This window comes from Asterias amurensis, chromosome 9 (assembly GCF_032118995.1).
Source record: "Asterias amurensis chromosome 9, ASM3211899v1".
Classification (NCBI taxonomy): domain Eukaryota; kingdom Metazoa; phylum Echinodermata; class Asteroidea; order Forcipulatida; family Asteriidae; genus Asterias; species Asterias amurensis.
The window spans coordinates 17,427,232-17,564,903 of NC_092656.1; the positions used below are offsets into that span (position 1 = coordinate 17,427,232).

At 38.4% G+C, this 137,672-nt stretch overlaps 4 protein-coding genes across 4 annotated transcripts; 2 read left to right on the forward strand and 2 right to left on the reverse strand.

The window, feature by feature from the left end:
• Positions 1-672: 672 nt before the first annotated feature.
• Positions 673-5,869, forward strand: LOC139941719 (parkin coregulated gene protein homolog). Its single transcript, XM_071938331.1, has 3 exons — positions 673-1,293; positions 2,685-2,882; positions 4,080-5,869. Exons 1-3 carry the CDS (start codon positions 787-789, stop codon positions 4,362-4,364), a joined length of 990 nt encoding a protein of 329 aa, XP_071794432.1. The 5' UTR covers positions 673-786; the 3' UTR covers positions 4,365-5,869.
• A 1,614-nt stretch (positions 5,870-7,483) lies between these two features.
• Positions 7,484-41,150, reverse strand: LOC139942295 (peptidyl-glycine alpha-amidating monooxygenase-like). Its single transcript, XM_071939107.1, has 13 exons — positions 40,444-41,150; positions 25,579-25,651; positions 22,256-22,352; positions 20,768-20,919; positions 19,924-19,978; positions 18,974-19,145; positions 17,804-17,997; positions 17,491-17,604; positions 15,266-15,481; positions 12,487-12,557; positions 11,416-11,619; positions 10,691-10,809; positions 7,484-9,814 (listed from the first exon to the last, which is right to left on the reverse strand). The coding sequence occupies exons 1-13, from the start codon at positions 40,678-40,680 to the stop codon at positions 9,671-9,673; spliced, it is 1,848 nt and encodes a 615-aa protein (XP_071795208.1). The 5' UTR covers positions 40,681-41,150; the 3' UTR covers positions 7,484-9,670.
• Positions 41,151-68,420: 27,270 nt separating this feature from the next.
• LOC139941737 (uncharacterized) lies at positions 68,421-86,824 on the forward strand. The gene is made up of 3 exons (XM_071938354.1): positions 68,421-69,264; positions 75,119-75,438; positions 86,227-86,824. Exons 1-3 carry the CDS (start codon positions 68,856-68,858, stop codon positions 86,713-86,715), a joined length of 1,218 nt encoding a protein of 405 aa, XP_071794455.1. The 5' UTR covers positions 68,421-68,855; the 3' UTR covers positions 86,716-86,824.
• A 19,155-nt stretch (positions 86,825-105,979) lies between these two features.
• On the reverse strand, positions 105,980-115,096 carry LOC139941608 (uncharacterized). Its single transcript, XM_071938187.1, has 3 exons — positions 114,575-115,096; positions 110,097-110,443; positions 105,980-108,568 (listed from the first exon to the last, which is right to left on the reverse strand). Exons 1-3 carry the CDS (start codon positions 114,933-114,935, stop codon positions 107,945-107,947), a joined length of 1,332 nt encoding a protein of 443 aa, XP_071794288.1. The 5' UTR covers positions 114,936-115,096; the 3' UTR covers positions 105,980-107,944.
• Positions 115,097-137,672: the final 22,576 nt, after the last annotated feature.

Consider the following 137,672-nt stretch of genomic DNA (forward strand, 5'->3'; position numbering starts at 1 on the left):
CAAGGACGTTTGCTCCATCCACAGCAATATAGGGCCCACATATTATGTTTTGAAGTGGCCAGACAAGAGTAGTCAAAAGATATTTTAGAAATATTTGCTTGTCCATTTTGAAGAGAGAAAACATAGATTTTACACAGCAATAAAAATATACTGTTTGTCAACCATAACTAAAACAATATGCAACTTGAAGGTTTGAAAAGTTCATAATTTGAACCTTTCTTGCTGAAAGGCGAGACAAGACTGTTCAACAAAATAATTGAGTTTCTGTTTCTGAACACTCTCTCTTATCATATCGCAAATGGAATAGGCAAAAGCAATCTCAATCTTATAATTGTTGGTATTTGGCTATTTAATAAATCACTGTCCAAATTCAATGGTTGAGTGGAACTAAACAACTAATCTATGACAGCATAAATTTAAACGCAACGGTTTAATATTAAAAGTAGATGTGTTTGGCTTGACTATATATACAATAGTACTACATGTAAGTGCTGACATGTCTTGCAATGCCTTGCACGGGGTCCCGTACGCGGCAGTGTTGATGATATTGAATGATTTAATGAATAATGCAGGCCAGTGTGATTTAATATCCATATGGTTTCCCTCCGATGACCTGACGATAGCTACAACTCGCATCCTGCGTTTTCCATTATAGCTCATGGGGGCCGCTGCAGTTCAACTACGTTGGGTACAAACAATTCGTGACAGTTCTGCTGACATTTTCATCAATTTTTGATGCGATTTTTGTCCAGATTACGCCGTCCTAGCACGGCATAGAGCAATAATATGAGTGCCTCGGTGAAAGCGTCATCTTCATCGTCGTCTTCATCTTCCTTATCATCCTGTTCACATACAGCAGCTAACGACTCGGGTCAAGAACATAACTGCAATCACAACAGCATCGCTCAGCAGAGGAAGAAAGATGGCGGACAACCAAATCGTCATCATCACATCAACGGGGAAAACGGTCGCTGTACTGAAGAATTAACTGAAACACCACAATCGTTCCTGACAAAGAACGGACACTCTCCTCAATGTGAGCTACCACCAGTGTATAAAAGGCCACCCGCTATAAAACCACGCCCAGTTAAAGCAAGAAACAACAAGAAAATCACAGCTAGTCCATTCTCACTGTTGTCCTCCAGAGATAACACCATTTTGAAACGTCCCCCGGTTGCTGGGGCATTTCAAATCAGATCATGCCCTCCATCAGAGTTCCGGTTTTTCTATGAGAGAGGAGATTTTCCGATTGCAGTGGACCATGATTCAAGAAATAATAAGATATCATGGAAGGTAGGTTGACTTTAAACTAAGTGGTATAAGGGTCAAATAAGTAGGCCCCTTGTAATCCTCATTATTCAAATGATATAAAGTGCACATTTAGTTGGTATTTCAAAGGGAAATTTTAAACGTGATGTTATTGGATACTGGGTGTCATTATTGTAAATATGAATTCACATTTATAACAGAATTGTATTTTTATTAGCAGTGTTTTTGTGTTGGACCAACTAGATTGTTTTAAGGGAAAGTACACGTTTGGTAATTGTCAATAGACCAGTCTTCTCACTTGTTGTATCCCATCATAACCATACAATAACAAGCCTGTGAAAATTGGGGCTCAATCGGTCATCAAAGTTGCGAGAAAATGATGAAAGAAAAAAACACCCTTATTGGACGAATTTGTGTGCTCTCAGATAAGAATAAAAGACTTCTAGCTAGAAGTCTTTCATTATTTAAGTGAGAAATTAACCCTTTCTCAAAAACTTACTTTTAGAGGGAGTCGTTCCCCACAAAGTTTTATACTATCAACAGATCTCCAATTCTCGTTACCAAGTCAGTTTTTAAGTTAATATTTGTTTTGAGTAATTACCAAACGTGTAGCTTCCCTTTAAGAATTGTCAAATACCAGTATTCCAACGTATCCCAACATAATGCATAAAAAACAATCTGTGAACATTTTGGCTCAATTGTTCATCGAAGTTGCAGAAAAACAGTGAAAGGATAGCACACTTTTTTTTGTATGAAATGTCTGTCTGAGGAAGGGTTCATCTTTGAAGACTTTCTCGGACACAGGTACAATAAAAGTTTGGTAAAAAAAACCTTTCTCTTAAACTTCATTTCATCGAAGGGGGTCGTTTTATTTTACAAAGTTGTATAATATCAACAGCTCTCCAGTGTTCTTTACCAAGTAAGTACTTATAGTCATTAACTTTTTGAGAAACTACCAAAGGTTTACCCTGAGGATTTTTTTTTTTAAACTGATATAAACTCATCTTGTTTTATGCGAACCCATTCGAAGATGACGTCATTGTATATAAATCAATATCCTTAAGGCACTGGGCACTATTGTTAATTGTCAAAGACCAGTTTTCCCACTTGGTGTATCTCAACATATGCATAAAATAAGAAACCTGTGAAAATTTGGACTCAATTAGTCATCGAAGTTGCGAGAGAATAATGGAAGAAAACGCCCTCGTTGCACAAGTTGTGTGCTTTCATTCGATACCTCAGCTGAGGTCTTTACATTAAATTTTAGTGACAAATTACTTCTTTCTCAAAAACTACGTTATTTCAGAGGGAATTGTTTGTAACAATGTTTTATACTATTAAAAGCTCTCTATTTCCCTTCCAAATAAGTTTGTGTCCAGTGCCTTTAAAGTGATTGTGAAATGTTACTTTCCTAGGTTGAGATTGAGAAGTTAGACTTTCACCACTATCTGCCGTTGTTCTTTGATGGACTTTCTGAGACCAAGTTTCCCTACGGCTTCTTGGCCCGTCAAGGCATATACGACATGCTGGCTCATTGCGGTCATAAAGCTCTTCCAGTTATTCCACAACTCATCTTGCCCATCAAGAAAGCACTCCAGACAAGGAACCCTCAGGTAAACATATTGCACAGTGCAAAATGAACTGTGTTTGATAACTGTTTGTTCTCGTGATGAGAGCGCGAAACAATGTTAAAATTTACTAACAATGTTTACTGTTTCATTTCTTTTCGAAAAATAAGAAGGTTGTTCCTCGTACAATTTTTTTTAACTGTGCAGATCAAAATAAAGAATAAATTGATTATTAGACGTTTTCATTAGTCAAGAACAAAATATCAAATTAAAAAACAAACGACAGAAGTTACATCATGAGTAATCTTTGATTGCATAGTGTTGTATTAAAGCCATTGGACACTTTCGGTAAACAGTATTGTCCAAGGCCCACACTTCGTGTATCACAACTTATATATAAAATAAACCTGTGAAAATTTAAAGGAACACGTTGCCTTGGATCGGACGAGTTGGTCAAAACAAAAGCGCTTGTAACCGTTTTTTATAAAATGCATATGGTTGGAAAGATGTTTTAAAAGTAGAATACAATGATCCACACAAGTTTGCCTCGAAATTGCGTGGTTTTCCTTCTACTGTACGAACTAACATGGTTGGCCATTTATGGGAGTCAAAATTTTGACCCCCATAAATGGCCGACATGTTAGTCCACAAGGTAAAAGGAAAACCACGCAATTTCGAGGCATGTTTGTGTGGATCATTGTATTCTACTTTTACAACATCTTTCTACCCATATGCATTTTATAAAAAATGGTTACAAACGCTTTTCAAATACCAACTCGACCGATCCAAGGCAACGTGTTCCTTTAAGCTCAATCGGCCATCGGAGTCGGGAGAAAATAACGGGAAAACCCACCCTTGTTTACGCACGTTTCGCCGTGTCATGACATGTGTTTAAAAAAAATCCGTAATTCTCACTTTCGAGAATTTATATTGTTTTAATGTTTTCTTAAAAAGTAAAGCATTTTATGGAACAATATTTCAAGAGAAGTCTTTCACCATTACCTTCTGTAGACCATTTTTTTTCTTTTTCTGTACCGAAAGTGTATAATGGTATATTCCGTTTAAAACTTTGTTATATTATCCAGAGCAGACTTTCCGGAATCGATCGAATCTGTAAATCTACAGATTACAAAATTTGTTTCTAATGTTAAGTATATTTGCAAAACTGTGTCATTGAAAAAAGGAAGACAAATAGTCAAAAGAAGATGGAACATTTTATTATTATAATGTCTTTGTCAACAGGTGATATGTACCACGCTGAAGGTTCTACAGGCATTAATCCACGCAGATGAAATGATAGGAGAGGCGCTAGTACCATACTACCGACAAATACTTCCCATCTTACAACTATTCAAGAACCGGAACCAGAACCTTGGAGACGGGATCGAATACAACCAGAGGAAGAAGGAGAACATGGGAGACCTCATCAATGGAACTCTAGAGTTATTGGAGAAACATGGAGGTCCTGATGCATTCATTAATATCAAATACATGGTGCCCACGTACGAATCGTGCGTTCTGAACTAAAGTGTCGAATAGTGTTCAAACAGAATGGTGCCTGATTACAAATCATTCCTTACATTATTAATATAGGAGTCTTCCTCTGTGCTGTAGTATAATACGAACATGAAAGGACGACAGAGCTATATCAGAAATGTGTTTAATAGGTTACTGCTATAAGAATCAATGATAAAATTCATATTGGAGTATGTGCCCCGAGAATGCGAATTTTCTGTACTGAATTATGTTAAAGTCAGTGGACACTATTGGTAACTACTCAAAATAATTATTAGCATAAAACCTTTCTTGTTGATGAGTAATAGGGAGAGGTTGATGGTATAAAACATTGTGAGAAACGGCTCCTTCTGAAGTGCCATAGTTTGTGAGAAAGAAGTAATTTTCCACGAATTTGGTTTCGAGACCTCAGATTTAGAACTTGAGGTCTCGAAATCAACCATCTAAACGCACACAACTTTGTGTGACAAGGGTGTTTTTTTCTTTCATTATTATCTCGCAACTTCGATGACCGATTGAGCTCAAATTTTCACGGGTTAGCTATTTTATGCATATGTTTAGATACACCAACTGTGAAGGCTTGTCTTTGACATTTACCAATAGTGTCCACTACCTTTAATACAAACCTCGGCTTGGGAACCTGCTCCGGCTCCGGCTCTTGCCTCGTCATAAAATTTGGAACAGAGTACATAGGATTTGAGGCATGGTGAGGTATCAATATATATTTGGTTTGCGGTAACACAATGTGTCTATCTACTTGCCAGGTAGAGTTGTTCTTAGAGAACTGTATTGCTTTATTCTACTACCGCGGAGTAGAGTACATTTTGTAAGATGTTTCCAATATCAAGTGAAACCCGTTGCCATTAACAGAACCCAAGCCGAGGTTTTGGAAAAAGTACAAACTTTCCCCAATAAGATGCCACAAAATAAATTACCCCGATGCACTTCCTGTGTGCCAGCAAACAGTTGTGGAGCTTTCGTTTGCGCCTCATTTTGTCCTCTGCCTTTAGACACACCGCGCCGGTTTTGAGGGTGATTTGCTTTAAATTCATCAAACGAGCAAATGCTACAACTTGTTCAACTCGTTTTTCCTACAGCGTTTTAGCATGTTATTTATACAAAATACTTCTCCGTTGGGTAGATTTAAACAAACATCTAAATGTCATTCCTAAACGGTGACCTTTGAGTCCTTAAAAAAAAAAAAAAAAAAAACACGGTCATTTTGCCATCGAAGGTTCTTTCCTATATGAATTTAATTATTAACATTATACTCTAATGATGAAAGTATATAACTGTGAAGAATGGTGTTTCCGTGGCAACATACAATTAAAATTTCAGAGGCTGAAAACATTAAACTGTAAGAGATCATTAAAATGGTTAAAAGCATTATGAGCAACAGTTTGCTGATCGTTCATTCAAATTACTGGAGGAATTACCGGGAACTGTTAAAATGTTAATCTAATATATTTTGGTGAAACTGTTCCAGTATGTTTGTAACATTAGACAGGTTGAATTAAATTGAGCTGAATTTGTTGAAAAAGAAGAATTTGTCACAGAGAGGTTTTTTTCATCCCGCTACCACTCGCTCTCTCTCTGAGATGACTGGTCTTAAAGGCACTCGGACACGTTTGGTAATTGTCAAACTCACTTGGTGTATCCCAACATTTGAACAACATAACAAACCTGTGGAAATTTGGGTTCAATTGGTGATTGAGTTTGCCAGACAATAATGAAACAACACCTTTGTTTCTGTGCTTTCAGAGGCTTCAGCTGATTCGTCTTTTATCATAATGAGTGAGAAATTACTTCTTTCTCAAAAACTACGTTACTTCAGAGGGAGCCGTTTCTCAAAACGTTTTATACTATTAACAGCTCCCCATTACTCGTTATCGAGTAGGTTGGTATTATTGTCCAGTGCCTTTAATAATAATCTATACCAGCCAATCAACATTCTTTTCCGACCGTATTAATTTTGCCGAAAGTGACACCGTATAGCAGCACGCCGCACGTGACCGAGTTACACAACAGTGTCGGATTCATTTGACTAACTTAATCAACACAGCGTATTTGAATGTGAATCATATTTTTTCATGTGATAAGTTATACATCAGATGTTATACATGTATATAGAAAATGCAGAAGTTCTATCTCTGGAGAAACCGTAAACCAAGTCCTTTACTATAATTGCTCAAACTGAAATGGTGAATTCTATGGCGTCCTCATTATACATCAATCCTTTTATCCATGTTTCCTTCGTGAGTCCTCATTAAATGTTATCATATGTGTTCTCTTGGGAAGGTTGCGTCTATGACGTAAAACAAAAGGTTGACAAGACAAACGAACAAACAGAAAAAAAAACCCAAAATCCACACAAACAAAGGCAGTTGCATTTTAAGATGAAACCTCTTACGAAAAAGACCCAGCAGTTCTTATTCTACACTCTTTACTAAGGTGAAGATGCTGATAAAATGAAGAATTCTTGCATTTGTAAACTGTGATTAATGTCAATTTTATGTAAAGCGCCTTTGAACATTTTGTCTTTTAAATGGTTTTGGCGCTATATATTGAAAATAAAATAAAAATGATTATTCATGCATGATCTTTCAAGTTTCGTCAACGGTGTGCAGCGCCCTCTATTGTAATGGAATTCACTCTTACTAATCGACTATAACCTTCAATGCAGGTAAGTTATTAATCTGACGAACTCCATCAAGTTTTAGATCTGAAAGCACGCTTCATGTATTACTTTTTTACGACTATAATGGTCCAGCTATCATGAACATAAGCTTGTAATGTCCCATCTCATTCCCTGAATAGATGTCGTTTATGTGAACACAGACTTTTTGTGTCAGTTTGTAGATGAATGTGACACTCCCAGGCTCTTTTCGAAGCCACGGCTTCGGCTCTACTCTCGGCTCAGGCTTGCTTGGCCCCGCGGTTGTTTTGACGCGCTCGGGGATTCAGACGAGAGGACGGAACGTGAAGCTGAATCCAAAGTCGAAGCCATGGATTTAAAAAGTCTGCCAGTTTCCATTGAGTTATTGATTAATACTCAATATTTTGTTTTTTAAATTGTGGGTAAATATCTCCTATGAAAACAATGCATGCAGAAATATCCGAATACCATTTCATCAAGTTAGTACATACGTCTTTATTTCAATAATGGTATCTTCAATAAGCAATAAGTAAACTTGAACAAGATGTTTGTCAATATGGACATCAAGACTGTCATCTCATTGCGTATTAGGGGAGTTTTTTGTGTGCAACACACAGTGGTTGAGGAAAGTGCGTTCATTCAAGCTTCCCTTTATGCAAAGCTTGAGGAAAACAACATGTTTATTAAAGAGTTATAAAATTAAGTTTTCTGACTCGGCGTTTGGTATTGCTGGTACGAAATTAAAATTACATTGATTGATTTGCCAATTTTTTTAATTATTAGATCAATCTAACCAATGACGTGATATTAATTCATATTGTTAGCTGGCTGTATGTAAATTCTATAACACAATGGGGACTAAAGATGTCTACCACAATATTCACTCATAACACAGGCTCATTACAATCGCAACAATTTTGTCCGCCATTTTTAAGTGGAATACTTTTGGCAAGCGACTTGAAAATAGTCAACTTGAAAACAGCCTTAGCTTGAGCCTTGTGGCTTTGCCCAAATCTCACCATCGCATCCGGCCCAAACTCTAGCTGTGGCTTTCATCTCAGTTTCATCCCCACCTGCAGTCTTTAAAGTTGTTTGATTTCAAAGAGGCGTAGCAACTTGGCAAACTTACCAGAGCTAGTCCTGATTGGCGACCGTTTTGTGTATTAGTCACCAATAGAGGGCGCAACATCAACCGTTTTGGAGGCTGATTCGGGAGGACTGATAGGCAAGCCTCTATAAATCTGGATCGAACTGTTTGTGATACAGATATCTCTTCTCCAGTAAATCGATTTGCGGACTTCGTGTTCAAATGTGCAACTTCTTTAACAAAACGAACGTCGCAAATCATGAGTAGGCCAGAGCTAGTAAGAAAGCCAAAACAGAAACTGGACTCGAATCGAAAGTGAAGTTTGGCAAACTCACCTAATATCGAAAACACAATACTGACATTTATACCATATTAATATCATTTCCTATTTACACCAATATACATAACACCGTAATATTTAGGCATCAACTTTACATCACTGATATTTCTCTAAGACATCGTCATATAACTATACATCATAATACTCACAAAAATAAACATTCTTTGATTAATTTCGATAATTTAAGCAAAATAACCTAGTAAGAATTCATCGGATTTGGGAGGTTTTATTTTAAAATTTGATCCCTGAATGCTAAATTTAATGTCCCAGCAAGGTGCTTTTAATAGCTCTTTCCATGTCACAACGATTCACCTAAATAATGAATCTATAGAATTACTTAAATTCTTTCGAGAAAACAGCCTAAGGCGAATGCATGTTTTCCCCTATACGTATAGTTGTAATCAGCAATCTCATAACACAGACCAGTATTTCCTTTTGAACTACCTTCGAACCCCGTGAAGCCTACTTCTGAAAAACATTTAATTAAACCGTGAAAGTCCTTTGCTTCATGTACTGTTGTAGATAATGTCTCCTTCCACAGATATTGCATACTTATTAGTTAAATCAAAACATTGTGCGTGAGTCGTAGTTCTGTTTTATCCACAACATAAAAAATAACATTCGATGGCTAGAAATTAAAAAGTTAAATTCTCCAAACATCCATTTTGGGATTGGTTTAACGTAGTTTAAAATGACATCTGCAACTAATCATTAAGCTAATTTATACCAATCCAATTTGTACATCTGTATACAACATTTGGCCTTACCGCAGATGATAACTGAAGTCTTATATAGCGCCGGTATCGACTCCGCCAATACAGGCGCTCATGGCGCTTGCTCCAAAAAATCTGCACTCTAGTCAGCTTAGCTCCAAGTGCACTGCTCGTGATGTCTGATACATTAGTAATCAGTTGTTTCATTACTTCAATGGATATGTGTCGTTATTAAATCTTTGTGACAAATCCCCAAAACACATATCATCTTTATACATTGCACTGTAAGCACAATTCCCCTTTCTAGACATAATCGTTGTAACGATTAATTGTTATCGATAAAAAATTAATATAATTCAACCGTTGCAACGGTTCTTGCAAAGAAAACAAACTAAAACAATAGCAAGATACACGATTAAATGTACGCAAGGTACAGCTATTTCGACTCGTGAGTGTTCTACAATAACTTGTGGAACTGTGTTGAGACTGATGTAGACCATAGTCCTTGTTTCTGTGTCGCATTTAGCCTCTCCACCAACCACCGTTGTCCAATACGTCATTGCTAGGCGTAGCCTCGTCCCAGAACTTCCAGACTCGATTTGCCCCGACATCTGCCACATAGATTTCCCCGGAATGGACTGTGATGTCATGGGGCTCCATGAGTTGCTGTGGATAGGAGAATGTTATACCAATAAAAATGTCATCAATAGCAAACTGAAGAGCGCTGATTAACCTTTCAAGGAGTTTCTTTAGATAAGCACGCCAAATGCTAAAAAGAGATAACCATGGGTGTCTTATTATAAAACAATGTGCAATGAGAGTTTTATGCGACTGTTTTCTAACCATATTGTTGTTTATGTTTTGTATTCAAATAAATCATCTCGACGAGCCACTTTTGTTGTGTTTATAACTCCATCGAAATAAAAAGCCGAGAGCGTATAAGTAAATTAAAGGAACTGGACACTATTGGTAATTATTGTCGAAGACCAATATTCTCACTTGGCGTATCTCAACATGTATAACAAAACAAATCTGTGAACATTTGAACTAAATTGGTCGTCGAGATGTGGGAGGATAATGGAAGAAAAAACACCCTTGTTGCACAAGTTGTATGCTTTCAGATGCCTTGAATTCGATACCTCAGCTGAGGTCTCGAATTCAATTAAAATATTTTAGTGCGAAATTATTCCTTCTTTCTCAAAAACTGCGTTACTTCAGAGCGAGCCGTTTGACAAGATATTGTTTACTATCAACAGCTCTCCATTACTCGTTACTAAGTAAGTTATGTATGCTAACAGTTATTTTGAGTAATAACCAATAGTGTCCAGTGCCTTTAAGAGAGTTTGGATTTAGCCAATGTTGCCATCTACGACTGGTAATCAGGATTGTAAGGCATTGTAAATGATTTATGTAAAACTTCTGTATGATACATGACTGTCGTTCATTATGATTGATATATCAACCATTGTTTCTCCATGGTTCTCAGTAATCACTTCGACCTATTTATGTCAATATTGATCTATACTGCCACTTTATCATTACCTCTTCACCCACTGGGCGGTTCCATGTTGATAGTATTCTATTACTATCCAGCCCAATAGTGAAGCCCTTTGTTGGGTAGTACTCGTCATCAGTTGGCCCATTCACTGCGTACAGAACATCTGCAGGGGAAAGTGGAAAACTTAATATAGTATGCAGGTATTTTTTACAAGGATAACGAAAATATTGCAACCTGGTAAGAACCTAGACTTGATTCAAGTCTTAGATCGTAAAAACGCCCCACATTATTAGCTATCACGCGCCCTAACTCGCAATCTATTGATCGTAGGCTAAATGACGAAGAAAGGTCACAAGAGGGCGCTGTTTGTAGCGGCTATCGGGACGACTAAAAAGCCACGATCGAAGACTTGGAACCAAGTCTAGTAAGAACCGTAACCCTGAAACATTGCATTTTCTATTTGAGGGAGTTCTGGATTAAAAACAACGGTGGAAGTCCTTTTTCTTTAAAAGTAAGATAAAAATAATCTCTAGTTTAACTTGACTCAGCACTCAAAGACGCTCTTACATTATCTGACAATCTGTTTTTATTCAATTTTCTCTACGAGTTTCTCGCGTTGGGTATTGGATGTTGATGTACTGCCGATCCATTGTTTGAAATTAAAGACTTATTTTGAAAAGTTAGCGTTGGGTATTGGACTGTACATCCATTTGTTTGAAATAAAAAAAAAACTTATTTTGAAAAGTTAAGACTGCAGTAACAAACAAACCTTCGTCTTTATCGTAGGCGATGGCAAAGACCCGTCCACCAAACTCTTCATGTGTAATCTGCCGGTCATATTCACCAGTGGTGCTGTTGAAACACACAATGCGGCCATGCTCTCGGTCTGCTACGCATAGGAGTTGGCGCTTCTCGGCAAGAGCCAGGCTATGAGGAATGTCGAAGGTTCGTAGGTCTTCTGGCTGGTCTGGATCTGTCCAAGTGAGTTGGGGTTTGGTGTAAAAGCAAACAGATAGGTCAAAATGAAACTATTTGAAATTAAAATTCACCAGGAATCATTCTTTGAGAAACAAAATGTGTTCACAAAACAAAAAGAACGATTAATTTCTTATCTTGTCAGTTTCTTCTCTTGGCAGATCCCTACAGGAGCCAGGCCAGATATATTAGCTTGGTATTAAAAATGAAAACTTACTAGCTTCCCCATGGGTGCACTATACCAAACTTTGTATTGTTTGAACCATCTATTATGACCCGAAGAAGGATGATAACTTTCAACCATTAGTTATATAAATCAAGTACATGCAACGATGGATAGTATACAAATATTGACTGCTTCGAGTGCCATGGTTAAAACTATGACTCCCGAGGTGATTCCCGGAGCGTTCTATTTTCCCGAGGCGAAGCCGAGGGAAAATAGAACGCTACGGGGATCACCAAGGGAGTCATAGTTTTAACCATTGCACGAGTAAAAGCAGTCAATATTTGTTTTATAACACCCCAAACATTTCTAAATACTGTACTACTATTATTAAGTTACAGACCTGAATGCTACAATCCACGGACGACGCGAATACAAAAACTTTTACTGTGCTGCATGTAGTGTCGTGCAATCCGAAATGGTTACAGACTATTAATTTATCATCCTCGTACACGGAACGGACGTCTGGGTACTGCACGCCGTGTGCTAGTCTTCGGACTAGCGCACGGCAAACCGACGCACTGTCACACGGCCGTCGTCTAGCAAAACTAAGATATGTCATGTGACGCGCTCTAAACCAATGAGCAGGCAGAATACTTGTAAGGGGTGTTATAAAGTCTGATATAGACATGTGCTACTTACTAGACGGTGCCGTTATTTCCATCAGCACAGACCCGTTCGGAGCCAACTTCAGAACACGGCTGTTACAATACCTGAATACAGATAAATCAGAATAAAGACAGTCAAGTATTGTAGTTTGCTTGTATTATGTACTTGAAATTGACTCGATTAAATGTGTTTAATCTACTTTCCACTTAAAATGGTTAACTGGAAACTCATATGGGATATATTTACTTTCAAGATACAACGTTCAGTCATTCGAATATTTTAATGTATTCTGGCTAAATTTTAACCAACTGGCCTGCAAACGGTGCACCGCCAGTGCCGGTGCAAGGTTGGCAATGTGTCGGTGCAAGGTTGGCAATGTGTCGGTTCAAGGTTGGCAATGTGTCGGTGCAAGGTTGGCAATGTGCCGGTTCAAGGTTGGCAATGTGGTGGTGCAAGGTTGGCAATGTGTCGGTGCAAGGTTGGCAATGTGTCGGTGCAAGGTTGGCAATGTGTCGGTGCAAGGTTGGCAATGTGTCGGTGCAAGGTTGGCAATGTGTCGGTGCAAGGTTGGCAATGTGCCGGTTCAAGGTTGGCAATGTGGTGGTGCAAGGTTGGCAATGTGGTGGTGCAAGGTTGGCAATGTGTCGGTTCAAGGTTGGCAATGTGGTGGTGCAAGGTTGGCAATGTGTCGGTGCAAGGTTGGCAATGTGGTGGTGCAAGGTTGGCAATGTGTCGGTGCAAGGTTGGCAATGTGCCGGTTCAAGGTTGGCAATGTGTCGGTGCAAGGTTGGCAATGTGTCGGTGCAAGGTTGGCAATGTGTCGGTTCAAGGTTGGCAATGTGGTGGTGCAAGGTTGGCAATGTGGTGGTGCAAGGTTGGCAATGTACCGGTGCAAGGTTGGCAATGTGTCGGTGCAAGGTTGGCAATGTGTCGGTTCAAGGTTGGCAATGTGCCGGTTCAAGGTTGGCAATGTGGTGGTGCAAGGTTGGCAATGTGTCGGTGCAAGGTTGGTAATGTGGTGGTTCAAGGTTGGCAATGTGGTGGTGCAAGGTTGGCAATGTGTCGGTGCAAGGTTGGCAATGTGTCGGTTCAAGGTTGGCAATGAGCCGGTTCAAGGTTGGCAATGTGTCGGTGCAAGGTTGGCAATGTGTCGGTGCAAGGTTGGCAATGTGCCGGTTCAAGGTTGGCAATGTGTCGGTGCAAGGTTGGCAATGTGCCGGTTCAAGGTTGGCAATGTGGTGGTGCAAGGTTGGCAATGTGGTGGTGCAAGGTTGGCAATGTGTCGGTTCAAGGTTGGCAATGTGGTGGTGCAAGGTTGGCAATGTGGTGGTGCAAGGTTGGCAATGTGCCGGTTCAAGGTTGGCAATGTGGTGGTGCAAGGTTGGCAATGTGTCGGTGCAAGGTTGGCAATGTGTCGGTGCAAGGTTGGCAATGTGGTGGTGCAAGGTTGGCAATGTGCCGGTTCAAGGTTGGCAATGTGTCGGTGCAAGGTTGGCAATGTGGTGGTGCAAGGTTGGCAATGTGTCGGTGCAAGGTTGGCAATGTGTCGGTGCAAGGTTGGCAATGTGGTGGTTCAAGGTTGGCAATGTGGTGGTGCAAGGTTGGCAATGTGTCGGTGCAAGGTTGGCAATGTGTCGGTTCAAGGTTGGCAATGTGGTGGTGCAAGGTTGGCAATGTGCCGGTTCAAGGTTGGCAATGTGTCGGTGCAAGGTTGGCAATGTGCCGGTTCAAGGTTGGCAATGTGGTGGTGCAAGGTTGGCAATGTGGTGGTGCAAGGTTGGCAATGTGGTGGTGCAAGGTTGGCAATGTGGTGGTGCAAGGTTGGCAATGTGTCGGTGCAAGGTTGGCAATGTGTCGGTGCAAGGTTGGCAATGTGTCGGTGCAAGGTTGGCAATGTGCCGGTTCAAGGTTGGCAATGTGGTGGTGCAAGGTTGGCAATGTGGTGGTGCAAGGTTGGCAATGTGGTGGTGCAAGGTTGGCAATGTGCCGGTTCAAGGTTGGCAATGTGGTGGTGCAAGGTTGGCAATGTGGTGGTGCAAGGTTGGCAATGTGCCGGTTCAAGGTTGGCAATGTGGTGGTGCAAGGTTGGCAATGTCTCGGTGCAAGGTTGGCAATGTGTCGGTGCAAGGTTGGCAATGTGATGGTGCAAGGTTGGCAATGTGCCGGTTCAAGGTTGGCAATGTGTCGGTGCAAGGTTGGCAATGTGGTGGTGCAAGGTTGGCAATGTGTCGGTGCAAGGTTGGCAATGTGTCGGTGCAAGGTTGGCAATGTGGTGGTTCAAGGTTGGCAATGTGGTGGTGCAAGGTTGGCAATGTGTCGGTGCAAGGTTGGCAATGTGTCGGTTCAAGGTTGGCAATGTGGTGGTGCAAGGTTGGCAATGTGCCGGTTCAAGGTTGGCAATGTGTCGGTGCAAGGTTGGCAATGTGCCGGTTCAAGGTTGGCAATGTGGTGGTGCAAGGTTGGCAATGTGGTGGTGCAAGGTTGGCAATGTGGTGGTGCAAGGTTGGCAATGTGGTGGTGCAAGGTTGGCAATGTGTCGGTGCAAGGTTGGCAATGTGTCGGTGCAAGGTTGGCAATGTGTCGGTGCAAGGTTGGCAATGTGCCGGTTCAAGGTTGGCAATGTGGTGGTGCAAGGTTGGCAATGTGGTGGTGCAAGGTTGGCAATGTGCCGGTTCAAGGTTGGCAATGTGTCGGTGCAAGGTTGACGATGTGCAGGTACAAGGTTGGCAATGTGCCGACCATGGTTGGCAATGTATAGGTGCAAGATTGGAAATGTTTAAGGAATACCATGTCAATATGAAACCATTCTTACCCGTCAGCAATAAAGAAGTTACCCGTCTTGCTGTCCACAGCCACGTCCGTTGGTTGGCAGAGATGCTTCCAGTCTGAGCCGGGTTGGAACCGCTTACCAATCACCAGACTAGGCTTCATCTTGCCTGGTGGGAATTTGAATACTTGGTGTAATGCAACATCAGTCAGCCACGTGTTGCCTTCGTGGTCGATAGTAATACCGTGTGGCATATAGAACCTGTATTTGAATGAATAGATAGTCGTGACTATCTCGTAATAATGTAATACAGAGTAAAAAGGGCACGCAAAGGCAGACGCTCGATTAAAAGTATTGTGGGTAGATTTTGGAGTGACACCTATGTTGACATAAATTGATAATAATAATCAACTCATCAATGTTGCTGTTTTGGTTTATCTGATACAATTTTGCCCCTGCCTTTGTTTTCGATGTGTATTGAATACCAAAGACGTGGCCAATAGGTAGGTATACATCCATAAATATCCTTAGAAGACTCTCATTATCTTAAACTTTTGGATCCCTGTTTGAGTTTGATTAAAATTCCTTGCTTCAGTGCATGAACAGATACAATGCCTCATGTGAGAAATCATATCCGTTTGATAAAGCACCGTGTAAGGTCTTACAAGGTGTTGTGCCACAATCCACAGCCACATGCTAAAAAGCACATAGGGGAATAAAACCTTTTTCCATTGTTAAGTGTACCGGGTAAAGTGCAATACATAAACACACGCGTTTAGGCTCTACGTCTCATGCAAAGGAAGAAGTAATGGTGGGGTTGGACCCACACTCTGCTGGCCAGAATGTCAAAACTTGACTTCGGTACTCTAGACCATTCGGCCACGAAAACAAAATTCGATTTTTATTATCGCCTCAAAGGACTCTTGTGTATATAAACACATCAACAAAAGTAAGTCCCCTCCTCCTAAACAATTCGCCATAACGTCGTAAGGTAAAACATTTTACCAATACAACTAATTAAGAAATAATTCTATGACATGTTCCCTAAGTGTTGTTTGAAAATGACAGATGTCCATGAGTTCATGGCTGAATGAGCTCAAATGGAAGACACAAACTGTTCTTCTCAAAAGTCACAAAGGTTGTGTTGTGTTGTTCACCGATGAGACGAGAAGCTGCTTGAGTCACATTGATGGCCGGAGACGGGTGTGGCGTCGAGTTTGAGAGCAACATGCAGAGTGATGTGTTCAACCAGTTACAGCCTATGGTGGTGGGATCGAGTGTCATGGTGTGGGGTGGTATAAGCCTTACCAGGAAAACGTGTGCAGATTGCTGGCAACCTGAAAGCACAACGATATGTTGATGAAGTGCTGCGTCCAAATGTTGCACCACTTGCTGCAGCCCATGGTGGAGCATTTGTGTACATGGATGACATTAATGCCTAACCACACAGAGGGAGAGTAGCTTCTGCTTTCCTGGCTGGTGAAGGCATCGAACGAATGGTGTGGCCGGCAAGTTCGCCCAACCTCAATCCCATCCCTGTGGGACTAGCTGAAGCGATCTGCATATCCCCACATCAAGGCCAACAGCAACCTGGCTCACCTGTCCCATCTTCTGCAAGTTCAGTGGAATGCCATCCCACAGCAGCATATCACTAGACTGATCAACACCATGGCCCAATTTCATAGAGCTGCTTTGCTAAGCATGAAATGTTTGCCTTGATAAAATAGAGGATTGCCAGCCAAATTTCCACGTAATTTTCAGGATCAGCTGATCACCAGTAATAAGCAATATGCAACAAAGGAAAATTTGGTTGGTAATCCTTTTTTTATCAAGGAAGAAATTTCACCCTAAGCAAATTTTTGTGCTTAGCAACTCTATGAAATTGGGCCCATGACGGTGCCAGGCGGTCATTGACAGGCGTGGCGGGTACACGCGTTACTGACCTGTAGATTTGATAAACCTTCAAATGTGACTTTTGAGAAGGGCAGTTATTGTCTTCCATTTGAGCTCACTCAGCCATGAATTCATGCACATCTTTCATTTTCAAACAACACTTAGGAAACATGTCATAGAATTATTTCTTTATTAGTTGTAATGGTAATTTATTTTACCTTACGATGTTATGGCGAATTGTTTAGGGGGGGGGACTTACTTTTGTTGATGTGTTTATGTTGCCTTTTAATTGGATTCCTCGAATACCTCACATGATTGAGTGTTCAAGAATGATATCCGACTGAATCGTGTTTATGACAGTTATACGTGATCTTTACCTTCCAGCTCCCCATGAGTCTAAGACGTATCCACTGTGTGGATCCATCATAAGAACTACATCATTCTGGATGGCTCTCTTCTTCTGGTTGAACACGTGGTTGTCGTCGAAATCACTGCAAGTAGAAATAGTCAACATCCCCATTAAATCCAGTAATTATGCAGTACATTGTTTCATCTAATCAGTTCTATAACATTTTTGGGATTTATTTAAAAACTATTTTAATCGGTAAATTGTTGTGTTTTAAATTTGCATTAGCACTTTGAGCGAGACGGAATTGCCCAGAATGGCACAGTGATTGTCTAAAGACCAACCTTGGCAGCCAGCGTCTCTCCCCTCGTTGGAAGGCATACACCAAGCCATGCTGGTCAGTATCTACCCCAGCTACCTGTCCCATACGAATGCTCTCTCTGGGCCACCATTCCTCAGCATCCAACCCATTGGCGCTGTATGGACTTTCGGCTGGAGCTGGGTAGGCCCTTGCGAACCTGTAGTCGGCCTGGTATGCCTAAAAGTAAGTCAATACAGTGATATTATTTACTGAAAATACAAGCATTCAAATTGTCCGTGTTTGCTGCGGTAGTCATAATGTAGTAAGAATCCGGAGAATCGTGTTTTAACTAAAGAAAATAACTGTGTATCTGATGGCAACTTGATTGGTTGATTCTCTTAAAGGAAAAGTTTTTTGGTAACATTACAATTTATTGTAATAAATACTTAATATGGGTTGGGGTGGTTCTGAAAAGAACCGTTGGTTTCAACTCGACTGATCGAAAACCAGTATGCTCTGAACGTATTTCCACCATGCAAAGTTTAAAATCCTACTTAATAAATATTATTTGACAGTATAAACAATTTTGCGAATTATTTCATTTCGAAGTATAAATGTGGCTATGGAAAACGATATATTTTTTTATCCACCACAGTTTGAATTTGAGAAATGTTCCTGTGAGAAAAGTTTCTCTGAGTATGTATTCCGATAACGAACTATTCTTCATGTGTTGACTAAACCGTTCAGGATTGTTGACGATGGCTCAAAAACGGTACCACCTTTTGCAATTAAATTTACACAAGTTAGTTGTATGCATAATACATAAAGCGCTGGTATCTTGAAAAAATATATTCACTGCGCTATATCACCAAGGGAAAATTAATGTTAGGCTTGACTGAAGAGGTAAGTATTGAGGTTGGATTTAAATGAAGAAATGTCAGGTTGTGGTCTAAGGGTGAGAGGCAAGCCATTTCACAGGCGAGGGCTGCAACCGAGAAACTTCTATCCCCGTAAGCTTTCAAACTGGAGGGTGGAGCGGTAAGCATATCATTAAAACAATCCAATGGTTCCGAAAAGCAAAGGTTTATGGTCCTTTTAAAGGCATGAGATATGCAACCACAACATTGGAGCAACTGATAGGCAACGGGAACATTATATCTCTCCACATGGTTGAACTCATTTGAATTTTCATAGGAATCATTGCTGGTATTACCTCCTGTGGAATGATAACGTTCTGAGGTTCGTCTTCAGCTGGTCTTTCCTCAACAATGAACGAAGAGGCTGGAGATTCCGAAGCACGTTCGTTACTAGCGCTGCCATCACAAGGCTCAAAACCCGGCTGGCTCTGGTAGTATGCAATCATTTTCTGAACAGTTTCATCCGAGCTGAAGAAAAATAAAGGTGATAAAGAAACAAATCAACAAATGTCATTGTGGTCTTTAAAGGCAGTGGACTCTACTGGTAAATACTCAAAATAATGATTAGCATAAAACCTTACTATGTATCGAGCAATGGGGAGAGGTTGATCGTATAAAACATTGTGAGAAACGGCTCCCTCTGAAGTAATGTGAATTTTGAGAAAGAAGTAATTTTCCACGAATTTGATTTCGAGACCTTAGATTTAGAATTTTTGGTCTCGAAATCAATCATCTGAAAGCACACAACTTCGTGTGACATGGGAGTTTTTCCCCATTATTATCTCGCAACTTCGACGACCAATTGAGCTCAAAATTTCACAGGTTATTTTATGCATATGTTGAGATACACCATGTGAGAAGACTGGTCTTTGACAATAATGTCCAGTACCTTTAACACCAAACAGGCTTGCAATGATATGATTATAATAATACTAGTGGCTTCTTTTATAGCGTTTAACATTCAGTATTTCCCTGCAAGGTATGTCACGTTGGCAAAAGCTGCCAACCAAACCAGGAACACCGGGGCGAACATCTTCTCTTTTCGATATTAAGTTCACTGTGCTATTTTACGTGCGTTACACAACACACGGGACCACAGGCTTAACGTCTAATCCGAAGGACGAGGCATCATGGTTAATTTTTTTTTTGCTTAAGGACACATGTGTCACGACTTGGACTCGAACCCACACTCTGCTGATCAGAATAACAAAGATTTAGTTTAAAATAACTTATTTCAAAAACTTACTGTACATGAGACTCCGGAAGAACTTTAAGTGTAAGTCCAGCCGATACTGAAGAACCTTTAGAGGGAAAATTAACAAGTGCTATTATAGAAGTACAAGTGTTGCTTTATTGGTAACTTGTTATGTCCACCCACACGGTGACACGTTTGCTCACCAGAGTGTTCCCAGAGGCAGAGATGTATCCACCCACACCTATCGAGAAACTAATCGTATAATGCGACTTGTAAATCTAAAATGGATGAAAGAACTGCCGGGAAAACAAACACTCAGCTTCTTCACCTAAATCTTTCTAAAATGACGTCTGCATTGGCAGGTTTTTGGAGTAATTTCCTCTAGGGCTCATGTCTACTGATTGTATACCCAATCTTAATCCCAACTAAGATTAACCTTCAAGACACCCTTTGTGTCAATCAGAAAAAAATCTCCCACAATGAAAGCTACCAAAGACAGCTAGGACATGGGTATGATTCCCGGTGAGTTTAAAGCATAGGAGTAATGCCGGTCTCCTCAGCACACAAACAAACGGAAAGTTGAGGAATGGAATATAGGCAAATTGGGAAATGTTTATTTCTCTGCATATTATACCACGAGAAGTTCTTTATTCTGCAGTCAATGACAACTTAAGTTTATTCCACATGTGCGTTGGCGTAGTAAGCAAACGCACAAGTAGTTTGACACTATGATAAATTGGAAAAGCCCCTCCCCGATGTTGTTTCATCTTTGGTATGTTTTCCATCGAGGTATATGTTTTACACAAACTGTTTACCGGCACATAATGTTACACAAACTGTATGGTTTAATAACAAATTGCGACAAAACCAAAACGAAAAGTGAGTAGTCGGGTACCTTTCTTATGCTGCACCTCTAAGAAAAGCTCGTGAATAAGGAAAGGTCCACCCACTGTGACAACCTCTCCCCTGGTGAGGTAGACTGGGCATCCATCACGCTCCCACTCGTAAATTGGAACCGACGGACCAATACATTGATCTGTACACATACTTGAACGAGAAATGGAGAAGATACACAATATTAACCATAATTGCTTCTCCCCGTCTCGGAGTAATCTAGTACATTCGAACCGGTGTGGCAGGAGATTCTGTCCCCCGGAGATTGTGTGTGTCCCCCCCCCCCCCATATAGCGAACTGTGTACAAACTTCTTCTGATAGCGCCCTCTTTTGAAACATCCTCCTCCAGCTCATGTCAATTTCCCATATATAGTGGACAGTGTCTCCGGTGGACAGAATTCACTGGGACACCGGTATCGGTCACCATTAAAGTCAAATGATGAAAAGGGAGTTGTGTAGAAAACACGCCGTGCTAGCTGTGTTGGTAACGCTTTGTAGTCTTTGGCAGCGATTCACAATTAAAGGAACACGTTGCCTTGGATCGGACGAGTTGGTCTATAAAAAGCGTTTGAATCCGTTTGTTATGAAATGTATACGGTTAGAAAGATGTTTTAAAAGTAGAATATAATGATCCACACAAGTATCACTCAAAATTGCACGGTTTTCGTTTTACGTCGCGAACTATCACGGTCGGCCATTTATGGGAGTCAAAATTTTGACCCCCATAAATGGCCGACGTGTTAGTCGACGAGGTAATAAGAAAACCACGCAATTTCGAGGCATATTTGTGTAGATCATTGTATTCTACTTTTAAATCATCTTTCTAACCATATGCATTTTATAACAAACGGTCACAAAACGCTTTTCAAAGACCAACTCGACCGATCCAAGGCAACGTGTTCCTTTAATGGAACATACATGACTCCAGCCAATCATGTACGGCCATAGTGGTCACATTTGAACTGGTTAACTCTAGGCTAATATGGTTAAAACGATCGGGATGGATACAGGGGAAAATAGGCCACTCCCTACCCCACGAAGTATCATTGATATAACCCATGGTTTGCGTTTCAAAACGCCCCCTCCAAACCAAACTCCTGCGGTTCGGCTTTAAGTGCATGTGCCTGTTTCAACCCAATGACAGAGGAGTGATAGTGAAGCGCCCCAAAACCAGATCGCTCCGGGCAGATTGGGCACGTTAGTCATGGGAGGAAGGAACAGATCGATTTGAATATTCCTTCGGCCAGATAGACAACTGGTATAAGGAGCTGCGACAACTAATCAGTGTTAGGTAATTGATATAGGTAACTGATATACATTTGTGCTGGCTGCAACTCCATGCTGAACATGAACATTTATAGAAAGCCCGGTGGAAGCCGTTTCAATATTGAATGGTTAATAATCTATCATTGAACGAGACAACTAATGCCTTTTCAGTTATCCCCAACTTCTCCTGTGAAACCAAGTTCTGATTTGAGATCATCTTACTTGCTGGTTTGTCCCGGTGTTCCTTGAGAGACCTGCGGACATCCATACAGAACCATCTTCACTACATCGTCACCGCGTGATTCAGGTGCGAAACCAACTGGATACGAAAACATAAAGTCATGTCAAATTATAAACACTTCGATTGTAAGACAAATCAATTAAACACTAACAAATTGGGATAGAGGCCAAGGAAAAAAATGGACTTATTCCCAAAGCAAAATAAATAAAATACATTGTCTCTCCGCTCCCTCCCTTAAAGCCATTGGACCCTTTCGGTAAACAGTATTGTCCAAGTCCCACACTTCGTGTATCACAACTTATATATAAAATAACAATCCTGTGGAAATTTAGGCTCAATCGGACATCGGAGTCGGGAGAAAATAACGGGAAAACTCACTCCTGTTTTCGCGCGTTTCGCCGTGTCATGACATGTGTTTATAACAAATCCGTAATTCTCGCTAACGAGAATTTATATTGTTTTACCGTTTTCTCAAAAAGTAAAGCATTTCATGGACTAATATTTCAAGAGAAGTCTTTCACCATTACCTTCTGTAAACCCTGTAAATTATTTGTAAATCTGTGAACTTTTATTTTTTTTCTGTACCGAAAGGGTCCAATGGCTTTAATGAACATGTTTGGTTACGTAAATGTATTTTAGATTCCATTTCTGTACAACATAGTAAACATGCGTTCAGAAAATGTTGACGTGACATGACTGCTAGAGTTGATCATGGGGCAACCATTGGTGGAAGAGACCTCCATGGATCTGGAGGAATAAACCTCCAGGATTGAACGGTTGCAAATTATTTGTTGCGAGTTTGTGACGTCAGAATTCGTATCACATTTGCACTAGCAGGATCAACCGTGCTTCCGGCGTAAAATTTAGTATCAATTACTACCAAACGAGAGATGAAAAGTAAACTGCATCTTTTTTGATGTGGGTGTATTGAGTGCTGTTTGTCAGCCCCTTTGTCATTGTGTACTCCAACCAATCTAGTAATGAAACTAACAAGTCACGACGGTGTAAAACTATAATGCCAATATCTATGATTGATGTTGAATACATAGACAAATACCAAGATTGTGCTGGAGATTGAGAAGGTTTAAGTTGATAATAACCAATCATTTTGTTAATACAAGGATCTTCTTTAAGACGGCAACATCCTGTCGGTTGTATTCTATACTTAAACGACTACTTCTACTAAAAGGTCAATTTAACAAAAAATACCCCAAATAGTATCAACCAATTGTTGATGGTATATGCAATTTAGCCACCGGTACACATTAAACTTTACACTTGTGACATTTTGTGATTTATTCCAAAGTAATTTCAGAGTTGTTTTTACGGGATTTATGTTGATGTTTTTCTCATCTGCCGATTATATATATTGTATTATGAAAACATTTCTTCGTTCTTCGCGAACTTATTGTTTGTCTCTACATTCTTCTTGTTCAGATTACCTAAAAGGCTTACACCGGCATTATAGCTTGATCAACGGGGACCGTTTCCAATAGTAGGCCCAGATCTCTCGGTAAAACTGGAACACTTTAAACTGTCTGATATTTTCAGTCGCAATTGCGGACTTCCTGTTGGAAGAATCGTAAATCTTACAAAACAACCCACTTCATATTTTTTGTTCTCTCTCAAAAGTCAGCATTTTCGAAAAAAGATCGGTATGTACGTTATTTGTTCCCGTTGAAAACGAGAACTTTAACGAAAGTGATGCGGGAAAATATCGAGAGAACGAGGCATTCTTGGTTCACCTTGTGTGCAAAACCAATGGGAAAGTCCATTTAAGTCCAAACAATTGAAGAACGAAGAGATTTCTCAATTATGGCACGCGAGCTATTGACATTTAAACAGATGACAACATAACAAAAGGGACTATATATCCACGATTGTTATCACGAAATGAAGGCAACCAACGATGTACATTTACTCACCTTCTAAATTGCGAGACCAGTGATGATTTTGCTTATTATAAGAATACTTTAATTGGTAGAGTAAAAAATGGTTTTGGCATTCACAAAGATTTTACGCTGCTATAAATTGCATTATTAGTCCTTCTTTCAGGCAGAAAATTAACTCATTAAAAGGCAGTGGACACTATTGGTAATTACTCAAAACAATTATTGGCATAAAACCTTACTTGGTAACGAGTAATGGGGAGAGGTTAGTAATATTAAACATTGTGAGAAACGGCTCCCTCTGAATTGGAGTAGTTTTCGAGAAAGAAGTAATTTTCCACTAATTTGATTTCGAGACCCCAAGTTTAGAATTTGAGGTCTCGAAATCAAGCATCTGAAAGCACACAACTTCGTTTGACAAGGGTGTTTTTTCTTTCATTATTATCTCGCAAGTTCGAGGACCAATTGAGCTCAAATTTTCACAGGTTTGTTATTTTATGCATATGTTGAGATACACCAAGTGAAAAGTCTTGTCTTTGACAATTAGCAATAGTGTCCATTGTCTTTAAGTATAACGTAAACTGCGTCAACCATATGGTATTTGTGATAGTGTCAAACAGTTGTTTTTTCGTACCGAGTTTCTTGAATGTGATGGTCTCCATACTCTCGGCCGGTTTTTGGTTTCATACTTTTTTTCAATATATTCTGGGGTCGTCCAAGAGTTTCAGGGTTATCCTGCTTCCTTAATTACGTGTTTATATCCATTTCACTGTAAATTTGATGTACTTATATAATTTTATCTTCTCCGTTTATGGAGGTTTCGAGGAAATAAATAAATAAATACATTTCTTAGGTCAAAGAGATGAACGAATGAATGGTCCATGAATGGATGTTGTTCAGGGCCGTTGAGTTTACTTCCACTCAACCAGTTTGCTTAAACATTAGTATGGTACTTCAAATAAACTATATTGATTAAGAGGATGGAGTCACATAAAAGTAAGCTTGTTCATAGGAGACAACCAATATTAAGTATAACTTGACTTGTGTGAGTTAATTGTGTTAGTAACATATTATTTTTAATCAATAGTTGTTAATAAATCTTTTTAATAAGGTTGAGAGTGGATTGTGTTATTGCGCATTTTAATCAAAGGTTTTAATTTACATCCGATCGGCCGCAGTTTTCGGATATTGACGCTAATTTACATAATTCTTGGCGGGAAATTGACCCAACTGGCCTACGCTTTGTGTGACGTCAGAGCGTACCGTGACTAATTGAATGTTATTGGTTAATTTATTAACGGAAGATCCGGAATGAACGGACGCCTGTCATATTTTATTACAATGAAAGCTGCAATTAGTAGCAGTCATGACCTTCATACAATGAAAACTGCAGTAAATAGCAGTCATGGACTTACCTATATGAACTTCACCATCGTCATCGGAAAGATGTTTTCTTAAACAATAAAACTCGGTCCCCTCGCCATCACTCTGTAGAAATGAAGAAAAGAAAAGGATCGTCAAACCATTGTCTGGCATCAAAATAAGGCTTGAAATTTAACAATTTTGTCTCGGACAGTTTTTGGGCAGAGATAAGAATACGCATGGTTCCAAATGGACTTGTGGTTAGTGAACCGTTGACATTTTGTGCATACCGTAAAACAAAAACGTGACGGGTTTAGTGGAATGCTGGTTTTAGTTTTGTACAACAAGATGGGATCAGGTGAATCAAATAGGCCTGCATGTAGATTTTTGTGTATCTCTCAGTCATGGTTGACATAAAGTAGGAATATTATGTTTTTAAGGAATTAACCACTTATGAATGAATGAATGAGTAAATGTTCATTGTTTGAATCCAACATCCACCAAAGGTCATGATCATCCTATGACTTAATCTAAATTGCTTACAGCAAAATGTCACTAAACAGATCAATATTACAAAAGAACATAATTATGATCCAAGTCTCCCACCTAATGTTGCTCAAAACGGCGAACCATGATCTTATCTCCCACATTCTGACCCATCACCACTATAACTATGACTCCATTCTGCTTCACAGCGAACCATGATCCCATTCTGCTTATAACAGCGAACCATGATCCCATTCTGCTTATAACAGCGAACCATGATCCCATTCTGCTTATAACAGCGAACCATGATCCCATTCTGCTTATAACAGCGAACCATGATCCCATTCTGCTTAACAGCGAACCATAATCCCATTCTGCTTCACAGCGAACCATGATCCCATTCTGCTTAACAGCGAACCATGATCCCATTCTGCTTAACAGCGAACCATGATCCCATTCTGCTTCACAGCAAACCATGATCCCATTCTGCTTACAACAGCGAACCATGATCCCATTCTGCTTATAACAGCGAACCATGATCCCATTCTGCTTATAACAGCGAACCATGATCCCATTCTGCTTCACAGCGAACCATGATCCCATTCTGCTTACAACAGCGAACCATGATCCCATTCCGCTTAACAGCGAACAAATGATCCCATTCTGCTTTATAACAGCAAATCATGATCCCATTCTGCTTATAACAACGAACCATGATCCCATTCTGCTTCCTCGTAATGAGGTCTAGCGAACAAAACCTCTGCTTAATTAAAGGAACGAGTTGCCTTGGATCGGTCGAGTTGGTCTATTAAAAGCGTTCTCTAACCGTTTGTTATAAAATGCATATTGTTAGAAAGATGTTTTAAAAGTAGAATACAATGATCTACACAAATATACCTCGAACTTGCGTGGTTTTCCTTTTACGTCGCGAACTATCACGGTCGGCCATTTATGGGAGTCAACATTTTGACTCCTATAAATGGCCGACCGTGTTAGTCGACGAGGTAAAAAGAAAACCACGCAATTTCGAGGTATATTTGTGTAGATCATTGTATTCTACTTTTACAATATCTTTCTAACAATATGCATTTTATAACAAACGGTTAGAGAACGCTTTTCAAAGACCAACTCGACCGATCCAAGGCAACGTGTTCCTATAATCCTGTAGGGAGAGATACTGCATCCATACTGAAATGATTTGCACCGGTTATTTGCAACCACCATGCCATGCTGTTTGATGGCTAGCGCATGGTGAATATTAAAAGCTTGAAAAGGTCTCGTCACTACGATGGTAACTCTATGTCCACGTGCGTGGATGCCTTGGAAACACTTTGAATTCATAGCAAACACAAGAAAGACAAGTATTGTGACTTATTGATGAGGAATTAAGCTATGACTTGTGTGAAGTGATATGCAACATTCTCATGGTATGCTTACATTTCAAACATGCAACAAAAACTAATTTTTATCTGCTTATATTATTTGAATAATATTTTTCATTTAATTATTTTATGTTCTTTTAACAGAAAAATGTGAGAGTTTGATGATGGCATTACCCCGTCTAAAATATCATTGCCTTTTCAGAAACATGAAACATAACGCAATCAGGCAAATTGCATCATCTCCTAAGTCATTCCCGAATTTATTAAATAATGCTTTTCAGATAAAATATAGTTCAGTGAACTGTCAAAGGTTTCACTAGAAAACGGTGGGTGTATAAAGAACGATATAAACTGACTGTTTCCCTAGACATCCTTGCTTAATATCAGTGATCGGGAAAATGCATTTGCCTTTTGAACTGACTTCAAAAATAGATATTCCATTTATTGTTCTGCTTCTTTAAATAGACGAACATCTACCGTTCCGAGGAACAAATGAAAGCATCTTTGCCGCGTTATGGCACAAAATGCGCGGAGAAACGAAATGATATAAAGTCCCAATACAACAGAGCCATCACATTAAGCTTGTGCGTGGGAGAGGGGGGGGGTGCAAGGTTACAAACCGAGAAAAACGCCCCCGCATATTGGCCGACTGAAGATGCGGTCTTCAAATAACGTTTTTGCTTTACTTGGATCGATCCCCGCCGTGTGTTTGTCTACAGTTCTTTCAGGAGCTGTTTTACCCCACTATTCGTAACCTGCGTCTTGGGCGGACGCAATGCAGCTGGTGTTTGGTTCCATTTTGTAGCCCATCATCCTTCGACTGTCACATTGTTTATGTCACGAAATACAGATTTGTACGTGTTGTTCTAAAATACGGGTTTTCTTATGGTCCATTTCATTTACGTTACGATTAGATACAGTCAGAATGAAACAGTCATAATAAGTTAAAAACGCTTCTCATATAATGTTAGATTTTATGAAAGACAGGCAAGCATAACATAAAATACACCCACATACTTTTGCTGTCACAAAACGCAGTTATTAAAGGAACACGTTGCCTTGGATCGGTCGAGTTGGTCTTTGAAAAGCGTTTGTAACCGTTTTTTATAAAATGCATATGGGTAGAAAGATGTTGTAAAAGTAGAATACAATGATCCACACAAACATGCCTCGAAATTGCGTGGTTTTCCTTTTACCTTGTCGACTAACACGTCGGCCATTTATGGGGGTCAAAATGTTGACTCCCATAAATGGCCGACCATGTTAGTTCGCCCAGTAGAAGGAAAACCACGCAATTTCGAGGCAAACTTGTGTGGATCATTGTATTCTACTTTTAAAACATCTTTCCAACCATATGCATTTTATAAAACACGGTTACAAACGCTTTTGTTTTGACCAACTCGTCCGATCCAAGGCAACGTGTTCCTTTAAGTACGTCGTGATTCTTTCTAAGTACAGTAAAATGGTTGCTATGGTTGCTGTTAAAAATCAAACAGCACATTGTTTGGGATAGGCCCAATGAACATTATTGGAACACCTGACAGAGGTAACAACCACATCGTAACATGGACCCATTTCGAAACCCCGGCTTCAGCTTTGGATTCGGTTGGAAGTAATTCGTTCTCTCGTCTGAAACCCCGGGCGCGTGTACTCAAAGCACGCGCAATTATCAACCAAACGGGGCCAAGCTAGCCTTAGCCGAGTCCAAAGCCAAATCGAGTCGTTTCGAAAAGGGCCTTAGATTGTTGTATTGGACAACTCTATTCATTGCCTCGCTGTATATCTTCATGGTCTTGTTGAATATTCCGTGTGCATTGCTGCATTTTCCCTACATTAAAGGAAGCCACCCAAACCACCCCGTGTGGTTTGAAGTTACTGTTCACACAACGGCTTTTGTATCCGTGGTGGAAATTGAAAAAATGACTTTGAAATGTCGATAAATAAGCGTGGAATACCGTTTATTACTTGTTTTAATTTTCAAGGGGGATTTAAGTATGGTAGAAGGTGGAAATACGAGTTTATGTTTTGTGATTTTCTTCGGATTCTTATGCCTGTTTATGGGAACACATTCAGCGGGAAGGGGGGGGGGGGGGAGCGTCCGAAAGTGCACCGTGAAGCTGACGCCATATGTTCCAGATCCAGGCCGCAGGCCCGCATATAGCAAGGACGGTCGCTTTGGACATGCGTGGACCGTATAAGAGTTTGGTCGGCTATAGAACAATAAATGACTATTTTGTTTGTTACCATTAATGGGATGTTACTAAATTGAAATGCATTTTTGTAATTTTGACAAAAAAGTGCCAACCCGTTTATCATATTCTGACACAATTGGAACTCACGAACATGAAAACACATTCAACTCGGTCAATAAAGACATATTGCACGTAGCGGTCTGGATCTAGTTCAAATGGTTTGTATGCGTTTGGTGGTCACTCTTGTATATGCATACAATAACAAACCTGTGAAAATTTGTGATCAATTCGTCGTCGAAGTTGCGAGATAATAATGAAAGAAAAACGCCCTGGTCACACGAAGTTGTGTGCTTTCAGATGCGTGATTTCGAGACCTCAACATCTATTTCTGAGGTACCAAAATCAAATTTGTGGAAAATTACTTTTTTTCGAAAACTACGATACTTCAGAGGTAGCTGTTTCTCATAATGTTTTACACCGTCAACCGCTCCCCATTACTCGTTACCAAGAAGTTTTGATGCTTATATAGAATTATTTTGAGTAGTTACCAAAAGTGTCCACTGTCTTTAAAAGACCAGAAGCAGTTTTCGTTAAAAGCTTTTTGAGAATACTTCATTTCGAAGAAGGGTGGTTATGTACACAATGTTTTTCATGCAAAGAAATTTGAACCTAGCGTTGCTGTCATTAATCTTTTCAAGATTGTGTATTCATGATTATTCTTCCTGCGAGGACATAATATTCGCTCCGGATTCTAGGCGATATCTCGAGAAACGCAACCACCTTTTGAAATGAAATATTCACATGTTTTATAGGATTAATACCAATGGATCTTTGTCAAAAACCCCAAATATACTTTGCTTTTAATATAACTCTATTGTCATTGTTTCCATAAATGAATCCAGACAGAAGCTGGGAATGATGTTAGTAAAGCGGAAGCACCGTAATGCAACTAGACCACCAGAAATAAAGCTGTATGTGGCCCCCATTACACCAATACACAGACACACCGTTTATCTTTATATTGATCAAGGCTCGTCACAATCAACCCAACAAATCATTCAATATTGTAATGTGGATATTTTGTTTAGACAGGTGATTGGGTAAGAAATTGATTGCGCCTTATTTCTGACCTCCCTAAACCATAAACTATCTCAGTTGAGAAACGTTGCAAACAAGAAGCGCGTACCGTAAACATTGGTTTCATCTTTATGCATACCGAAGTCTCTTGATAATTCGCCAATTCCCTTCGTCGGTGATTCCCGATCCCTGGTGGTATACAGGTTGCGTCACAACAACTTGACACATAACACCGGCCTTTACACCAACCCTATTATTTGGAGAAGCAATGTTGTAGTCATCGCTGTTGTTGTTTTTGTCAATCTCTCTCTACCTCCGACCACTTTGACACGTTGTGTCCAAGACCTGTCTTATTTCCCTCTTTCCAATCGCTCCACGATCACCACTTGACATTTTAAAGCGTTTCCGCAGGATATAGACACACACCATGTGAAAACAGTGACTCGTCGATCGGTTTAAAAAACCGACAAATACCCACGGATAATAAGTGACCTGCGGAAAACTTTTCACCAATGAATTCCCACGCCTGGTTTCATTATCCATTGATGGAAATGTTGCATTGCCAGCGGGCTCTACGTGGAACACGATGTGTTACGTGGGTGTCAAACAATCAAAGTGTAAACAAAGTCCAAACTTTCTAAACGGCTCATCCAAATGTTATCAGAGGAATCGAATCCAAAGTGCAAACGTTTTAGATTCTTTGACCATTGTTTAGAAAAGCTGACATTTTAAACATATGCCTACACTTGTAAACTTCTTACTGTGATGGGCCGTTTTGCAGGTGACCAGTGTAAACTTTCACGTTGTGTGATAGCTAGGTGTGAGTTGGAACCCTCAACCCGTATGACAGGAACAACACAAAACACACCGTCTATAATGTTACACCAAATTCTTAAATTATTATTTTCTCTAAATATGTTGCTGTTCCCAGTTAGCTCTGGGTACCTGGTTTTCTCACACATTGGTATAAACTATACCCAGTTTAATCCGGAACATTATTTCCCTTGAAATTTTCAAAACAGAACTGAATACACTGCTATTTACACAAGCACACCGTGTCAATATTTCATAAAGGAACGTTACAGAATTTGTAAGAAACAAAAATCGTGAAGATCATAGATTAACATAAAACTTACACGGTTTAATGATGACTATAGTAGAAAACATGCCATGAAATATTATTGTCTGAAATGTCATATTATGTGTTGAGAAATGAATAAGCGTTTTATTAATTTTTCTTTGTGCATCGTTGCCATGAAAAAGTGTGTTACCGGTTTTTCATTATTTTCTCGTGACCCAGATGGCTGTTCGATCTCAAACTTCTACTGGTTTATCAGTGTATGTGTATGGTGGATTATATAAAGTACTAACACTGTTTGGCTGGCAAAACCAATTAGTAATGTTCCTTAACACTCAGTTTTCGCCATGTTTAATCGTTCATATTATTTCCAACTTGCTGTAGCGCCATAAGTAATGTATTTCAGAATGTGCAATTATAAACCATTTTTTTCCCGTCTTACTTTATTATGTTTTTTTATATTATTTTGTCAAATTCGAAATGATCCTGTGATGGAACAGTAAGACTTTTAGGTGTAGCTAGTCTTTGGAGAACACACTGTGCTACAATTGGATGCTTTCAACAAGACCTTTTCCAAGCATGCAAGCTTGTCGTGATACTTCCCTTTGATGTCTATACCAATTTGATACCTTAGTAATGTCACCAGCATGTTGGGTGTAGGCCCAGGATCAAGTCTATACGGATAAGCTAATCTGCCTAGTATCGAATGTCGTTTTTGTGGCGTGATTGGACAACTGTCCCTTCGACTGCTGCCAGTCAGCCACGCCCCTAGCCCCTCACTCTCGGGACTACTGAGTTCCAATTACACGTGGAAATCGACATATAAAATATGACCTAAAAATGCAAATTTGTAACATAATTTTCAAAGGTAATTCCAGTAATTCTGCCGTGATGTTCGCCGACAGTTGGCTGTCAAACTGTACCCTAACAAATTAAATTTGTGTTTAAACAATCGCACAACATCGGTAAACAGTATTGTCCAAAGTCCAACATCACTTCATGTACCACAACTTACATATAAAATAAAAAACCTGTGAAAATTTAGGTTCAATCGGTCATCGGAGTCAGGAGAAAATAACGGGAAAACCCACCCTTGTTTCCGCACGGTTCGCCGTGTCATGACATGTGTTTACAATAAATCCGTAATTCTCGATATCGAGAACTGATATTGTTTTAATGTTTTCTCAAAAAGTAAAGCATTTCATGGAATAATATTTCAAGGGAAGTCTTTCACCATTACCCTCTGTAAACCCTGTAAGTTATTTGTAAATCTGTGAACTTTTAATTTTTGTTCTGTTCAGAAAGTGTCCAATGGCTTTAAAGTTAGGTAACAATCTTGACCATCATAACTCGGTTAACATTATAATAAAAATCAGCATTTCTTGAATTAGATATACAAACAAAAATTCCACAATGCATATATTTAATTGGACCTTATTGAAACTGATCTCATTTATGAAGTTGTTGATCTTTAGTAATCGTTCTTGGTATAGAGTGTCCTTTTAAAATTCCAACTTTTTAAAATTGTAATTTATACAGTTAACACAGGCATGTAAGCCTGCAGAAATGCAAACGATTTTATCAGTTGCCATTTATAGGCGTACTGCAAGATATAATCGATTAAGTATTAAACTTTCTAAACATTTATTCGAGGATATAGATTGTTAAAGACCCAATAAAACGTCATTCATCTTCAGAGAGCAGATAGATGTTATCATGTTCCTTACTTACGTCATACAGATTCAACGTTGGTTACTAGCTCCAATGACCAAGTAATGTCGGCAATTGCAAAGATCATTTTGTAAACATTTATACAAAAACCTACAAGGAAGTTTTGTATTGCGCTACCAAAGTTAATGTTTAATATGCACCACTTAAAAAACATGCCTTTCTCATAATGACCTATCTGTCATGGACTAATGTAAGCAATATGGGCACGCATTACAAGGTGTTAACACCATGTAAACCAATAACTAAGGAGATGTAAATTGTTCAGCTATGTAAACATAACTGTCTCTTGTGTACCACGTGTTTGTCTTCACTTTTGAAAACGAACGTCCCATAATGAATACATACGTCATAAGAATCGTGTCAGTTCAAAACATGTCTGTTCCTTGTTAATCCAGTCGTGCACGGAACATGCATTTTTAAAAACCAACTTTCACATGTAGATCCTGCGTATGTAAATAAAGTCAACAACATTGTTTTAGGTCGCTTGCATTAGAACAACGTAATTAAAATAGCAAGCGTCTGCCTGTATTGCTATGTACGTCATACTCATTGTTAATTGATAAAGCAGCAGTCGCCATATCGGGAAAACATCTTGGTGTACTTTAGATCAAAACAAGATTATGGAGCAACTCAGCATGCATGAAGCATAGAGCATAGAGCAAGGAGAGCCAGCACGTGCGAATTGGCTGTAATTTTCAGAGTTACAACAAACTCACGATTGGAAATGTTGATAAAACTCCTATACCCAATAATGATGTAACGGTGTTTGTTTTGACTTGAGTTCTTATAATTAAATTGAGATTGACTTCATGGTTTGATTTTATAGTTTTGAAAGTTTGAGCGGGTCGGGATGGGAAGCAGAGTTTTCCTTTGCCTCACTGCATATGAGTGGGCACGAAGGACACCCATCACCCACTACCAGGTTTCTGGCAAATTTGAAAAAAAAAAACGAAAATAAAAATGACAAAAATACATTTTGTTTATTTGAAAATTATATTATTGCGGTGGCCCATACATTTATCCGAAATATATAACTAAACGTTCTGGAGTCGATTTCACAAAGAGTTAGGACTAGTCCTGACTTAGGACTAGTCCTAGAAGACTAAAAATGTAATGCTATAGTCCTAAGATTAGACTAGTCTTAATTCTTTGTAAAATCCACCCCTGGCCTTCTCTTGACACAGTTCGGTCAGTGTCCCGAACTGAAGAACGTATGCATAATATAGCCTGTCATATCCGTCCACATTACAGCATGTTTGGAACTTATCCATTTCACGTGTGGGTGTAAGAAAATACTATTTTTTAAATGAGCAAATTCTTCTCTGCAAATTTGAATTTTTATTCGGAAGAAATAATCAGAAAAGGCTTTTTCATAAACATCCTATTGTCATCTTTACACATTTTTATTCTAAAATTTCCCTTTTATTATAAACCAGTACACATTTTCCTTTTAAACATGTTTAAATCTTTTCACCGTTACCCGTTTGTCTTGTTGTCATCTTCACAATGTTCCCCTTTTCATCAATACGCAGTTTTCCTTTTGTTCCAGGTTTCCTTGTTTCATTTCTAAGTTTTTAGTTTTATCATCCTTACATGTTCTTCTTTGTGTCCTCTTTAAACAGTTTCCCCTTCTTCATAATTTGGTTTGGATTGACAACAAGGTAATCTGAATGATCGGTACTAAAATATATGTACGTTTATTATTCCAATGTGCACTAGTATCATGACTCAACCTGTTCAGCCACTTATGTATTGATTAGATTTAAATGTATTGTGTCTTAGATATTGCCAGAATATAATTTCGGTTGTCGAGACGCAGAAAAAGGTCTGCGATTCCATCTGCAGTACACTGTCAATATTGAAGGATGCTGACCTACATTGCAATGTGCAGAGAAGTGTTCGCCCTTAGGAAAAAGTGTGGTCGATATGAGATTTCAAATGAGGTTTTAAAAAGCAAGCGAGTCGACCTTTCAGGATACAGACTCTGTGAGAGAAAGGTCACTACACTGAGTGACGTAGTATTCCCTCTATTTCTTAGTGGTAAATATTTTATAAGGCTTCTTTGGCAAGGTGTCATAAAAATAATTATCAAAATAGATTGGTTTTGATAAGGGCAAGGTTGCACGTCTTGATTGGAATTAAATGCAATGTGGAATGTTCAAGGGCACACATCCCAAAGGGGACGTGGTGGGTGTGTGTGTGTGTGTGGGGAGGGGGGGGGGGGGGGAGTCAAAATATACTCAAAAGGTATTTTCAGTCTGACCAAGAGTCTGATCACTACTCCAACCTATGTCCTTAATCAATTAGTGTTAATGATTGCTCCTTTTTGATATTTTTATTTTTTAGATCTTCTAGTATTTTTAATGGCGATTTAGGCTTTAAAGGCAGTGGACACTATTGGTAATTACACTAAATAATTATCATCATAAAACCATTCTTGAGTACGAGTAATGGGGAGAGGTTGATAGTATAAAACATTGTGAGAAACAGCTCCTTCTGAAGTGACGTAGTTTTCGAGAAATCAGTAATTTTCCCACGAATTTGAGACCTCAAGTTTAGAACTTATGGTCTCGAAATCAAGCATCAGAAAGCACACAAATTCGTGTGACAAGGGTGTTTTTTCTTTCATTATTATCTCGCAACTTCGACGACCGATTGAGCTCAAATTTTCACAGGTTTGTTATTATTTGCATATGTTGAGATACACCAACTGTGAAGACTAGTCTTTGACAATTACCAATAATGTCCACTGTCTTTAAACATTGTTGTATACAAATTTGTAAATTACAGACTTAGCAAAAAGGTTTATGTATCTAAATGTATCATTGACACTTAAAATGCTGTTGGTTTGAGCATTTCTAGATGGAAATGACCAACAACTCTCCTCATGGGTTTTAAATGAACAATATTAAAAAGTTAATTATAAATATACAAACATTAATTTTTGAACTGACTTTCCTTGAAATCATGAACGCTATGGGAGACGCAAACATGTTTACTTCCATGTTACTTCACAAATTTGGAAATGAATTGAGTATTCCTGAAATTACTAATTTATCTGAAAGTCAACACTAATTAGATGATCTAACTAACATCCGTCCCCGAAGAAAGTTCATATTTAAAACTAGAAACAATTTCCTTAATCATTCTACCGTATGCAATTTTTTGACACATTTATGAAAGAAAATGTATATGATGTGTTAATCTTGAATTTGTGTTTTGAACAATGACAAAAAATCAATTAAAAATCTTATTTACAATATCAGCGTCTTTGTATTGATATTAATAGCCCTGTTTTAATTTTGTTTTGCAGTAGAACAGGTATTTGGGTAGTTGCCAATATTTGTACATGAATTTATAATTGAGTATGTTTAGTGAAGATTAAATCGGCACCCAAGAATTCTATGTCAGAGGAATACATTTGTAATTTTAATTTTGTGCTTATTGCTTAAGATATTATTGCTAAAAATCAAGCCATGTCTTCAAGCTTCGCCAATACCGCCATTTGGCGCACTCCTATAATTATACCCAACCACAGCCATTGTGTACATAGTGCTTTATAAATATATACATCCGAAGGCTACAAATTAAATTTTCCGCGCACACAAAGATCCATTGCTATAGCCTACGAATCGCAAATATCAAACCTACGAGACTTCTAATTTGCTATCAACATACGTCATTCCACATTACTCATTCATTTGCCTATCTATTTGGGCAGGCTTAAAATCTCTTGCAAACATTTGTTTTTAATTTTTCAAGGACTATGTACAAATTGTTTTTGCTGTGCTTGAATTTCCACCATATATTACAGTTTTTTAAATTATTACTGTTAAAAAGGTTGATATAGCGCAACTCCAAAATAGACCAATGCGTTTAACAATGAAAATTGAAATCAAATACATTAGAAAGGAAAAATCACACACTCAAAAAGCACATTAAAAACATAATGTACTTTTCATTATGTTTCGTTGTGTAATGCGGTACTTTTCTATACAAAATGGTCAATAATGAGTTAAACTGAACTTCATTATGATGTTTTTTTGTAGATGCAAACATGACTTTCCGTCTCGTATGATCTCGTTTATTTATTTATTAGATTATTTAATTGATTTCATCGCAAATTCTTCAAAGTTATTCAATTTGTATTCCTATTTTCAGTGGTTTTTTTATTCAAGTCTTTACCTACTTATGATAACTTGAAGGCAAAGCCGATGAAAAGAGGAAGTCAGAGCTATAAATACTGTTCCGTTATCGTCCGAAGTAGACTTTTGTAGCATTATATTGATCCAATTTTAAATATTAAACGTAAATACAGACGATAATAAACTGGTCATTGTGCGAGACCTTCATCCATAGCATAATTTGAGTAAGTGATATCTTCAACTGAAGTTGGCGTAAGTAAGAAACCCAAGAGAAATCTATCCTGTGAGATCTTCCAAAATAGCCAACGGCATAAAAACGATTGTGAACATTAGCACACTACATAACCAACCTGAGACATTTTCGTATAAAGTAAAACTCCGAAAGCGTGTATCGGGGCTTACTTTGGTTGCGGCAACCTGGGTACTTTATGTAGGACACAAAACACAATGTCCACATTTTTACATTAAACTTACACGGTCTTAAGATAATGATAGTAGAAAGCTTCCCCCTTAGGGAAGGTACACGTTTGGTAATTACTCAAAACAAATATTATTTTAAAAACTGACTTGGTAACAGACATTAGAGAGCTGTTCATAGTATAAAGAACTGTGAGAAACGGCTACTTTTGAAGTAACGTAGTTTTTGAGACAGAGGTAATTTCTCACTAAAATAATAAACAACTTCTAGCTAAAGGTTTTTGATTCCTATCATAAGGCACACAAATTCGTCTAACAAGAGTGTTTTTTCTTTCATCATTTTCTCGCAACTTCGAAGACCAATAATTGAGCCCAAATTTTCACTGGCTTGTTACTTTATGCTTATAATGGGATACAACAAGTGAGGACACTGGTCTTTGACAATTACCAAACGTGTACAGTGCCTTTAAAAATGTTACTTGCTGAGGTGCTGCAGTAAGTGAGAAATTAGTACGAAAGTAATTTTCGTCCGAGACAAAGATTAACTTCTTCATTCACAGTGCCTAGGGATTCATGTCATGGCCAAATACTTGTTCTCCAAAAGGTTTTAAAACCCTTAAAACACATGTGTTGCATAAAGTCTTCCATTGTATTTCTTCTACTAGATAGTTCCCGCGTATTATGAGTTAATTACAAATTTTTGCAACCGTCATACGCGTTTTTATGTAGTCTCGAGAGAGCGAGCACAACAACGATTACGGTTTTAAAGATGTTTCTTGTACAATAACTACCGCATAAGTGGTCCAAGCCGAGAGTTTATCGTCCAGTCAAACAATCATGTATACGTCTTATAGTATAAGTCTCAAAGTCAGTTTTTGATACCTTTATGGAGCCATATTGTTGTCTTGTTCCCCGTGTTCATTACGAGCAGGGACAATGTACTTCACATGCCCCTCAAAACGAGCTCTGACTATTTTGCTCTTCCTATCTCAGTTTGGATGGTGGTTGCATTTATTTATCGTATGAAAGAAAAGTGAAATGTCTGCACACTGATGCAGTTCTGATTTGCCATCTCCTTTATAACAATCATTCTTGTACTTCATGTGAAACCACAACTTCGTAACACGTGTTGTGCATTCAGGTAAATGGGGATTCGATGTGACAATTTGTTATCTATTTATTAAATGTTATTTCAAATCTACGGACAATATATTGACCAGGAGGAGCCAAGGGAAGTCTTCCACAAGCCCCTGGTCATAAAGTCGAAATAAATAATAGTACTAAAAAAAAAAACCATTATGCTTTGTATACATAATTTTTATTATTCAAAATATTTCTTACAAAATAAATTCTCTTGAGGTCTTAATAACTCCACATCGCTGTATTGAAAACTGAGCACCGACGAAACCCCCAATTTTATACGCGAAGGATACGACAGATGACACCATTTAAACACATCAAATACTAAGATGTTTTATGTGTTTAAATAATTTCATTTGTTGTATAATTTGAGAGACGTTGCAAGACGACATTGTTACACACATGATAAAAATTATCTTATTTAAATGAGATGAAGTTGAACGTGACGTTGAAACGTTCATCACCTCTTTGATACATTTTGATAATGTTTTGCCTAATTTTCACAAAAGGAAGCACACCGGTTTTCATTTGGAATATGTGTTGATGTACTGTTGCGTTTCTTCGAGTTTATGTGATTATGTCATACTTGGGTTTCTATTCATTTTGTACTTAAAGGAACACGTTGCCTTGGATCGGACGAGTTGGTCATAACAAAAGCGTTTGTAACCGTTTTTTATAAAATGCATATGGTTGGAAAGATGTTTTAAAGTAGAATACAATGATCCACACAAGTTTGCCTCGAAATTGCGTGGTTTTCCTTCTACTGTGCGAACTAACATGGTCGGCCATTTATGGGAGTCAAAATTTTGACCCCCATAAATGGCCGACGTGTTAGTCGACAAGGTAAAAGGAAAACCACGCAATTTCAAGGCATGTTTGTGTGGATCATTGTATTCTACTTTTACAACATCTTTCTACCCATATGCATTTTATGAAAAACGGTTACAACCGCTTATCAAAGACCAACTCGACCGATCCAAAGCAACGTGTTCCTTTAACTACATGTAACTCATGGTAATTGCCATGTAAAAACAGTATTTATTATGAACTTTTGTTAATGTGGATACATTGATGCATGTTGTTGTTGTTTATTATTGTTGTTGAGATGAACAGTGTTGTGTAACTCCAATCGAGAGAAAACCAAATTATTGAGTAACTTAAAATTAAAAGTAAACAAATCATATAACAAATCTCTGAATTTCAATCAGAATGATTGCAACAACAAGTTATTCTTATCAACATGCTACCGTTTTTCAGATTGAATACGCACCTGTTTCGTTGATGGGTGTTCGATCTCAAGATTCATGGTTATGATGCCCATATCTTTCTCATCAAATGTGCCCTTGTTTCGGTTCCTTTCTTTGGTCGCCTCCTTCCATCTTGATATCAAACTTTCGGGCAAGCCAGTTGCCTCCGAGGAGTGTAGAGCCACGAGGAGGAATACAGCTAGGGACATGGCAAGAGTAAGGCACGCATTGTCGACAGCTAATGGAGAATGTTTCGCCATGATGGTTGACAGGATCCTCAATTGCCGAGAAAACAAAACAACAAAACAGTACTAACTGCCCGTTGAGATGCGGTGAGGAAACACCAGTTTGCTAGTGATCTGTGTGTTTACACCGTTCCAGGACCATAAAGGGACAAACTAGGTTGCTTCTTCAAGAAGAATTCACAGAGATTCCGGTGTCCGGAGCTCAAGTAGAAACAACGAAAGATCGATGCCAATCACGAATCGAAGCCGCAGCTAGCATGCTACTGTCAAGTAAGACCGGTGTTTATATAGTGCTGAAATTTGGCCGAAATACACGTGAACTTGGTCCCTTTAGCCTCTAGAGAGAAAAACAAGAGATATTCTAAAGAAACACCACCAGAGATCTTGAACGGATCAAGCCACAGTCTGCCAGCACTTGTCTATGTCATCAACGTCGCGCAGCCATGATTTTGTCAACGCGGATCGCTCGTCGATGGTTTTTCGGCCTCTCCGTCTTGACGTACATGAATTATGCATAACGGGTCGTACACATGTATTTAGTTTACATCACACGTAGCGTACACCAGCATTAGGAGGCAAGAGAAGGTGAATTACAATTGCTTAGCGGCCAAGTGTCGTCATAGCGATCACCTAGCAACGCAGTTATTGCAGAAAAATCCATTTTCCGTACGGGTATCACAAACGTTGTTTATTGTCAACGGTTGGGCGATTTCTTCAGCAGGGAATAGGGGGGGGGGGGGTAGGGAAGACTTATACGAAAGAAACCTCGAGTAGATTATGTTTGATTAGAGCATGGAGGAAGCCCAAACAATTCCGTCGCCTGGATGGTGACGTCTAGCGGACAGTCACTATGCCCGTAATCGCCCCGCTTCCGATTAAATTGTTATTAATTAGCCCCCTACGAAATGTCACATCCATCCCGTGTTCCCAAAGCAATAGCTTAAAAACCGCTTTGCCAAAATGGAATTTTCCGAAGCGTCTTTGCGGATGTGAGAGCCGGGGCTCATTAACTTCACCCTCTGGGGAAATCAGCCCCACATTAATTGATCTCAAATGCGCATGCGTGGATCCATTGATAAATCTCTTCAGGAGAGAACCTTCTCTCACTGTGTGTTTAAGGCGATGTATTTTTTGTTGTGATGATTTTAATTCAGGGAGAATTGCGTGTTCAGACTGATAATCGAGGATTAGGGGGGACGGTACGACTCCAGACCCTGTGGACAGGTAGCATATACGTCTATTTAGCGACCATATGTTGACCTTTTAAAACCTAAGGTCAAAGGTCAACATTCAATACTAATTAATATCGTAGTTTCTGTTTCAAGATTGCAGTTTCTATGAAGTCCTTCCCACTCGTTACAAACATATTTATGGACTATAATTTGTGATTTTTGCACGAATTGACAAAATTTGTGCAAAATAGTGGTCCCTTTCCCCCCCCCCCCTTTTTTTAGCGGTTTGATTGTGTGAACAAATTACTTATTGAAGCATCACATTTTGTGCAGAGCATGTCGTTCTTTATCAATTGGAACGGGGTATCATACTATACCATGAGGTTAAATTTGAGGAGAGAGGCCCATTCTTTTGATTTTGTTTTCATGACTAAAATGATAATGTTTCCTTGATAGTTGCGAACTTGGCCAACAGAGGGCTCGTATACTAATAAAGGCGTGTTGAGCATAGACCTTTTCGCAAATACTGGGGCGCGCGCGTAAAGCTTGGAATTAGGTGCATTGTGGTCTAGCTGGTAGCAAAATTTGATTGGTATCTATCCCACAATGCACCTCATTCAACAGTCTGCGCTTGCGCATTGGTATTTGCGATAAGGTCTATGTCTGTATTGTATACAAATATTAACTGCTTCGAGTGCTTTGGTTAAAACTATGACTCCCGAGGTGATCCCTGGAGCGTTCTATTTTCCGAGGCGACGCCGAGGGAAAATAAAACGCTACGGGGATCACCGAGGGAGTCATAGTTTTAACCATTGCACGAGTCTAAAAGCAGTCAAAATTTGTTTTATAACACCCCAAACATTTCTAAATACTGTACTATTATTATTAAGTTACAGACCTGAATGCTACAATCCACGGACGACGCGAATACAGATTGCAAAAAACTTGTTCTGTGCTGCATGTAGTGTCGTGCAATCCGAAATGGTTACAGACTGTTAATTTATTATCCTCGTACACGCAACGGACGTCTGGGTACTGCACGCCGTGTGCTAGTCTTCGGACTAGCGCACGGCAAACCGACGCACTATCACACGGCCGTCGTCTAGCAAAACTAAGACATGTCATGTGACGCGCTCTAAACCAATGAGCAGGCAGAATACTTGTAAGGGGTGTTATAATATGGTAGATTGATGTTTGATAAACTGTGACTGCTTGGGTTGGTGTGTTGTGGTCAGCATTAACGTTGTTGAGGGCTGTACAAAACCCATGGAGATAGTGAATGGTGTTAGTTTGTGGTTTATCTTGTACACGACAACCAACAATCCATGCAAAACCATGGATTTATTCTTATCACTCATAAAGTTTTGGACTGAAACTCGCTCTCATCGATTGAAACTTTGAACAAACTCATCTGCAGTATGTCACTGTTACAATCGATAAAAGTGAATCTCCAACTAACACTTTATAAGAAATACAAAGTAACGGCTGATGGGTGACAGAATGAGCCAATCATGTGATGTAACGACTTTAAAAATCGGAACAATAAGAACATTTCTCATTTCGTTTCTTACTCATGAAATGGTAGTCCAGCTCCATGTCGTCGTTGTTGAACGAAACCATGTTTTTATGACGCATTAGAATGAATTAGCCCGGGACCATATTGGAACGGTATATGGTTGAACAAAAATGTACCCGATTTCTGAAAGTATAGCCACCAAAAGAGTGCCGACCTAATTCAGCCGATATACGGTTACTCTAAAGATGCACTGACGTTGGATTTAAAGGCATACAAAATGTTTTTGAAGAGACTTTATAAGACTATGAGAACATGTTTTTGTTGTTTTCAAGAGTAAGGAATATTGCTTTCATTGACTAGCGAGGCAAACAATTCTTACAGGCATTATACGATAGCATAGTTCCTATAAGGAAGAACATTCTACTACAGAATTCATTGATAAAGTAAAAGACGTGCCGCAAGGCCAGCGGATAGTGACCTGGATATAATACAGGGGGAAACACGCCATCTTTACGAACTCGAGACTAGACGAGAGTGGATTGGAACGCTAAAGAGACACTCGTAGAGTCAAGTGGTCATGACGTCAAAGTGGAGCTCTTTAGCCCTCTAGAGAGAAAGAAGAAACTGCTACACGGTAGCCACCCTTCCCCAACGCCTTAAGGAGGACACTTGCCGCATCCTTTAAAACGTGGTATGAATAAGACAATGGTTAAGATGGTGAATCAAGCATCTCGTCTTTTGATATGTCCGGTTATGCTGGAGGTTTCGTACTTTCTCCCTCTTTGTAAGATGTTTAAGACAAAATAACAAAATGGACGGTTTATTTTTCCAAATAGACGGACTGAACGATGACCGTATTTTGTTTTTGTTTATTGTTTGTTTTTACGTTTACACCGAGTGTATTAAACACTGTCTTTTCTCACATAGCTCGTAAAAAAATACCCTGCTTATTATTATACAGCACGGGTCAGGTGCAAGGGTAAAACAACTATATTCTTTATCCCCAATGCAAAAATAAATCGTTGAGGTACTCGCTGCTTTCGGACACATATGATTCAATATGCATCTGCGCCGGGCTAGCTCTGTGCGTCTAGTGGTCGGACATCTCCTCTAGCAATGCAAAGGTCGTGGGTTCGGATCCCACCAGAGTGATTTGGCTGTGGTTTGTTTTACACAGAACTTGGGAAAGTACTGGGTGTACAGTGCTTACACATCGGTGTAACAGTAAAAACAACATTCTTTATCTGCAATGCGAAACTAACATCTACTTTTGCTATTGTTTGCATTGCATACAGATTGAAGCCTGAAGGCCAATGTAGGTTTCTTAAATGGCTTCCGTTCGGGACACAATATTGGCTTACATAGAATATTATAGAACTTACCACTAATCTAAACTTTACATTCATCAACAAGTTTCACCTTAATTAGAGCTTTGGCAGGGGGTTTAGAAAAACGAATCTGTTGAATAACAATTGCAACAGCCCTGTAATTACAGAGCCTTTTTGACACTAGTCTTCATTTCAGTCTCAGAACACCCTTTGTCCCTCATTTGCTCCTCAGTTTAAAGTATGGTGCCGGCCGCTGTTTGTGTCAAGAATTACACAATCTACACAATCAGAGCGTAAGTTCGTCAGATTTTTCACAATAAAAATTGCCTTCTCCGCAGAATTGTGTTGTTATCCGATAAAAGCAGCGGTCAGGGCAGGCGCAAGCGATCAGTCAAAAGGCGACAATTATATTGCCATATCCCAACAGCGAGGTAAACCAATAGCACTGGAGACATGACACTTTCAGCGTCCGGGGAAAAAAGTATTTAATTTTAGAAAACAGTTTACGCTTCTCTGGTGACAAGATGAATGGCAAAGGTCTCAAATTGTGTCTGTTTTCCCTGAGGTTGATTCATCTGAGGACGGCAAACCGGCTCAGGACAGACACCGGTTTTTGCGTGGGAGGCCCAGTGTGCTACTCGAGATGTTTGTGGGAATTCAGAGACCACTGTTTAACAGTCTGAATTTTTTCCTGAAAGTTCTTTGTAAACTGGGTATATGGGAGTGAGAATGGTCAATAACAAGTGTTGATGAATTACATTATACCGGGGGCCTGATACTTCACGGAGGCAACGAAGCCGATTGCCTTAATGCCCCCTGGTTATTGCCTTGGTGCCCTCGAAATGCTTCGGTAGAAATTTACATTTTCTTCATGCTCTTTACCCAGGAGAAAATGCCCTTTCTAAAATAAAACATAAAGACCCGATACCGACAGGAATTGAAATGACAACTTGTCCACTGAACGCAAGTTAAAAACCTTTACCATTAAAAAGCAAAATCCCAATTTAAGTGTTAAATGTCTGGTATTTGATAGTGTTCGTACATGTCTATAAGTACCAGGCACGCTCCGTGGTTTTGCTGTGCTCTAGGTTGTGGGTTCGAATCCCACCCAAGTGGGGTCAAAGTTACATTCAGTTTCGGTTCTCATTTTACATATAAACACCAACAGACTCTGGGAAAAACCTTGCAGAAACCAGGGCTAAAAACTGGAAGTTCAAAATACCACATGTCTAAAAAATGGGTAATACTTCTGCTACAATTAGGCTTACACTTTATTTTCTTTTTTCTTTTTCTTTTTTAAATAAAACTAAAGTTTACACAGCCCATGCTATATGTTTATCTAGATAATATGCAGTTAAGAGGTTTATAACAAATCTAATAACTTTTAAATTAAATACTACAAGCAGTAACGATATTGATACTCTTTTAAAATACACCAGTAGTTTTTGATAATTTTCGTTGCATGTATTTGTATGTATTTTTTTTAAATATTATCATTGATCAGCACACCATACCATAATCAACGCTGTGCACCATGTTCTCTTGTTGTTTTCGTCAAAGCATAAACCACCCCAAGCAATCAGAAGCCGGTTTTGTCTCTAGCCTTGCAAACTGCGTTCCATCTATAATCTCTACCTACACACTATTATTTTTTTGCTTGGACGGTTTTTAATTAATTAAATAAAAACCCCACTGCAGATAAATCAGGCTACAATGGTGAAATTCTCGGAAAATCTAATCGCCGTTGAAATATGAACACTAATCCTAATAATTTGTTGTCTTAGTAAAGATCAACATGATCGGTCAATCGAAGGCAATGTATTCTTAAGGACACGGTTTAGCTTTGGAATTAAGGGAATGTTTTTGAAGATTATAAGTTTCTCCTTAGTGGATTTTCTGAGAAATAACCCAATCTCATTGATGTCATTGTGAAACAATCCGGGCTGGGTTAGGTCACGAGTTTCACACGTCCTCTAATTCCTTTAAAGCCATTGGACCCTTTCGGTACAGAAAAAAAAAAAGTTCACAGATTTACAAATAACTTACAGGGGTTACAGAAGGTAGTGGTGAAATACTTCTCTTGAAATATTATTCCATGAAATGCTTTACTTTTTGAGAAAACAGTAAAACAATATCAATTCTCGTTAACGAGAATTACGGATTTATTTTAAACACCTGTCATGACACGGCGAAACGTGCGGAAACAAGGGTGGGTTTTCCCGTTATTTTCTCCCGACTCCGATGACCGATTGAGCCTAAATTTTCACAGGTTTGTTATTTTATATAGAAGTTGTGATACACGAAGTGTGGGCCTTGGACAATACTGTTTACCGAAAGTGTCCAATGGCTTTAACACAGACAAATCTTTTCATCAAAAGAAGTTAAAACCAAACAATATAACTTTTAGTGATGGATGCCCACACATTGTTGCTTATAACACCAATCCGCCGTCCACTGCCCACTGCAGGATAACTTCCAAATTTTGGACTGAAGAGAATAAATTTATGAACCACACTCAACACAAAGGTGACATTTTACTCGGTAAACTTTCACGCTGTATGTTTAGATTCTGTCCCCCATATGGGAAGTTAACGTGGGCTGGAGGAGGATGTTTTACAAGAGGGCGCTATAATAACTAGTTTGTACACAGTTTTCCATATGGGGATGGGGGGGGGGGGGCAATTCTCCGTGGGGACAGAATCTCCTTCCAGGGCGGCACTTCAAACATCTTTCCTATATAGAATGAATTGATACAGTTCAACATTTTTAAAGACACTGGTCACCGTTGGTAATTTTCAAAGACCAGTCTTCTCATATATGCACAATTTAACAAACCTGGGAAAACTTGAACTCAATTTGTCGTCGATGTTCTGAGATAATAATGGAAGAAAAAAAAACATTGCTTTCTTTGAGATTCGATAGTAATCAATATAATGTACCATTTTAGCCGGTCATCTCGTGAGTACCAGCGAGTGTATTGAGTATAGATGAGATGTATTTGTTGTTTACTTGACTGTTTCTTGGAACTTCTTGACTTCATAACCAAGTCTTATAATTACCTGTGGGCATCCGTTGTCAAGAATTGCCACGGGTTAGTTGAAAGCCTGTGAGTCCCTGAGAGGAGAATAAGATCTCATTGTGGTGAATTATAAGGAGGCAGTGTGGAGAAATCTTTACGCTGCTCGATGTGGTGAGAGGTTTAGCTTGTTGCCGGGTGTAACTCACAACCGCATTGTTGTTTTGCTGTTCCTTCCTGCAAAGTCACAGCTACGTTTCAAAATACTTTCGAACTAAAGTTAAAGGAGAGCCTTTCATTATTTGGTTTGTTGGTTGTTTTCTAAATGCACTGGACAATATTTGTAATTACTCAAAATAAACTGTAAGCATAAAAGCTTACTAGATCCAAGCAATGGGGAGCTGTTGGAGAGCTGTTGATAGTATACAACTTTGTGAGAAACTGCTCCCTCTGAAGTAACATAGTTTTTGAGAGAGAGAGGTAATTTTTCACTCAAATATTAAAAGACTTCAGGCCTAACGCACATTTAGTCATCCGATAGCACACAAATTTGTGCAACAGGGTGTTTTTTTCTTTCATTATTCTCTTGCAACTTTGATGACCAATTACGCCCAATTTTTCACATATAATGTGATACACCAAGTGAGAATACTGGTCTTGGCATTTACCAAAGGTGTCACTCATACATACAATGTTTGTCGACCCAGTAAATTAGAAATTTCTCTTTGGTCTTCTGCTGTTTTGATTTTTTTTTCTTGCGACGTCTCTATAGTTTTTTTCCTTTTTTTTTTTTTTTTTTTTTTTGGGGGGGGGGGGGTCGTTATGATATCGACGTTGCACGAAATGACAAACAATCATCACATGAGTTCTATGAAACAAAAACCCACACGTGGTATTTGTCTTTGTTTGGGGGAAATGAGTTTAGCTCCCCACCATATTAGTTTGGAATTTCAAGTTCTTTAAGTGTTATAACACTATAATAGCATCAATTGAATTATTTTCATTAATTCTGAGGTCTCAAAAACAAATTCGTGGAAAAAACTTCTTTCCAAAAAATTATGTTACTTCAGAGGGAGCCGTTTCTCACAATGTTTGATATTATCAACAGCTCTCCATTGCTTGTTGTTACCAAGTAAGTTTTTATGCTAACAAGTATTTTGAGTAATTATCAAATATGCAATGCCTTTACGCGTTTTGTTCTTCAAATTCAAACCCTTTTCATCTACGTGTCATTATAGAACCATGCACCCATCTAGTTTGAGTTTTGAATAGCAAGCGCCGAGCGCTCCCTGCTTTCAATGGGTTTACAGTTCAAACGATTTCTTCATTTACACCGACTGAATTAGAAAAAAGCAGGTATAATTGGTTGATTAATAAGCACTCTTTATGACATTTATCATTATGGAATCCAAAATGACAGGTGGCCGACGGGCTTGGTGGTTTTGCACACCCTGTATGTAAAATAAATGCTGGTACAAACACCGGGAAAACGCTCAAGGCCCACGCGGGCAGATAGATCCGGATTACCCGAGGCAATACCGGAATTCACGCCGGCAGAGGGCAGAAAAACGTAGCGTGTAAAATTCACTCAAACGTTCATAACATTTTTGTTGTGACATGCATATGTCTATTGGATCCCATACAGAGTGATGAAATGGCAAGTCCCATATTTAAAGGTGAACCTGTTGTATAGTACATTGAATAAAGGGATTCCGTGTAGATTCCATACACTTATTCAACAGTCCTAATTGAAAGGACATTGGTGTGTGATTGCCAAAGCTTTACGATTTAATAATTGGTTAAGTTCGTGTGAATTCTTTACAAGCGAACTTGTATAGGGTCACAATGTGGTTTTGCAATGACGTCAGGATGTAAAAGTAAAAGCTGCAGCAGCAAAGGGCAATGCATTTCTAAAAAGGGCACTTTTGGAATATATAAACAAAATTCGACGACAAGTTTGACAGAGGTCTACACCATCGTTTTGAAAAAAAGGGGGGAAAAACATTCAGTCAGTCGCTAGGCCTATCCTATGATTTTCAATGAGCACAGCTCAAAACGAGCAACATGTCAACTTCAATAACTGATCCCGAGGTAGATTAAACATTTTTACTGATTAAAATCATAAGGTCATCGTCAATCATTTCCAAGTGTGTATAGTTCTTCATTAATCACTCTTTACCAGGAAAATTTGGAGCAAAATATTGTTAGCTAGGTCCTCGGGGAGGATGGTGGCTTGACTGAAGCTCGTGAAGGTTGCAAACCTCACAAGGTTCAAATAATGACAATAATGGGTCCTCTTTCGCCCCTAACGTATAAAGGAGCGAATGACTGTACATAAAGGAAGAAACAGACATGTGGTGAAGGAACGGGTAATTGTCTATATTATTAAGTCAACTGAAAGGAAAGGGGGAATAAACTAACCACAATAGGTCAAGGGAAAACACACAAGGAAAACGATATTCGTCATTTCAAGGTGTTAAAATATGCAACAAGTACAACAAGACTTTGGAAGCTGACGAGGGCGGTGAAGAGAAACGACAGTCACTGGAAATGAATGACTGCAGTGGATATTACCAGAATTTTATTAGGAGTAACTAATCATATCCCATGGAGGCAATGTTGATCCATTCTCAAAGGTATTGCCCGGTATGATACCAAAAGTATCGTATTGAAGTAGAATAATAAGTAACGCAATGCCAGACTGTGGTCTACGACCAGCCCCCGTATGCAAGGTATCAATATAAAGCCTATAAAATGTTTTGAACTGTTTGTGAATTGTTTCTAATTTCTTAATTTGTTTAAACTGACTTCGCTGTGTCTTGCATGCCCGGCGCAAACTGCCCTTATTCTATGTTCAAAGAAGCAAAACAACCTGACAAGAAGCTCGACCACAGACCAAGTCGCAATGTGTTGATCAAGAACTTAGAGTCAACAGCATCTTCAACCGAGATGTGGGTGGTTGAGATATTAAATGATCTCTCTCAAAAAAAAAAAAAAAAAAAAAAAGATAAAACCTGACACCATTTAACTCATCGTAATATCTTTTTATAAAACAGTACACCAGGGAGCTAACAGCCAGAGCGAGTAGGAGATGGCACTGGCCCCGGTTCGACGAAGGGGAAATCGGCGCCTCCTGCCACTAGTAAACCGGATCTCAGTCAGAGGCGTACAGTCCAATGGACTACCCAAACTTTTTAGGACACGTACTTACCTCAGCTTGGCAGTGGGGGATACTTGTTTTGTTTTCGCCAACGCCCCCACATCTAAAAGCCTTTTTCATTTGGCGAGCACATTTTCTTCAGGTCTACTATTTATTTATTTTCAGAAAGGATGACAATCGTGTCAGTGTAGCTGAAGCAGTGAATGATTAAAAAGGTTTTTCCCATTTGTTGCAGGCACTCAATTGCCCTAATTTGGTTGTCAAGTGGGCACACCGCAACCGTCAAGTCAATAAGAATGCCTACGACTAATAGTCGAATCATAAATATTTAAACTTAGCGTGGCTACTCGATAATTGTACCAATTATTTCCACTGCAATAGGTCTACATAAAATGTATAATGTGTTTCCAACTACAGGTTGTGGGGTTCGATATTAAACTGGTTTGAAAACGGTGCAGGTGTTTAACGCAACATACGAAGTGTGGACCTGTGAGAACAAAAGAAGTTCATAATCATATATAGGAACTTTAAACTTTGTCAGGACTTTTAAGACACGTCAACACAAACATTCCCCAAAATGCATCCTTGCGGAACATTATTTTGTTCTTTCCTTTGTTCCTGCACTTAAAAGTCCGCTAGCTCGTTTAAGTAATCTCGGTGTTGTAAAACACTAAATAATTAAGCTTTATTGATCCATTTGCCTTATTCCCAATGATTGAGGTAAAACACCATTATGAGTTCTTCAGTTTCTGGCCACTGTTGTTGAATACGCCAAAAGCCCGGTTCATACTTCATGCAAATGCGAATGCGAACGAATTTGACGTGAATGGGACGCCACAACCCTCCTTTCGCAGCTATATTCGCAAGTGAGTCGAGCAGAGTTCAACTGCTGCGAATTTTTGACGTCAACATTCGTATCGCATTCGCAGGAAGTATGAACCGGGCTTAACTGCCTTGTTAAAACTCAGAATACAAGCAGCATTTTACAAATGTAACCGCGCAAATATGTTATGGCTGTGGTTTTATCTCTACCTTCCGTTGGAATGGAAACACTGTATAAATGAACTGATTTGAATTTATGTCACTGTGTATGAAAAAAGGTTATTGTAACATAAAATGATACAAATATTGGCTTTTGTTATAGGGCGCAAACCCGTCACTCCGTGACGCTCCTGGCACTGTAACATAAAGTATTTTCAGAAAGATGTGGCACTACGTTTGAATTATGAGACCTATAATCCCTTTATAGTTTCACAAGGTGCTGTTGCGCAATTTGCTGTCGATCAGACCAGGAACAGCGAGGCAAACCCCTTCTTTTTACGAAAGGTGCACTGTTTACGAGGCCAGCGGCGAAGTAATAAGTGGCATGCTTAAGGACACAGGTGTAACAACTCTTGAACGACTCTTGAACCCACACTCTGCTCTTTAATCGCTAGGCCATGGAACGCCAGATTTATAAAACAAGTTCTCTAATACTGTTTGCTAACACAACATACACAAAGAAGCTTTTGCCGTTTTAAAATGGAAAGCAAAATAAGTAAAAATAATAAAACATAATGTTTTTTTACGTCTGCTCTCTAATGTTTTTTTTCTTCCAAAGACCAATCGATTTATTTAATCTGGCAAACGGTTCAGCTAAGATTATATTAAAAAAAAAAACACCAGGGGTGAGTGGGGGAGTGGGGGGGGGGGGGGCTTTTGTAAACAGAAGACATATTTAATCAATGTTCATATTTAATATAGAAGGGTTATTGCCTGCTGTTGATGTTGCTAATTCCCGAAGCACGAACTCATAACATTTGACAGCAAAACTAAGTGCCGGACACTTTACAGCGAGATAATCTAAACCAATGTTTGAAAATGTGTATCAGCAGTTGAGACTAGACAACCGCAATGAATGCAACACATCGCAATAAAAAAGAAACAGTCTTAGCCACATGGAGCAGCTGCGTGTGATGGTTTAGCGTCATCGATGTTTTTTTTTTATGCGAAAGTTCGTTCTTACAATTCTGTTGATGTCATTCGCCAAAGCCGTTCATCTTTTCTAAGTGCGTCAGTGTGGAGGCTGACTAAGCTTGAAACCACACATTTAGAGATACTTCATTCAGAAGAAAAAACAATCATGTTTTTCAAAAGGATTGTAGTTCATTTGGTAGAAAACGGTGGTATAGTATACAAATATTGAGTGGCTCAGAGTGGAATGGGAGGAATATTATCGCAAGGTAAAATTTTGACTGTTCCAATTCACGAGGCGAAGCCGAGTGAAATGGAACAGTCCAAATTTTACCGAGCGATAATATTCCTTCCATTCCACGAATTAAAGCCACTCAATATTTGTTTTGTATAACTGACATATAGATCCTTGTCATTTGATGTATTTTAAAAGTATAACATTATGAAAAATCACACAAATTACTGACAACCAAAAATCATATTAGCAGAGGCGCGGCGGCGCTGTACTGCTCAAAAACATTGGGAACAAGGATGATCCTAACTGTTGAATGGGAAATGCTATTCCCCATGGGCGAATAGGTCGTTTTTATCGCCGGTGCGGATGGGAGTAATAGTAAATGTCACGTGAAGTAAGTTTCACCAATCAAATGACAAGGATCTGTATGTCAGTTATGTAATAGGCATTGCCCCTACTCGAAACCACGGCTTGGGCCCGGGCTGCGGCCCTGGCTACGGCTCCGTTCTCTTGTTTGAAGTCCCGTACCGAAGGTATGATTTCAAAATAACTGAATGGGCCTTTAAGCCGAAGCCAAACCCACAAGCTGTAATTTGTTTCGATATATTTTGTGGAGTTTTTGTTTAAACCTCGTTCACTTTTTATGGTTATAAATTTTGTAGAATATTGCATGCACCAACCAGTCATGTAAAAGAGTGCATGTGTTGCTTGTGTGTTGTCAGAAATAACCTGACTCATGGAAGATATATTGCTGTATTTGTTATGATTTATTGCACTACCGATTTGCTGCATTAAGAGAACCGTTTGGAATGTGTTTATGAATGTGTACAAACACATAGGAGACTCTGGAACGCAAGAGGGCAGTAGCACATAATTCCAGTAGATACACTAGAATAATACCCGTGATAGCAACCTAATATTCAAGGCCTCTCAGCCTGTTGAAAACTAATCAAACACATTTCTGGGCAACTAATCTAATCAGATTTGTAGAAAATTTTTGACAGCTCAGGCATTCAGAAAAAAAACCCTGAAAATCTGCCAGTTTTAATGAAGAACGTCTCAATTTCCCAAACCAAGACTGACTTTACTTGGCACCATTAATCAAGTTTCATCAAACATTGAAGCACAGAATCCTCAGGTTGTGGTAACTAATGTCAAAACTTACCCAATCTGTTATTTGCATGACACCCCAAAACATTATTATTAAAGATTCTGAGGGTCTACAAATTATGATATACAGTTTGGGGTATGAATTGGCCTAACTATTTAGTGTGGTGCACTCCAGTGCATATGTTTTTTAAACGGCAATTAGGCCTACCTCTAAATTATTAAACTTTCATTTATAAACAGTATTGTAAACAGTATTGTCCAAGTCCCACACTTTGTGTATCACAGCTTATATATAAAGTAACAAACCTATGGAAATGTAGGCTCAATCGGTAATCGGAGTCGGGAGAAAATAATGGGGAAACCCACCCTGTTCCGCACGTTTCGCCGTGTCATGACATGTGTTTAAAAAAATCCGTAATTCTCGCTATCGAGGGTTGATATTGTTTTAATGTTTTCTAAACAAGTACATCATTTCATGGAACAATATTTTAAGACAAGCCTTTCACCATTACCTTCTGTAAACCCTGTAAATTTTTGTAAATCTGTGATTTTTTTTTTCTGTACCGAAACAGCATAATGGCTTTAAAGCTTGTTTTTCAATAACTTCTGCAAACAAGTTTATGTTGCTCCTGCCCCCCCCCAATATAGCTCCTCCCCCATAACATTCACTAACATTTATTTCAATGCTGCAATTCATTACAATAAAAGCACAATAAGTTGAAATTACCCAAGTAGCACAGTAATATGAGATAATAAATATATTTGGTGCACAATGAATCAATAATAATCGGCAGAATGACAACATTTAGGAGTAAGGTGAAACATAAAAAGCGCCATTGTACAGTAATTATTTCAAATCGGTGTTTTTGCTAATGGATGGCAGATGGGTAAGGAGATTCTGTCCCCCATATGGCGAACTATGGGTGCGTTCGTTTAGCTACCCTGGGTCGACCCCGGTCTGCCCCGGTACGTTTGAATAGCTTTGATGGGGCTCACCCGGGTCAGCCCCCAGTGCCCTGGTTGTGGAGTGGGTCACTTGGGAGAGACCCGATGTGCATGACGATTAGTGATCGTTCGATTAGCTCTTGTCGGGGGCTCACCCGAGTGAGCAACGCGGGGTCGACCTAGGGAAGCTAAAGCAAACTCACCCTATGTTCAAGCTACTTATGATAGCGCCCTCTTTTGATTCATCCTCCTCCAGCCAGTTTCCCTTGGACACCGGTGTCTCAGGGAATTCTGTCCGCCGGAGATTCTGTCCCCCATATTATGGGGAATTAACATGAGCTGGAGGAGGAGGATTCAAAAGAAGGCAGAAGAAGTTTGTACACAGTTTGCTATATTGGGGACAGAATCTCCTGCCACACCGGCACTCTAGTGTTAAATGAGTTTAACTGAACCTAAATGATAATATAAAAATATATTATTTGGTTTGCGGTAATACCGTGTGTGTATCTACTTGCCAGGTAGAGTTTGTTCTATAGAGAACTGTCTTGCTTAATTCTACTACCGCGGAGTAGATTGTCAGGGAGACTTCTCAGTTCTGAAAAGAACTGTCCTGCTTATTAACTATTACCTGCAGGGTGGATGGTAAAGAAATAGGCTAGGACTACTTCTTTAGCTTATAGGATCATAATTAACTCTATTACCGCGGAGTCAGTTCTTGGGTTGTTCTTTATGAAAATACTTATCTAAATTTGTCAAATTTTCACGTTAACCTTTCCAACACGTACAGCAACAACAGCGGTTACTCGTTCATCAGGGGGCGTATTTTTCAAGACCCACTGGTCTTCGTCGTAACCTAACTACAAGGGATGATTTGCACCTGAATGGTTGAGGGCGTACTTTACTTCGCCTACTGCACCGAGATTTTTTGTCAGTCCATAAACTAGCCTGAACATCTGACGTCACACTCTCGAGGCTCCCTTGCGGATAAAGACAGGGGCCCAGTCTAGTCCATAACATGCAACCGGTATGCGAACATTATTCACGAGGTTTTATCCTTGCACATAAAAAAAGAAGAAAAAAATAAAAAATTGGAACGAAGGGCGCCACCAATTGGCAAATATCCCTCCTCCGTAGACCCCCCCCCCCCCAGCACCAGAACAATTACTGATGCGAAAAGGTGATTTTGTAAGGGGCGAATGAACAGGTGATATTTGAAGCGCAGTCCCTATTATGTTCAAATGATTTTATGAACATTTCTATTTCAATTTCCTTGAGGGCATCTAAGAATAGGTTAGGAATGAAACAGACGATTAATGGGCAAAGTTAACCGTACTGTTGTACTCTATATTAGTGACCATTTTCATTGAATTTTGCCTGACATGTTGGAAAAGAAACACGCTTGATTGGTACGTTCTGAAATATCTAGTGATGTTGTTACTTCCAATAACTTAGCGTTGTGTATGCCCACATGAAAGAATTACCTATTACATAGAGAGCGAATTACTCTTGTTTCTTTGCCCAAGCGTAAAAAGGCCTGACAACGGAAGATAACGAATTATAACAAAAAATCCCTTCATTCGCTCCTCCAAATTAAATCTATTATCAATCATAAGTAATTCCTCCTTGTAGTCACCAGGATATGCCTTCCTCCTTGGTGAAACTTAAAAAACAATTTCAGCGATGATTTCTGTTGTATTTTTTAGCATAAATTGGGCAAACACGCATCTCGGAAGTGTATTAGGAAACACATTTCCGAAATAAATACTAACTTCGTTTTGCCCACATAAACATTTTGTTTTGCATTAGTTAAAGCTATATATTGTGTGTTTTACTGTGATTTTTCAATTAGGAAGCAAATTACTAAAACGAAAATAAATCATATCAAGTATGAATCATTTGGGGAAAAATTAATCCACTAAATTTTGAAATGCTAGATAGTTGTGAACTATCGTTAATCAAAAGTTGATAATAGTTTATGATCAATCAATTCCCGGAGATAGGAAACTAATGTCCAAATTGGATTCATTAGAGTTAACTTCCCATTAGCTTCTTCCCCTCATTTCGCTCTATACGCTGTAGATCAGTAAGCAGCAGGTGTTAACACGTTTACCCAATTATTGTGCAATGTTAACCCATCACACGTTCCAAATCACAGTTGAGAAGGCTACTTGACATACCACATGTCCAGACGTCAGATCACAACAAAGTACGTCACGCTGATGGTTGTTGTTCCCGATTGTCATTCGGACAAACCTCAGAATTTACCCCCATTTTCCTCTTAAATCCCCGGAACATAAATCCCTGCAATTATTAGTTTACTGACACCATTTACTATGGACGGACTGTATCCTTCTTTCGAATCCTTTGTAACAACAAGGACGTGATAATAACAAGTCAACAGTATTATTTAATTCGATTTGTGGATAGAGCGCACCATAAGGAGGTCATATACGGGACCTTTGCCCCTAGGCAAACGCTTTCACTCTGAACGTTGTGAAATGCGAAAAATAAAAGATTACTTTCTGTGTTAAAGGGATGCTTAAAGGAACACGTTGCCTTGGATCGGTCGAGTTGGTCTTTGAAAATCGTTCTGTAACCGTTTGTTGTCAAATTTATATGGTTAGAAAGATATTGTAAAAGTAGAATACAATGATCTACACATATATGCCTCGAAATTGCGTGGTTTTCTTTTTACCCTGTCGACTAACACGGTCGGCCATTTATGGGAGTCAAAATTTTGACTCCCATAAATGGCCGACCGTGTTAGTTCGCGACGTAAAAGGAAAACCGTGCAGTTTCGAGTGATACTTGTGTGAATCATTATATTCTTCTTTTAAAACATCTTTCTAACCATATGCATTTTATAACAAACGGTTTCAAACGCTTTTAATAGACCAACTCGTCCGATCCAAGGCAACGTGTTCCTTTAACCATTTCGGTAATTAACTGAGTTCTGTAAAAGATTTATAAAAAAAAAAAACCTTCATCAACATTTGAATTGGTAAGCAACATATAAGTAGGGAATCTATCATGCACAGTGTACATCAAATTAATGTTAAAGGCAGTGGACAATATTGGTAATAACTCAAAAACATTATTAGCATAAACCTTACTTGGACACGAGTAATGGGGACCTGTTGATAGTATAAAACATTGTGAGAAACGGCTCCCTCTGAAGTGGAGTAATTTTCAGAAGTAACTTTCCGCAAATTTGATTTAAAGACCTCAGATATAGAACTTGAGGTCTCGAAACTATTAAGTATCTGAAAGCACACAACTTCTTGTTGCATTGAGATACACAAGGGAGAAGATTGGTTCTTTGACATTTACCAGTAGTGTCCAGGGTCTTTAAGGTGGTTAAACGTTGCAGTTTTGACACATTATGTAAGCCTGGATGTAGATTGTAACCCAAATGTAGCTCGGGCCTAATTGGAGCTTCAGACCTAAATGTAACTCGGGCTAAGATGTTATTTGAGACCTACATGAACTTATTGAAGCTTGAAACCTTTTTGTAGCTCGGGCCTAGATGTAGCTTCTTAAAATTCCCAAACAATGACAAACAAGTTATCGCAAGAGGCTACAGTATTACAAATGTCGAACTAAAAGGCTTAGTTTGTGAAAGTAAATGTCTCGAACACGTAACATACATATTGAATGGCTTATGACTGGCAAACCCGAGCAAAGTTATTGACAACAAATGTAGAAAGCAATCGCTAAGGCCTTATTCGAGGTAGACTTGTGGACAAGTCGTTATGTCGGTCGCAGTGATAGCGAAACGGCTCTCCCGCTACTTTTTTAGATAGAAACAATGAGCTTGAGTTTGCTGTGAAACCATCTCATTCATCATTCATCATTCTTCATTCATTCATTCGTTCAAAAAGGTTTATTAAAAATGGTCTGCTTTGTAGGCCTAACACTGTTTCAAATCTCCATCTCCAAATGACATTTTTTTTAAACACGCAGTTATCTCAGGGACGGCGTTTCTGACGGAAATATTGCCAATGCTAAGATTTCATAATTACGGAATAGTTTAATAAGGGAGTTTTGAAAATGTCCAGGTTTAGATTTGTGTCCAGAGAATTTGTAAAGACATAGAGCAGGAGCATGCTCATTGGCTTAACACGCACAACGAAATCCTCGAGTTGGAAATGTCCAGCATCAGCCGTCATGAGTGAACACATTGATAACGCCCTCAACGCCTCTCTAACACCTCTCTAGTACCCGCTGTTAAAACATAGGATTCGAACTGTCTACTGGGCAACCGCGGTAGTCTAGTTGGTAAGACACTGCTCTAGAATTGCAAGGGTCATGGGTTCGAATCCAACCCCAGTAATAATGCCTGTGATTTTTTTCAAAGGACTCGGGAAAGTACTGAGTGTACAGTGCTACATACATCGGTATATATGGGTAAAAACCAAAAATTTATATTCTTTATCCCCGATGCAAATTTAACATCAACCATGGACATCGTCATTTTTCAATGTGCAACAAAACCTCGTCTTAACTACATTAATTGAAACTGCAGAGATAAACCCTGCCGTTTGTAATGCGCATTCAATAATTTAAAGGAATTATCGAGCAGTAACGATTGCATTATTAATTTTGTTTAAATCCTAAAACGTCGAGACAAGATTAATATTTCGTCTGTGAGTGCGAGTACAAAAGAGCGTACCTATTGCTGTGTAGTCGATCTCATGAAGGCAGTACGGCTGTCTTGCTTTGACCGTTTCGTATACAAAGTAACAGTCTCTGAGCTTTATTTTCTGCGGGGCTGTCATCCATGTACCAATATATTTAAGACATGTAACGATCACATATTGATTTTATTGCAGTTTTTTCTATTTTAACGTATTGAAACAAATGACAAAATAAGCAAAAATAGTTGCCTTCTTCAAAAGACGATCAGAGCATACTGATCGAAACGTCGAGTTGAAACCAACTGTTCTTTTCAGAATTACCCCCAACTCATTAAGAGATTATCATTACATGGTGTTACCGCAAACCTTTACTATAAAAAAATAAATGCGACGAGAAACATTCAAAATAACAATTTAAAATATTAGAACCTCAATCAGCTTTATGCGTTTTCCATTTGAGTTAAAATTGCAACTGAACATTTGCTTTAATCCTGCTGCCGCAATATTATTTAAAGGTTTCCTTGGTACAGGGGCACCACACTGTTTAAGTTTCTAGACTCACTTTAGCCGTTTATATTTTGTGCCGAATATAATTAACGAAAAATTTGAATCGTGTGTTCCACCTTTTTAGTATTCACGGAATAAACAATTAAATTCATTGCACCAGTGACTACCAGTCGGTTGTTAAAGCTTGTTGCATGTACCGTTGCATTAAAACAATGGGATTCATGTTTAGAGCTTTATTAAATTGGTCATAGTGCCGTACATTTCCCATGTGCATACCAATCGACACAATGATTTTCATCTGAGAACTCAGTGGAAAATGCAACAAACGTCTTGGAACGAGCCTATTAATGTGTCGCAAGGCCTTTTTATAAGGTTAATGCCTTTTCATAAGGTTTATACACGAAGACTGCTGCATAAACACAGGACGGCTAACATAACGGGGTGACTAGGTCGATGTCGCCCCCTTCATATTACCGTAAGTTAACGTGACATCTTTCAACATTGTTGTCATTGTTTTTCAAGCCCTAGTGTGGATACTCGCCATCGACCCAGTCTGAGCTGAAGGACGTACCCGTAAAGGCTTCCAAGCCGAATACTCAAAGCGGGGTCTATTGCATTAATGTTATTTCTTCAGGGCCGTTGATGCTACCGAGGACAAAGGACGACTTGGGATGATAAAAATGGGGCTAAAGATGGATCATTGTGGTACACCGCTCGACAAGTCAGAGGGAATCACTCGGAGACAACTGTCAAATTAGCGATATTGTACACAGATTAGTGCTTGGCAATAGAGGCATTGAGACGGAAACCCGACCTTTATTCGATGCTCCACAGAGAGAGTCATTAATTAGGTTCTCTGCAAGCTCCCCATGCGTATGGATTGAGGGTCTCATGGAATAAACAACCTGCAATGAACCAAGAGAGAAATGGGTTACTAATTGGAATCCAGTCAATGAGTTCAGCTTTGCCCAAATTCGGCATCTTCATAAGCTTCATACTGATCGGGCTCCGTTTCAAACACAATGCTCATCTTTTTCTAGCTTAAAATTGTGTAAAACGTCCTACCTTCGAGGGGACGATTGCCTACACCATTAAGCGCCTTTCGTCCAAGGTTTTGTATTCAACTATTGTTAACTCTTGGAAATACTTCGAAAAATGTTGTGGACACGATCAATATTGTGTTTCAGCTACGATTTTTGTCTCATGCGAGCGTTTTGTCAAGCAATTTAATCGCAGAACAAAAATCAGTATTTATAACGAAAACATTCCATTCCCAGTAGTTCAGTTTCCAAGAACGAAATCATAATACTTTACCGTGGTAGCTGTACAGCCGCCAGTAATTAAATACTAATTAGAGACCCGAAATAGTACTTGGTAATTTTTTTAACTTTGGGCTCTCGTTTATTGCTTTAATGTTTGAATAAAAAAACCCGCACTTTTTAATAAAGTTTGAATGATTTAAATTGCACACTGGATGCTGAATGATTGTAATCCAATTACTTCGTTTACTGAATCGAATCATGTTTAAAGACACTGAACACTTTTGGTAATTACTCAACAACATTGTTAGCATAACAAATTACTTGGTAACGAACAAAAGAGAGCTGTTGCTATAAAACATTGTAAAAAATGGCTCCCTCTGAAGTAACATAGAGGTAATTTCTCGCTCAAATTTTAAACCATTTTTTACTTTAGTCTTTTTTATTGGTTAATTCTGTATAAAGGATTATTATGACTTTGTGTTGTTTTTTATGAAGTATGTACATTAATGTGAGTTTGGATTGAATGAAGCCTTTTTAGGCTTCTTTAAGCACACACATTTTGTGCAACAAGGGTGTTTTTTAATTTATTATATACTTGCAACTCCGATGACCAATTGAGTCAAAATTTCACAGATTTGTTATTTTATGCACCAAGTGCCTTTAAGGGAAATGGTTTTTAAATGAAATTAAGAAGACGATCAGAGCATACTGATCAAGCGTCGAGTTGAAACCAACGGTTCTTTTCAGAACCACCCCAACTCATTTAGAGATAGTCATGTGTTACCGCAGACCTTTCCATATAGTATTTCCCCCATGCAAAGTTTCAAATCCAACTTATATATATATATACTGTATGTGCAAAGCAGGCCCGTTATATATCTTCATAAAAACAATCCCTGGAAGACCATTAGATCAAACCACACCAGATTCTTCTTCTTGCATTTTATCGCTGGACCAGGGTGAACGTAATAAAACAAAATAATAACAATAATTTAAAGGCAGTGGACATTATAAGTAACTGTCAAAGACTATAGCCAACATATGCATAAAATAACTAACCTGTGGAAATTAAAGCTCAATCGGTCATCGAAGGTGCGAGATAATAATGAAAGAATATGCACACGAAATCTTATTGCAGTTACTGACTGGTTAACCTCCATGTATGTATGTACTATAATAATAAAATAATAAACCACAAGGGAAACTGACTGGGTACATTTTAAAATGATTTTGGGTTGAACAAAGAAAAATTTACTAGAGCGGGATTTGAACCAACGACCTCCGGTTTAACGTGCCGATTTTTGTTTATAACAGACCTCTTGCTTTTTCTGTATTCTGTTTGGCTGAAACACATTACGTGGGATGAACTTAATAGTCTAGTGATCGTGCGCGTGTTTTGCGGAAACTAGTTCCCGAGCGGGCACTAGTCTTTGAAAATAGTGCCCGGTTAGAGTGTCCTCTCTTGAATTGAACCGTATACAGCAACTCAAAACTTCCTTTCTTTTCCAGATTTCTGTTCTTATTTCACATTTAAGACCGAGCTGTGTTATAAAACACATATTGACTAGCATAATTCCGTAACTAGTGCACGTCTATTCCCCCCAGGGGCATATTCTGGTCACTCAAAGTCCCTCGGGAGAAGAGACGTACACTAGTTACCTCATCGACAGTCAATATGTGTAAAATATTTAACATTATAACACCCCTTGCAAGTATTCTGCCTGCTCATTGGTTTAGAGCGCGTCACATGACATGTCTTAGTTTTGCTAGACGACGGCCGTGTGATAGTGCGTCGGTTTGCCATGCGCTAGTCCGAAGACTAGCACACGGCGCCGTGCGCTAGTCCGACAGACTAGCACACGGCGTGCAGTACCCAGACGTCCGTTGCGTGTACGAGGATGATAAATTAATAGTCTGTAACCATTTCGGATTGCACGACACTACATGCAACACAGTAAGTAAAAGTGTTTGCAATCTGTATTCGCGTCGTCCGTGGATTGTAGCATTCAGGTCTGTAACTTAATAATACTAGTACAGTATTTAGAAATGTTTGGGGTGTTATAAAACAAATATTGACTGCTTTTACTCGTGCAATGGTTAAAAACTATGACTCCCTCGGTGATCCCCGGAGCGTTCTATTTTCCCTCGGCTTCGCCTCGGGAAAATAGAACGCTCCGGGGATCACCTCGGGAGTCATAGTTTTAACCATAGCACTCGAAGCAGTCAATATTTGTATATTATTTTACAACGCTGTGTTCAAGTTATACTTAAAGTTCCTTGTTCTGAAGTTTCACAATTTGAAAATGACGTCACCCACAAATAGATTACGTTTACGGGAAGTTTGAAATATTTGATGGAAGAGGTTTTCAATCTGAATTTATTTCTGCCTATCTAAATATATTTGACTTGATGCTCGATCTACATTAATGTATAAAAACAAACAGGTCGCATCATTGTTGTGCATGGTTCGCAATGATAAAATGTACTTTGTTAGGCAACGACAATCTTAGTACTCCAATATCAGTGCAAAAATAGCCCTTTCCCTTTTCAGTAAAACGTCAATTATTTATGTTTACGTAAAGTACAACACAAATTATGGACGCATGATAACTACATGCCATATGGGATTCCGACCCTCATGAGCCTTGGCTTAAGCCCACCTCAACACAAATGGCGACTTATTAATAAACACAATTCATTAAGTAGTATTACTCCAGTGATTCAATTAATGACCATGTCTTCTTGTCAATAACATCATTACCAGCTCATTAAGCACGAGGGATTGTTTGACTTCTCACTAGGTGTTCAAAGAGATCTTGACTAAATTCAAGACAATTACTCATTAGGTATCCCCGGTAAAGCAAGGAAATCAACATCATTTAAGGGGCGGATCTAGCGTGGCTAAAGAAGGGGGCGTTGTTTTAATTTTTGTTTGTTTTTGTGAGCAATATGTATGTTTGTTTGTTGAGAAGGTAAGGTATTGTTTGCGTTAAAAGAAACCCGCAACAAACCGAAACCATCAAACAAATAACATGAACGAGTTATCGTGTTTTGGATAGAATATTTTGTAATGGTTATACAGCCCGTATGTTTTGAAAATATTAAAGAAAATTTTCTCAAGAAGTGGTTTAGGCTGCTTTTTTAAACGGAAACTTTTTTTTACGGACATTTCCCCCCCCCACACGATTGTACGTATAATTATCAGTAATAAATGGCATACTCGACATTCTGGATTCAGTGTTATAAATATAAAACTATCCAATTAAAATTCGTTCAAATTGTTTCGAACAATTTCATGAGGACATTCCTTCAAAATGAGTGTGTGTTGAATAATAATGTTAACAATGGTGAAAAAAAAAAAAATACAATATATGCTTATACTATCATTATGTTTAGATAAATCAAAGCTTACGTTCAATCAATGCAGTACTGATCGAATGAATTTGATATTAACATGAAGCTTATTGTTTAAGTTCTTTTGTGATTTTTCATTATTTTTTACTCAGTCTAAATCACGTAATAGCTAGTTATTTTAGTTTGTCTTTCTTGAAAGCCCTTCTACTTCCCCAGCTACTAAGTTGTCGTTGTTGTTGTTGTTATTATTTTGTTTAGTTGTTAAACATTTGTAAAGGTTATTTGTAGGTTGCTTTGGTTGTTCGTAAGCGGTTATTTATGGCGTATGGCTTTGTTTTAATATGTAGGTAAAGAGGCGATATTTATTTTATTTTATTATTTGCCATCAACACGTCCGTTATCGTATCACAGAACGGTCGTCGTGTAAGCGTTGAACGGCACCATAAAACAGCCACATGGAAAACGATGATATAATTTGGCGTAGTCATTATTAGATTTTCAATCACCATGATTTCATTGGTTTCTGAAATTGAAATTACTATCCGAGAAATGAAGGTTGCAGTAACCACGGAGATCATGCCGAGAAACGATTTCATTTGCATCCAACTATAGGGCTAGGGGGTTTGACGCACAGTGCTACATAGTGTGCCTAATGGCAATTTTATCATTTCTCATTTCACAGTTTGTAGAGGTGAAAGGAAAATTGGTTGCAAATTCAATCTCAGCCATTTTTCTTTTCAATAACCTCATTCAAATTTTAAGTACGGTTTAAGATGAATAGCCCTGAAATAGTATTACGGGAGAAAATTTCCTCGAAATTACTCCCGCATTTTGATGGGATAGCTGATCTGCGCTTACGAAACTTATGTCATTATAGCAGAATGGAACGTATAAGTAAACATCGTTACAAAGTGGACTGGAGACGGCAGAACAGCTAGATGCGTGAATGGAACGGACTCAAACACACTAAACAAATCAATACCGGTGTGGATGAAAATGGTTTACATTTATTATATCTTTCCGGTAATCAACCCACAAATTTTCAAAAGTGCCTTGCACTGTGACGTAGGCCTAAGAAAAAAATAAACCATTTGAGGAAGTTGACGACAAATGTTAGGGTTGAAGAAGTGGGAGGAAAATCCCAACAAACCCTCAAAAACACACGCAACAAAGATGGAACTAAAAAAAACAATTCTCTGCAAGGCTCCGGTAGCGAAATTGGGCAACTGTACCTTTGTACTGCTTGAAACTGCATCAAAACAGCAGAAGATTATTAAGACGAAGAGTAAAGCATAAGCCAAAGTAAAGAGGCTTTCTTGGTGATAAACTAGTCAATGCAACAAATAAAGGAGTATTCATAAATACCTCAGACAGTTTCGCTATTCCTATTGGTGGAGAGTGCGTCACGTGGGTGTGTATAAACCTTTGTTGATGACCAGTAAAAAGTGTTGAAACATGGGCGTGACACGCGAGCTTGCACCTGTGCTTATAAGACAGTTTCTTCATTCATAGGGAGGGGTGTTGTGTTGAAAGAAATCATTGAACAATTCTAATTTTTGCATTTATTTTACTTTTTGACCAAAAGTGTTGATGTTTTTTGACCGAAAAGGTATTTATGAATGGGAATCAAAGTGTGTTGAATCGGTTTTCAAGTAGTGGTTTAAACCCGCCGAGGCCTGGTTCTTGATAATTTACCTCGACTTCGTCTCGGTAAAATTATCAAGAACCAGGCCTCGTTGGGATTAAACCACTAGTTGAAAACCTCTTCACCACACATTGATTCCCTTATTTAAACATGGAGCAAATTAATTTAAATTACTAGTTATTACAGAAATTTATAAATCAATGATTTGATAGTACTTTAACAAAATATAAAAAGAACTACAATTAAGTTAATTATAATTTTAAAAACCCAAATGGACTAATTTTATAAAGTTGATTAGCATACACGTTTCCTAACCTCACAACATTCGGAGAAGCAACAAATCAAAATACCGCAATATAATAATTGGATAATGTTTGGTTTCCCTGTAGAATGGACAGGCAAATTAACTTATTAAACATTATTGTGTTTGTTTATTAACAATATTTTGAAACAAGTTCTGACCGCGACAACCAGTGTATTGTAAAAACAAAATTCAATATACGGTAGAACAAATGGACCATAGTTAAAAGTAACTTACAACCATCGGTTTTTGGAACTTAACCATTATTTTAAAGACATTGGACGCTATTGGTAATTGTCTAAGACAAGTCTTCTCACTTGGTGTATCACAGCATATGCATAAAATAACAAACCTGTGAAAATCGGTCGTCGAAGTTGCGAGATAATAATGGAAGAAAAACACCCTTGTCACAAAAAGGTGTATGCTTTCAGAAGCTAAATTTCTAAACCTCAAATTCTAAATCTGAGGTCTCAAACTCAAATTCGTGGAAAATTACTTCTCTCTCGAAAACTACGTTACTTCAGAGGTAGCCATTTCGCACTATGTTTTATACTACCAACCTCTCCCTATTACTCGTTACTAACTAAGGTTTTATATGCTAGTAATTATTTTGAGTAATTACCAATAGTGTCCACTGCCTTGATCCCTTATAAATTAAGATATATGAATTAAAACCATAGAGCTATTAAGCTCTATGATTAAAACTAACCAGTGAACATTTCATTTCAAAAGGTAGTAGCGCTTTTGAGATATGTCATTATCCTAAATCCTAGACACATGAAGAACAATCCGTAATTGGAATACACAACTGAGAATAAAAACGCTTCTCATATTCAAGTTTTGAGGAAAGAAATACCGAAATCTTTTTCCATAATCACATTACTTTGAAGTGAAACAATTCCCAAAATGCTTTATACAATCGAAAGCTGCTAACCAAATAAGTTGTAATTGACATTAATTATAAGAGTGATTCCCAAACGTATCTGCCCGTACGTGGAGCAGCATAGCACTACAATTGGCAGAACGAATGATTTTGTTATAATTGAGTTTATCTACCTTTTAGTGTTTCTTTTGACATGAGTGAGAGAGACATGTTTTTATGATACCATTTTGTTGTGTTTTAAAAGAACCACTTGAACCTCAACAAATCTGAGCGTTTTAAATCTTATTTTAAAAGAGAGGTTTGTGAATAGTGTAGCGATATTGTGTGAAACACGAACAATTAATACTCTAATTTACTTAGCGACAGATGAGTGTTGATTTTGTTATAAGGCGTACACAGAAAAAATAACCATTATCTGTTTGCTTGGTCTGTCATAAACCATCCTGTTTGAAGTTTTACTTGTCGATTCTACAACAAAAAGCATAATGAATCCATGGACCGGGCGGGCTCACGGCTCGACTAATAAGTGGGACCATCTCTCCATCTGATCTAATTGGCCTCTAATTGGCTGTCAATCATCACTAGTCCACAGTTAAGCTCCGCCCCTGTTTTGAATAATGCAGAGAGCATTGCCCGACGACAATTCTTCATGTTTTGTGTTGTAGGGACTGATGAAACCATTGGTGCATCTCCCCCATCAGCATTTAGCTGTGTACATGTAGTGACTTATACTGCTTAGCTGAAGGCCTGGTCTGGCATACTCAAAAAGCGGATCAACTCCTTCTTCCGTACACGAGGAGGAACATTTACCGTCTTGTCAAGCACTTGATAGGACTTGACCAGGGATCTTAAGCAGTTTTTGATTAAGCGACCAGTTGTACAAAGCATTTAATCAAGTTATGATCGAAATTTGCTGAATTTACTCGATTGTATTTTTGCCATCTGCCTTTTCCTCACCTGGTAAATCCAGCTAGAGAAGAACTTGACTATTGAAATGACATATCCTATTGCAATGACTGTCATACAATGCGTAATAAAGATGAACAGTTGTTGAGTTAAGGTTATTCAAGTGTGCTCACAACTGCAAAAGAGAAAGGTACTTTGGCGCATAAAAGGCCCATATACCTACAATTCGTAAGAAAACATTGACTGTTGGTTACACATAGATGCTTTCTGGGTTAGCTTTGTGTGTTTCCGAATCAGCTGGATATATGGAGCATGTTACTTTAGCACCACAATTGAGAGACTTGATGGAGCAGCAGATGCATCGTAACCCACACCCCATGGATGACTTCCACTTCCCAGCTTTGCATCAGCAACCTCTTCAACTTCTCATCAACTCTCCGTCTCGTCAGAGACCCAACCACTCTATTGATGCTATCCTCGGGATACAGCGAGGAGGGACATCCGAGGAGAAACAGACCCCAAACCCAATGGTTAACATGAACCGACACCACCGTCTCAGCTCCACATCCCCTACCGTCTCACCGTGCATGTCGCCCCCGGAGAATCACCTCGAGAGTACCGGTCAAGAAAGTGATTTCTCCGAAGAAGGCTGCAAACCGCATACAGAGGGTTAGTATACAATAACTAAAGTCTCGTTCATGAACTCAGAAAGCACAATTTTCCATACAAATCAAACAATATTTATATCAATGAGATAATCTGTACAATTTTCTCTTTGAATTACATTAGGCCTATTGTGGGTTTTCTTTTGACATCAGCTGATTGTCTCTTATGATTCTATTATTGTTTTTTTAAGTAGAAATCTGGAGTTACAAAAATGCGATAGTGTTAATATTTTGTTAAATTCTTTTAAAGTTGCACCCAATACATCATCAGAAAACGATCTAAATTTTACCAATTACAAATGATTACAATAAGGCCGTGGTTTCTTTTTTATTAAAATAAATGTAAGAGGGTTGCTCAAACTCATCAATGAATAGATTTCCACATTGCGCGAGTTAAGGAGGAGAGAGCGCTTAAATACAAATACTTATTCGAATCCAGCGTAATGATAATATTATACATAGTATTTTATCGTTAAATTAGTGGGGAAAAAAACTAAAGACTGAGGGCAAATAAAAACAACAAAATGCTTATCTGGATGGAATATGCCGGAAATGAGTTTATAATTAGAAACGAATTAAATAGTTGAACTCCAATATGATCACAATTATCCAAACTGAATCACAAATGTAATGTGGCAATACCTGTCGAATAACAATATATATAGTTGTAAGTTATGTGTGTTTGATGAGACAAGACAGGTCAAGCTACCTGTTAGTACGACGTTACATGCAGTATTAATAATGATGTATAGCTGTTCTCTTACATCGAGACGACCAGTTTCCAGCATGTGTAAGAATACAAATCGCTATTTGTATCATTCGTTGTTGCTATTACTTTAAAGAAACTAGCGTTTGATCTGAGTTTCTTAAAGTTCTGATTGTAAAAGCATGAATCAAGAGCACGTACAAAAACAACAACAGCAGCAGCAGCAACAACAACAACACATCATTTTTAGAAGTCACCGACCACCTTCTATGTCCGTAATATGGTTAATTTCGTGACGTATTTCTGAAAACAATTTTTAAATTATGTTTCATCAACCATTACCATCCATAAACTAAGGTACTTGCTTGCCATACCATGCAAAAACTAGGTAATAATGTTAGTTTTTGAGTTAATTAATTAAACGTACTTCATTTTATGAGACCATAATTCCATTTTACTTTGAAGAATCTTTTACCATGATTGTGTTTAAATGTGTTGACCTCAACTTCTACTTTTTGTCGGTCCAATACTTTCACCGCATGTCTATTAAATCCATTGGACACTTTCGGTAAACAGTATTGTCCAAAGGCCCACACTTCGTGTATCATAACTTATATAAAAAATAACAAACCTGTGAAAATTTAGGCTCAATCGGTCATCGGAGTCGGGAGAAAATAACGGGAAAACCCACCCTTGTTTTCCGCACGTTTCGCCGTGTCATGGCATGTGTTTACTATAAGTCCGTAATTCTCGTTGTCGAGAATTGATAATTGTTTCAATGTTTTCTCAAAAAGTAAAGCATTTCATGGAATAATATTTTAAGAGAAGTCTTTTACCATGAATACCTTCTTTAAACCCTGTAAGTTATTTGTAAATCTGTGAACCCTTTTTTTCTGTTCCGAAAGTGTATAATGGCTTTAAGGAGTCGTAAGATTTGTCTGGTGCTGCGTATCGACTTGTTCTAATTTGTTAAATTGTTCATGTTGTGTTTATGTAATTCTTTTTATAGCAGTTTAACCATTTCTTTGATACTGATTTAGGTTTATGAAGAATTTTGTTTGAAGTAAAAGAACACAGAAGGCTGTCAAACTGATTTAAGCGAAAGTCCGCTGTGTGAGAGAAAAGGTTTATTTCACAGTATTGATCAATCAGTAAAACGAAACAAAAATCCAAGACCGCATCTTCGTAGAAGTGGCTTGCACGTAATGAGAAATATTGGAAATTAACCTCCGAATTTAGCACAACTGACAGATCATAACAATAGGAATTATGGATAATAAGCTCTGTATCACACCGAGGGCTTCTCAAATCGCTCATTAGTTTTGTCTTCAAGGTATGCAGAGCTGCGGTTAACAATACTTTCAGACCCTTTTATTGCCATAAAACCATGTTACGGTTTGCTGTGGCGCAACCTGCGGCCAACCATTAGACACTGCACCGGGGCAAACCCCTTCTCTTAACGAAATGTGTACTGGGTTCGTTTACGTGCATCACACAACACACATATTGACATCAATTTCGTATTGTTTCGAATCGTTCAAGTTGCTATAATTGCAAGGACGGACAAAACATCTACGTTAAAGGGAAGATACACGTTTGGTAATTACTAAAAACAAATATTAACTTAAAAACTGACTTGGTAACGAGCATCGAAGTAGCATAGATTTCGAGACAAGGTAATTTCTCGCTATTTATGATTAAAAGACTTCTAGCCAGAAGTATTTTATTCCTATCTGAAAGCACACAAATTCGTCCAACAAGGTTTGTTTTTCTTTCATCGTTTTCTTGCAACTTCGGTTACACATTTAGCTCAAACTTTCACAGGCTTGTTATTTATGTTTATGTTGGGATACACCAAGTTAGAAGACTGGTCTTTGACAATTACCAAACGTGTACCTTCCCTTTAAACATGAAAGGTATTCAACAGTAACATGAAAGGATGTATAGCGATTTGATTTTCTTTGGAAAGGCTGTTTTGTAATTAAACAATATCGGAACTTAATTGCACAAAACAAATTTCTGATTGTTTTTTCAAATTATCAGTAATTGTGGCATCTTGTTGACATCTCGATCACGTATTCTAGAAATGACATTTTTATAAATGAAACCATTTGATGACCAAACATGGTTTTTATGTAATAGACATCCTATAGACATCCTATGTTTGCAAATTGTTGTTGTCAACTTGTTTCAAGAAATACTTTGGCGAACCGGTTTCTTCGAAAAAAAAAAAAAAACTTTGAATGGGTTGTAGAAACCACTCTCCGCAATGTGCTACCAATTTGATTGAAGACTAAAACTTGATTGCACATTTTCTCAAGATGGCTAGCTGCTCGATACTAAATTAGGCTAATTGATGAATATTCATTCCTTGTTTATGAGTGTTAGGAGCCCTATCCATTATCTTATATTCTTCCTTAATAATTGCACTCTTGTTGTTGGTAGACTTTGTTTAGTTTTGATCGCAAAAACTGACGTATGTTGATTTTTACTTCAGGTTGGTCTGTCCATGATCTGTCTGTGCGTACAGCCATGGCATAACTCAGTAGTTTTTTAACGCATACACACACAATGCAAAGTAAGGCCTGAATGCAGTGGTGCGACTCACATCCGAGCCGGGGACAAAGCGAGTGCTCGAGCTGCCCGCCCCCGTGATTAGCGTCGAAAGAACCCACTCCGTGGTTCACAACAACGCGCTGAAAGGTTTTGACGGGTCGTCATTGAAGTGGTATTTGTTATCGTACCTGCCCGTCATGAGGTGCGATTTTGTGTTTTCCAAGTTTATTCTACGTGCTGCTCAACCTCCTTTTGTACTTGTTATCTGGATTTACTGCCCCTTACTGTTCATCGTATCTCGCACCCTGTCACCACCACCCATCAACGACAAACCAGTCGATGAAAGTGACAATGAACTATTGAAAGTTTTATACGTATTATTTTAATTTTACATAAGCGTTTACGGCGATTGCACCAAAAAATAACGGGAAAACCCATGGCACCCTTGTTTCCGCACGTTTCGCCGTGTCATAACATGTGTTTAAAATAAATCCGTAATTCTCGATATCGAGAATTGATAATTGTTTTAATGTTTTCTCAAAAAGTAAAGCATTTAATGGAATAATATTTTAAGAGAAGTCTTTTACCATTACCTTCTGTAAACCCTGTAAGTTATTTGAACTTTTATTTTGTTTCTGTTCCGAAAGTGTCCAATGGCTTTAAAGAAGCAAAAACTGCGGTTTCATAGCAAATACTTGGTCTCTGGTTTTGATTGAATCTTAAAAGCGACGGTAGTCAAAAAGATGAACATCCGCAAAGACATGGGATGCCGATTGTATCTTTTGAATAGTTATCGCTAGTTTTCATCATTCTTTTTAAAGGACATTGTAAGGAGATCAGTGAGCATTGGTGTGGATCTATGCGGATGATATCATGCTTTCAAAAGGAAGCTAGATTTCCTGCTATTCAAAAAGTATTCTAAAGTTGTACGGTTGTACAGGTCGAAATCTTATCGCAATTCTTTTTTAAACAGCTGATAATGAATTCATGCCTTTCATCAGACATCCATGGCAAAATACATCAAGGAAACCCGTTCTTAAGTTATTTTGATGGTGTCGGTAGGCTTATTAAAAAAATCAAACTAAAAGCTTGCTTGGGCTGTTCCGTGGGAAAGGTAAAATTAGGTTGCGATTTCGATATTAGCAGCAATCGAAATATGTAACTATTTGTTTCTATAAGCCACGTTAACCAACAAAATTAAACAACAGTGTCAGAATGAAAACAGAAAGAAAGGCAACTCTATGACTTTAAGGGCACTGGTCACGTTTGATAATAACTAAAAATAAAGATTAGCATAAAAATTACATGGTAACGAGCAAAGGACTCCCTCTGGGGTGACGTAGCTTTTTGAGAAAGAGGTAATGTCTCACTGAAATGTTTGAGTCTCAAAAAAGACTTCAGGCCGGAAGCCTTTTTCATGCATCTGAAAGCATCCACACAATTTGTAACAAGGGAGTTTTTTCTTTCTTTATTTTATTGCAACTTCAAAAAGCAACTGTGCCAAAAAATAAAAAGAGTTCTTATTTATACGTAATGTTGAGATACACCAAGTGCTTTGATAATACCAAACGTGTCTACTGCCTTTTTGAAGGTGTTCAAATGTTTTGCTCTCAACTGCGACAGCATACATGCAGTGTTTCTCAGCATTGTAAAACGATGGTAAAAACTAAGTTTCTTCACTGAAAGGAATAAACTGTATAGAAACACAAATGATGTACTTTGTCTCGAGCACACATATCATACACCGAATGTTCAACAGCGCATTGACTTCTTCAATACCACTCAATGTATGATCTCAAGTGTTTCAAGTACCCCTATAAAGTACACGACCCTCTTAAGATTGACTCTTAAGAACAACGGCATTATCGCAAAACGAGAATATAAGCGATAAAGACAATAAAATGGCATTGTCTTTTTGCTAGTGATGTCTGAAGATATTAGTATTCGCATCAACGTAATAATCAAGAGCTTTCAGAGGTTTAATCTATGATTGTTTGATTTTTAGCTCTTTGTTAGGTATAATAGAAAAATAGATGAAATACCTATTGTCATGTCCATGATTTAGATGTTTTTAGCTCTACGGATTTGAGCTCTTTGAACATTACGTCTAATCTTATTGATTTGAGCTCTTTAAAGAATACGTCTGATTTGATTGACTTGAGTTTTTGTAGATTACGTCTGATTTGTTTGATTTTTAACTCCTTGTAGATTTTTGTTGTTTCAATCTATGTGTCAAGCCAAATCGACCCTCGAACATAAATACCAAATATTTACTCAAATGATTTTGCACAAAAAGCTGCTAACAGCCGTTACAGAAGTACATGTGCCATTCTGAGACGAATTGTTGCAATTTTGTTTATATTTTACGCTCAAACAAGTGTACTACTGTGGTTTCAACCAATTCCACACTTCTGCTTAATGTCGTTCGTCATAAAATCTTTAATTGCATATTGTCAATTCCTAGCCCCAATTGTAATTGTATTTTATATGGAGCTGGCCAACTCATGTAAGCATGATAAGGATGAATACATCTTTTTACTTGAATTGAATTGAATTGAATGAATACACTATTTATTTGATCAACATCTTAACACAGGCATTGCGAGTTCAGTCAGGCCAACCGAAGTCCCCCAATCATCGATACCGGGCGACTCACACCTCGATGTCGGTATGAGAAGCCGAGGATCACCGGTGGGAGACGACGATGTGATCCTAGCTGAAGGTGGGCCTGACTCACCGAGCAGCGGTGGGGAGGAAGGAGGGGATAGCAAGAAGAAACATCGCCGTAACCGAACAACGTTTACTACCTATCAGCTCCATGAGTTAGAGAGGGCGTTTGAGAAGTCTCATTACCCAGACGTGTACAGCCGTGAGGAACTAGCACTCAAAGTAAACCTACCAGAGGTCAGAGTTCAGGTGAGTGTTCAATCATACCCTGGGGGTACAGCGAGTGTTTTTTGTACTGTAACACTGCCAGCTCCTGTCTTGAGACGAGACTACGTTATTAGTAACGCCGTTAAAGGCAGTGGACACTATTGGTAATTACTAAAAATAATTATCTTCATAAAACCTTTCTTAATTACGAGTAATGGGAAGAGGTTGATGGTATAAAACATTGTGAGAAACAGCTCCCTATGAAGTGAAGCAGTTTTCGCGAAAGAAGTAATTTTAGACGAACTTGATTTCGAGACGTCAAGTTTAGAATTTGAGGTCTCGAAATCAAGCATCAGAAAGCACATACCTTTGTGTGACAAGGGTGTTTTTTCTTTCATTATTATCTCGCAAACTCGACGACTGATTGAGCTCAAATTTTCACAGGTTTGTTATTTTACGCATATGTTGAGATACATCAAGTGAGAAGACTGGTCTTTGAAAATTACCAATAGTGTCCAGTGTCTTTAAGCACCCCCCCCCCCCATTGGAGGATCATTTCAAAAAGCTTTTCAACGTAGGCTCCTACTCAAGACAGGAATTGGCAGTTTGCAGAACAAAACCTCTCGGATATGTGACCCGGCGGCAATGTTTCCCCTGCTGTTTAGAATGGCCATCCTCAAAAATGTTCCTGATTTTCTTTTCAAGAACTCCTTTTTTGAATAGACTTATAGAAGAACAAAAATCCCCATTGAAAAGGCACTACAGCAGTGGCAATAATTTCCGAGTGTAAAAACACAAATTGCGATCCGGCCCTTTAGTGCAGTGGAGTAGGGTAATTTGATTGTTTAGTTTGAAGGAGGCGTAATGAGAAAATAGGGGGGAGAGATGTTTTCAACAAACTTATCGATGGAGTTGATTTTCAGATGGTGGTTGGGGGGGATATCTATTCAATTTTCTAATAAACCAGTGACATGGCCCTTAGACTCTTGGGATGATGGGGTAATAAACATGTGAAAACCAGTTTGGCAAATTGTTTAACCTAGTAAAACTTTACAATGGACTTGAAGACAGTGTAATAGTTGTTAGGAAGCTAAGGGATTTTGCCATTTAGCCCCATCATGTAGAGATCTAGCGAGGATCAGAGGCAAGCAATTTTTGAGGTTTTGGGTGTGATAACAAGCGTCTCAATAGCTTATTGACCGATTCGAGTGCTACGGTTAAAACAACGACTCCCCATCATGTGATCCCCGGAGCGTTCTATTTTCCCGGGACGCAGCCGAGGGAACGTGGAACGGTCCGGGATCACTGAGGGAGTCGGAGTTTTTACCGCAGCACGAGTAAAAGTAGTAAATGTTTGTTTGATAACACCCCTACAGACTATTCATCAACCTCGTACACGTAACGTTCGTACGCGCATTTCAGATACACAGATGCACAACTGATTGGGTTCGAGGTGGTTAAAAAAGACGTCTAGGTACTGCACGCCGTGTGATAGTCGTCGGACTATCACACGGCAAACGATGCACTATCACACGGCAAACGATGCTCTAGCACACGGCCGCCGGTTCTAGTAAAACTATGACATATCATGTGGCGCGCTGAAAAGGCAAATGAAAAGGCAAAATATTTTCGAGGGGGTTATAACAACTGACATTAAATGCTAAATTAAATTAAATGGTAAGAAAGTCTCTCAGTCTTGAAGTCCAATCAGTGTTTGGCAACACCGGTTCCATTTTTTTTAAATTATGCTTAGGATTCTACAATCTTTGGTAGAAGAAAACAAATATCTTTGACAGTGAAGCCCTACGCCAGTGAACAAAATAAAAACCATTCCCGGGAGCGTATTAACAGAAGTATAAGACGAGTCTGTATCTGTATAGTACTGCAACAAACTACTCAAGGATTTTATACGTTGCAGGTGTCGTGTGGCAAATGGACAAGATAGTGCAGAGCTCCTCTTATGAAAGTGGTCATTTGGATCTTATCTAGCCTAATTAACCAATCATAGTAATAACGTTCGAATCTTCGATTTAATTAATTAGTAATGGGGGGGGGGAGGTTACATAATATTAATGATGCTCAGTTGATTGAGTCCGTCTCTGTATGGTGACCCGCTCTGCAAAAAAGGGTATTAAGGGACGATATGCTAATTACATTTACAGAGGCGTTTAATGTTGAGATCCTGAAAATATTTTCAAAACATTATTTTGTCTTTCTTGGTTGATTGGCTTCTATTGCATAAATTTTTGCATCTTTTATTCACAGAAATATCATTGTTTATTTTTGGTGTTGAAAAAAACAAAGGTTTTGTATAAATTTTAGGTAACTTCCCTTAAATTTTGCTAGGTTTAAGGAGCTGTATCTCTGAAGGCACTTTCATTAAATTGTAAAATATGAATAAGCAAATATCAGTATATCTCCAGAACGCACAATGCCACAGGGTTCAAACCTACACCAAAATAAAGCTTATAATAACACCAATTTAGCTGTGTATTAACTCAATTTACTTATTTTGTCCCTTAATACCCATTTTTGTAGAGCCGGTCGTTTCTGTGTTGCATACACTGACGATGAATTCGGGTTTGACACCACTCGTATGGGTTACGTGAGCATTACTGATGCAAATACAAATCTGACTTTATTTGTTTTGCCCAATATCATAAAAAAGGCTACATACAGTTATTCCACATAAAAAGGTTAATTCCGCATAAAGTAACTTCAAAGTTGTCCAAAATTCCACGTGACGACAGTGTGTTCAACTGGTGGATTCGCAGAATTAAAATGTTGATCTGAAATGTCACGTTGTGACGTTTGTTAAAGAAACGTATTTTTCATGTTGCAGTTGGGAAAAAAGCGTTTTTTTTATAACATACCATTCAGCAATACCGTTCTCAGCTCTGTTTTAAAGTCCAGGAGCCAAACCACAAAATTTAGGTAATGCGTGACATTGAGTACAACTAAGATTTTTTTTGCAGAAGTACGTTCTTCAAGGTGTCTAGTATGCAATTCCAATGCATGCCCAGCTTGCAGGGTTGAGCATCTTTTGTTATTGCAAAAAATCATATGTCAAAAAAAAAAAAAAAAAAATCCCATATGTTTGTGTACAAACGCTCATCATTGTGTTTTATATAACAGAATCTTCACATGTTTTCTCGACAAGGAAAACTTTCAGGTGTGTACTAACCAGATATTACACGTAGATATTAATTCAGACACGTGGTTAATAATATTATTTATTTACTTTGACCTCACTTTGGCGATATTACGTACTCAATAGGTTACTTTGTTTCTGATCTGACCTTTGGCATGGTGCAACATTTCGCAACATTTCTATAAATTTATAACAAACGCTCATCAGAATGGCATCTGACCATGCCATCCCCATCTCATCGGCGAGGAACAGTCACAGTTGAATGGTAATTTTGACTAGAGTTGGTGGCATTTGGTTGAGACTAAATTTGTTTATTGAGATAGTTGCATCACTGTAAAGTTAAGTATGACACCACAAACCTTTGTTTTAGGTACACACACCTCAAAAACTGCAAGTAATCGCTTGATAAATTGGCATGTATCTGGTTTTACTGAGAAGCAGGAAGACTGGTATATTATGAAGGTCAATTGTAACATGATTTTGTCCTCTTTTAGACATTTTTATTTTAAGGGTAACCACCCATGTTGGACTGTTTTTTTATAGTTTACTCATATTAGTTTTATACCAAAACTCCATATCGTGCAGTAATTGTTGTTGGCACTTCAAGGTATTGATATCAGCAAAGATCCCAGTGCCATAAACTGAATGACCATTCAACCACTCGGGGGAAAAACACAAACTACTTTTGTTTTCAGGGAGTGAAAAATGAGGACACTCTCGGTCAATAAACCGTAAAATTTGATTTTTTTCTAAACCTCATTTTGTTGATGTTGTACATATAGTATTTTACAGGTGTGCCTTACCGTGTGTTTGAACCGTCCCTGACCTGTGTTAAAAAGACCCGTGGATTCCCAATTGGAACGCTCAAAATCCATCGTTGAAATTGAGAATAACGTTTTTCACCCGAGGCGATATACGCAAAAGATTTATACATACAAGTCAATCTAGTGCTTGGTAAAAAAAATACATTCGGATCGAAGGCAGAAATTGAGAAGAAGGAGCCAGAAACATCCCTAGTGCTTCTGTGTTTTAATTAGCAAGAATTAGTTTCCCTGAAGTGCATTCTTAACATAACAAAACACCGTTGTGCACCAAAGTAATTGGGACTAGTCCAAGTCGTATACACAGCCAATCACAACGGGTGTATTGCCGTGGAGTCCAAATCATTTTCTTGAATGCAATAGGGGGAGACTACGTGAGAAATACCCTTTGCCTGGAGAAGTCGATACACTAACTTGAAAAGAATAGACGAATTGGGCTGCGCCGCGAAGCGATTCCCACTTCTAATTAAGGGATATGGCGAGGATGGTTTTTTTTCTTGCCGTTGGCATTGGGTTGGTGCTCTCAATGTAATGGCGTGTCACATGGCAAGCCCGCGACGGACCCCCGCGGGTACATCACATCGTATAGGGTCTGTACCACAATCAGCAAGTCGTCCCCGGTCATCTCTAGAAGATGACAAGGAATTGTTGCTTCCATCTTGTTGGTTTGTAAGAGCTTGGATTCAACTGGGGGCAAGGAGTGAAACTTCCAACCGAGCCACACTGGTATACTCTGGGGTGGAAACTATATATCGCCTTGGCCAGGCACAGTGATCAGTTTAATTTACGGTAATTGATGAGACATTTTCTCGTACAGTGACGATGTTTTTTATCTCCGTGGGCTAGTTTTACAGAAGAGCGAAATCGCTTGTACGTTGCCCTCTTATGGCTTGAGTAGTGACACCCATTCTCTAGTATCTTATGTTTGCTTAGCACACAGGATTTATATAAATTATACTGATTATAAATATCCCATGGGCATAAGCACTAAATATTATAGTTAGATTTGTTTAAAGGGTTTGGGTACATTTTGTACGATACAAAACGCAATGTCCACAGATGTACATTAAACTTACACGCTTGAAAGATCGTGATGGTAGAAGGCTTCCCTTAAAATATTACTTACTGGAAACGAGTAGAACAATGCCACGAATATAATTTTTGCCTCGGGGGACGACAATTATTATTTTATAGTTTTTCTACTCGTTTCTCAAAATGAGACGACAATTATTTTAGCATGTACAACCTGTACTGGAAACGACTCTCCTGAAAACATCGCTCTGTGATTTTCACCTTTTTTCAAATACTTACCGACTATAATGCTGAAACTACTACAGGTAAATTGTTACGTATTTCGTCATTCACAGTGAGTAGGGTCACAAATGGTATCAAAACCCTTTGATGTATTGTGTTACTAAAATGCACAGTATCAGTGAAACATGGTTATATTTTGAGTCGAGATAAATTCAAGAATCTTTCAATAGATACCATAATGTTAAATAATGGTTTCTCTGTTGATTTAATATGCTAATAAATAGCAGTTATAAAATTAGTGTCTAATTGTCGATGATTTTAGTTTACAACGAGATTTTTCAGCTATTGAGCGAATCTAAAGACAACATGATATAACAAACGCCCTATAAACCCTCCATGTGTATGATTTCTTTGTTTTTGTAAGTTTGCCTCTTCTTCTTCTTGAACGAAAAAGAAAAAACATTGTATAAGCACCAGGCTATTTATTTTTAAATATTTTGTTGAAGCCTGAATTATATTACAACGTTAAGATACCATTGGGCCAGCGATCTTCCAACGATTATATTTTCGTCTGCAACAAAGACACCGCGAATTACTGCGGCCCATTGAGATACCACTGAATCACTGATATAGTCCGGTGTTCGATGCTCACTTAAAACGCGACCAACAGACCTGATAAAAATTGGGCAAATATGATCTGCATGGTGAGTTGGTTGGACACCAACCAGAACTTATATCAATAAAAATACTAGGCATATAACAGTACTTATAAAGCGTCAAATTGACAACCTTACCCTTCATATAAAACATCATGTAGTACCTTTTGTTTAAGTGAATATTCTTTTTGGTTTATTTTGAGCAGAGGTCATCCAGGGAAGGCAAAAGTGGAAAACACCTGTTATACAAAACATGTGCCCTCCCCAAACCCTCTTAAGCTATTATACATATTTCAAAATAGATTAAATGAAAAACAAAAACCCGAAGTTGCCAAAAATGATGCTGAAGCAAACAACTATACACGTTGTTTCCGGGGAAAATGTGCTTCATACTTCCCTAATAACCATCACTCTGTCCTTTCCTGTAATCATGCTCATATGTCTTCATTCCGTCAACATCATTTGCTCCACTAACTGATTTCTTTTGTTATTCCAAATGAGACATAATCCTTTTTTTACAAAAGAATCTTGACCGATTTCTTGAAACTATACACATTTTAATTACAAGTAAGACCAATTATATTGGTTACCTCGGAGAGGATGATTATAAATAGACACAAGCTTCCCGTATGAGCAGAACAACATTGTTGACGTTGAAGGTTTTATACATGTTTATTACACGACAAGGTAACTTACATGCAACCAGTCAGGCAATCTCCAAGAAGACATGTCATCCTCATTTCAGTTTTTCATCATTTTTTTTCCTGAGTGAGTTAAGGCCGTTTCACACTGCATGCACAATGAACACTTCAGCAGCAGGAGACATGCTTCTAACTGGCAACAATCGCTCAAGACAATATTAAGCAAACTGAAAACGTAAATGGGTTTTTCTCGTGCAGATTGTTTGAAACTAGCTGCCTATATATAAATTGCCATGTGTAACATGGCCTTCGTAAAGGCAAAGGCACACGTGTGAGAAGATTACACACTAAAAATAAAATTCTTTCCGAAGATAGAATACTACAAATAGTACGGAAGAGGGGTCAGTAAGGATAGGCACGTGTGTGACGGGGAATTAGGGAAATATATTAGATAATGTCCTAAAGCAAAAGCAGTGAGCAACCCTGATTTCGATAATAAAACTTTTGTCGAATTTACCATTCAGGCTTGATATAGTATTTATGATCTACTACAATTCAAACAATTATCGCTGTAACGCGAAAAATTAATCTACTCAGTAGCCTTCGTCAATGTAGAGTCATCAGAAAAGCTTATCTGCCGGTTATTTTACCTAGCGGGTGACTAGAAATTTTGCTCTAGTTAATATATGTCATTAAGTCGGCGTAAGATGATGCAGTCTGAAGAAGTAAAAGCTACAATTGCAACAGCAACAGCGACAGCTACAAAGGAAATGACAACACTGTCATCATCATCATTTTCAGCAGCAGCAGCATCAACAACACGTACAACAAAACACCACAACCAAAAACAACAATAACAACAATGACGACGGCGACAATGACGCAAAAACACCAACAATATTAAACCATAGAGTAAACAGCAGCAACAACATCAACAACAACAACAAAACAACAAGAACAAAAACAACAACAATAACAGCAATAAGAACAACAAAAACACCACCGACAACACCAAAAACCACACCAACAACAACAATTACAACACCACCAACAACAGCACCAACACCAACAAAAAGAGCGTCAGAAGCAACATCATCAACAATAACTACACCACCACCACCACCAACAACAACAACAACAAAACAAACGACAACAGCAGGTTAGTTACTAAAATCTTCCATCGCCAATATTTATAGTAACGGTGTTTGAGTAGTTTAAAGGCAGTGAACACTATTGGTAGTTACTCAAAATAATTATTAGCATAAAACCTTACTTGGTAATGAGTAATGGGGAGAGGTTGATGGTATAAAACATTGTGAGAAACGGCTCCCTCTGAAGTGACATAGTTTTCGAGAAAGAAATAATTTTCCACGAATTTGATTTCGAGACCTCAGATTTAGAATTGGAGGTCTCGAAATCAACCATCTAACGCACACAACTTCGTGTGACAATTGTGTTTTTTCTTTTATTATTATCTCGAAACTTCGACGCCCAATTTAGCTCAAATTTTCACAGGTTTGTTATTTTATGCACCAAGTGAGAAGACTGGTCTTTGACAATTACCAATAGTGTCCAGTGTCTTTAACCATGGAGGAAGAACATAGTTGAATCGGCAGATGCTTAAATATATTTATGCTGTCTGATTTCATTAATCATGTTTCACTCCCATTCAAAAGATGGATTTAGACTTCTCTATGCTACTTACTATGACTTTCTATTGTCACATCGTGTGGCTAGGATTTGAATCAGAGAAATGTATCTTCGTTGGGTGAACTCCTCATCCCCCCCCCCACCCTCCCCCACGAACTAATGTTTGTCGATCTGGTAAATGAAAAACTTCTCCTTAGTTTATTAGCAACTTTCCATTGATTTTGTACAGTAAAGCGAAGTGAGAATGTCAGTGTTCCCTCAATACACTCAGATTCCTTTCAAATCACACATTAAACCAATCGTTCAATAGTTTATTGCTATCGGTTGTAAGTCAAGTTAATTCCTCTTTCTGGAATGAATGCTCATCAATGACGTATTATTTCACATTATCTAAAAGACCCCTCCCATGAAATATATAAATTGCACATAGCGCCTGCGCACTAACATTTTGGTTGGCAAAATGAGGGAACATCGCGCTGTTTTGTACAAGGCTAATGGGTGCGTGGCGCAGACGCGATTGCGCGTGTGCACAACTCTATGCGTACAGGGTCTGTACGCATGCGTGAATGTGATTAGCATATTTCACGGGAAGGGTCCATTTCTGCCATTCATGATGTATTGTGGGTAATGTCCCTCCGTGCTCACGTGTCTTGGCTTGATTGTGCCAATGAGCGTTTGGCTCAATATTCACGCCAACAGTAAAATGTTGACCTATACCTGTTTGCTGTGATTACAGTTATACAAATGTTACCCAATCATAAGTGAACAGACTATTTTCTCAGCCTTGTGATTGTTGCACTGCAATCATGCCACTACGAAATATTCCATTTGCGTTTCCAGGTCAGATACTAAGCACATGTTCAGAAAAATCAATTTCGTTTAATTGGACACAAGCAAGTCAGCGGTTTTGCAAAGTTACATATCTTTTAAGGAACAGGATCGTCTCTTATGTATTTTGTTGTTGAATAGTAGGAGTAAGAACACATGCATTACATATGAAATTATTTAAGCATTTTCGAAATGAAGTACCTGTATAGGTTCAATAAAACCATTAATTTATATCTTGGTGACATAAGAAAATTAAGTCGGAATGAATGGACTTTATCGTCACTGGCGCCAGGTAGACGCAGATCTACTCAGGCAAGTTAATAATTATTTGGGGATCATAGCTTTTGACTCAGCTTTAACCAAAGACAGTTTATCCTTTTAAAGTTTCTAATAACGCTTTGATGCAATTATGAATAATTAATATTATCGAATGGAAGCCTCACATAATATAATCAAATCTTTCACGGCGATAAAAAAAATTGTAAAAGAATATTCGTCCTTTGTATTTGTCCCGAAGCCAACAATAACGCAAAACCAACAGTTACTCAAAGCCAACAGTTACTCAAAGCCAACAGTTACTCAAAGCCAACAGTTACTCAAAGCCAACAATTACTCAAAGCCTACGGTTACTCAAAGCCAGCAGTAACTCAAAGCCTACGGTTACTCAAAGCCAGCAGTTATTCAAAGCCAACAGTTACTCAAAGCCTACGGTTACTCAAAGCTAGCAGTTACTCAAAGCCTACGGTTACTCAAAGCCAGCAGTTACTCAAAGCCAACAATTACTCAAAGCCAACAGTTACTCAAAGCCAACAATTACTCAAAGCCAACAGTTACTCAAAGCCAACAATTACTCAAAGCCAACAGTTACTAAAAACCAACATTTACTCAAAGCAAACAGTTATTCAAAATCAAAAGTTACTCAAAGCCAACAGTTACTCTAAGCCAACAGTTACTCAAAGCCAACAGTTACTCAAAGCCAACAGTTACTCGAAGCCAACGGTTACTCAAAGTCAACAGTTACTCTAAGCCAACAGTTACTCAAAACCACCAGTTACTCAAAGCAAACAGTTATTCAAAATCAACAGTTGCTCAAAGTCAACAGTAACTCAAAGCCAATAGTTACTCAAAACCAACAGTTACTCAAAGCCAAGGGTTACTCAAAACCACCAGTTACTCAAAGCAAACAGTAACTCAAAATCAACAGTTGCTCAAAGTCAACAGTAACTCAAATCCAATAGTTACTCAAAACCAACAGTTACTCAAAGCCAAGGGTTACTCAAAGCCAACAGTTACTCAAAGCAAACAGTTACTCAAAGCCAACATTACCCTAGAGCAAACAGTTACTCGAAGCTACACAGTTAGACTACCGGTATATTAATTCTCAATGTTTGTTGATATAACAATGATGAACACCCTGAATTCGTTACGGCAAACTTAAGTTTGATAAATAGTTCCATCGACGATACAGTCATTGATCAAGAACATGGACCAATTGAGTTTGATTTATGTTCAATGCTTTTTCCAGAGTTTTACACAATTATAACCAACCATTTTTGTTTGTTAATGTTTTGTTACGACCAGATTTGTTATCATTTTGAAATGTTGGTTTTACGGTGAACAGTTGTTTGTAATACAGAAAAGAAATGAAATAAATTATAATTTATTGTCTTCGGTAAAGATTCGTTTCAATTTGTTCCATTGCTAATTAGATAAGCATTGCGGTCATAGAAATTAACTTTCCCTTGAGACTTTATTTCTAAACTGAACAACTTGACAACCACGTCAGATTGTTTTCGTTAATGTTTTTAATTTTTTCTCCTTTTCTCCAGGTTTGGTTTCAGAACAGGAGAGCAAAATGGCGACGCCAGGAAAAGATGGAATCCAGCGCCATGAAGATGCAAGAACAGGCAATTTCTTCTCTCCATCGGAACAGCAGCGGGCTGAACGGCACGAAGCTACCCATCGATCCTTGGCTCACACCACCCATGTCCAACGCATCCGCCACGCTACACTCTCTCCCCGGACTTCTGGCAGCCCATGGACAATTACCTCCACCGGGATCAGTCGGTGGAGCTCGTGGGGCCCTCTGCGGCTTGGGACCCATCACATTCCCGTTGTTACCGCCGACCTCGTCTAGCTTCTCCTTATTAAGTCCCCCGGGTAGCCTCGTGCGCCATGGAGGTGCTGTGGGACTCTTGGAGACAGGCAATATAAGAAACTCAAGCATAGCAGCGCTAAGGCTGAAAGCTCAAGAGCACCTTGATACCGTAGTCCGGGTGCCTGTCTACAATGACCGATTGTCACCGGGTACTGATTGATTCCAAGCCCCGTGCTAATCCCACCGATCTCCCACCGATCTACTGCAAAACAGTTAATGTATCCTCGTTGATGTCAAACTATTAGGTTGTATTTTTGGTGCATGCATTGTGGGGGGGGGGGGGGGGGTACGCAAAAGATTCACTTATAATCGTAGTTTCTACACTGTAAGTCTCGGACGCTTTTACATCTACAAGAGTTTCTCCAACTTCCATATCGTTTTCTTGTTTAAGTATGTTTTTTCCAGATATTTGTTTTGTCTGTAACACCAAAGTAAAAAGTATGGAACTTCATGTAGTGCAATGATAAACTATTGCTTTTGAAACTTAGTTCATCCACCAAGCCACAACACCTCAGTCTGAGAACAAAGGTATCATTTACGGCATAAACTTAATAAATAAATACAAATATGATAATAACGTCGGCCTTGACAATATTGGTTTCATAATTGAAAGGGGAAACTTTCTTCAACCAGGCAAAATGTTTGTCTTAAAATTTAAGAGAACTTTGTTTCTTAAAGACGGTAGAATATTTTCTCTCAAGTAAAACATAACAGTGTAAACCTGTATGTCAAGATCGATCGTTGGTTTTGGAGCTATTGGTCCGGAACAAATCAGGAAATGGGGAAGATCGGTCTCATAACGAACCTGATTGGATTTCAAAAAAAGTTTTTAAGTTATAATCTTATCTCGAGTTAGGGTGAGTTACTCGTCACAACTTAGGACTAGCCTTAAGTTTTTAATAACTTCTAGGACTAGTCCTAAGTTAGTTCTATCTTTGTGAAATCGACCCAAGGAAGGTATAAATCTTACATTTCACACAATGTTTGGTTAAAGCGTCGTGGACTGCTGCAACGCAACTATTGAACTTCTTCAACTGCTTGTTAAGTACACCATTATCCATTTTTTTTTTTAAACAGTGGGTTGATTTGGTGTTCATTTGCAATTTTTCTTCAACAAAAGTGCAGTAAACAATTATTCGATGTTTTTTTGTGTTTTTTTATATTGGGGGGGGGGGGGGAAGTTACCACTCACTCGCCTTTGGGAAGTAAACCAAATACCAAAACAAAAAATAGGCTATATTACAACCCATCGTTTGCTTCTAGTGTCATTTATTCATTTGATGTATGATTCGACTTGTGAAGAAATAATGTTGAGCCATTCTTGTAAGTGGTTACGGGTTGGGATAATGCTTCATTAAATTCAGAGGAGAAAGGATTGGGGGAAATGACAATTTTATGTTAAAAGTCCTTGTGTACAATATTTGATTCTAAATGTATCCACCGATGATATTATCTACGCAAATTATTTGTAAACAGAGTTAAATGTAATACATGTTTGTATTCGTGCACCAGTTTATCTGCAAAGCAGCTACAGGCCAAAAATAGTGTGTTTATGCAAACATTACAATGTACTTAATGGAGTTTTTGTTAAAGATCTGCTGTATTTGAATTCATTTCCTGAATATATGGTCATTCAAATATTGGTTTGTCTCTACAAACAAAAACCCAATCCGCATCCGCAGCATTTTGCGTATCTGTTTCCGAGAGTCTTCAATGTGTAACAATGACGTAATAGTCAGTAAAGTCAAACGTTGAGTTAAAACAACACAAGAACCCTCTTTTCCGAATTCGCTTTTTTGATAGATTAATTACTAAGCGGGTATGGACTTACTCAGGAACAAAAGATTCCTCACGCCTTTGTTTACCCAGAAACTTATTTGTTGTGAAGTTTGAGCTGTTTACAATGATCTTGTCTGAACTCATCAGTTAGATCTTATTACTTCAAAACAAAATAATACGAAACATAAACACACGTTATTCGTTAAGATACTTGAGTACAAAAACACAATACATTATGTTAATATTTCTTTGTTAGTTGACATGTAAACGAACTTTTTAAAACTGTCCACAGGACACGTCTAGGGTTTATATAATAGAGAATTACGTAAAACCATACAAAGCATGCCATTTTAAAATGTAATATGTATACACGTTATTCTATGTGATCAGGCCTCTCTCTGTAAATAAATATAAATTATATATTATGACATTACAGCAGTGTAAAAGTCACAATTACAAAGTCGTTGTGCACATGTTTAAACAAAAATAACACCAAGTAAATATATGGTCTGTGAGATTTTGTTCTTTGTTCAATTAATTTGTGTAAATGATGTTTTGCCTAAGGTGCGAAGGCCATGATGTTTAGCTTCAAGCTGTATTGTCATTAAGTCGGGCGGGATTACATTTTTGTTAATATTATGAAGCCTATGATCTATCTATATCTAAGTTTCGATTTTGGAAAATTTGAAACAAGTTCAAATTACTGCAAAGCATACACAATATAACCATACAAAATGTCATGCGATGTACAATGTAAAAAAAAAAGAAACGGTGAAATTTACGGTCTTTAGCTCCAGGTAAAGTGCCGTAAATTTTACGGTAAAAGTTTTGCAAACTACCCCTTTACGGCATAACTTACGAAACTTCCACTGTACAATGTATGGCACTTTACCTGGCAGCTAGGGTGCCAGGTAAAGTACCGTAAATTTCACGGATATATATATATTTTGTTTTACAGTGTATGTCTCTATTGATTGCTACCATGTCCAGCAAGATGTTCGGTTCTATTGCTCTATGGTTTATCTACATTCTCCAGTTAATCCTGGAGTACGTTAGCACCAAGGACCGCTTGTTAGGGTTGGTACAGTGTGGTAGCATGTAGACCATGGAGGAGCCTCCATGGTGAGAGGCCGTTCAGAGTGCAACCCTCAGGCACCCATTGTGTGTATTACAGGCGCTCCCCACAGAGTTAAATAATTCCCGAGTTTTTCACGATTCCTCTCTTCAAGTCTTGCAATATAAAACGCAATGGTTTGCCCCCTGTTGGTGTCGAAGGCGTCTTAAAGTACACCCCACAGACGCCCCTCCAATGAGCGAACCCCAAACATCTTTGAGGACAAGCGACCCTCATTAAAGCTGACATGTCGTCAGTACTGGATTGGCAGATCCCGTTATCTGCCCATTCAAAGCACAGATCATTGGCTGAATACGCTATTAATTTAGCAAATGCAGGCTGAATAGAGCGAGCCTAACTCCGTTAGTGAAGATCGTTATTCGTGTCTTATTATGATCCACTAATTGAAGCAGCCTGGGTGGGTTATACGTCACCCGAACCTGTTCATCCTCAAGCTATAGTAGTATAGGCAAGGAGTATTCTTCACTCAGTAAGGCCCTCTCTAGACTGTGTCTCACGTGGTATCTTCATGATGGGCTCAATATAAGACATCATGGACAATAAGATTCTGATATTAAAGTTCATTTTGAAGAATAATGACATTTCAAACGGGTGTATATATCTTTGAAGATGACTGGTTCATATAACTGTGTACCAACCAAAGCTTGTTATAAAACAATCCGACTGGGCATACCCAATCTTCCTCCATGGCATACCTAACATGTTTGTTGAATATGGTATGCCTAAAGCTCAATCATGGCTTTCACTTTTTTGTTTTCTTAAAATCTTTGTAACATTATTATATTAACATCAATTCGTTATACGGACACTGACATATCGTAATTATTCGCTGCAAATCAGTTTATTGTTAAAGGTTAATTTGTTGCTGTGAGCATAGAGCTATTATCAAACCGTAGTGTGCATAAGATAATGCTGCCAACTCGAATGTTTTGATTCAGTCAATTTCGTACTACAATCCTCCAGGGTTTTTTCTCTCAACTTGTTGCACTGTTGAAATACTAGTCTTAATAATCAGGTCAGAGTATGGGCCTTGGTTTATGAACTTGCGTGTGGTTGAAGTTCTCGATGTACTTTAGAGTTCCACGCAACAGATAAACAACCGGTGGGACTTCCCAATCCCATCATCACAAGCTAATTTCGAAACAAATGTTTCAACCAGGGCCCAATTTCATAAAGATGTTGAGCAGAAAATACTGCTTGACAAATTTCTTTGCTTAGCAAGAATTGAGTGGGGCACCAGCCACAAAAATGCAAACTTGATGTTATTTTGGCTGGTAACCTGTTCCTGCTATTAGCAATAGTACTATTATGTGCTTAGCAGGAGTTTGTGCTTAAAAGCTTTATGAAATTGGGCCCTGGTCCTTGCTCTAAGTTACAATTAACGTTTTTTGTTTAGCTGATACATTTAAACAACAGGGAAATAATAAACAACCACATTTGGGTGGCGGAGTTAGGGGGGGGGGTACTCCTTCGTCTTCCTATCGACCAAGATAGTTAGCCTTCCAAGATTGGACTAATTTTAATTGGTGCTGGATTAATATGTACTGCACTAATAGTCTCAGTATCCGTGTATAATCACCCACTGTATGCCTGTAACGTCTTAGTCGATTTGCTGCGGTTTCTTCGTTAAAACTCTCCTTCTCATTTTACCCCTTACCCTTAGCGAAACTTTCAACAATAAAAAGTAGATCATTAAATATAGCTTTGGTAAAGGGCTGATTAGGCAACACGTAGGTTTTCTGTCATTGTCGATCACAGGTTGTCAGCCACCGTCTGTCGTCTCGATCTCCCTGTGTTAAACTCGGTATTGTTCCCTACTCAAATTATTAGCCCCCTGTGGCACGTTGAGAAGAGAACCCATGAGACAGAAGGGACTGAGATAAAGTAGTTGAGGGTCGTCTTCCCATTATGACGGCCGATCAATGGTTGATTTGTAAGGCGGGGCTTTCGCGCCTCTGACCGGGACATTTTCTCACCCTGGTCCATTCATCTTTAGCGAATCCATGGCGCCACTCATGGTAATAGCCCAATTGAATGAACAGGTACTGACCTAAATGACACTTGGAGTAGGTCAGTCATGTACTGTTAACCCATCGTTGCGACCATCGTGTTTCATCAACCCACCACCAAGGCATTACAACACTCTACAGAAAAAAACACACAGTACTCAACCATTTTCCGAAAAATCATGATTAAAATTAAAAGTCATACTTTCGGTAGAATTCGAACATTTTTATAAAATTAATGATTGCGTATGTAGGATTGATTCTGATACTCACTTCTCACATCGAAAAAAGAACTATGCGTGCCAATTTTGTGTATATATATTTTTCAAAACGTACATTCAAAAAAATATCAAATACAAAACCTTTAAAACACTGTTAACTAAAGTACTCGATTCAATAATGTCAAATCACCGATACCTGGCTTTGCTTTGTCTGTGATTTTGTCTTCTTCTCATGCTGCTGCTTCTATCTGGACACTATTGGTCATTGTCAAAGACTAGCCTTCACAGTTGGTGTATCTCAACATATGCATAAAATAACTAACCTGTGAAAATTTGAGCTCAATCGGTCATCAAAGTTGCGAGATAATAATGAAAGAAGAAAACACCCTTGTCACACAAAAATGTGTGCGTTTAGATGGTTGATTTCGATACCTCAAGTTCTAAATCTGAGGTCTCGAAATCAAATTCGTGGAAAATTACTTCTTTCTCGAAAACTATGGAACTTCAGAGGGAGCCGTTTCTCACAATGTTTTATACCATCAACTTCTCCCCATTACTCGTCACCAAGAAAGGTTTCATGCTAATAATTATTGTGAGTAATTACCAATAGTGTCCATTGCCTTTAAGGAATATAGATTTGAGTAAAAAAACAATTATTCATCTGACAGCATTTTACGCATCTTTTGTTTCTCAGCAGAATTTGGAGGTACTCTTTCAAGTATATCTCATGTTTTCATACAAACTGTAAATAGTTTCTTTATCAAACTACAACTTACAGATGTAACTGTTCCTATGCGTACTTAGGTTTCAATACTTGGTAATTATTTCCCTTGAGAGCCACAAAATAAACAACTAGTTAACTAACTAACTAACTAACTAACTAACTAACTAATAATAATAATACTATGAAGCATTTATATAGCGTTCTACGGAGAACAGAGCGCTTTACATGAGACTATGACAACAAAAGAAAAACAAACAAACTGGGATGGGTGGGGAAACAGAAATGTCTTGAGGAGGCTTTTGAACTAACTAACTAACTAACTAACTAATTAACTAACTAACCTACCTAAGTAACTAAATAATGAAACAAATACTGCACCAAGATTTAATCTTTTAATATGAATACTCAATTCATTAATTATTAAACCAGCCAAATATTACCAAGTTTCTGAAGCATTGTATAAAAATAATGTCATAAGTCCGGGTGAGTATTAAAATGGTATAAAATATTTAAATATCAAAACAGTGTGTGATTTGTAAATTTGTTTTCCCATCTTATAAAGTATCATGTTTACCTTAAGGGAAAAATTCCTAGCCAACATGATCATAAGAAGAAAGGAATCAATTATTTATTTTGGTCTTTATTGCACAATCGTGCTCATGGGGACAAACTGAAAACATAGGCACCTCTGTATGTTATTACCTTCGCATTGCTTTACCAAAAATGTGTAAAACTTAATGTTGTTAGAATATATCGTCGGCTTTATTTGCACAGAGTTATCTCAGCTTGGATTGTACTAGCCATTGTCAGACGTGTCTGTACCATAGGGACGGTGTTCTGAATAGATCTAATGACTGACAGCTTGCATTCAGACGGGGGAGAGATTGCCGAAGGGGCAATAGGGGAACACCCCGGTCGTTTGCCTGCAGTTTGACTGATGGTGTCTGGCTGGCATGCTCGGAACCAGCTCGCAAAAACAAACCCAAAACACAGGTTTATATAACAAGAGTTTGATTTAATTGTCGCTTTAATACAATCACTATTTTATACATAAATACTGTAAAGCGTAACTTGTTGTTTGTTGAAGCTGCTTATCCATAAAGTATTGCACATATTTAAGGCACTGGACAGTAGTGGTAATTACTCAAAATACTGCCTTTGAATAATAATTGTTTTTACACTACGATTGGTTTTCATGTTTTATGTCTACAGGCCTGTTTTCTATCAAAGGTACTTTGTAAGCTGTGTGAATTGAATGTGCATGTGATTTCTAGACATTCAAGCCATCTTCCCATTGCCCTATTAGTCCAGATCTTGGTATCGGCTACAGAGTGTGCAGCAGGATACATGAAGGAAACTCAACGTGGAAACAATGCTCAGAATAATTATAACAAAAGATACTCTAACATGTTTTACTTTAACAGTCAGAAGACGTCCATAGTCTTAGATAAGACGACGAAGATGTACCAGCTTATTGACGTAGCATTGCTAGGTGATACGAGCATAGATTCAATTCATTGGAGAATGTTAAGATCCAGTAGTCCGTGTACTTTGCCAGAACACTTCATTGTGCTACGACAAGTAAAAGTGAAATCATCCCATTATATATTTGTTGATTTGTTGGAGAACGGTTGCACCGTTCCGAACATCGAGATTGGTGCGACTGTGAGGCTACCGTTGATCTACTGCAGAAGACGGCGCTCGTATAGTGGAGCGGTGAGGGTCCTGCGAAAACCCTCGGACGTCCACAGCTAATAAATGACGTAGCTAATAAAATGACTAGAGGGGACCGGCATTAAGGGAAACAATACACATTTTGGCATATTGCGAAAGAATAGTAATTATAATACAGAATTTCCCGGACTTTTTCAGCAAATATCAATATAAAAATAATAATAATAATATCGAAGTCTCATATAGCGCACGTATCCACCAAACAAGGTACTCAATGCACTGAGTATATACAAACTCTCAGAAAGCTAGGTTATTGCAGTGAAGAATTCTTAGACCCAATTATTTAGCACCTTATAAGGGTTTACATTACGGCGCAAACAGCAGCCACAGTCAGGAGCACGGGCGAATTAATTCATTTAAACACATTCAAATTCAGGCATTTCCCCCTAATCCCCCTCATTAAATTTCGTTTTTGTGCACACGTGATTTTGTTTTTCCCATTCTGATTCGTTGCAGTCATTCTGTCGCATTTAAAGGCATTCAGGACTACATTTTGGCTATTCTTAATTCGTTTGCTCCGCTATATCCTATCTTGATGAAATTGAATGGTTGACCAGATCTTGATGCTGGATCTTGGGAATTTGTCTAAATCTTTAGACCTAGTAAATTGAACCACTTTATTTGACCAGTGACTGGTGAAATTGAATCAATCCTTTTGACTGTTGAATGCTGATTCAATGGTGCACACATTTTGAAACGAAATTGTGTGAGCCGGTGTTAAAATGAATGAATTTTCGTTGAAATTGGCCAGGAAAACTACAATAATATTCATTTATAAAACTATTGAAAACAAAAAATTAAGTCGATTTGATTTGTCGATGCATGTACTGATTGAGTAGACTGGATAAGATTGAGATGTCATTATAGCACTAACAGATGACACGAATCACGATTACTATGCATTTGATGTTTAACTCTATCTACCGCGGTTCGAGAGAAGGAGCTTACACAAGCCAAAAACTTGATGAAGATTTCACCAAAGTAAACGAAAGGCGTTCTGCTGTCTTTGACTTAAATAGTCGTACTTTATTTGTTTATTATTCTCCCATTTTTGACCAAGATGGAAATAAGTGTTTATTTGATTGCAGTTCGCTGCATGAGTGTTCCTGTGAGTTTCAACATCAACGCAATAACTCATATACATCTTATACACATGCATGGGTTGGGCCTACACGTTTTGTTCCAAAGGCACCAAATGAACAACCGAGAAATGTTAAGTAATTTGCAAATCTTGTGTTCGTCTAGCTCGTACAGTCACTTGTTGTTCAAAATTGACACAGCGATTTACAAAATAATAACATTGAGCGAACTATTAAAAAAGGGACAAACATAAAAGTCGATAAAACTCAACAAATTCTCGTCAAAGAGAATTCAAATTTAATATTTTTCTTTGAAATAAAAACTTTTCCAAGGCCTATGTTCTTTATTGTGAATCCAGTTTACTGCACAAAGAAACACATAACTCACATATTTTTTATTAAGATGGATTATTCCCAAATAAACACTAGCAGTCAAGTAGATCGTGTTTTGCGACTATGTTGAGTAAATAACTTCAATCGTGTTTTAGAATGACAAATTTTAATTAATTGCGTACATTGTGTGCGTTTTATAAGAATTCTGTAAATTTGTATTGACCTAAGAAAAATTATTTCCAATACTTTCACAGCATGATCTCTCGCCACCTTTCTTATTTTCCCCAAATTACATTGTATTTGTCCACATTCTTTGGATTTTTTCCGCCTGAAGCGAAAAACCGATTTCTATTATAAACCTGTTCAATTCTGAAGGGTTTTATTTCTCTTGTTGAGATGCCATTGGTTTATGCTTATCATTATTCAGTTCTTCGTTTCGCCTTGGTCGAACTCCATTTTAATCAACTCTCTTTATTTGACATTACCATTAGTATGAATCAGACGATGTTTTACATATTTCTTATGGCTATGAGATATTGGTTAAGTGGTTTGATCAAAGCCAGTTTCCGAAGGTCATCATTTGGCACCGCCATTGGACTAAATACCCCAGCCTTGGAACCTAAATTCGCGGTATAATCTCTTAAAGCTAGGCCATATGCCAAGCCGACAGGGTCGCTGAACTCCACCCACAAGGGGGATAGTTCGATCGCCTTCCCCCTTAACCATCAACCCTCATCCCCCCAAAAGAAAATATTCGATATCCCAACGAAGTGTCTCAGTATCGATTCGGTCTGAAGGTTTTTTGTTGTTCTACCTTTCCACCCCATAGGTGGTTGAGTGACACATTAGCCCAGCACTGACTTGGCGTTCCATTAAGGTAGGCAGGAATCGGTGCTTTGCGACCGGTGGCCCCACAGTGTTCGTAGGCGTGAACACCATGGCAGGCGGTTGCCGATGCGTGCCGTGATTAGAAACCAGTACACTCTGATGTAATCGTCGGGGGCTTGATTAGCGAGGGTCGTGTCGAGGTAATTCTGGGCTGGATGGTCCAATTAAAAATGCCAAATTGAGCTGGACGGGCGGTAATGACCACTGTGGTGTTGTATAGTTTGGTCATTGTAAGGTGTCATAGATCAAGCCGTCAATACACACTATAGTTCTATCAGAAGTAACTGTGATTGAAAGACATGCAAGCAGCGTAGGCCTAATTTCATTTCAACGCGGCATGGTCGTAGACATTTCATGGAACATGATACAAATAGTAACAAAACATTCCTATCCACGTCATCGAAAGATGTGTGGCATAAATAAACCAAAAACAAATTAAGTTAGTTTTTCGAATCGGGTACACAGCCTGGTGAAATAAATCACGAAAAATGGCATCAGCACGTGTACAAAAAAAGAGAGAAAAAGTGGCGGGAAAGTCACAATTAAGTTCATTAGTATACTCTCCAAATAAGTAAGAAACTAAAATGTTCCAATATCTTGTTTAGCTCACACATAGAAATATTATATTGTTTTGACCAGGATGGCTTAACGAGAGGGGTGGGGACACCTCAGATCGCCCCAGACTCCACCTATGATGTTTTTCCTTGCCCGACCGTTGCACCCTAATAATGAGAATATCTAGTGACGTCACCACCTGACCACCTTTTGAGACGTGAAAAGAATCTTCTTGCACGTCCCAATGCTTTCAAGACACTATTTTAATAAGAAGACTGATTTCACTGCAGTCATTTCAAATAATGTCAATCAAAATTAATTAGATCCTAATTAAGACCTTGGGTATACGATCTCCACACTAGTTAACACCGGGGTTGGCGTGTTGTGTGATGCCGATCTTCAATGACCGGTTTCTGCAAAGTCTAATTCTAATAAATTGTATTATTAATCCACTGCTGTCAATTTTGAAACAATGTGCCTCCAAACAGACTACCGAGAAATAATGACTTCGGGCCTTCATTGGTTCGTTCTCAGTGGGAGTCGTACGGCGCTTCCATACATCTAATGGATCCCGTATGGATTGTGGAAACCCCAGTGGGTTATCGCAAATTGTCCATGTTATATATTCACATTTCCATCATGAGATGAGTAATTATAGAGCTTACCACCAATTAACATGTAATTTACCCTAACCAAAAACGGATTCTCCGGGCCTAATTTCACAAAGTCTGAAGCAAAAAAATAAGGCTCAGCAATTTCCTGCTTTTATGTTAGAAACATCTATTAAATTTTCTACCAAAAGCAGGATAGCCGTCACAGTTTGTCATAGATTGTACATGAATCATCATTTGGTTGTGCTATAAGCCACACAGTCCTGGCCCGTTTTCATAGAGCTGCTAAGCACACAAATTTGCTTAGTGTGAAATTTATTCCTTGATAAAGACAAGATTGCCAACCACATTTCCATTTGTTGCATATTGCTTGTTACTGGTATTCAACCGTTATTGTTTGTCATAATAACACATGGAAATTTGGTAGTCCTGTTTTTGTCAAGTAAGCACATTTTTTGTGCCTAGCAGTTCTATAAAGTAGGGCCCTGGTCTACTACCTTTTCCTTTATGTGGATGTACAGTCTGTTTTCTTTCTGTATGTCCAAGTGTTTTGTGTGAACGTTGGATACTAACAAGCTATAAAAGGACATATGCATGGACAAATCAGGAACAAATCTTCGTCCATATGAAGTTTATTTTCGTGAAGATTGTTTTTGTTCAAACGAACATCTTTGTACGTTCGATTTGTTTTCGTTCGAACGAAGATTTATTTTCGTTCGAACGAAGATTGTTTTCGTTCAAACGAAAAACTGTTTTCGTTCGATTTGTTTTATAATAATAATAATAATAGTAAAAATTTATATAGCGCCATATCCATCGAAAACAATGCTCCATGGCGCAAATACAGAGAAACATTAAAAATTTAGATAATCAGCAAAAACAACAAGATATAAAAATAAGTTCAAAATCAAGCGAACAATGACAAGCAATTAAAGAAATTAACAATATACAATGGAAAGGTATAAATATACAATAGGAGTATGCACAATTTAAAACTGCAAAGAGATTGTACAAACAGACCAGCTGTGACCCAATAAAATTGTTAAAAGAGACATTCACTAAAACTCCAGGGAAACGAAAATTAATTACAGAATTGAAAATAAGTGCTACAAGAGATCCTTAAATGAAGTTTTCGTTCGTTCGAAGCTTGTGTCCCAATTTGTTCATGTATGTCCTATATAAGCTCAGTATAACAAGAACACTCTAGTGTTGTACAATTCGTACACCAAGTTCGGACTCAATTTCAAAAACTCGCCGTGAAAAATCCACACTCCAGTTCATGGATAATTTCGTTATAGAACTGTTTAACACAAAACCCTATTTTATTAAAAAGTGCACTGCAACAATCGATAACGTGTGGCTGAATATTCTTTGCAAGGATCTACGTACAGACCAACCGTTGGGGCTGCAGGACATGAACTTCCAGAACCAGACGGTTTTAAGCACTTTCGGCAGGCACCAAGGGGGCACGGATATTCCATCGGTTGGGAGTGATAATGTTCCCCGTGTTTCCAACCTTGTTTGTTTTGTTGGTTAGGGTGTTGTTCGTTGGTTTGTTTTAAAGAATCTTCCCAACAAAGCTATTAAAAAGGCCAAGCGGTCTAGTTCACCGGATCCATGTCTCGGTCAGCATCAAAGAGTGGATTCGAACCCCGTCATGACACTTGTGCCCCTGAACAAGCTTCGTACCGCGTTTGAAAGGTATTGCATTATGCTCTACCCGACAAGGCTCACAGTGGATGATACCTGGTGCCTGAGTCATAATGGACTGTGTAGGGGATAACCCTATTTCAGCCACAGAAGTATGTGGCTATGTGCACCTGATCAAAGTTGATTTGATTCCCTCACCTTGACCATACGGCCTCGTGGTTAGCTGATATCTATTTTTTTTTAAATAGAATAAAATAAACGACAAGCTGGCAACAGCCAATATTCCACATGCAAACATCAGTAAATTGTGATTCAGTAAGTAGACACCAATAATAATTTCTTGTTATTGTGAAATATAATCAATTAGCTTGGTTGGAGTCCCCTAACCGCTGATTTCACAATGACTATAGAATTTTGACGCCTAGTTACCCATTTGTTACTGAATCACAATTTCTTGATTTATGAAATTCATAATCATAAAGAGATTGACTGTTGCCAGCTTGGTGTCTCTACCCCCTGTGGGAGTTTGCCGAGTTCTCTTGATGGGAAGATCATCTAAACAAACAAACAAACAAACAAACAAACAAACAAACAAACCGACAACCCAATGACACTGCAAGTCCTTTAGAATTTGTTTTTTTGTTGACCACACGATGACAATTTTGTATTAAGTTTTCACGCCACTCACTGCCTGCTGCAACCAACCTAACTATAGGCTTTCGCGGTCAAGTTCAGCAAATGGGCAGCCGCCAATTTTATTTTCATATGTTCGAATACAAGCTGTTTTGCCTCTCCAGTTGTTACTGCGTTTTAAAATTCAGAATTCGGCAAATCAATTTCATTTTGAGACGGGTCAAATTTACAAAATGTTGATGTCCTGCTGATTGTCAATTATTTAGAATATTAATTGGCCATGAGAAGTAGAATTAATATCTTGAAAGCCGAAACAAGTTTATAAGTGTTGATAAGTTAAAACACCGTACAAGTCTCCTAATTTAAAAACAGAGTGTACATAAAAAAATTATGTTTGGGGGTTAATGATGCCGTTGGTGTGGACACTACACTAAATAGGCAAACATTCATGCGCCTACTGATAATCACTTTATTTTGTAGATCCTAAAATTCTGTTGAACAATAACATTTTGTTGGTCAAGAAACTACTTAACTTCGTAATATTGCAAGTTTGCCGCAGTCTTAGAGTTCTGGGCGGCCTCAACATTTTGAGAAGACGTAATAAATGTAGGCTCTGACGTTCGGTATGAGAAGGAGAGAAGTGCTTCTTAAAGACTGGCAGCAAGTTGGTTTGGGAAAAATAAAAACATTTTCGGGCAAATAATTAAAAAGTAAACTGAAGTTAAGTTGTCGGTAAAAATATACTCGATACGTTTTCGAGATCGAGAGGCTGGGAGACTAAATATTGTTTAGGAAACTTTAAATAGTTAGCATTTTAGCATTGTGTTATGGGGATAGTTTGGTGCGCACGTATACAAAACATTCTGTTGGCCCTCTAGTGCTTTAGTTTGTCCAGTCTACATGCCACGGTGGCGCCCTTCACTCGCGTGCGTTTCGAACCTTTAGTCTTGTGTGGACACTATGCAGCTTAAAGCTTTGCTTGTTTTCGAATTATTTTCTCAGCCAATAAATTATGTCAGCTATTTTGAACTCATTTAACGCTACTCCTCTTTTGAGTTTTGTAGCCGTGTGCCTCCCAGGTATGTCTGTGGCGCTTAGCGCTCATTAGGCCTTCAAAAGCCAACCATTGTTACCTCGTTTGTATCTTATCATTCAGGCAAACTGTCACTAATGGCTTACGCCCTTCAGACGGGAGTGACTGACCGGCTTAGGCGCTCAATTCAGATGCCGTACAAACGTCACGCTGCTCCCGGGCCAGTCAGTCGTGATAATCCCCTCTACCACTAAAATCGGCCTGTGTTTGTTTGTATACATGTACGTGTATCAAAGCTTTCTATATCATCAGTCCCATTATCCTTTATCAAACACAGATAAATCGTCTGGGATGGGGCCGTTTGAGTGACGCTGACGTGATGTGACACAGTGGTTTAGTATTGGTTAAGAGACTCTCGTCATAGACACAGGGAAATAAACTATGAGGATCAGGTTTAACATAAAGCTACTGGGTCTGATGGTTTTAGGTTAAAGATTCATGGTAACATTAGAGAGTTGGTTTATTAAAATGTAACACCAAATCTTACTTTGTAAGTTGATATTATTTGGGATACTTTACTTTAAAAACACCGTGTTTGTATTCATCTGTTACCTGGTCCCAATTTCATAGAGCATAACCCTAACCCTAACCCTAAACCTAACCCTTACCCTAACCCTAACCCTAACCCTAACCCTAACCCTAAGCACAACAATTTGCTAAGCATGAAATTTCTTCCCCGATAAAAAAACAGTATTACCAGCCAAATTTCCATTTAGTGTTGCATAGTGCTTGTTACTGGTATTTAGCTTTTGTTCGCTTATCCTGAAAATCACATCGAAATTTGGTTGGTAAACCTGTTTTTATCGAGGAAGAAATTTCATGCTAAACAAATTTTTGTGCTTAGCAGCTCTATGAAATTGGGCCATGTTCTCTTCGCTGCACAAACTTGGTTTGTAAAATTGACAACATAGTTTTCGTCACATAATGGAGGAATCCAAAAGAATAAATATGTACAGCGGGTATAGTAAAATAATGGCATTTTTTGCCAATACGATGACATTGGTTATTTGAACATCCTTGGTGCTAATTGTGATTCTCTCTTGAGTTTTTATATGTAAAAACATACACCGTGCAGTGTTATTGTGGAGTTATAGACTACACCGCTTATTCAATAATAGCAGCACCAATACATCAACTCCAAATTAATACTACTTAAATTAATATGCTGTTATACAGAAATGACAGAAAAGAAGTAATTGCGCGAATACAGATATAGTAACAGAATCGTGACATAATCATATGAATACGAAAGCCCAGGGGAACTACTCAAAAAAACTAACAGTTTACATCTGTAGTATGTTACAAAAAGTAAAGCTTTGTTTGCTTGTTTTACAAGCTTAATATAACTGAAAGGGAAAAGCAATGAACAATTGTAATGAACGTTCCCGATAACTTATTGAAACAATACGTAGGTAATGTTGATTCCCTGACAAAACATAAATATTAAACATATTAACTATTGTCTGACACAACAATGGGTAACGCAATGCCCATGAACAACAAGTAACATTAAACAAAAAACACTATACAGTGGATACATTAGAATAAGTTGTAAAACCCCCATATATATGTATTTTTTGTGAGTGTATTTTGTGATACCACTACAACAACAACACTGCGATCACCAACAACAAGAGCGAGCATCAACAAACAAGCACCCCCACTGCATAACCTTCATGAAGATGACGGCCACCCAACAACTAAAGAGGGCGCTGTTCTGATTCGCGTTCAGAAAAGCTTCACGTCTGAAACAAAATTGTAAGACTAATTTCTGGTGCAACCCGACAGGGAAGAGACCTTGAGAGTTTCTAGACACAAAAAGTCCCGTAAAAGTATGAATTTTGTTTGCATTTAAAAAATTCAAACCTCAACAAATGAGTCTTCCCATTACGTTGGAACATAGTTTGGTTTAGCTCTTGCTACACAAACCACGTTTTTTGCTTTATCCCCAACACAAGAAATTTTATGTGATACTCGGAGAAAAATTGTGTTGATAACATTTAAAAGTAATCGTTTCCTTGAACCATGATGGCTCAAAAAAGACCCAGTAGATGGTTGGTTACGGAGTTTTGGCATATTATCTTGCGATGTGCCAGCCACATACTAGTTAATGAGCTGCCAAACAGAAAATCTCCTCTTGGTATTCTCATCAAAATGTAATAGTGTCTGCATGCAAGAATGAATGAATTATGTCCGAATTATTAATGTATTTAACATCGCTTCTTTTATTTGAACTGCCATTTCTTCATATAAATGATTACTATCACAATGTTATCACATCTAATAAGTTGTTACTGATAGAGGCACATCATACCAGCAACAGATTAATGTTTGGTGTGTGTTTCGCTGCAGTAATTTTAATGAATGCTAACATTGCAGTATGTAGAGAGATAGTGAGGGTTACCGCACACAATTTATAGGTCATGTTTCCCGAGCAACGCTTAAAAGACATAACCGACGGGTAACTATGTCTAGAGAGGTATACTTCAACGGGCAAACGTGTCTGGAGAGCTAGACTCTAACGGACAAACGTGTCTAGAGAGGTAGAAAAACGGGCAAACGTGTCTGGGGAGGTAGACTCTCACGGGCAAACGTGTCTGGAGAGGTAGACTCTAACGGGCAAACGTGTCTGGAGAGGTAGACTCTAACGGGCAAACGTTTGTGGGGAGGTAGACTCTAACGGGCAAACGTTTGTTGGGAGGTAGACTCTAACGGGCAAACGTGTCTAGAGAGGTAGACTCTAAACGGGCAAACGTGTCTGGAGAGGTAGACTCTAACGAACAAACGTGTCTGGAGAGGTAGACTCTAACGGGCAAACGTGTCTGGAGAGGTAGACTCTAACGGGCAAATGTGTCTGGAGAGGTAGACTTTAACGGGCAAACGTGTCTAGAGACGTAGACTCTAAACGGGCAAACGTGTCTGGAGAGGTAGACTCTTACGGGCAAACATGTCTTGAGGGACAGGCTTTGAAGAGTAACTGTATTTGGAGAGCTAGATCCTAACAGTGTGACCGTTTTACTGGGGAGGTGGACTCTAAAGGGTAGGCCTAATCGTGTATGGAGAGGCAGAATCAATTAAGGTCTGGAGAGGTAGAGTCTAAAGGATAACCCTGTCAAGAGTGGTAGGCTCCAAAGGGTTACCGTGTCTGGAGAGGTATGATCTAATGGGTAACCGTGTCTGGAGAGGTAGACTCAAAATTGTAACCATGTCCGGAAAACAGACTCTTAATGGTAACCGTGCCTGGAGAGGTAGACTCTAGAAGGGAACCGGTGTCAGGAGAGGTAGACTCTAGGGGGTAACCGTGCCAGAAAAGGTATACTCTTAAGGGTAACCGTGTCTCGAGAGGTAGACTTTAAAGTGTAAGAGTGCAGAGGTCTATAAGTGTGACCGTGTCTGAAGAGGTAGACTCTAACAGGCAATCGTTTCTGGACAGGTGGTTCTATGGCGTTACCGCGTCTGGAGAGGTAGACTCTAAAGGGTAACCGTGTCTTGAGAGGTGGGCCCCACTAACGGGCAACCATGTCTTGAGAGGTATACTCTAGATGGTAACGGTGTCTGGAGAGAGAGACTCTATAAGGTAACCGTGTCTGGAGAGGTAGACTCTAAAGCCTACCCATGCTATTAGAGAGGTAGATCTAAAAAGTAACCGGTGTCAGGAGATGTAGGCTTTGGAAGGTAACCGTGTCTGGAGAGAGAGACACCCTAAATGGTAACCGTGTTAGAAGAGGTACTAGACTATTAAGAGTAACCGTCTCTGAAGGGGTAGACTCTAACGGGTAATAGTGTCTGGATAGATAAACTCTAATGGGCAACCGTGTCTAGAGAGTAGAGGTAGTCTCTATAAGGAGCCGTGTCTGGAGAGAGAGAGACTTTAAAGGGTAACCGTGTCAGGAACGCTAGACTCTTCAGGGTAACCGTATCTGGAGAATGTAGACGTTAAAAGGTATCCGTGTTTGGAGAGAGAGATACTCCTCAGGGTAACCGTGTCTAGAGAGGTGAACTCTAAATGGTAATTTGTGTCTATGGAGAGGTAGACTCTCAGGGGCAACCGTGTCTGGAGAGGTAGGTTCTAATTGGTAACCGTGTACGGAGAGGTACACATTAAATTGTAACCGTGTCTGGAGAGCCTTACTATTTTCCTTGTCCGAAGAAGTTTGTTCCAACATGGGGGTATAAAATACCCTTAAGTAAGGGGGTGGCTGGAGAGTTGATTTATCCCCAAATTAACTCAAATTTGTCTTAAGAGTTTTTAATACAACTTAAGCTCTATTTTCTTCTGCACGGTAAAAAAAATGCTTTGCTTTCTTTGATAGTATTCTTGCTGTGCTATTGTTTCTTGATATTTTGCCCAAAATAATGTAGGCTAGTTGCACCCCCCCCCCCCCCCCGATGGGTCGTACGTCTATGGACTCAGAAGGATATTCAGACGATGTAATTGTAGGGGGTTACTGGTATCAGCACACTCGCTGGACTTTAGTCATGAAAAGCAATACTATTGGAAATATTGATGATCCATTTAAAAAATATTTTATCAGGCACCATTGGCTAACTTGGGGTTTGGCTTGCCTCCCTACTAGCGCTGGTGCACCATCCTGCAATTTCTAGCAAAATGGGTGCGTTCGTTTAGCTTCCCTGGGTCGACCCCGGTGTGTGGCGGGTTTTTTTCCAGGACGAACGTGGGTAATTATCTGCACACGTTCGTCCTGGAAAAAAAAACTGCCACGCACCGGGGTCGACCCAGGGAAGCTAAACGAACGCACCCAATATACTCGCTGATTTCCAACTCAATATCAAGCTTCATTCTTTGTGTGAACAAAGCGCAATACGTTTGTTTTGGTCAACATTATCCCTTCTCAAGCAGTCTAAAAAGACTTTAAAAATTTTATTATAAAATGAACTGAAACATACATACTAGAATGCTGAGCAATAAAGTTACACGTATTTATTATAATTATATTACAATGTTATTATAAATTACTTACAATTTTTCAAAAGTTGTTGACTGGGCTTATGTTTGGAAATTAGAAATCACTTCATGTTTCAATGGTTTAAACCTAGGCTGAAAGTTTATATTCTAGGCTTTTATATTGCTGTGGTCCATTTTAGAGAACTTGCAAAAATGAAAACTACTGACTGAAACATAGAGGAGTAAAACAAAAATCTACCGAACAACGCTTCGATTTGGGTTGTGATATTAGGACACATTATGTCTTATAGACACTGGACAGTATTGGTAATTGTCAAAGACAAGTCTTCTCACTTTGTGTATCTCACCATGTGCACACAATAACAAACTTGTGAACATTTGAGCTCAACTGGTCGGCGAAGTTCTCCAGAAAATAATGAAAGAAAAAAAAAAACTTCTTAAAGATAGTGGACACTATTGGTAATTGTCAAAGACCAGTCTTCTCACTTGGTGTATCTCAACATATGCATGAAATACAAACCTGTGAAAATTTGAGCTCAATCGGCCATCGAAGTTACGAGATAATAATGAAAGAAAAAACACCCTTGTCACACGAAGTTGTGTGCGTTTAGATGGTCGATTTCGAGACCTCAAGTTCTAAACTTGGGGTCTCGAAATCAAATTCATGGAAAATTACATTTTTCTCGAAAACTATGGCACTTCAGAGGGAGCCGTTTCTCACAATGTTTTATACTATCAACCTCTCCCCATTACTTGTTACCAAGTGAGGTTTCACGCTGATAATTATTTTGAGTAATTACCAATAGTGTCCACTGCCTTTAAACGAAGTTGTGTGCGTTAAGATGGTTGATTTCGAGACCTCAAGATCTAATTCCGAGTTCTCGAAATCAAATTCGTGGCAAATCGTCTTTCTCGAAAACTACGTCACTATAGAATGAGCCGTTTCTTACAATTATACTATATAAATAGCTCTCCATTGCTCGTTACAAAGAAAGTTTTTATGCTATAATTGATTTGAGTATTTAATCACCAATAGTGGCTTCATATTTTGGTTTAATATGTACTTTCAACTAAGTTCATTTGATATCAAAATCCATATTTGATTTCAATTGAATTAAAGATAAGATCATTTTGACAAAACAAAAACAAATAGTTGCCAACACTGTGTTTTGAGTACATATTAGCAATTCTTATCAATTGAAAATGAATTATTTATACAAATTATCGTCCATAATGGGATAATATTTATATTCGTTCAGCTGCTTCTATACATTGTGATTCATATATAAAAGTGATTTGTTTAACAGTGGTCTGTTCTTAAACAGTAATTTCAAGTTAAACTTAAAATTTGTTAAAGATCCTGAAATTGGAAGCTGCAAATGCACGAAAGCCCTTTTTAGTGCCAGGCGAAAAACAAAATTGGACACGGGATGTAAACATAGGTCTGCTTACGAATAGTTTGTGGCGCCCACCTTATAGTTATGTGGCGGCCACAAGATATGTGGCGATCTCCGGACAGTCACGTGGCTGTCACCAGATCAGATACTTATGTGACGGTCGCCAGATAGTTATGTGACGGTCGCCAGATAGTTATGTGACGGCCACCAGATATGTGGCAGTCGCCAGATAGTTATGTGGCGGCCACCATATAGTTATGTGCCGGTCGCTGGATAGTTATGTGGCGGCCACCAGATTGTTACGTGGCGGTCATATATAGGATATGTGCCGGTCTCAAGATAACATCCAGATAAAAATATAGTCACTATACCCACATGAAAACAATTGTTCATCTGTCTCTCTGAAATATACGTATTTAATATTCACAACTTAGCTAAACATGGTATCAATGTCTATTTAATCGTAATATTGCACTGACAAAAGTTTTTTTAATTCAAGGAAGAAAAAAGGACCGTCTAACGGCCTTATCTTCATAATGTCTTGTAAAACTTTGCCTTAACATAGTATTTTTTGCGTGGCTCATTCGCAGTGAAGGCACTTAGTTGACATCTGGAAAAATTTGATCAATGTTTAATTATTTGATTGTTTGGTGGTGTTGTGGACAGCTGGCCATGATTTTTGGCCTTGTTTCTTAACGTGTCGATACTCTGTTTCTTTAATGAATGATTGTCCAGCGGCAGCCAACCAGCACAGTTGGGTTTCTTCACGGGTGGGGAAAGCTCCTTCGTTTCGCTCCTTAGAGGTGGTGCTGGAATGCGAAGGTTGGGTAGCACTGTCAGATGCTGTTGCTGATGTTGTGTGGTGGAGTTGATGGGATACAAGGGACTACTGGCCGTGATGAGGGGCGGTCTGGGCAACCAATAACCAGTCCCTGCGGTCTGTCGAGGATGCAGATGGTTAGGGGGATGTCCGGGGAGAGACTGGCCGAAGAAATGACCACCGACTACGGGTCCGAGACCGTGATGGAGTGGTACATGGGATAGAAGTCCGGAGTTAACTCTACCGACGTGGCCGCTGTGAAGTGCCCAAGCGGACAGTCTCTCGGCAGCCCGTGGAAGGGTTGGGTCCACGCTGAAAGGACCCATGAAATCAACGGGATGGTGTTGGCCAAAGAAGCCTATCGGACTGTCTCGGCCTAGAACTTTTTCCTTCTTGCGCCATTTTGCTCTCCGGTTCTGAAACCACACCTATTATAATAAACAAAGGATACGAAGGTATTAATGAGTTGCTTCATGTTTATTTTGTACAAAGAAATCAATTTCAAACAGTCACAACAACACAAATCAAAGGAATATCAGACATCATAAAAATAAAAATTATTTGTAGTCTTCAACGATGATTTAACTTGTAAAACCACAGACCTGATGTTTAATTCATGAATTTTACGCTGTTAAAAATCTGAATACAGAAACTTCACAATGATTTAGTTTTCACAATGACTGGAATAATGTTGTCGTCGTATTACCGAATCATAATTATTTGATTTGTGGAAATCGTTATTATATACGTTAAACCAACGTTTATGAAAGAGAGTGGTTGTTGCCAGCTTGGCGTTTATATCCCTGTGTGGGAGTTTGCTGAGTTCCCTTGATGGGAAGATCGTACAAACAAACAAAGAAACAAACACAGAAAAAACACAGAAACAAACACCTCAACAAACAAAGAAAAAAGAAGAAGAAAAACAATTAAACAAACAAACAATAACAACATAAAGGAATTTATTTTGGCAGCTTGATGTAAATGTTTAAATATACTCGGTTTCCCAAGATGCATTGCAGTATATTTCTAAGATGACATTTGTGCGCGGGTGGATTTCACAAAGGTAGTCCTAACTTAGGACTAATCCTATAGGCAATGCTAAGAGATAAGACTGGTCCTAATTTAGGACCAGTAATTCATCCTAACTTAGGACCAGTCCTATCTCTTAGCATTGCCTAGAACTAGTCCTAAGTTAGGACTACCTTTGTGAAACCCACCCCTGGGCTAGTTGGTGTGGGTGTGGTGACTGAAACTGTTTATGTATTTGTAGATACGGTAAAAGTACAAGGTTGGCGAGACGTAGAGCGATCGGTGTTCACTAAATGTGACACACGTACACAGACTTATCCACAGACTATAGTCACTTATCCACGCATCGTAATTAGTTGGTAATTGGTTATATTGCTTAAACTTGCAGGTTGGTTTTTTACACGACACAATTAGCGAGGCCTGTCGAACAAGTGTCTCGAGTAATTGGAAATATTGAAGTAGAAGCTTTTAATTCCCGTTAACGGTGGTGTTTTTTCAAATTACAAACCCAATTTGTTTTCCAATTATTGTTTTTTATTGCTCGATCCCTAATACCATATTACGCAGTAAAATTGCAGCGTAATAAAAGTGATTAAATATTCATTTCAGTAATGTTTAAGGATCGAGCGTAAAAGCGCAAATGGTGATTATAGGATAAGTATTTTCAATTATTGCACACGCTGCAGTAATTATATATTAATAATTGTTTTTATTACCAACTACCGGCGTGCACATCAGGCAACGCCTGACTGACATCACATCACCTTATACGGTATTTGTCTTATGAATATACTCTTTATTAGAATATCTGTCAAAACTAATTGTTATTATTATAAAAAGCCTTCGAGAGAAAGACTCTGTCAGGATCGAAACGTCAGGCCTCTGTTATATATGTATAAACAAATTCCCTATAATAGGAAAGCTTACCTGAACACGAGCTTCGCTTAGTTCAAGTCTCATTGCCAAGTCCTCTCGTGTGAACACGTCCGGGTATTGGGTCTTCTCAAACGCCCTCTCGAGTTGATGCAACTGAAAAGTAGTGAAAGTGGTCCGGCTACGACGGATCTTACGTCCCGTCTTACTTGGGCCGTCTAGCAGGCAACCATCGTCGTCCTCTTCTTCGCCGGTTGTTGGGGACCTCTGATCGGTAGGGTAGTCTGCGTTGGTACACGATGATGTTGAAGGCTCGGTCTCAGACAGATCATCAGAATCTTGAGTCTCGTCTTCGAACTTTTCGGGGATGTTTTGTCGTTTTAACTTCATATCGATTGAGCCTGTAGGGACAAATAACACACAATAATGCTGCATTATTATATAATTTGATATACTAAAATAGTTGTTGTTATAGATTCAATATGACGGGATCACCGTTCAGGATTTTTGCTCTTCTGTGACATTCTACTTTATTTTGAAATCACTCTTTACTGGATAGGGTTGCTATAAATAAATACGTTATTAGGTAATCTTTTTTTACATGGTAAATCGAACGAAACCCAGTAAAATAGCTGCTTTTCTGTTACAAACATTCCGCTCAAGTTGCTGCTTAAAACCCTTGAGGTTGGTAGCCCACTGTAGCTAACCGCTTCCTCCTAAAAGAACACACCTAAACAAATCATTACAACGCAAAAAATCAGGAACAAATTATTGTCTGAGAAACTTTAACCTGTTCATGTAATTATTTAACCATGTGCGTTGTTTACTAAATAATACAAAAGCAAAAAAATAAAATAAAAAAATAAATAAAAAACAACAGACAAACCTTAATGAGTAATATTATTATGTGCCAATGGATGATTGATGTTTGTTTGATGCGGACAATAGTTTTGTACAATTCTTATTCTAATTCTAATATCTGCAGACCCCAGATGAAAAAAAATAACAAAACAATATTTTGATTCGTGCAAATAACGCACACTGGTTTTGTGTCTGTTAGTAAAAAAGAGCGAATTATATCGCGAATAGATTTTATTTTGAGAATTATTTTGGGCACCGAACGTGCAGTCACGGCAAGGGTTTCGCGAAATAAGTTGTGGGCTGACATATTTGTGCCCTCTAAATCTTCGGCAAAGGAATGCGTGATTATAGAATTGTCAATAGAATCGTTGGCGTTGTCCCTCCCATTTAAAAGTGGTCCTCTTACCATTATTATTTTGTGGTCTAAATCCACACATTGTCATCTCTAATAGGTTAATGGATAGAAAGGCTCCAAGACGGGCGGGACATTGCACTCAGCCTATTATGTTTAATTGGTGTCTGTTGTGTACTATTATCGACTTGATGATAAGACGCATTCATGTTTGTTCTTTGTCGTCTACAACCTAGACCACTGTCAATCACCAATACTGACAGGGACTCTGTGTATGGTTGAACACCTTCAAATTAACTATAGGGTAACAAGGAGACACCCCAACAAGAGGTATGGGACGGGAAACCTGTCAAGATGTCTTATTACTCCATTAGGGCCAATACCAAAGATAAAACAAAACTTGTCCGGTGTTCGGCTGATCACTATGGTTGACAACGTTTGAAAAGGTTATTCATGTTTTGTTGAGTGTACAACGACTTTTTCTTAGTCTGTTGGTCTTTCTTGTGGGCCATGGTGGAAAGAAGTGGTTTAGGGAAACCATTTCAATCGGTATATACCATCACCAACATGGTTGAAACAAGCAGAACACATTAAGATGCGGTTGTAAATATTGTACCCATTTTGTAGTTTTGTAGAAATTGTTGTTATAGTCAACGTGATGAATTAAAAACATATTTTGTTCCTCGTTCGTTTCCTTCTTTACGCAAAGACAATTTATATGAAAATGTGATGATCATAAATTAGACTAAACACTTTGAGTAGTTCTTAATTGCAGCTGTTACAGTCGTTTCCCGCCAACGACAAGCTGAAAAGTTGGCTTCAGTACCTGCTTAAAAAAATGTTTATTATCCATGGTTTAATTATTATCACATTTTGATATGTGTCTGGATATAGCTGTCAATCGGCAACCTGTGCAAATTTGTCCGTTTAAAATTAACGTCCACTCACTCAGTCTGGTCCTGAACAACTTTGGGAAGGCTATTAGGTTCAATGAAAGTGTTTTAAAATATAAAAAAGGTATGTATACCCGCATAAAATTTACACTCTTTGTACAATGTAGATTTTGTATCAATTGCCCGCTTTTTGAAAGTAAACGTGCGTTCAAACCGAAAGAAAAACAACTTTTATTTGCTTTTGTTTATCTTTGGACGGAGGAAGACGTCGTTAATAAATCAAACTAATCACTTTAGCTTGTCGAACAAGTCCAATAAAATACAGTATTGGTAACCGACCAAGGGTCACTATCTTTACTAACGAGACAAACAAAATTATCCTGAAGATGTGCGGGCAGGAAAAGTCAACGCGAGATAATGATAAGGGGTGGAACGTGTGGGAGCAATTCATGGCAATTATTGAACTGTTTATTTTTAATAATATTATTATTAATGTACGATTTTGAGGTATAAATGATAAGATGTGGCACACAATGAGCAATTAAGTAGACGGTATTAATTTTGATGTGAAGTGATAATAAATATAAGATTTGAAACCAGTTAACTAACTGTCCAAGTTATTTTACATTATGTTTATGGTAATGTGATGTATAGCCTACAGAACATTCAATAAACTAGACGAGCAAGTTTTTTTTACGGGGGGGGGGGGCGTTGGGACCAAAGGCTTCTTCAGACAATACCAAACTGTGTATTATAGTGTTCACTGTTCTCTGCCACATTATCGCGCACTTCTCAATCTGCCATGCTTTGCCCAGGTTGCTCGAATCCAAACTTAAAGACACTGGACACTATTGGTAAATGTCAAAGACCAGTCTTCTCACTTGGTGTAGCCCAATATATGCATAAAACAACAAACATGTGTACATGTTTAACTCAACTGGTCGTCGTACTGCGAGATAATAATAGAACTTGTGTACTTTCAGATGCTTGATTTCGAGACCTCAAAATCTAATTGGGAGGTCCCGAAATCAAAATTCGTGGAAAATTACTTCTTTCTCGAGAACTAAGTCACTTCAGAGGGAGCCGTTTCTCACAATGTTTATATATCAACCTCTCCCCATTACCCGTTACCAAGTAAGGTTTTATGCTAATAATTATTTTGAGTAATTACCATTAGTGTCCACCGCCAAAAAAACGTTTTTGTTTTTACCGACACGGATAGCCACCTGAATTTTCAAAGACGGATTATTCGAATGCATTTATTGAAAACGATAGGATTTGATTAAAACTTTCGATATCATAATATTGGATACAGATGCTGCCTTTGTGGCTGAGTGACAAGTTTTTTTTTTTTGAACAGGGTATGCACATGATTCACAAGATTAAATTGAATTGTTTCAGGCTTGGTTGACAAATAAACATCAGGCTGTTAACATCCATCAACTGATTTGTATAATAACTTGGCTTAAATATTAATAATGAAGGACATTTACAATTGATAAAGTGCCGTCAGAAAACAATCAAAACTTGTGTGAATAATAAAACCTGCTCTTAGCGTCCAAAGAAATGATCAATGCGCAAACACAAAAAGTATTCTAAGGTCAGGATTTACATGTTTAGATTCGCCAAAGTGCATTTTCTTAACCCTAACAGCCAGCCATTGCAAATTTGAAAATTTATGTAAGTGATTTTTACTGTTTTGAAGAACGCTTAAAACAATTTATTACTTTTTGTTTGGCATTGTGTGAGCACAAGTGCTAAGTGTATTTGGAAACACACAGTACACAAACAGATAAAAAGAAGTGCAATGTTTTTAACCAGTATTGCAAAACCGAACTGTAGTTATAAGTCAGATGATAATAAGGTATGTATAAAACTAATTTATAGAAAGGTTTGCGGTAACACCGTGTAATGACTATCTCGAATGAGTTGGGGTGGTTCTGAAAAGAAACCAACAGTTCTTTTCAGAACCACCCCAACTCATAGAGATTGTCATTACATGGTGTCACCGCAAACATTTCCATATCGTATTTCCACCATGCAAAGTTTCAAATCTATTAATTAATTTATTGAATCTCGTTAGTTTGACGTATAATAAATTATTTAATGTCATGAAGTTTTTGAGTAAAAAATCGTTGAGTAATAATTACCAGGAACAAATGCATTGAGCACTGCGTGTGACTTATCGTTCTCTGGAGATAATTTGACAGCTTGTTTTATTTGGTAACAAAAATGAAAACCTAATTTATTTTTCGTCTGATTTAATTTTGTATAATAATTATATTGAATTATGTGTGTTTGTTTGATACACGGTAACCATCGATCTATGGCATGCAATGGTAAAGTTCTTGCTCTTATAATTTATCGTATATATCGGAAATTTTATCTTCACAATTTTCCTGCCGTATACCCTGAAATAGCCTTACCTTTAGATCGTGAACGTTGTTCGTGTGAGGAGTAAATTGACGCCCGGTCCATACTCTCTTCCTCCCGGGGACATCGAGCGAACTCCATCCAGCTGCGCCCGCCGGTAAATACGGCTGCTGTCTCGGCATTGCCATCCCGTGGCGAACCGGAAGGACTGGGAGTTGTCGTAGTGTCTGTTCCCAGTATGAAATCTATGGAATAATTTGTAGGTGAGTGGCGTTGGCTTGTAACAGATTTGGCTGGCTCAACACCGGTTGAAATGCGCCTTTGGCGGTGAAGGTAAAGAGCTGGTGATGGTACAGTGGCATCCATTGTTGTAAATACTAGGGCTGAGCTTTTTAAGATGTTTAGTGTGTCCATATGATTGTTGCAGTTAGGTTGAGTTTGAGTAGTACCGAGTTATGCTGCCCTCTGCGCCACTAATCGGAAATAAAATGCAACAGTGAATCGAAGGGTTGCAACGCTTTCCTCTGTGTTTCAGTTACCTTCCTACTACTACGTACATCTATTGGGTGTCAACCCAAATTATTTAGGAAAATGCCAAAATGTGTACAGCATCTCGTCTTAAATTCGTTTAGTACGACCGCCAGCTTCACCACTGGGCATACAAGGACTTGTCAATCACACCACGTGAGAGCATATTAGGGAGTGACACAAACGTTGTTGGCAACCTGTGATGATCACGCCTTGTAGCTAAACCATAACCGGAGCCGGCGTACTTTAGTTAGTTTACTGAGTGACTGAAACCTGCTGGTAGTCTCCACCTTACCTGCAACTTGTGACAAACCATTCTTTCAAAGTCTGTGGTTTCCAATTGCCATTTGTTCTGCACTGACTCATTTTAATTAAAAAGCTGTAAAGTCAACTCAACAGCGAAATAATATTTCAGTTGGGGGCACCAGGAAAACCATAAGTAATACAAAACTTTACCGCAAAATGGTAAACTTCGTTAATTTTCGATTTGAAATTAGCTAAATCATTACCTCTGTCAGTCGATTCGATTTATATTGGCTACATATGGTTTTCTGATGCTTTTAATTAAATTTTATTTCATAATCATGTGGAAAGTGCATGTGTAGAGTCGTTTTAGTTTCCTTATCGTGTTTAAATAATTTTAAACTTGAGTGAACCGATTGGAACCTTTAACCCTCAAATGAATAGCTTAAAGTTCAATTGAGAGAGTAACATCCTGGCCATCATTTAGTGTTTTGAGAAAAGAACACCACACTAATCCATGAAGGTCTTCACCAAACGAAAACAACGGTATACGGATTTGGTTTTGGTATGATTTCATGTACGTCTATTAAAGACACTGGACACTACTGGTAAATGTCAAAGACCAGTCTACTCACTTGGTGTATCTCAACATAGTGCATAAAAAACAAACCTGTAAAAATTTAAACTAAATTGGTTGTCGAAGTTGCGCGATAACAATGAAAGGAAAAACACCCTTGTCACACGAAGTTGCATGCTTTCAGATGCTTGATTTCGGGACCTCAAAATTCTGAGGTATCGAACTCAAATTCGTGGAAAATTACATCTTTCTCGGCGATATTTCAGAGGGAGCCGGTTCTCACTATGTTTTTATGCTAAAAATGATATTGAGTGCCTTTTCAAATGCCTTTAATGTGCTTATTTTCGACTTTGGCAATATTTTAAATGCAAATATTTATACGAAGCACCATTGTTAATGTAAGACTGAAAACAAAATTAATGCAAATGCCAAGTAAAATTCTAAACTTATTGTTTCATGTTCCTCTTCTCGTCATTACAAGTTTAGATTGATCAGGCGCGGATCCAGGATTGTTATAAAGCGTTTTTTTTTTTTTTTTTTTTTTTTTTTGGGGGGGGGGGGGGTTGACCATTGTATCTAGTCCGTTTCAGGACCCCCCCCCCCCCAGGTGCAAATGAGGGTGTCAATTGCCCACAGGATGAGCAAAACCCATATACTCCATCATAGAGCAAGCAACAACTGTTACCATGGTAACAAAATCCTCAGATTTGGATATTCTGTTGTCATCTCCCAACATCATTATGACGAAAATGGCACAGTTTAAAGGAGCAGAAGAATAGTGACAAACGAGCCATAAAATAATATGCGCAGTTTTAAAGCAATAATTATTTGGAATCGCAGAATGTTACTTTACCCTTTTCTCTCTTCGTTTGTTTCTTGGGATGTTTGTAAATTTGTTCGTTTATTTGTATGTTTGTTGGGGTGTATCTTCGGTTGTTGTTGTTATTGTTATTTTATTAACAGTAAAATGTATACAGTGTTAGTTTGTTTATTAACGTTTGCTTTTTTGCTTAAAATTCGCTTAATATTCATTACAATTTTTATATTGAGCTTTTGCTCATTGTTTTACTACAAAGCGCCTTGAGGCTTACACATGGCGTTCTATAAATACTTCATTAGTATTTATGATTATGATTATTAGCTGCGCATGCCCTATTGTAATTCCATTGTCACACTGGGATCTAATTAAAGAAACCTGTATTTTTACGAGGGTCACTATTAAACACGGGTTTTGGTGGGTGTTTTAGCGGGTACTGCTGGTGTATATGGAATACCACCTGCTCAGCCGTAAACCAGACTATACCCACCGACCATTTCCCTATCACCATCAGCCAGTAGTGACAACCAACAGTTCGATTAGACACAAAGACCGGCCTGTGCCAAGCCTTCAAGCACCATAGTTTTGTTTAGCTTTGAAAGATAGTTGTTGGTCTAATCCGCATTGTTTAAAATCACTTAACCTTAAAGGCACCTGGAAATAGGATTTTTTTCTTTTAAACATAAGAGTATATGTTTATTAACAATAAAACAATTTTTTGAGTAATTGTTTGTCACGATTTATATGTTAAAAAAATTAATTAAGTGCTTGGGGGTTGACTCCGCCTACCCCTTTTGTGACGTAGGAAAAGGAAGACTTTGCCTCGATGCGTAGATAAACACACGTGCAAAAGTACATGTAATTCTAAGACGTGAGTTTGTACGCTGCGAAAAAGTTTTTTTTTCTGGCTTTTTTCCGGCAATGCCGACCAGGTGTATTGCTGCTGGATGCAGCAAAACAACTAAAGATGGGGTCAGTCTTCATCTATTTCCTGCAGATCCCAAGTATAGGCGGTTGTGGGCTGCGAAAGTCAGATAAACTAGAGCAAAGTGGTCCGGTCCGACGTCTTTTTCAGCGCTATGCAGCGAACACTTCGAGCCGTCGTGCTTCGAATCCGGGATACACCACTCATTTGACAAGACGAGAAGAGCCATTCTTAAACACGACGCCGTCCCAACAATTTTTCCAGCTAGTGGGAAATCGAAGAAGGTATCTGAAAGACGTAATGTACGGGGGCCTGACTACAAATTTTCTCTTCAAATATCGCGCCTTGAATTACGTCACGAACAGCGCCCTCTCGGGTCGGGGCCTACTCTTAAATATGTAAATACAATCAAAACTAATATTTTTAAACCTTAGTTAACTTTTTATTCACATTCCTCTCGTAAAAACACATCTTTTAGTGACAAAAGCTTTATTTTAAAAAAATACCACTTCCAGGTGACTTTAAATAAAACACTGGACGCTAATTTTAAATTTTCTGAAAGCAGGGTGGTAAATTTGTGGAACAGGTGCCCCCCCCCCCCCCCCCACACACACACGTGCACACATACAGAGGACCTCTCTTTGTTTTCCCATTGTTTCAGACGTCCCCATTGGTTTTGTACACAAAGCTACCGAGGACTGTCCTGGTGTGACTTTTTCCCGGATCCCTATTGTTAAAGTCCTCGGTGTTGAAACACCCGCAATAGGGCAACCGATTTTATGTCCCACCTTTGTTTGCTTTTAGGCAATTACTCCCAACTGGAGACTTTGTTTCCCCTTTTGTTTCGATGAAAAAATGACTATTTTATTATTTTTAGGCGTGAGCATTTCACTGTGACTATTTGTGGTATATCGAGGGGAGATAGGCCTTTAAAGTTGTTTTAAGTCCCCGATTGGTTTGAAGATTGACACAAACACACAGCCTGATGTATTAACCAATTATAAAATAATAGAATTTCTGATTAGGGAATGAAATCAAAACGAGCAATGGCGTTTCTCTGTTACGACAACGGAGTTGGAGAAAGGAACCCACATATTAATCATAACACTACATGGTGAAAGGCACCATGTAGAAATTGCCGTGGTCACTGTGGTCAAGTGGTTGTAATCACAGTGTTGTGGGTTCAAATCCAGCCAAGCTAATCGCCGATTTCACTTTATAACTTTATAATATGTTTTGTCGGCTAGTTACTGATATACATTTTTATTGATTAATTGTGTTTTTCATAATCATAGACGTTAGGCCTAAACCTTTGTATGAGAAAGATAACTTGTTGCCAGCTTGGCGTTTATAGTGTGGGAGTTTGCGGAGTTCCCTTCTTGGGAAGATCATCTAAACAAAAACAATCAAACACGTTGGCAAATGTTTTAAATACTTTCTGAGAGACTTCACCAATGGACTGTATGTGGAAGAGAAAATCATTCTAAAATAGACTACAAAACGTACCCTGAGTGACAAGCATACAATGTAGTGTTGAAAACCATACAGATAATTATTCAGTTCATAGTTCAGTTCAGTTCCCTAAAGATTTGTTTCGACATACTCACCATTCAAATTATACAATAATAGAACATGTATATTGATATAATTATTACTCTCGATTCAAAGAATGTTTGGTCATACCAGTAGATTCAGTTTTCACTATATTGCTACCTTTTTTTCCATTTTCATCCAAGTAATAAAAATATAATAAATTGTACGACAGCTGACCACGCTGGAGTTGACTGTTTGAAGCAACCAGCATCTTTGCAAAACCAATAGAAGATATTTAGTACAATTTACAAGCTGCGTGCTGTTGCTGTAATCAATGCCTCGCTTCAATTGAGAAACATGAGGGTAGACGCATGTTGGGGGTTTTATGTTCAAGTTGAATCTAAAGGTCCAATCAAATCTCTTTGTGGTGGTATCGTGTCTCTGGCGCGTGCCAGCTGGTTATATTATTATTGATGTCATTGCTTTAATGACTTGAAAGGGAAGCGTTCGAGTGTGAGTAAACGTGCTGTATGATGCTTCAGGATTTCCTTGATGCCCGCGTGCTGTATATTTTGAAGAGGTTGACTGGACTGTGATTATCCAAAAGAGAAGGGTTGCAGCACTATATCAAGCAAGGAAATGGTGGGATGGATTTATTCAATATGATCTTTTAGTGGAATAAAAAAGAAATACTCATAAAAAGTAAAAGTTTCCAGTATAGTTCGTAAGAAAAGTGCTACTTTTGTGTGTTTGAAAACATTATTAAATACAACTCATTACATCAAATCTTCAGTAAATTTCGAAAGTTTTGTTGTTGTCAGTGGAACTCCTCCTTATTTCACACAGTTCGATTTTAACCTGTCGAAAACATTTAAAGAGGATGATTGTTTGTGTGCTATTTCGAGATTAAAGACCGCTTTAAAGGGAAGGTACACGTTTGGTAATTATTCAATACAAATATTAACTTGAAAACTGACTTGGTAACTAGCATTGGAGAGCTGTTGATAGTATAAAACGTTGTGGGAAATGACTCCCTCTGAAGTAATGTAGTTTTTGAGAAAGAGGTTATTTCTCATTAAAAACATAAAAAAAGACTTCTAGCTAGAAGTCTTTTATTCCTATCTGAAAGCACACAAAAACGTCCAATAGGTTTTTTTCCTTTCATCGTTTTCTCGAAACTTCGATGACCGATTGAACCCAATTTTTCACAGGCTTGTTATTTTATGCTACTGATGGGATACACAAAGTGAGAAGACTGGTCTATGACAACTACCAAAGGTGTACCTTCCCTTTAAAATAGTTTTTGGGAATGGAATGCAGCTAATCCCTTCCAAAATGAAAGCTTGACCCCCTCCACGGACATACCCACCCCCTGACCTTCCTAAAAAAATAATAAATAAAAAAAAGCTTAGAGCAACGCCCCCGTGCACATCCTACCGAAGAAGTCGTGATAGCTGCTTTACGGCTGATTTGGTGCGTACTCAGCTAGTTTCCATCTCACAGCACTGCTAACATTTACCACCGGAAAAAACACGCTAACATTTGGTGCTTCGAAATCAAATTCGTGGAAAATTACTTCTCTCTCTCAAAAACTACGTTACTTCAGAGGGAGCCGTTTTTCACAATATTTTATAATAACAACAACTCTCCATTACGTTACCAATAAGGTTTATGTTAATAATTATTTTGAGTAATTACCAATAGTGTCCACTGCCTTTAAGCACGTTTAGGAATGGCGTGTGTGGTTCATACACAGCTACATGATTGGATGAGTTGTGCACTATTTTCGGTCATCATATAAAATAAAATAAAACAAAATAAAAAACGGGATCACCAAAGCGGAATGATTGCTAATACAGTTTATTTATTTATTTATACCTGCTTCAATGAAAGTTGGCAGAAAACCAACACATATAATTGTGGCTCTGGTTGATTAATGATGACTGTCATAAAAAGTGTTCTACACCCTGATACAAGGTCGTAATTAAGGCTGGACCAAGTTTGACATCGGGAATGCAGCTGCGTTAGATGGTAAGGGTTGCAATCATAGGGCATGAAACCACACCTTGCAATGGTCTAACGATTGAGTAAAAAAACACAGAAAACAGTGTATGATACCAGTATAAGAAATCACCCCAACGAGAAGAACAAATAAAATGGTTGAGTTTTAGACATTGTCTATAAACAATATTTTTTTTTATTGATGATGCCACCAGACTTGATGCCACATACGGGTTTGGCCCAAAGCATTGGGTAGTGCACAAATATACCTCCAGTGATCATTATTGTTGATGCTACACTAATTTTGCGGTATTTGTATTATTTTTTATACTGGTTTATGAACATCCCCCAGAGACAACCAATAACAATGCATATACGTAGTCAGAATTTACAAAATTTAGACATTGAAATAGAAAGGGCCAAATAACAATCACAACAGCATATTATTGACATCCGTCATGTTACAAATGAAAATAAGCATTGATAAACCAAGACGCTGAAATTTTGACATTTTTAAGCTATTGACAAGAATTGGATAAAACGATAAAGCTTACACTTAATTTTACTATATTTATTTGCATGTCCGCTTTGATTATTATGATCTGTTGAACCACAAATTAGGAGCACGAAATGGTTAAAATCCCACCAATCAACAAACATACAAACTGAAGTACTTGACTATATCAGGACGAAACATCAAGAAACACAATCTACATTAACAAATTAAAGGATGTTTAACAAAACCTCACATGAACTTTTACGGAACTTTAAGAAAAGTACACTGGAACAAATCAAAACTTACTACAATAAACGTATTTTTTTTGCAATAAAACGAACAAACAAATTTACCACAAACTATACAAGCATGCTAACCAGCCGTGAAATCACGCAAATACCTGGTACAAGCTTAGACTGAGTGTTATTTGGAAAATATATAGACCACCACTTTGAGAAATATCTGACTGTCACTAGTTTATTAATCAATACTGTAGATGAACACTGATAGAGCGCCTGTATGTTAATCTGGAGGTCGTCACAGTTCAAGTCCGGCGCCAGTCAATTTTGAACAAAGGCAAATACTGGTATTTATGGTGTATCTTTTCGATTTGCAATGGTTGGTTTATGTACATTGACAAATTTTTGTCGCTGATTTTCCAACGCGAAACACGTGAACCAACTTAAAGGTAGTGGACACTATTAGTAATTACCCAAAAGAATTGTTAGCATAAAACCTTACTTGGTAACGAGTAATGGGGAGAGGTTGGTAGTATAAAACATTGTGAGAAACAGCTCCCTCTGAAGTGACGTAGTTTTCGAGAAAAAAAAAATAGCAAATCAAGCATCCAAAAGCACACAAGTATTCGTGTGACCATGGTGCGACAAGGGTGTTTTTTCTTTCATTAATATCTCGCAACTTCGACGACCGATTGAGCTCAAATTTGCACAGTTTTGTTATTTTATGTATATGTTGAGATACACCAACTGCGAAGATTAGTCTTTGACAATTACCAATAGTGTCCAGTGTCTTTAAGGCACTGAAGGTTATTGAGTATTCAACTACATGCCCCTTCTGTATTGTTGTTTGCCCCTACATGCCCCTTCTGTATTGTTGTTTGAAATTACAATCAAGTTGTATATGCATCGTCTATAGACTACTCGGTCCATATTGTACTCATATTCATTCTGTCCCGGGTCTCATACCGCTGGCTCGGTATTAAAGCGAAGCCTATTTTGATTTCCATCAAAAATAAAAAACATCCACAAATTGAATACTTTGATTCTTTACGGGTGAAATGCAGTGGGTCTGCACGTAACCATAAGTCAGGGTCGGACATTATGCCAATAAAGGGCCACGGAGGCTGCATCGCTGTCTGTGTGCTCGAACATTACAGCCTGCCTTTGGGCGCTTTGCGCTATAAACGCGATTGTCATGAAATACAAATGGTTGGAAAGTTGTTTTAAAAGTAGAATACAATGAACAGCACAAAACATCTCTCGAAAGTATGTGCTTTCCATTTATGCCTTTAAAAGGAATTAACACAGTCCGTAATTTTGTGAAGTCAAAAGTTTATTTTACAAGAATTGAACTGACATATTAATGAAAAGAAGCCATGCACAATTTTATTATAAAATTAATAACGTCTAGAAAGAGCACATTTCACATTTTAGTTAATTTTAGCTAACAATCTCTTCAACAGGTAGGTGCCCTTATAATGTTGCTTTTACAACGACGTCTAAAACGGTTGTTTTATTCATTGATTTATTAATATTTATCATTTTCATCGTTGTTACTCATTAGATGTTGTTAGTTGACTACCAACCCGCATAATTCAATCACTAGTTTCCGGGGAGTTGAATAAACAGATTTCACGCCGTTATGAATCGAGGACACACCATAAATAAAACAATCGCAATTAATAATTGCTGATTCCCTGAGAAATCATTACGTCACCCAAGCTGATGATTTTAAAACCAAGTTATTGAATAAAGACAAATTTAATAGACATCAATTTTGCATCGCAGGGATAAAGCATTTTTGAATAAACTAGTTGTGCATCGTAGAGCAGTGATGTCTAGACGGTTAGCAGATATCGACAAACGGATTAATAAACAAATTATATTCTTTATCCCTGATGCCAAATTAACATTTTTTAAATTGGTTCCGGAGCCCACTTGACCCGAATTCTGAGTTACCTGTAGGCACCGGGCTATAGCTCGGCGGTCTAGTGTCATAACACCTGCAGCCGATTTCACGAAACTTTACGCAACTGCGTAAGTCCACTTGCGCAACGTTTATGGCGCAACTTACGCAAAAGTCTTTGGTTCGAATCCACCAGAAGATTTGCTTATGTTTTTTAAACATAAAACTCAGGAAAGTAATACTTATACAGTACTTGTGGGTAAGGGTAAAAATAAATTACTTTAAGGTAAAACAAGCTTAACATTGTAAACCTGCTTTGGGTATTTCGTCGATCACGAAAAGGTACTCAAAAATAGGTTCTCTATGAGCACAAACTGCATCTACCAATTACCAGTGCGCTCAATCAAAGACAAACATTTAATATAATAAAGACATTTTTAGATAATCATTTGAATTATGATCCCGATTGATGGTAGCCCCTATTAACAAGGGTTTACAAAGCTGATCACTCAGTAGCCACTGCCAGAAACACTGGGCAAACCCCCTTCTCTTAATTCGTAACTACGAGCAAACACACGGAAGTACAAATGTGTTTTTATGATAATGAGAAAAAGTGTAAAGACAGGGACTCGAATCCACACCATACTGATCAGAAATGCCAAGCATGAGAGAGAGAGAGAGAGAGTGAGAGAGAGAGAGAGAGAGAGAGAGAGAAAGAGAGAGAGAGAGAGAGAGAGAGAGAGAGAGAGAGAGAGAGAGAGAGAGAGAGAGAGAGAGAGAGAGAGAGAGTGCGCTTGACCAACGGCCACGACTGGGGTTTCGTGCGTTGTTCTGTTTGTGTATTCTTACTACATGTGTTTGTTTTAATGTCCGATGTGTGTTTGTGTACTTGTTGGTCTTCCCTGGTCTGTTTGATGTGGGTTTCGGTGTACTATTTTTGTATACTTATAATAATGTTTTTATCAATATTGTGTAATTTTTAGTGTTATATATTGTTATATTTATATTCATGTTTATATTTATATTTATACATAGTTTTTAACGATTCCTGTAAGTGGCGGCTTTCCGCTGTTGGATGTCAATAAAAAAACCTTAAAAAACCCGACATGTTTGTTCCCATGCCAGCGCCTTCATGGGATACGTACCTATCCGAAATATGAGATTAACTAACCCAACGCTAACAATAGTAGGCTAATTGTACCGCGGACCAGCCAGTTATCCCAAGTCCCTTATGTCAAACACATAACTTGATTCAACCTGGAATTAAATGTGGGATCAACTATAACCTGTTAACAATAGACAATGAAAGCAACAATGATTGTGTTTATTGAACACTGGAGAGGATTGGAAGCAAGTTACTTTATTTAAACAACGACACAATATCTTGATAATTGTAAGTGTTCATTGAAGTTATGATAAAATCAATTATTGGTTCCATATTTTACTGTAGACTCTACGCAGCGTCTTCCTTGTCCAAGTTCACACACAGTTGAGACAGGCATCTGTGGAAATTATACCATCGTTCGGTTTAACTTTAACGATTCATTGATTTTTCAATACTTCTCTATCTTTCTATATGGGAGGGGTTGGTAGCTAGTGGTTTCCAATATGAGCGCATAATAACTATGCAGTTATTCTCTTCATGAGACAAAAAAAAATATATGGGGGATGTGGACCTCATGTTGAACAGAGGAGGGCTCGCCAGGTGTGCAATGTTTACTTCCGTTTTGACGGACAAACACTTCTACCCGTCACTCTTGATCAACATTATTACTGACATTCCTAATTTTCTCATGAAGTTTTCTCCCATTCCTAGCGATGAGGGTACGCATTTAATTGGCGTTTGATTGGCCTTCATTCCCGGACGAATAGTTGTCGTTCTGGTGACGTGGTGGGAACCGTACCGAGTCCAAGTCGATAAATTGCTGTATCTCACACCCCATGAGACGGCTCCCTTGCCGAGTTCTACACAGGTAGCTTCATTTATTGAGTACATACTCATTAAGTGGGCGGGAGTCAAGCCGTGACTGTCGACCACTCGTAAGTACAGTGGATGGAATTAACTAAGCGACATCGTCCCGCCCTTAATGAGCCCCCCGTGTTGACGTTGCTCATAACCCTCTCATTAATCCGCTAGCCCCGCTTGAAATACCTTTCAAAAATGTTTCTGTTATCTAACTCCTACTTCAGATGAATTATCAAGAGTCCACTGGGCTGCTTTGGAATGTCCCTGAAGGACCAATACCCCACTCTTCCCCAACAAAAACACCTGGGGACGTCTTCTCGAGAGGCCAAGTTACTAACTCAAACACTCGTTCTTTGCCGGGTTCGAAAAGCCATCTCCCAAAGTGTCTCTGGTGAACAAGGGAAAAGAGTTGAAGTATAGAGTTAACAGGGCTGTTGTTGTTATACGGGAAGGATAAAACTTCTCTCTGACAAAGCCAGAATCAATAACAACAACTAAAAGTCAAGATTCGGGCAGGTTTATAGGGAAGCATGCCATCGACAGTTTGGCATAATCGTGAAAACAACTCCACAGTATTGGTTAATAGAAGCCCTTTTCAGCTTGGTTTTCAAGGGCAAACAAAAATCACACCCCTAACCCACTCTCGGCCCACATAATAGGGCGTACACGGTGATAAAAGAATGGATCAGCAGCCCAAGTTTTCTCAGCAAAGATATAGTTACATTTGCTAAACAGTTTTCCCTTCAATTCATGTGGTACCAGTTTTCTAGCAATCAATGTTGCAATGGGTACTAATTACACATTTTAAGACGTAACTAAGTATACATTCAACCTAAATTCGAAATACGACATTGGACATCAGTTTGCACCTGGTTTGGAGTACAAAATAACCCCAAGCTAATGGTTTTACATACAACAAGACCACCGGATTTAAGTGTGTTAAAAATCAATATTCAAAAACTTTGTCATAAATCCTGAACAATTTGTTTCTAAAGTTGTGATCATGTGTGTTTTCATGTTCGCTTTTAATCTACAGTGCAGATCTGTTATCTGCCATAATTTAACTATTTCAGTAAACAAATACTATTAGTTAAACTCACATCCTTAAAGACACTGGACTCTATTGGTAATTGTCAAAGACCAGACCAGTCTTCTCACTTGGTGTATATCAGCATATGCATACAATGACAAACCTGTGAAAATTTGAGCTCGATTGGTCGTCGGAGTTGCGAGATAACTATGAAAGAAGAAAAAAACACCATTGCCACACAAAGTTGTGTGCTTTTAGATGCTTGATTTCGAGACCTCAACTTCTAAACTCGAAATCAATTTCGTGGAAAATTACTTCTTTCTCGAAAACTATGCTTTATGCTGATAATTATTTTGATTAATTACCAATAGTGTCCACTGCCTTTAAAGCCATTACACACTTTCGGCGCAGATATAAAAATAAAAGTTCACAGATTTACAAATAATTTACAGGGTTTACATAAGGTAATGGTCAAAGACTTCTCTTGAAATATTATTCCATGAAATGCTTTACTTTTCGAGAAAACATTAAAACAATTATCAATTCTCGTTGTCGAGAATTGCGGATTTATTTTAAACACATGTCATGACACGGCGAAACGTGCGGACACAAGGGTGGGTTTTCCTGTTATTTTCTCCCGACTCCAATGACCGATTGAGCCTAAATTTTCACAGGTTTGTTATTTTTTATATCAGTTGTGATACACTAAGTGTGGGCCTTTGGACAATACTGTTTACCGAAAGTGTCCAATGGCTTTAAAGAAATGTAGGGGACTTCTATCCAAATATGATCCTTTTAAAAATAGGAAAACATCCAGTAGCATTAAGCACTATAGTTCACCAGTGTCCTGTTTGGAAATCCCTATTTGTATCTTCAAGAAAGGGATGCATTATACTTGCAACTATTTGAAGTACATGCCACTCAATCTTATCCCCACTCGAAATGATTTGGTGTTTTTCTAACTACGTAAATACATTTTGTCTAAGTAAAACGGATATGAAGTGCTGGTTAGTGTACTACTGTAAAGTCATACTCAATGTGTTTTGCAGTGAGGTCCTACATCGTCAACTATGACAAAAGTGAACCCATATTGTTTGTGCATGCAACTGAATAAAGATAAAAAGGGATGCATTATCATTATAAACTGGGCAGATGAATTGGGGGTGGGGGCTCTTGCCAATTAAAAACCCGGTCTTTGCATTTGCATATTCCATAAACAAATACCCCTTTGAAATGAATAACCTTTGTGAAAAAAATACAATAGTTTAGAAACAAGAATGTAAAGTGTCACATTTCATTCGGGTAATTGTTGGTATTAATGTCCAGTCCGGAGTTCCAAATGGGGTGGGGGGGGGGGGGAGGTTGACTTGGATCACGCGCTCCCCTTGTACACCCTGAGCATGCTTTTTTTAAATCAACATGAACATGACCTAAATTAAAAAAATACCTACACCAAATATAAGTACAACAAATAATTCAGTTTCCACAAACAGTAAACTCCTAATTCTTATTTTCACAAGCTAAAATACCTTTCGATACTTATATTGTTTAACAAAAACTAGAAGAGCAATACACGCCCAGTATGGAAAGCCAAAGACAAATACTTACACTTTCAATACTAAAGACAAGAAAAAACATCAAGGCACTCGAAAGTACTTGCAGGTTGACCAGCCCCCAATTGAGATTTGTCTTGGTGAATCCTTAACTTTCTAGCTAACGGTTTAAGGGTCTCTGTTAAGCTGGCAATACTTGAGCTGGGTGGGGGAGGGATTGAAAGAGCAATGTAGTCAGCTCCTTTGAGCCAATTAGCATTGCCTTGTAAAGAGCTAAACCGCAATTACCGCAGGTGCGTTCACATTGGTAAGCCTGCTATTGTTAACTGTGATGTGATGGACAGGCTCAAGGGAACTATGTCCTGTCATGGATCCTCTCCATCTTTACTTTTAAAAAACATCTCAGGAGTTTGCTTTTACAAAACCAAACATTGAAGTCAACCGTATCACTTTTACAAAAATGTTGACCAATACATTCAGTCCGGGGCGAGACCAAAATGTTCCGAAGTGTTTCCATCATACATGACCAAGTTTGCCACATGTCGCGCTGCTCTAATCGTCGCATTTTTGTCGTATTCAAACTCACATTCTTAGTCGGGCGCTTAGCTTTTGAAACATGTTTTGCGTTTATTTTATAATTTTTTGAACGTCCCCGGGCTAGCATTGTAGCTGGAAGAATGCCGGAAAGGGATGGGAAACACTGGAACAAACTTAATATGTGAATTTCAGATTAAACTAATCGTTTTATTTGATACGAGTGTCATTACTTAAATTGCAATCATGACACAAGACTATTTTAGCAATTCTCCCGCATCGCTATTTTGAATTACTCTATTTGATGCATAAAATAATAAACTTGTGAAATTGTGGGCTTAATTGGTCATCGAAGTTGCAAGAAAATAATGAACAAAAAACAGTTTGTTGCACAATGTTTGTGCTTTCAAATGCCCAGATAAGACTTATTCAGGCCCGAAGTCTTTTTTGAGTAAAAAATGTTAGTGGAAAATTTCTCAAAAACTATGTTACTTCAGAGGGAGTGTTTCTCACGATGTTTTATACTATCAACAGCTCTCCATTGCTTGTTACGGAGTTTTGCCAAAAAGTGTACAGTGCTGCACACATTTGTACTAAACTCAAGGTTTATCACCGAGGTTTATTGCCGCGCTGCTGCCTTTGTAAATAATTTGAGTTCGACACGGCAATATTGCGACGTTTAGCGCAGGCCAGTCTGAACACCGCGAGCGCACAGTCATTGCGAGTACATTCGGGCGAATGTTAAGGCCCTGTCACACCATGGCGTATCGCCTGAACGTAAGCAAACGTATTCGAAAATTCGGTTTTTAAATGTTTACTGCGGGAAAACGGGGAACACATTTTATTTTGCGTCGGAAAAGGGGCAAACTTAAAAAAAGAAATGAGGATGAGTTACTCAAGGGACCCACTATACTGAACCCCCCCCCCCCATAAGTTCATAAAACGCCGAAATGATCGCTCGCTGTACGGCACATACGCTACCTGTACTGTAGAACACAATATGTACACTACGTTGGCTGTACGTTTCCCGGTAGCCGACGTACATCAACGTGTACCAACCAACGAGTAACGTTCCTATAACGTATGCCAGCGTATATCAACGTATGTCAACGTATGTCTAACGTACCATTAACTTACGGGGAACTGAAGCATACGTTCAGTACGCCGAGAAATTTTGAACATGCTCAAAAATATTTCGCGGGCTCGACGTGTTCAAAATTTTAACAGCGTATCCCAGCTTACTCTTAACGTAAACGACGTATCCCCAACTTACCCCAAACTTATATCAGAGTACACCATAGTATTTTCGATATTTCGAATACGTTTGCTTACGTTCAGGCGATACGCCATGGTGTGACAGGGCCATCACTAATCCTCATTTCTTCATGGTCGGTCGTGCTGAACGCACCAACCCATCAATACGTTACTCATACGCTTGCATACGCTGCGATACGCTGTCATAACTTTGTTATTTAGTTACGTGAAACATTTTCGATGCAATTCGTTGGGAAGTTGGACGTTCTTTGACTTTGAAAATTTTCGAACTATTTTGTGCATACGTTGACATACGTTCAGGCGATACGCCATGATGAGACAGGGCCTTTACCGTGAACCGTAAATGCACAAACAACGTTCCAGCGTGGGGTGCGGGCCCCAGTAAAAATGTTTAACATTAGAAGCTAGGTGCAATTGATAACATTTCAAAGGTGTTTACATTATTGTTTTTTACTTGGTTTAAAATTGCAATTTTGTTTTATTCCCCTTCCAATATTTGTGTCCTTGCGAAAATAAGGGGCCCCTCCTAAATTTCACCTTTGTTATTTGAACAAATAGTATACATAATGTATGCAAACTGAGACTGAGACACTGTACATTGGTTCATGTTTATGACATGTTCACTTTAGAACATCATTCCGAGTGACTTAACATCAATCAAGTATACGGCCTTATATATTACAGAAGTGGTATAGTTTGAAATTTCTCACCGACGTCGAGATCTCACATTATTTTGTTGTCGATATTGTTCAATGTATCATTTTTTACGTTGATCCCATCTCGGTCCCTTCATCGAATTGCTGCAACATCAGCCTATTGGATATGCACGTGAACATGTAAACATAATTAAGTTTCAAATGTATCTCAATTTTTCGTTAATTTGGAGATCGTTGGTTCAAATCCCGCTCTATAGTCAATTCTCTTTGTTCAATCCCAATTCATTTTAAATCTACCCAGTCAGTTTCCCTCGTGGTTCATTATTTAGATCACATTGATCGCAGTTGGACTGACACACCCACCCACCCACCCCCCCCCCCCCTTCCCCGAAAATATCTTGTCTTGATCCACCCTTGACGATGCTGATGACGATAGGGATGAAATGCCGTCTGAGCATTATATAAAGGCCGAGTTATAGTCGGTCGCGCGATGGTCGGGCGTCGGAAATCTAGACGCGCGATCATAAAAAGACACGGTTTTTAGGCCTCAGTCTTAGGATTGCGCGCGACCGACTATAAACCAGCCTTAATGCAGAAACAATATAGATATAACGAAGCTATAGTTTAGTCGTTTTTAGGTACAATAACCATGATAGCAACTTGAAATGGGCATTACATTCTAACATCTGAGAGGGGGCACATCACCCCTCAGACTGCCTAGATTGCACCAGAGAGCATCGACTGCCTACATTTTTTTCCCAAGGGGGCCTTAAAGCGGGCCCCGGACCACACGCCGTAAATGTTATGTTCCCATCTTTCCAGACGGATCGACGCCCCTGCCCATGCTTGTATTTTGGTTTAGACAATTACACTTTAAACTGCACTCATAAATATCATTGTTTTTTTCTTTTTCTTGTAAACCAACATACCCGCAGATAATAAGGATTTTTCATGAAGTTCTTGGTGATTCTAGAAATGTATGGTTTTTACGTCGTACATTTTGTGGTTGGCTCTGTGTGGAATTTCCCTGGGTTGTTCGCAGTAGACTTAAAATAGCCAAGTTGCACATTATAGTGACCGGCTCTGCAAAAATGGGTATTAATGGACAAAATAAGTAAATTGAGTTACATACACAGCTGAATTGGTGTTATTATAAGCTTTATTTTGGTGTAGGTTTGAACCCTGTGGCATTTTGCGTTCTGGAGATATACTGATATTTATATATTCATATTTTACAATTTAATGAAAGTGCCTTCAGAGAAGTTACCTAAATTGATACAAAAACCTTTGTTTGTTAAAAAAGAAAAGAAAAAGAAAAGGAGATATTTCTGTGAATAAAGTATGGAAGTACTTATGCAATAGAAGCCAATAAACCAAGAAAGACAAAATCATGTTGTGAAAATATTTTCAGGATCTCAACATTGAACGCATCTTTAAATGTAATACGCATATCGTATCTTAATAGCCTTTTTTGCAGAGCGGGTCACTGGTTGGTTGATTCCACCCCCCCCCTCCTCAACCCAACAGTCTAATGCAAACATGGCTTTTGTTTAAACACGACTTACATTAGACACTGTCAGTTTCGCGCTAATTATGATTGGGCCGCTTCGGTTCCACACGTAGATTGCTACAACGCACGCTAGAAACAAACTGTAAAATGAAAGAATCGCATTGTCTTTTGCCAATATTCAGAAATTATGAGGAAAATTCAACTGAGCTTGGTCTACGGTGTAAATCAAATTGTGAAAACTGTGATACTGACGAAGTGTAGCATTGATACATTTTGTATTAAATGCAGTGGACACTATTGGTAATTACTCAAAATAATCATTAACATAAAACTTTTCTTGGTGACGAGTAATGGGCAGAGGTTGATGGTATAAAACATTGTGAGAAACGGCTCCCTCTGAAGTGCCATAGTTTTCGAATTTGATTTCGATCTAAACGCACACAACTTCGTGTGACAAGAGTGTTTTTCTTTCATTATTATCTCGCAAGTTCGATGACCGATTGAGCTCAAATCTTCACAGGTTTGTTATTTTATGCATATGTTGAGATACACCAACTGTGAAGGCTAGTCTTTGACAATTACCAATAGTGTCCACTGCCTTTAAACTAGCCAACATTTATTTATTTTATTTATCTTATTATTTGTAAAACAAACTTAGGCATACAGTGTTAAAACAAGTTGGTTTGTACGCGGGGATCCAGTTGATGACCAGAGAGTGGCTGGCACGTTCACTCGATGGTAAGTATGGTAATCTCGTCATTCAGTTCCGAGAATCTTAAACAAAGACCTGAGATAGGGAAGCACGAGGTAGTTCTTAAACTTAAATAACACATCTAAATTGTGCCAGTAGTTCTTCTTATAATTGATATTATAATAACGTTTATTAATAATGCTGGTATGACTGAAGATCTTGGATGGTGTCAATGTGGTGTATTATTTACAACTGTAACTGCGGTTTATTGGTTTGGCCTTCATAATAGATGACAGAAAGATCTTTGATTTGTTGAATTTTCACAAGAGCCGTCGTTAATGTGTATAACGCGTAAACAAATACCAGTAGAATTATTCGTTTCAGCGGCTTTATTGCATTAGCATATTTCAATTAGACACATATGCTGCACATAAAACAGAAGTGACGCCCATTACAAATGAATCTAGTGAGTAGCAATGGATTGAGTGATTAAAAATAAAATTAAAGGAATAATTACAAAACATCAAGACATAAATCAGCAGAGAATTACCAACTAAGTCAAAGGGAGCACGAAACGGGTAATGTTAAAGGAACACGTTGCCTTTGATCGGTCGAGTTGGTCTTTGAAAAGCGTTTGCAACCGTTTGTTATAAAATACATATGATTAGAAAGACATTTTAAAAGTAGAATACAATGATCCACACAAGTATCACTCGAAATTGCTTGGTTTTCCTTTTACTTCGGCGACAAACACGGTCGGCCATTTATGGGAGTTAAAAATCAAGGTAAAGGAACAAAACTACGCATTTTCGAGGTAAATTATTGTGGATCATTGTATTCTACTTTTAAAACATCTTTCTAACTATATGCGTTTTATAACAAACGATTACAAACGCTTTTCAAAGACCAACTCGACCGATCCAAGGCAACGTGTTCCTTTATTAATACAGAAACCCTGAAACTAACTCTTATTTTCTAAATTTTTGGTTAACTATTATTTAATTGTACTGATTACCGGGAGATAAATATAATCGACTATTTCTTCTGTTAATCTTGAAGCTTAATGCTTTTTTTAATATTATTTTTTTACTGGTACCCATTGTTAAGTGACGCATTCCAAGCCAGAAGAATTATTGTTTTCTCAACAGCTTGATCACCCACTTCAAAACATCCCACATGTTTGATTTTTGTTCTGAGTAAACAAGAAGGATTAAAATGATTTTACTGCTTATCAAGGAAAAAATAGGAAATAAACTAACAAACATATAACATAAGTTTAATAATAAGAAAAATAACATAAAGCAAATAAATAAATAATAAATAGTGAATACATACATAAAAAGCTTTACGAATGACCTTTGAGCGTTTAAAAAATATCGACAATGTTTTCTTTTTACAAAAGCTGATAATTACTACAGCTACATGTCCGTTCGTTGAAGGTATTTATAAATGAAACTATTTTATTAATAGGGACCTGGTCGTCTGTGCGTTATAATGACCGGGTTGGTTGGTGCCAGGCTACGGTCTACATACCGAACCGAAGCAGCCAGCTATCAACCGGGTCTTAACTACGCATTATACTATAGACATACAGGGCCAAGTCCATAAAGTTGTTTAGCAGAAAATACTACACGTGCAAACTTGTCAACTTTATGGCATTTGCATTGGTAGCTTGTTTCTGCTAAGCATGATTTTTCTTTGCTCATCAATTTTTTACGCTTAAAGCCATTGTACACTTTCGGTAAACAGTCTTGTCCAATGCCCACACTTCGTGTATCACAACTTATGTGACGGTAAAGACACCCCAATAACAAACCTGTGAACATTTAGGCTCAATCAGTCATCGGAGTCGGGAGAAAATAACGGGGAAACCCACCCTTGTTTCCGCACAATTCGCCGTGTCATGACATGTGCGTAAAATAAATCCATCATTCTCGATATCGAGATAAGGTATTTGCATTGATTGATACTTACATTGTATCGATTTTCTCAGTCAAATTCGGCAAATGAGCAGCCGATTTAATTTTCATGCGTTCGAATTAAAGCTATTTTGCCTCTCCGGTTTTTACTGCGTTTCAAATTCAGAATTCGGTCATTCAATTTCGTTTTGAGGCATTCAAGTTCCTAGCACACTCATTCTTTTTCATGACACACAATCATCATTCAACTTAGCAAAGCTGGTTCGACTAGAGATTTTGCTGATTTAATCATTTTCAAGTTCGTAAAGAGGCAATCAATTGCGCTCACCGAGAATTCAAATAAGTACGACTAAAGAAATACGAATAAACAGATCAACTGTATAAGGCAAACCGTTTCGTACCTTCACTTTTAAAACCTTATTTGCTTTATTTTATGTTTCCAGTAGACTTTACCTTGGGCCCCGCAAGGGTTGTTTTCTTCTTTATTGTTTTCGGGAGACCTTCAATGGTTAACTGACCAAGACCTGACATTTGAATGTGTTTGAATGTTTTTGTTTTGTTTTTGTTTAACAAATGTTTTCCAGTTGTTGGTTTTTGTAAATATTCACCAACCATCTGTTGGCGGGCCAGACATCTTTCTTGGCATATTATGTTCAAGAGTGCCAACAAATTAACCGCATGCATTTAACCAAGTGTTTTAAGACTGCACAAGTATCAGAATTGACTGCCTCAAAATGAAATTGAATGACTAAACACACGCCTCAAAAACACTCCTGCGAATTTGAATGCAGCTTCGATGAATTGTTAAATTGAATGATTATTTTGTTAAAGGCAGTGGACACTATTGGTAATTACTCAAAATAATGATTAGCATAAAACCTTTCTTGGTGACGAGTAATGTGGAGAGGCTGATGGTATAAAACATTGTGAGAAACGGCTCCCTCTGAAGTGCCATAGTTTTCGAGAAAGAAGTAATTTTCCACGAATTTGATTTCGAGACCTCAGATTTAGAACTTGAGGTCTCGAAATCAACCATCTAAACGCACACAACTTCGTGTGACAAGGGTGTTTTTTCTTTCATTATTATCTCGGAAGTTCGATGACCGATTGAGCTCAAGTTTTCACAGGTTTGTTATTTTATGCATATGTTGAGATACACCAACTGTGAAGGCTAGTCTTCGACACTTACCAGTAGTGTCCACTGCCTTTAAATCGAATGACGTAAAAGTAGATTTGACTAGTCTTAAAATGAAATCGAATGACCCTTTTTTTAGTAGCATTCGATTTCGTGCGAAAAAGAATAGGCTGGTGGTTAAATTGGCTGCTCATTTTCCGAAATTGACCGAGAAAACCTATGTTACCAACTCGACATTACAAACAAATATTTGAGGAACACTGAGTGCAGATGTAATGTCTGTTTATTCTTATGTTCACAGTACCGGCTGCTAAAACATTTGATTCGAACTGCCTGTAACTACCGGGCAAACTCGGTGGTATAGTTGAGTTGACAGAGCTCTAGAATTGCAAAAGTCGTGGGTTCGAATCCCAACCGAGTAATATGCCTGTGATTTTTTTCCCACACTGTCAAAAGGGTTAAATCACGGCTACAATAAGTTGTCAACAAATATTTGGTATTTTCAACTGAATAATAAAAGAAAAAGATGTTTGTCAAAGTATTAGATTCAAATGTTGCTCTTTCAGCCAAAACCTGGACCCAATTTCATAGAGCTGTTTAAGCACAAAGTTTCGCTTAAGCAAAAAAATCCTTGCTTAGTAAAATCAGATTACCAGCCAAGACTCCACTCAATTGTTATGCTAAGTAAACAACAGCTAAATACCAGTCACAAGCAATGTATATAGCATGAAAATTTTGCCAGTATACATGTGAAAAATAAGCGAGCTATTTTCGTGCTTAAGCAAATTTGTTTGCTTAAGCAGCTCTATGAAATTGGCCCCTGGTCTTTGTCCAAATGCAACCGGGAAAAGTAATGGGATCGATTGTAAAAAATAAAAAAAATCTTCATTCAAAAAGCTTTTTAATATCATTTGAACGGGACTATGTGTAACAGTATTACTGCAGGCCTATTTTCTTAAGAAAATAATCGAAAAGCTTCCTTGTGGACTATGTGAAGGGACGGGTATGTGGTATCGGTGCTGATGCTACGGCACTATACTGATGGGCGAGTGGACCACGGGCAGTGGGATCCTCTGGGTAAAATTATCATTAACCGTTTGTTATCAGATGCATACAAATTATGGTTAGAAAGATGCTGTAAAAGTAGAATACAATGATCCACATAAGTTTGCCTCGAAATTGCGTGGTTGTCATTATACTTTGCGAACTAACACGGTTGGCCATTTATGGGAGTCAAACTTGACTCCCATAAATGGCCGACCGTGATAGTTGACGAGGTAAAAGGAAAACCATGCAATTTCGAGGCATGTTTGTGTTGATCATTATATTCTACTTTTACAGCATCTTTCTACCCATATGCATTCGATAACAAACACTTTTTAAAGACCAACTCGACCGATCCAAGGCAACGGGTTCGTTTAACAGTCAGATCACATGCTATTGTTATAATTTTTCGCTCTGTTGAATCTGGGACACTTCAAATTCTAACACTAAAATCTGCACCGGATCATACACCAGTCTAATTCTACACAAACATTACATGCAAGTACATGTGAACTGTATAGATAATACCAGGGGCGTCAATAAGTAATAGCATATACGGCGTGGGGTCTGGGG

Excerpts from the sequence above, each read along its gene's own strand:
- LOC139941719 (XM_071938331.1), top strand. The coding sequence starts at position 787 with ATGAGTGCCTCGGTGAAAGCGTCATCTTCATCGTCGTCTTCATCTTCC. Across the intron at positions 1,294-2,684 it reads ATAATAAGATATCATGGAAG|GTTGAGATTGAGAAGTTAGA; the intron begins GTAGGTTGACTT and ends TTACTTTCCTAG. Across the intron at positions 2,883-4,079 it reads TCCAGACAAGGAACCCTCAG|GTGATATGTACCACGCTGAA; the intron begins GTAAACATATTG and ends CTTTGTCAACAG.
- LOC139942295 (XM_071939107.1), bottom strand. The coding sequence starts at position 40,680 with ATGGCGAAACATTCTCCATTAGCTGTCGACAATGCGTGCCTTACTCTT. Across the intron at positions 17,998-18,973 it reads ACGTTATCATTCCACAGGAG|GCATACCAGGCCGACTACAG; the intron begins GTAATACCAGCA and ends ACTTACTTTTAG. Across the intron at positions 15,482-17,490 it reads GACTCATGGGGAGCTGGAAG|GTTCTATATGCCACACGGTA; the intron begins GTAAAGATCACG and ends ATTCAAATACAG.
- LOC139941737 (XM_071938354.1), top strand. The coding sequence starts at position 68,856 with ATGCTTTCTGGGTTAGCTTTGTGTGTTTCCGAATCAGCTGGATATATG. Across the intron at positions 69,265-75,118 it reads CTGCAAACCGCATACAGAGG|GCATTGCGAGTTCAGTCAGG; the intron begins GTTAGTATACAA and ends ATCTTAACACAG. Across the intron at positions 75,439-86,226 it reads TACCAGAGGTCAGAGTTCAG|GTTTGGTTTCAGAACAGGAG; the intron begins GTGAGTGTTCAA and ends CCTTTTCTCCAG.
- LOC139941608 (XM_071938187.1), bottom strand. The coding sequence starts at position 114,935 with ATGGACACACTAAACATCTTAAAAAGCTCAGCCCTAGTATTTACAACA. Across the intron at positions 110,444-114,574 it reads ACAACGTTCACGATCTAAAG|GCTCAATCGATATGAAGTTA; the intron begins GTAAGGCTATTT and ends TTGTCCCTACAG. Across the intron at positions 108,569-110,096 it reads TAAGCGAAGCTCGTGTTCAG|GTGTGGTTTCAGAACCGGAG; the intron begins GTAAGCTTTCCT and ends TTATTATAATAG.